Source organism: Chiloscyllium plagiosum, unplaced genomic scaffold (genome assembly GCF_037043375.1).
Source record: "Chiloscyllium plagiosum isolate Xiang-an unplaced genomic scaffold, Cpla_swu_hap1 HiC_scaffold_4, whole genome shotgun sequence".
In the NCBI taxonomy this organism is placed as follows: Eukaryota; Metazoa; Chordata; class Chondrichthyes; order Orectolobiformes; family Hemiscylliidae; genus Chiloscyllium; species Chiloscyllium plagiosum.
Genome location: NW_028270142.1, coordinates 77,880,822 through 78,025,000, shown reverse-complemented (window position 1 = coordinate 78,025,000; position 144,179 = coordinate 77,880,822). Strand labels below are relative to the sequence as shown.

The window sequence follows — 144,179 nt, the reverse complement described above, 5'->3', positions numbered from 1 at the left end:
CTGGATAGGCTGGGACTTCATTCCCTGGACGTTAGGAAGTTGAGGGGTGACCTTATAGAGGTTTATAAAATCATGTGGGGCATACATAAGGTGAATAGCAAAGGTCTTTCTCTAGGGTAGAGGAGTTCAAAATTAGTGGACAAAATTTTAAGATAAGAGGAGAAAATTTTGAAAGGGACCAGAAGGGCAACGTTTTCTCACAGAGGGTGGTTTGTTGAAAGGATTTGCCAAAGCAAGTGGTCGATGCAGGTACAGTTACATCATTTAAAAGACATTTAGACAGGTATACTAGATTACTTAGTGTGGAAACAGGCCCTTCGGCCCAACAAGTCCACACCGACCCACCGAAGCGCAATCCACCTGGACCCATTCCCCTACATTAACCCATCCACCTAACACGGACAATTAGCATGGCCAATTCACCTAACCTGCACATTTTTGGACTGTGGGAGGAAACCAGAGCACCCGGAGGAAACCCACGCAGACACGGGGAGAATGTGCAAACTCCACAAGCCTGAGACAGGAATTGAGAAAAGTATGGGCCAAGTGTGGGCAAATGGGTCTCATTTATTTTGGGAAACCTGGTCAGCATAGACGAGTTGGACCAAAGCGTCTGTGTCTGTGCCATATGTAATGGACAGGGACCATTGACATGCCTTCCCAATTTTTTGCCTCCACCTATAACACTAACTTTTTTTTTGTCTGCATGTAGCGGGCTTATAAGGGGGCCAGAAATATTATTATAAATTACATATGGTTACATTGTGACCGAAGAGAATTCTGGGAGAAGTCGGCTTAAACAACACGACTGAGAAGGGAATTGTGGACATAGGTTTGGTTGCTGAAGAATCAGGCTTCAAGACTGAGTCGTGCCTAGAGAGACAGAGATTAAGTGATTGAATAGTGTCAGACTCCAATGTGTGTTTGTTTTCCTAACATGCTACTGTACAGAACCAAGCCACATTTATGAATGTGTGTATGTATACACAGAGTTACAGTTTATTAGATTAGATTAGATCAGATTCCATACAGTATGGAAACAGGCCCTTCGGCCCAACAAGCAGGCGGCACGGTGGCACAGTGGTTAGCACTGCTGCCTCACAGTGCCAGAGACCCAGGTTCAATTCCCACCTCAGGCAACAGTCGGTGTGGAGTTTGCACATCCCCCCCGTGTCTGCGTGGGTTTCCTCCGGGTGCTCCAGTTTCCTCCCACAGTCCAAAAATGTGCAGGTTAGGTGAATTGGTCATGCTAAATTGCCCATAGTGTTAGGTGAAGGGGTAAATGTAATGGGTCTGGTTGCATTGCTCTTTGGAGGGTCGGTGTGGACTTTTTGGGCCGAAGGGCCTGTTTCTACACAGTAAGTAATCTAATCTAATCTAAAGTCCACACCAACCCTCCGAAGAGTAACTCACCCAGACCCATTCTCCTACCATATATTTACCCTGACTATTGCACCTGACCCTATGGCAATTCAGCATGGCTAATTCATCTGACCTGCACATCTTTGGACTGTGGGAAGAAACCGGAGTACCCAGAGGAAACTCACGCAGACTTTCACCCGATGCAGGAATCAAACTCAGGTCCCTAGCGCTGTGAGGCAGTAGTGCTAACCACTGAGCCACCATGCAGCCCCAAATTATTTTGCTCAAAAACTGCATAAATCCATCTGTGATTCTGTAACTCCCATTTTAGAAATAGAATCAGTCTGACCTAAGATTGGGACACAGACAGACTTTAACTTCACACCTTTAATGCATTATCTGAGCTGAGATGACACCTATTGTTAAAAGCTATCTTGAAAATGTAACTTTCAAAAAGTTCTGGGATTTACATATGAAGGAACCAAAACCAACATGGTCATTCTAAAAGATGAAAGACTTAAGCTATATTTGTTTAATATTATATTCCATGACACTGCAATCCTGTTGCTGTAAAGTCTGTGTCTTACGATTCTGCTCCACAACCACCTGATGAAGAAGCAGCACTTCGAAAGCTAGTGCTTCCAAATAAACCTTTTGGACTATAACCTGGTGTTGTGTGATTTTTAACTTTATAAAAAAAAGATATTTTTATGAATAAAGCATTTTTTGAAATAAGAAAAAGACTGCTTTGTCATGTTTGGTGGTTCCCTCATATGCTACTGTACAAAACTGAACTACTTTTGTGACTATGTATGTATATAAAGAAATTTTTATGAATAAAGTATATTTTTGAAATTTAAATAAGTGACTGTTTGAACTTTGCTGAGGGACACACTAAAGCTTGGGGCAGCTACCACTGATACTCCGTGGGGAAAGACCACCATCTAAGTTCTTTCTGTTGAATTTAAATGTGGATCCGTTCATGTACTGGACCTCCCTGGTGCCTCAAATGTATGTAAACATAGTCTTGTACAAATAAGAAAAACTTTGTGTTTGTTTGCTGGAAAGATCCAATTTTTGTTTTGTTTCTTCATATGCTACTGTACAGAATCAAATTGCTTAAGTGTATGTACATAAAGATATTTTTGAAATAAAAAATGTTGGTACTTTGTTGGATAGAGTCAACTCCAATGTTTGTTTCTTCATGTGCTACTGTACAGAACCAAACTGCTTTAGTGATTGTATACATATAAAGGGTTAACAAACGGGGGGAGAATATTCATTTTAATAAGCACTACCCGATCCAACCACGAGACTTGAAGTGCCTCCCATCTTTGAAGGTCTTGTTTGATTTTGTCGAATAATTGAACAAAACTGGCTTTGAGCAGCCAATCCAGAACTGGAGCAATACATATGCCCAAATACACAAAACTCCCCTCTGACCACTTAAATGGGAATTGATATTCGCCCTCAAGACCTAGCATCTTCGTAAGACCACACATAGGCATTGCCTCTGATTTTGCAAAATTAATCTTGTATGCCGAAAAGGTGCCAAATGCACTAATACATTGTGTCAGGCGAGGTACCAAAACTGCTGGATTTGACAAAAAAATTAGGACATCGTCTGTGTACAATAAAATCTTATGTAATTTTGACCCCACTTCTGGAGCTGATATATTGGGATCCCTACGAATGGCCTCCACCAATGGCTCAATCACCAATGTAAAAAGCAGTGGTGAAAGGGGCAGCTGGTTGTTAAAATTGCTGGATCACATCCCATTGGTGATGACCGCAGCAAGGTGGTCACCGTAGAGAACCTTTTACCCATCTTATAAAGGCTTTGTTCCAAGCCAAACTGCTCCAGAGTATAGGAAAGGTATGACCACTCAACTCGGTCAAATGCCTTCTCTGCATCTAGAGAAATCACCAAACCCTGTATTGACTGTTGTTGACAAGCTTGAATTACATTAAGCAATCTCCTAACATTATTGGAGGATCTGCAGCCCTTTATGAAGCCCAATGGTCCTCTTTAACAATAGAAGGTAACACAGTCTTCAGCCTTAAAGAGAAAGTCTTAGAGAGAATTTTAAAGTCCACATTTCAGAGTGAAATGGGTCTGTACGAAGCACAGTCCTCCGGGACTTTCCCTTTTTTAAGAAGAAGTGAAATATTGGCCTCTTTCAGAGATGTCGGGAGACAATCATGGCTATATGAATCATTAAACATATTCAGCATCGGGCCTGACAATATGTTTATAAGTTCCTTATAGAATTCGCTGGGAAGTCCATCAGGACCGGGCGCCTTTCCACTCTGAAGCTGCTTCACAGTCTCCTGCACCTCTTGCTCTGATCCGGGAGCATTAAGAAAAGACTATTGTTCAGGGGTCAAGCCCAGGAGCTCCAGTTCCTTAAAAAAAATTCAATTTTTGCTCACCCCTCCTCACAACCCTCAGATTGGTATGACTTAGAGTACAATACCTGGAATGCCACATTAATCTTTTTGGAGTCACATGTTAGGTTCCCAGACCCTTCCCTAATCGCCATAATAGTTTGAGGGGCATTCCTTTTCCTGGCGCGTTGTGCTAAGTATTTGCCTGACCTGTCACCATGCTCATATAACCTTCGCTTTGCAAAAATAGCTCCTTCTTTGCTGTCTGCATGAGCACGGAATTCAGTGCAGCACTGTAATCCTTTGTAGTTTGTCCAATGAAGGCCTGTCAAAGTAAGACTTCTCGGCTGCCTTCAACCGCGCTTCGAGGAGACATTGCTGCTCACCCTTCTGCCGCTTCCTACTGGCAGAGGAGGAAATAACTAACCCCCGGCATGGGTTTTGGCAGTTTCCCAAAGGACGGATGGGCTACTAACTGAGCCTGAGTTAATGTCTAGAAACGCCGAAAATTCCCTAGAGAAGTACTCCACAAACTTATTATCCTTGAGGATAAATGAAACCATTTGCCAATGCCTCAAACCCACTATAATGTCCTTAATCTTAACCAACAGGTACACTGGATCATGATCAGAGAGCGTAATATTACCAATCGAACAAGATGCCACCAAATCCAGGGCTACCACAGGGGTTAGAAAAAAATCAATCCTGGTGTGACATCTCTCCGGATCTGTCCACCAACCTTAACTCCACAAACAGATCCACTAATTGTTTAGTTTGTACAGAAGGTATCGGGGTGCCTTTGGGCAACCTTTCTACTGTGGGATCCATGAGACAGTTAAATTCTCCCCTTATAATGATATACCGGGACTCAAGACTGATCAGTTTAGAGAATGCATCTACCAAAAAATTGAGGGGATGGGCCAGAGGGCAATAAACATTTAAACACCATATTCTTTTCCACTTATCAGGACTTTGAGAATTACAAACCTCCCATGTGTGTCTTTAGCACATTCTAGTAAGTTAAATGGGAGATTCCTCCGAACCAATATAGCCACTCTCCTACATCTGGTATTAAAAGTTGAAATGTAAACCCGATCAAAGCCATTCTGCTGTAGTTTCAAATACTCCCTATCATCCAAGTGTATCTCCTGTAATAAAGCAATATCCACCCTCTCCTTCTTAAGACTCAAAAGTACCTTCTTTCTCTTAACTGGTGAGTAACTCCCCTTGATATTCCAGGTACACCATTTAATCAAGTCATTAGCCATACCCTTCTGCAGTAACATTTAAATTCCAGAGAGGAGGAACTCAAACCACAGATTGCCGAGCCTTAGTATCACAAGATCCACCAAACATAAAAATTACATAAACTAAAACCACTATAGTTAACAAAGCTATCAAAGACTATATACAACAAAAACCAAAAAGCAAACCAACATATAAAGCACCAACCGTGCTGAATAGGGGAACTCACCACCGTCCCCTCCCACCCCCCCCAACCCAAAGGGGGCATCTACCCATCCCAAAACCCAATTTCCCATCCTGCTGCCAAGACTGCAGCCCAAGCATATAAATACCTGAACTGGGTATAAACTGCCCGTAAGTAGGCATCTAGCCAGCTCAACCAATTTCCCTCCTCCGAGCTAGAGCTGCACCGCAAACGCAAGTAGAAAAGAAAGGAAATACACCATGGAATGGCAATATAAATACAGATTTTTTTTACTGAAAAAAGGGGTAAATACCCCACCCATCCTTTGATATAACTTAACATGGAAATTGAAAGTACACATCTCAACTGCCGCCGCACATTGTTTAAACCAGATTATTACCAATAAAAAAAGGAAACGGATGTGCGGAACTATCTAAGGTGAACCGAAACACCTCGGGATATCTCAGAGAGTACTGGATCCCAAGCTCCCTCAGTCTTCTCTTAATACCGTCATAGGATTTTCTTTTCTGAATCACTGCTGCTGAGGAGTCCTGGAAGAACATGATCTTAGAGCCCTCGTAAATTAGGGCCTTTGGATCCATCCCCGGATTCTGGAAGCTTCCACGATTCTCTCTTTATCTCTTAATGATGAAACCGCACCAAGAGAGGACAAGGACGTTGACCCAGACCTGATCTCCGTGTCGTGACCCGGTGAACCGTCTCAATCCTCAAGCCTCTCATTCCAGCCTCTGTTGTGGAGAAAATATAGAGAACCACCAGGAGACACAGAGAGTTCTTCAAGAAGTAGGTCTTTTATTTGACATCAAAAAACTGTGACACTGAGAAAGCAGATTCTCGAATGCCCACAAACCTCAGGGTCCGTGGATTCTTATATCTTTTTTTAATCATGTTTCTGTTAGCTTATCGGCATGTACAACTATATTAATCAAGGTACCTCACTCTAGCTACACAATAAACCAGTGACGTTAGTTCCCATGATCTCTTTAGTTGTACATTCTACTTATGTTATTCTAATGTCACGGTTAGATTTTATTGCTAACTCTGCTACAATGATCTTTCCATTCCAGACTAACCTATTAACATTACAATAATCTCCTGTCTCAAGTGGACTCTAATGTCCCAAATTTTAATGTCATGTCCCAAATATTTATTGTCCCAATCCTGTCATTGTAACACTTAACAGAGAAACGTACTTTATTACTTGTGTTATCTCATCACGCCATAGTGATCTTTCAGCGTTAACCTTACTCTGCTAATTGGTGTAAAAGCATTCCACTATGATTATCCCATCTTGCCTTCCACAGACCACAGATTGCCAGTGGTCTTCATGCTTTAAATCTTCCCATGCTTTCATGTTCTTTATTTTCCATACTTTCAAGTTAAGAAATTTAAGCAACCAGTCCTCAATAAATTCTGCCAGCCGCTCACCTTCCTTATCCTTCAGCAGACTGGTGATCTGAATATGTTTTTCTCCTGCCCCTGTTCTTAAGATCATCCACTTGGTCACGCAAATTATGGACCTGTATCTCTAGGATTTGGAGCCTATCCTTGGAGGAACTGGTATCAGCTTTCACTACTGTGACTCTGTGTTCAACCTCATCCGTCCTCTTTTCCAGATCTCCCAGCTGCTGTTCATGCTTCTGCAGCATGATAGAGATTGGGGCCAACCACTCCTCTATCTGCTTACCCAGCATCTCGCAAGATTTCACGAGCTCCTTCACCAGGGCCTGGTATGTAATTCAGCCTGAGGATTCTGCAGGCTGGACTGCGGGCTTGGCCTTGGACACTCCTACTCCCTTCTACAGCATCTATGGATAGTGAAAACACAGGTAAGTTGATTTTTCACAGTTTCCTGGGGCTCCACGACCTTTCCAGAGTCCCAGGATATCATCCGTTTGTGCTGCGGTGCGGAGCTCTGCAAGACAATCCTCCTAGATTGTTGCCATCTTGGATCCCCCTCCAAAATGCCTTTTTTTATCCCCCCAACATCAGATTGTCTCATTGGTTCAATGTTGGCAAAAACAATAAATTCAAATTTGATTGGGTTTTAGTATCCTGGGGCATTATTTAGACTAGTTAAATTTGAATTGTTGTCAATACAGTAATCAATTCAGGTATCTATTTCACAGCTAAAGGTTATGTTTTCTGAACTTCCCAGTACAATCTGAGACTGCTAGTTAGTCATGTGACAGGTGCTTGTCAGCTCTCAGTTCAGTACAGCATTCTCTCTCTCAAAGGTACAGTACATGCCTTCAATTTCATAACAATATAAAGATATATTTTTGAAATAAAAAACTTACTTCATCTGGAGGTCAAAGATGGACCATGTCTACAGAGAAACCATGTAGAAAGCTCTGGATAAGGGGAAAGGAAGTACCCAATGCTGCCCTCATCCTGACGGCCACTTTCATATGTGGCTACACCTGGATGCACTTAGACCATTGGTACACAAACATCAAGTATCACTACACACTGATGTTCTACCTATCCCCAATGTTGCAAGGGATGGGTTTGGCCTTGTTGCTACGAAATGTCCAAAGTAGTTGGACCATTCCATATCACCTGTCCTTTGTGGAAAAGTTTGCAATGAAAACACCTTTGACCATCAGGAAGTTGTCAGCATGTGTCATTCTCCATACCCTGCAGGAAAATGAAAGGGTGGATCCTATCATGTAGATCCCTGAGTATATGTTAAAGTCATTTGGCAGAATGGCTCATCACCAGAATTTTCCTACAAAAATCAGGACTTAGCTTTGCTGGTGGTGAGAATAGTACTGCCTGTCAGATCCTTCATGCATTCCCAGTGTCCATGCACCATCATGGGCGGCACGGTGGCACAATGGTTAGCACTGCTGCCTCACAGCACCGGAGACCCGGGTTCAATTCCCGCCTCAGGCGACTGACTGTGTGGAGTTTGCACATTCTCCCCGTGTCTGCGTGGGTTTCCTCCGGGTGCTCCGGTTTCCTCCCACAGTCCAAAGATGTGCAGGTCAGGTGAATTGGCCATGCTAAATTGCCCGTAGTGTTAGATAAGGGGTAAATGTATGGGTGGGTTGCGCTTCGGCGGGTCGGTGTGGACTTGTTGGGCCGAAGGGCCTGTTTCCACCCTGTAATGTAACGTAATTAGATTAGATTACATTAGATTAGATTACATTACAGTGTGGAAACAGGCCCTTCGGCCCAACAAGTCCACACCGACCCGCCGAAGCGAAACCCACCCATACCCCTACATTTACCCCTTACCTAACACTACGGGCAATTTAGCATGGCCAATTCACCTGACCCTGCACATCTTTGGACTGTGGGAGGAAACCGGAGCACCCGGAGGAAACCCACGCAGACACGGGGAGAACGTGCAAACTCCACACAGTCAGTCGCCTGAGGCGGGAATTGAACCCGGGTCTCAGGCGCTGTGAGGCAGCAGTGCTAACCACTGTGCCACCGTGCCGCCCACAATGTAATGTAATCTAATCACACACTGCCTTCAAAATGGTTGGACTGGTGAACAGACTGTCACATATCTCCTTCTGGATTTGGCAAAGAAGGTCTGGAGTTGTCAAGGTTCATCCTGAGCAGCTCCATGCGCAGGACCTGTGCCCTATGGTCTGTTCGTTGGGACACACTCCGAGACAAACATTAATTGTGCATGGATTGCAATGAAAGACATTGGGTCTGCCCGAAATCTGTTGGTCTTCCAAGGTGGACATGCTGAAGGATTCACTGAAGCCTGAGACAGCTGCCGCCAAGGTGCAGTGGGAAAAGACAATGGTCAAAGTCCTTATGCTAAATTATAAAGAGAGTCTCTTCAGTTATTAAACCCTTTTATTGCCTCACAACATGTGAATGCTATCCTGCATGTGTAAGAAGTGCCTTTCGGGTTTTGCAACTGTAGGGATTGTCAAATTCAAATGTTTGATTTTCTTGAAATACAAGGACTGTACAGAACTGCTTTAGTACTTGTAAATGTAGGTTAAGATCTTTTATGAATGAAAGTATATCTTTGCAATTTAAAAAAAAACTTTTTTTTTGTATTTGCAGCTGCTTGGAATAGAGACTGGGCATGAGAGACCTGAGCTTTGTGAATAGTGGATCAGGTTGTCGAATCAGTTCCTGGATTGTTATCTGCAGTTAATACAGATTAGATTAGATTAGATTAGATTCCCTACAGTGTGGAAATAGGCCCTTCGGCCCAACCAGTCCACACCGATCCTCTGAAGTGTAACCCACCCAGACCTATTTCCCTCTGACTAATGCACCTAACACTATGGGCAATTTAGCATGGCCAATTCACCTGACCTGAAGATCTTTGGACTGTGGGAGGAAACCCATGCAGACACAGGGAGAATGTGCAAACTCCACACAGACAGTCGCCCGAGGCTGGAATCGAACCTGGGACCCTGGTGCTGTGAGGCAGCAGTGCTAACCACTGAGCCACCGTGCCGCCCCCAGTGGCAAGAGAACTTGGCCCTGCAATATGTAGGAAATTGTGGACACGTTCATGGGCGGCACGGTGGCACAGTGGTTAGCACTGCTGTCTCACAGCGCCGGAGACCCCGGTTCAATTCCCGCCTCAGGCAACTGACTGTGTGGAGTTTGCACGTTCTCCCTTTGTCTGCGTGGGTTTCCTCCGGGTGCTCCGGTTTCCTCCCACAGTCCAAAGATGTGCAGGTCAGGTGAATTGGCCATGCTAATTTGCCCGTAGTGTTAGGTAAGGGGTAAATGTAGGGGTATGGGTGGGTTACGTTTCGGCGGGTCGGTGCGGACTTGTTGGGCCCAAGGGCCTGTTTCCACACTGTAATCTAATCTAATGTCTGTGGTGACAAAAAATGCAGGAAGTGTGTTCAGCTGCAAATCTTGATTTCCTTCATGGACCATCTTGCATTCCAGACAGACTCATTATGAAACATCGATAAGGCTAAGAATATCACACATAGCACGTTTAGTACCAGTAATTCTTCAACTGGAAGAATTGAGTAACGCGGATGACGAGTAAGTGTGGGCAAGGAGTGCAGAAGTCCTCTGTGGTTATTCCCCTCAAAAATGACATATACAGGATACTGTTGGGAAGGGGATGGCCTGTCAGGGGAATGCAGCATCAGCAGATAGATCAATGACACCATGACTAACACTGTAGGTAAGCAGTAGTGCCAGGGAACTGTATAGTCAGGGGCATATTTGTGGCTGCAAGCAATACTCCATGATGGTATGTTAAATCCCTAGTGAAGGGTTAAGGATATAAGTGGGCACAGGATGTTCTGAGGGTAAACGGCAGAGGTTGTGGTCCATATTGGTACCAATGGCATGGGAGAGATGAGGTCCTGAAAAGGGAGTTCAGACAGGTAGGAAGATGAAAAGCACAACCTCCAGGGTTGTAATTTTAGGATTACTTGCTATGCTGTGTGTGTCAGTGAGGCTAGGAATAAGAAGATATTACAGTAATATATGTGGCTAAAGAGCTGGTGTCAGAGAGAGGGTTCAGGTACGTAGATCATTCTGATGTCTTCTAGGGCAAATGGGACCTGTACAAAAACTGCAGTTTGCCCATAAACTGGAGGGGTACCAATATCCTAGCAGAGAAGTTTAAACTGGTATGGCAGAAGACAGGAACCAGAGCAGTAGGTTAGCAAGTCAAATGACTGAGGAGTCAGACACTAAGGCCAGTAAGTTTAAGAGAAGTACGGACATGCAGGGATTATTGAACACGACAGGATTGATACCAAGTTGGGTGAGAAGATGAACTGTGACAAGGATGCAGAGATCCTTCAGCAAGATCTGAGTAGGTTGGGTGAGAGGGCAAATCAATGGCAGGTGCAGTAAAATTTGGATAAATGTGAGGTTATTCACTTTCGAAGCAAAACCAAAAAGGCAGATTACTACATGAATGGCTGTAAACTGGGAGATGGGAGTTTGCAGTTGGGACCTGGCTGTCCTTGTGGACCAGTTGCTGAAGGTAAGCATGCAGGTACAGCAGGTGGTAAAGAAGGCAAATGGTACGTTGGCCTTTATTACGAGAGGTTTCAAGTATGGGCAGGGATGTGTTGTTGCAGTTATACAAGGCCTTGGTGAGGCCTCACCCAGAATATTGTGTGCAGTTTAGGTCTCCTTTACTGAGGAAGTATGCTCTTGCTCTCGAGGGAGTGCAGCGAAGGTTTACCAGGCTGATTCCAGGGATGGCAGGACTGACGTACAAGGAGAGATTGACTAGATTAGGATTTTTTTGCTGGATTTCAGATGAATGAGAGGGGTCTCTAACAGGAGGGTAGATGCAGGAAGGATGTTCCTTATGGTGGCTCTGTCCAGAGCCAGGGGTCGTAGTCTGAGGATCCAGGGTAGACAATTTAGGACAGAGATGAGGAGACATTTCTTCACCCAAAGAGTGATGAGCCTGTGAAATTCATTACCACAGGAAGTAGTTGATGCCAAAACATTGAATGTATTCAAGAGGTGGCTAGATATAGTAGTTGGGGTGAATGGGATCAAAGGTTATGGAGAGAAAGCAGAATTAGACTATTGAGTTGGACAATCGTCCACGATTTTGATGAATGGTGGAGCAGGTTCGAAGGGCTAAATGGCCTCCTCCTGTTCCTATCTTCTATGTTTCTACGTTTCTGTGACTTACAGTCTGAGGCGTATTTGTTTTAATGGAGGATGACAGCTAAGGCAGGTGAACTTAGAACTTGGATATAACTATGATATTGTAATTTTTAGAGAGATTTGGTTGAGAGAAAAACAAGACTGACAGGATAAAATTTCTGGATTTAGATGATTTAAGAGAGAGCGATGATTTAAGTTGAGAGAGTTGCGTTACTGACAATGATGAATATCACAGTTGTCGTGGAAAAAAGTGGTGCTGGTAAAGAACAACAGGTCAGGCAAAATCCAAGGAGTAGGAGAGTCAATGTTTCAGGCATAAGCCCTTCATCAGGAATGATAAAGAGCTTATGCCTGAAACGTCGACTCTCCTGCTCCTTGATGTTGCCTGACTTGCTGTACTTTTCCAGCGCTATCCTTTCCAACTCTGACTCTCTAGCATCTGCAATCCACACTTTCTCCCAATATCTGGTCTGCAACCTGCAATCATGTTCTTCTGATAATTGAACTGCACACAGTATTCCATCTCTGCCTGAACCAATGTTTGATAAAGCTATAACAAAATTTTCTTGCTCCTATATCCTATGCCTCAGCTAATGAAGGTAAACATCCATCTGTCTTCTTCACCATCCTGTTCACTTATGCTAACACCTTTAGGAGTCTATGGACTTATACACCAACATCTCGTCATTCGTCAGTACTCCCTAGGGACCTATGATTCATTGGTTTTACCATTCTCTTATTAGACCTCCCAGAATGCATCACCTTGCATTTACGTGAACTAAATTCCATCTGCCATTGCTCTGCTCAATTTATCAACCGGTGAAGAATTAGGTATGATTGACTTGCATTTGAATTAATGCAGAAGAAATTTACAAAGATGATGCCAGGACTCAAGGGAGTCCTGAGTTATAAGGAGAGGTTGGACAAGCTAGGACTTTTTTCTTAAGAGCATTGGAGACTGAGGGGGGATCTTTATAGAAATGTAAAAGATCATGAGAAGCTTGGATTGGGTAAATGAACTCATTCATCTTCCCAGATCTGGGAAACAGAGGACTAGAGGGAATCAATTTAAGGTCAGATGGGAAGGAGGACACCTTGGAAAGCTCATCCAGCAAGGCCTTGTGGATAGCGCTCAGGAATAGGAAAGGTGCAATCACTTTGATGGGATTATACTACAGGCCTCCCAAAAGCAAACGGGTGACATAGAAGCAGATATATGAACAGATTATGGGAAAATGTAAAAACGTCAGTGCTGTTGTGGTGGCGGATTGTAACTTAGACCATTCAGTCCAACCAGTCCATACCGACTATAATCCAAAACTAAACAAGTCCCACCTGCCTGCGCTTGGCTCTAATCCCTCCAAACATTTCTTTTATATGTACTTATCCAAATGTCTTTTAAATGTTGTAACTGTACCCACATCCACTACTTCCTCTGAAAGTCCATTCTACACACACTCACTCTCTGTGTAAAAAAAGTTGCCCGTTGTGTTTTCTTTAAAATACTTCTCCTCTCACCTTAAAAATATACTCTCTAGTCTTGAAATCCCCCTGAAATAACTGAACAGAGGCTAGTATTCCATCACCAAGTCAGCCTTTATTTATATGTGTACAGTGCATGCGCTCTGACCAGCCAGCTACAACCTAGACTGAAGAGATCTTCTGAACCTCCTGTTTATTCTTTTTTTTTCTTTTTCTTTTTTCTTTTCCTTTTTTCTTTTAATTTAACCCCCACACTACCACCTAAGTGCGGTAGTGCTTATTTTATCCCCAGCACCCATGGTGTGTGTGTAACCTCCTGTTTACATATATTTTATTAAACAAATTACAAACAAACAGTTTACAAAAAACATTTACAGCTGTACATAAGAGACAGCAATGTTACAAGGGAGAGGAGCAGCAAAGCTAGGCCCCAAACCCTACCATTCAACCATTTTACAGGGAGAGGAGGACAAACCTCAAATCCCAGTTCCACATATGACAAGACAGTGACAATGACATTTGTACATTAGACAATACCGTTACATACAAAAGTACAGACAATACAGACCCAGCAAGCCCCCGCCCCTCCCACCTTCCGACCACTCTAAGGCAGCCCGCCCCTACCCACCTTCCGGTAAGCTCCTGTTTACATTTGTCAGACAGGGCTCCCTGATTGGCTCAGGTTAACAATCCCAATTAAGGATCTCATAGTCAATGAGATCCACCTGGCCTTGGTTCCAATTGCTACACCCCACCTAGGGATAAGATATCTGCCATTCACCTTATCGTGATTTTATAAACCTCTATAAGGTTGCTTCGCAACCTCCAATGCTCTGGTGAAAAAACTCCCAGCCTATCCAGTTTCACCTTATTTCTCAAACCCTCCATTCCCAGAAACATTTTGGCAAGTCTCTTCTGAACTCTTTATAGCTTTATAATTTCCTTCCTGTAACATGATGACCAGAACTGGACGCAGTACTCCAGAAGAGGCCTTTCCAGCGTCCTATACAACCTCAACATTATCTCCCAACTCCTACACTCAAAAGTCTAAGCAATGCAGGCAAGTGTGCTAAACACCTTCTTAACCACCCTGTCTACATGAGACAAACTTCAAAGAATTATGTACCCGAACCTTTAAGTGTGTGTTGCTGGGAAAGCACAGCAAGTCAGGCAGCATCCGAGGAGCAATAGAATCGATGTTTTGGGCATAAGCCCTTCATCAGGTCCCTCTGTTGTACAATACTACTCAAGGTCTTACTTTTAATTTTAAAAACCACACAACACCAGGTTCTAGTCCAACAGGTTTATTTGGAAGTACTACCTTTCGGAGTGCTGCTCCTTCATCAGGTCCCACTAATTACGTGATGAAGGAGCAGCGCTCTGAAAGCTAGTACTTCCAAATAAACCTGTTGGACCATAATTTGGTGTTCTGTGATTTTTAACATTGTCCACCCCAGTCCAACACCAGCACCTCAACATCATGGTTACTTTTAATTGTATAAGTCCTACCTTTGTTTGTTTTACCAAAATGCAATACTTCACATTTATCCAGGTTAAACTCCATCTGCCACTCCCCAGCCAATTGACTGAATTGATCTAGATATCTTTGTAATCTTAGATAACCTTCTTCACTATCCACTATATCACCACTTTTGGTGCAATCTGCAAACTTACTAACCATATTTTCTATATTCTCACCTAAATCATTTATATAAATGACAATCAAAAGTGGACCCATCACCAATCCCTGTGGAACACTGCTGATAACAGGACTCCAGAACGAAAAACAACGCTCCACCACCAGATTCTGTCTCCTTTCAGTAAGCCAATTTTGTATCCAATTTGCAAGCTTACCCTAAATCCTACGACCTAACTTTATTAATTACTCTACCATACGGAACATTGTCAAAGGCTTTACCAAAATCCAAGTAAACAATGTCTACCATTCTGCCCCCAATCTTCTCGGTTATTTTCTCAAAACCTAAATCAAGTTTGTGAGTCATGATTCCTGAAGAAGGGCTTATGCCCGAAACGTCGATTTTCCTGTTCCTTGGATGCTGCTTGACCTGCTGCGCTTTTCCAGCAACACATTTTCAGCTGTGAGACATGTTTTCCCTTGCACAAAACCATACTGACTCTCCCTAATAATCTCTTGCCTCTCCACATGCATATGAATCCTATTTTTTCAGAATCCAACAGATTCCCCACCACCGAAGTCAGAACAGTCAGAACAATAGTTTGCAAGGACAATATGATGATCTTCAAAGAAAGAAGCAGAAGGATATGGAGCTATTTAAAATGTTCACTAATTTAATTGCCAAGAAGAGATGTGTCATCTAAAGTTTAGTGAAAATGGATTAAGGAAGCAAAATGGGTATGGAAGTGGGTGTTGGGGATGAGGGTTGGGGACGTGACATGGTGACAGTAGGGAGATATACATGTAAATGGATTGTCTGTACTTCGGTGACAAATGTTTGTGTGTTTTGCAAGCTTTTTAAGAGGTAGGAAAAGACAAGCAGAAGGACAATTCAAGCAAATTGATATTGGAGAAAAGAAGCCAGAGATTATCTTGCTATGCCAAACTCTTATAACATTCCATGCATAAGTCTGTGTGATAATATTCAGTTTATAAACTTTTTAAACAGAAACAATTCACCAACCATTAGAAACAATTTAGTACTATTTAATTGTACTATTACAAAGAAATTATGTATTAAGTTATAATTAACTGCTGTTCCAATGAAAAAAAATCCAATATTTTCAGAAGTGAAACCTTTCATTTCTGGCTTCTAATGACATGGAATATAATGTAATCATAAATCAGGGGATGTCACAATGGTTAAAGTGTTATGCCTGTTTCTTGCTTTTTAGTGGAATCAGGCTATTGCTGGCGTTCTTGTGGAGTCAGCGCATGATCGGCTTATACCTTGTTCCAACCACAATCATAGAATTAACAGTAAAAGCAACATGGTTGACTTTCAACTGTCTTTTGAAATGCCCTAGCCATTCAATTAGTGATAACAAATTACTAGGACAAAATCATGTAAGATTGGATAGATTGTACAACATGGTTCTAGATACTGAATGCAGTAAAAGTAAACTAACCCAGTCAATGCAGGTAAATCCTCCACATCAGTGTTTTAGAAAACAAGGGTATAGAGGACAAAATGGCTGTTGCCTAGCAACAGGTATCCAATGACACAGGGCCAGAAACAGGTTCTTTTAAAGAGACAGAATCATTTAGAAGATCAATGAGGGTGCAGGTTTCTTTCAGAAAGAGAAGCAAGTCATTCAGAGAGAACAAGGCTTGTAACATCAGCAATGTATTGTAACAGTGTCCAAAACTATAAGGCAGAAGAAAAGGAGTCCTAAGAGACTTAGAAGCTAGTAAGTGATAAGCTCCAGAAACAGAATACTTTAAGGTGTCAGAGAGGAAGACATTCTACATGGCTGCTGAATGTATATGTTTAAAGAGAGTATGTTAAGGATTATTAGTCGGTAAAGAGTTTCAGGAATGGAAACCCTATAATGGGGGAAGAGGTCATCAAGTTTACACTAACCTTCAAAAAGCATCCTACCCAGTCCTAGCCCTGACCCTTCCCTATAACCCCACATTTGCCATGGTCAACCTGCCTAGCCTACACATCCCTAGATACAATGGGGCAATGTAGCATAGCCAAGTCACCTAACCTGCACACCTTTAGACTGTGGGAGGAAATCTAAACACATTTCATGGAAACCTGTACTGAAACAGGGAGAACATGCAAACTCCACGCAGGCAGTCACCAAACACTATATTCGAACCCAGTCCCTGGAGCTCTGAGGCAGCAGTGCTAACCACTGAGGCACTGTGCTCCCCATTATTTGACATTGACTAACTTAGGTAGCATCACGTGAATGCAGAAACCAAATACAGTTAGGTGCATTTAATATGGAACTTTAAAATGAAAACAGGGTGATCTTCCCCTGAAGTTTGAGCATCTGTAAGGTTGTTGTTGAGAGTAAAGGAGTCAAATCTTTACTTCTGCTATTTGCAATAAGATCATTTCAACTAATTCTTATATAGTGTAAAGTCGTATTTCTTCTGCAAAAAGAATGACATTTGTTTGTTAAAAAATCTTGACTATACTCACAAGGGACTGACAGTAGCTGACCAGGAAGCGTCCATGGAGTAGGGGAATTGACGTTTCAGGCATAAGCCCTTTATCGGCACTTTCTCCAAGTAACTGACAATCACAGCAAACAAGTTGAGAAAATAAAACCTCTGGTCTCTCAAACCGGGGTTTTACTCTAGGATTAAATTTACTTTCCAATAGTTTTGCCATCAGCTAAGATCAAAACAATATGAATAGAACCTGAACTCTTCTATCAAATCCCTCTGTTGGCCCTGTCCTACAGAGCTCACAACCTATGGTGATGTCATTTCCTGTGGTGAAGTCACTTCCTGTTCTTTTTCTCAGGGGGTGGTAGATGGAGTCTAACTTGATGTGTTTGTTGCTAGATTTCCGGTTGGAATGCCATGCTTCTAGGAATTCTCGTGCGTGTCTTTGTTTAGCTTGTCCTAGGATGGATGTGTTGTCCCAGTCGAAGTGGTGTCCTTCCTCATCCGTATGTGAGGATACTAGTGAGAGAGGGTCATGTCTTTTTGTGGCTGGTTGGTGTTCATATATCCTGGTAGCTAGTTTTCTGCCTGTTTGTCCAATGTAGTGTTTGTTATGGCCCTTGCATGGTATTTTGTAAATGACATTAGTTTTGCTTGTTGTCTGTATAGGATAATTCAAGTTCATTAGCTTCTGTTTTAGTGTGTTGGTGGCTTTGTGGATTACCATGATGCCAAGGGATCTGAGTAGTCAGGCAGTCATTTCCGAGATGTCTTTGATGTCGGGGAGAGTGGCTAGTGTTCCTGGACATGTTTTGTCTGCTTGTTTGGGTTTGTTGCTGAGAAAGCAGCTGACTGTGTTCATTGAGTACCCCATCTACCACTCCCTGAGAAAAAGAACATGAAATGATTTCAACATGGGAAATGACATCACCACAGGAAATGACATCACCAACCCAAAGAAACCCAAACATATAAATAGAAAGCAGGAATTATCAGCAGTGCTTCATCTGAGGCCCAGTGAAGATGTTACCTAATAGGGTGACGAAACTTCTGGAAATGAACCTTCCAGCTCAGCCATCAAACCTACATCCAGAACCTCAACCTGAGCTACAAATCTTCTCAAAACTCACTAAGACCTATGGGCGCAATACACTAAAAATGGCCCAAAAATGGGAAACAAATGCCATCCAACAGAGTGCCACCCGTGAACAGCTGTACTTCCTGCACAAATGCCTAAGAAAACAGGTATACGTAAATGCCTTAAATACAAACCTCCCCTTAATACCCCACGAGGCAAATAAAAGAGCAAACTGGCCGCAGAATGCTCAGAGAAATGATTAATGATGCCCACAACAGACTCCATAAATACAACTGGGAAATTTTGCACTAAAAATCTTTACTCACTCATGCAACAGACCAGGAATGGACAGACACAGTACAACAAGCCATAGATATTAGACAGCGACAAACACAGAAAATGAAAAAACTGGACCTGCTGAAAAACCTAGACAAACTTATACAAAGTAACAACACTGACAGCATAGATGCATAAATAAAAAACATATCTGACCGACCCTTAACAGACAATGAAAAAGCCGTCTTAGGAAGAGGATTAAATTACAACTGCCAGGATGCAGACAAGAAAGATTTCTTAGCAGCATTAGAAATAACACTAAAAGACAACCAACTCACAGAAGAAACCCAGCAAACCATCAGACAGGTAGTTGCACCAACATTAAGCAGAAAAAAGGAAGGAAACACACTCAACACACAAGAAAGGAAAGCCTGAAAAAAAGATATAAACATTGTTATCCTACCTGCAGACAAAGGATGCTTGACAGTCATTCTAAATCGAAGAGACTACATTGAAAAAGCAAACACATTACTTACAGATACCAACACTTACCAACAAGTGGTGATAGACCCGGCCCCACAACTAGAGAACCGAATCACAGCCATACTCAAAAAACATCAGAAATCTGGAGAGAAGTAAATAAGACCGACTTCCAAAAAATGAAACCAGATGGATCCAACACAAAAATGAAACCAGATGGATTACTCAAAATTCACAAACCAGAAGCCCACACCCCCCCCCCACCACCGACCCATTGTCTCATAACCTGGAACACAAACTTACAGATTGACCAAGGAGCTACACCAAAGACTAAAACACTTAGTAGAAGACTCACGCCACTCCATCCATTCCACCCAAGAATTCCTTAAGATCATCAAAGATACTAAGATAGTAGAGGATGAAATAATGGTCTCCTTTGATATAACAGCCCTGTTTACATCAATCAACATTAACCTGGCCAAGGAAACACTGACTACACTATTAGAAGACCCAAAGACACAAACACCAAACACCACTAACTTCATCAACAAGGACAGTATCATCAAGCTAGTGGACCTATGCCTTCCCCCACACTTCACCTTCAACAACAAAACCTACAGACAAATCAATGGAATGCCCATGGGATCTCCAATATCAGGGTTCTTAGCAGAGACAGTAATGCAGAACAAACAGCTCTGCCAACCTTCCAACCGAAACTTTGGGTCTGCTATGTGGATGACACCTTTTTTATCACTAAACAAAACAAATTAGAGGAAACCTTTAAGATCATCAATAATACCCTTACTAGAATAAAATTCACTAAAGGGGAGGAAAACAACAATAAACTGCCATTCCTAGATGTCACAGTAGAAGTCAACAGCCAATGGGGAACTTCAAACCAGCATCTACAGGAAAACAACACATACGGACCAAATATTGAACTACAGAAGCAATCATCCCAACACCCACAAACGAAGCTGCATCAGAACATTATTTCAACGAGCCAACACACACTGCAACACAGAGGAACTACGCAGAGCAGTGGAAATTCACCTATACCGTGTATTCAAAAAGAATGGGTACCCAATGAACACAATCCGCCAATTTCTCAGCAATAAACTCAAACAGACAGACAAAACACGTCCAGAAATCCTAGCCACTCTTGCCTACATTAAAGACATCTTGAAAATGACTGCCAGACTACTCAGACCCCTTGGTATCATGGTAACCCACAAAGCCGCCAACACACTAAAATAGCAGCTAATGAGCTTGAAAGATCCTATACAGACAACAAGCAAAACTAATGTCATTTACAAAATACCATGCAAGGACTGTAACAAACACTACATTGGACAAACAGGCAGAAAACTAGCCACCAGGATACATGGACACCAACCAGCCACAAAAAGACATGACCCTCTCTCACTAGTATCCTCACATAGGGATGAGGAAGGACACCACATCGACTGGGACAACACATCCGTCCTAGGACAAGCCAAACAAAGACACACACGAGAATTCCTAGAAGCATGGCATTCCAACCGGAACTCTAACAACAAACAATCAAGTTAGACCCCATCTACCACTCCCTGAGAAAAAGAACAGGAAGTGACATCACCACCGGAAATGACATCACCTACCCAAAGAACCCAAACATATTAATAGAAAGCAGGAATTATCAGCAGTACTTCGCCTGAGGCCCACTGAAGATGTTACCTAGTAGGGTGATGAAATGTCTGGAAATGAATCTTCCAGCTCAGCGAGCAAACCTACATCCAGAACCTCAACCTGAGCTACAAATCTTCTCAAAACTTGCAAAGTACTCTTTATTTGGAAGAAACTCTGATGGCAGCAAGGGCACAAAATATAGTCTGGGTAGGGATTTTTAAAATATAATTCATTCACAGGATGATGGCATTGCTAGCTAGGCCATCATTTATTGCCCACCCCAAATTACCCAGAGTCAAGAGACAACGACATTGCTGTGGGTCTGGAGTCACAAGTCGGATAGACCAGGTGAGGATGGTGAGGTGAACCAGATGGGTTTTTCTCAACAATCAGCAAAGGATATATGATCATCATTATTGAATTCTAATTTCACCATCTGCAGTGAGGAGATTCAAACCGGTTCCCTAGAACATTGTCTGGGTCTCTTGATTAAGGGCTTATGCCCGAAACGTCGATTCTCCTGTTCCCTGGATGCTGCCTGACCTGCTGCGCTTTTCCAGCAACACATTTCCAGCTCTGATCTCCAGCATCTGCAGACCTCACTTTCTTCTCTTGATTAATAGTCCAGCAATAATACCATGATGCTATCACCATGACCACATTGAAGTAGGTTGGGAGCAGCACTATTAACTGACCTGTCCAGATTCTTAAATATATAGCTGTCAGACTGAGTCTGCAACAGATAGAGATAACCAACGCTTCTTGAATTTTTCCTCATCAGTCTATCTGTCGCAGTTTTATTGCTCAATGGCAGTAATGGTAGAAATAACTACCATTATTATGGGGATAAAGCGCTGTATTCAAACTGAGGATATTTTCCATTAGGTGCTAAATTGGTACAAGATAGATCTAGCTGCTCAAACCTGGACATCACGAGGTGCTTTAGGCCCTCACCAGCAGAGATTTATACTCCACAATCTGTAACCTCATGACCTGGTTTAATCCTCACTGTGGTATTATGACTCTGCCTTCACTCATGGTCATCAAGCTAGGTGACAAATCCTAGTTCAATGAGAAGCACAGAAGGGGAAGCCATGTGCAGCAAAAGACTTATTAAAACTGATGAATACCTGGTGAACCTACTATACTAGATTCCTTACAATAAACAGCAGAAAACAGCATACTATAAACAGAGCTAAGCGATCAAAAAATAATGGATCAGATCAAAACTCTACAATCCTGCCCTGTGGAATCATGAATGGTGCTGAACAACAAAACAATTAACATTCATGGCAGAGACTGTAATAACGTTCCCATGCTGAATGATATCTCATCCAAGTATACAAGTGCAAAAAACAAAGCTGAAACATTTATGACTATTTTCAGCCAAAATTACTGAATAGATGTTCCATCCTGGCCTCCTCTTGTGGTCCCCATTATTACAGATAACTGTTTTCAGTCAATTTGATTCAATCAACATGATTTCAATAAATATGCACTAGATACAGTGAACATCGTGGACACCAAAAACATCCCAGTTATAGTGTTGAACATTTTGTCCAAGAACTATGGGCAGCATGGTGGCTCAGTCATTAGCACTGCTGCCTCACAGCACCTGGGACCCGGGTTTGATTCCACCCTTGGGTGACTGCCTGTGTGTAGATTGCACACTCTCTCTGTATCTGTGTGGGTTTCCTTCCACAGTCCAAAGATATGCAGCTTAGATGAATTGTCCATGCCATGTTGCCTATAACACTCAAGGATCTGTAGGTTAGGTGCATAAATCAGGGGAGATGTAGAGTAATAGGATAGGGGAATGGGTTTGGCTGGGTTACTCTTCAGAGGCCTGTTTCCACACTGTAGGGATTCTATGAAGTCAATGAACTAGGTATGTGTAGATGTAATGCCAAAACACTGGCACCTATCGAAGAAAGTGAAAACTTTCCCAAGAACATTCTGTTTGTAAAAAGCTGACATCCCTGATGAACACCTCATTAATCTATACTTCATCATCAACAATATGATATAAGGCTTGTTCTTAACAAAGAAATCATCAGTACTTACACAGCAATATTTGGTTCACCAATGCTTAGTTTAGAGTCAAGGATGTTACAAGAGTGGCTGCAGGACATTCTTCTATGGGAGCCAGAAGTCATGGTCTATGTTGGTTCCAATGTCATAGGTAAGAAGCAGGTAATAGGTTCAGAAAGCATCTCATAGGGTTTTAGAAAGTATTTAAAAGTGGGATCCTGAAAAGGAGAGTTAGTTACAGCACAGAAAGGGGTTCTTTGGCACACATGTCCATGCTGGTCATCAAACACCTATTAATTCTGAGTGCTTGCCCATAAGCCTTGTTGGTATTGTAGGAGGTATCTTGTGGGTGTGGTTATTACACACTTAGAGAAGGTGAATTTAAACCAAGATCTCCTGCACAAAGCTTTAGATGCTATGGTGATTCAGGGTTTATCTAAATATTTCTTAAATATTGTGATGCTTACCACATTCAACACTTTTTCAGGCATTGAGTTCCAGATACCCACCAGGCTCTTGGTGAAAAACATTGTCCTAAAACTCCTGTAAATCCACCACTCCTGACCTTAAATCTATGCTTCCTGGTAACTGATCCCTCTACTAAGGGGAAAGCACATCCCTATTGACCATATCTATGACCCTCACTATCTTGTAGACATTAATTAGGTCTCACTCACTTTACTCAGCTCCAAAGAAAACAACCCTAAACTATGTAGAATAAATACAAAGAACTGCTAATGCTGGAAACCTGAAATGCAAACACAAAGTGCAGGAGAAAATCAGCAGGCCTGACAGCATCTGTGGAGAAAAGTGAAGATAGTGTTTTACATCCAGTGATCCTTCATCAGAACTGTACTGGTGAAGTGTCATTGGTTGAAACATTAACTCTGTTTTTCTCGCTAAGGATGTTGCCAGACTTGCTGTGTTTCTCCTGCACTCTGTTTTTGTGTCAAACTATGTAGTCACACTTGGTAGCACCTTATAAATCTCCTCTGCACTGTCTCTCGTACAATCACATCCTTCCTATAATGTGATGAACAGAATTGCACAAATATTGTAAATGTGGCCTAACCAATGTCCTATAATGCTCCATCATAACCTCCCAACTATTGTAATCTATGTCACAACTAATAAAGGCAATATTCCAGATGCCTTCCTGACAACCATGTTCACCACTTGTTGACTATAAGGATCCATGTAGATATGCACCTAAGGTCTGGCTGAATTTTAAAACCACCAAGGGTCCTACCATTCATTATGTACTCCCTAGCCTTATTAGTCTTCTCAAAAGGCAATACTTCACACTCTTCCAAATTAATCTCCATCTACCACTGCTCAGACCATCTGACTAGCCTGTTTATATATTCCTGTAGTCTATAGCTTTTTTCCTTGCTATTTATCACACCACCAACTTTTGAATCATCTGCAAACTTACTGATAAAACCTTCTTATATTTGTATCTAGACCTTAAGACACACTACAAACAACAAGGCACATAAACAACCTTCAACCAGCATTTCTGCTTCATGTGACTAAATGAATTTTGTATCCAATTTGCCAAATTGCTCTGGATGCCAAGGATTGTTACCTTCTTGACCTGTCTCTTATACAACACCATGTCAAAATGCCTTTCTGAAGTCCAGTAGGCAACATCAATTGCATTATTCTCATCCACATTCTCATCACCTCAACTAATTCAATCAAATTTGTTAAATATGATCTTTCCCTGTCAGAGATATGGTGACTCTCTTTGATTAATCCTTCTGTCACCAGTTGAAGATAAGCTCTGTCACTCAGATTTTTTTCTAAACGTTTCCCTTTTTATGTTAGACTCACTGGCTTATAGTTCCCTGGTTTATTCCAATCAGCTTTCTTGAATAATGATAGCATATCAGGCATCTTCCAATTCTCTGGCATGTCTCTTATGTCCAGACAAGTTTTGAAAATTAATATCAAGGACACAGCTTAAAAATACAGGGTGGACCATTTAGGACAGAGATGAGGAGAAACTTCTTCACCCAGAGTGGTGGCTGTGTGGAATGCTCTGCCCCAGAGGGCAGTGGAGGCCCAGTCTCTGGATTCGTTTAAGAAAGAGTTGGATAGAGCTTTCAAGGATAGTGGAATCAAGGGTTATGGAGATAAGGCAGGAACAGGATACTGATTAAAGATGATCAGCCATGATCATATTGAATGGTGGTGCAGGCTCGAAGGGCAGAATGGCCGACTCCTGCACCTATTGTCTATTGCATCTTCCTCCTTTGCTTCCCACAACAGGATGTACCTCATTTAGGCTTAAAGTTTATCCAACTTTAAGTTTGCTGTAACTGCAAATACCTCCTCCCTTTCAGTGGTGATTTGTTCAAATTTATCACAGTGACCTTCTCTAATTTCTGTACCTACCTTTACTTTTTCAATAGTGAATACAGAACCAAAGTAACTTTAGAATTTCACCTCCTGCACTTCTGGATCACCCACAGTTTGCCACTTTGATTCCCAAGTTATGAGGAAAAAAGGTTGACACTATGCAAGCTGGGGTAAGCACGAAAAATCATGTGGCTTCTTTCTGCATCATAACACATACAGACTACTCTTCCCCTGGATTATTCTCTTTCCTCTATTGTACATATAAAATATTTCAAGATCATGTCCAAATCCATGTGCTAGTGAGTATAAAAATAGGAGAATTCAGTCATTAATTACATGGCTGGGAAAATAGTGCATAAAGGAGACCATCAGATTGCTGAGGCATTGGGAATAGTTCTGTGGCAGGTGTGGTCTGTACAAATGGGATTGATTGCATTTCAGCTAGACCAGGACTAATAGGGAGATTTGCTACTGTTGTTGAAAAGGATTTAAGACTGAGGGGGAGATGGGAACTTGACAGGGAGCTTGGATTTGGTGGACAAAACTGGAAACAGGAAGTAGAAAAGTAATAAAACAAAATTAGAAGACAAAGCAAGAATGTTCATCAAATAAGACCAGAATGCAGAATAATGTTAAAAAGACAGAGTTAAAGGCACTCTATCTGAATGCATGTGACATTTGCAACAAGTTTAATTATTTTAAGGCACAAATTGGAGTAAATGGTTATGGTTTAATTACCCTTGATTGGCTGCAGGGTGAACAAAATGTTGAATTGAATATTCAAATTTAGGGAAGATGTAGTTTGACCCACATGCCCTTAGGGAGGGGATTCCAGGATCCTGTTTCAAGTACAGTGAAGGAACTATTTCTAAGTCAGGATGGTGAGTTGTTTGGAGGGCAACTTGCAGTTCGTGGTGTTCCCATGTATCTGCTGCCGTCATCATTCTAATGGAAATGGGTATGGGTTTGGAAAGTGCCGTCTAAAGATCTTTGGTGAATGTCTGCAGTGTCTCTTGTAGATAGTACACACTGCAGCTATTGAGTATTGGTGGTGGAAGAAGTAGATGCTTGTGGATGCAGTGCCAACCAAGCAGGATGTAACATCAGTTCAAAGAAGTTAGAAACAGCACAGGGCAACAAATATTTTGACAGCTGTTTATAGGCCAAAAACTAGTGGCATGGTATAAATAAAGACACGAGGGATGCACGTAATAATGGGCAACTTCAATTTATATATAGGCTGGGTGAACCTAATCAGCACTAATGTGAATGGTGAATTTCTAGAGAGTATACACAGTGGGTTTCTGGAGCAATACATTGAAGAACCAATAAGACAGTGGCTATTTTAGATTTTATTTTATTTATTGAACCATGTGTGAAAAACTTTGTTTTGTGCTCAGTACACGCCGACCATAGCAAACAAGGACATACAGATTATAGGGTGCTTAGACAGTGTGAAGCATACAGGTTACGGCTGCACAAGAGGTGCACAAAGCAAGATCAACATTATTTGAAGTTAGGTCCATTCAGCAGTCTAGTAACAACAGTCTAATAAACTGTCTTTGAACCTTATGGTCTGTCTGTTCAAGCTTTTGTATCTTCTACCTGATGAAAGAGGTCTAAAGAAAGTATTACCAGAGTGTCTTTGATGATGTTGGTAGCCTTTCTACTGCAACATAAAGTGGAAAAGGAGTCCATGGATGGTAGGTTGGCTTCTGTGATGGTTGGTGCTGTGTACCCAACTTTCTGTAGCTTAAGATCCTGGGCAGAGCAGATCCGTGCCAGGCTGTTATGTACCCAGATAGAATGCTTTCAATGGAGCATCTGTAAAAGTTGGTGATTATGATCTGTGGGTCAGGAGGCTGAGGATCCTGTTGCAGAAGGTGGACCTGAGACCTTGGTCTCAGAGTTCTGAGATTAGTCTGATAGGGATTATGGTGTTGAAGGCAGAGCTGTAGTTGATGAGTAGATATGGTATTGTGTAATGAGAAAGGACTAATTAATATTTTTGCTGTAAAGGAAATTTTAGGAAATAACAACTGTAATATGATAGAAATACCAGCCAACCAAGGGATTTGTGAAACTGAGGAAATGAAGAAAATCAGTATTACTGAAACTATATATATTGTGTTCCAAGTTTTTATTCTTGCACTCATTGGGGCAATTAATTAGAATACCGATTTAAGCAGAAAGCAACATTTATATTGTAAAATAAGAGACATTTGAAGAGACATTGCAATGGAGAATGGCCAACTAAATAATGACTGACAGTTGAAAACAGCAAAATGCTGGAGATCACAACAGGTCAGATAGCATCCCTGGAGAGCAACCAAACCCTTTTGAGTTCTGATGAAGAGTCATCTAGACTCAAAACGTTAGCTTATTCTCTCTCCATGGATGGTGTCTGACACATTGGGATTTCCAGCATTTATTGTTTTCAGTACAGATTCCAGCATCTGCAGTAACTTGATCCTAATTGCCTGACTTTGGTTCCATTTTAGAGTCACCCTGCCAGGTTTAAAATTTAAACAATGTAATTACTAATTGGTATACTCTCCATCGCACTATCGCGACTCATCCGAGTTAACTTGCCAACCAGCCTTCTCATATCCGTACATGTTAGCTTCCCCTAAATTGATATTCTTGCAATTTGACCTGATGAGTGCAAGGTGAAAGGTTTCGATAAAATGTATCTTTTTTCAGTAAGTACAAGTTTTGTACTACCAAACATCTATTTGATTTTAGTATTAATAAAGAAGTAGCACTTGAAATTTTAACTAGATTGAAGATTCATTAATCTGCTTGACCATATACTACACTTCAGAATGTTGAAGGTGGTGATAAAGAGTTAGTGGGTGTGGTTATCTTCGAAAATTCAATAGATTTTGTAAAGGTTCCCTGTGGATTGAAAGAAAGAAATGTTATCCAGTTTTTGAAGAAGTGAGGAAGAGGGAAAATGGAGTTATACGGACTGTTGGTTTAATGCCAGTCATACAGAAAATGTTAGAATCCATTATAAAAGGCAGTGGTGTGATAGTAAAACCTCTGGACTAGCAACCGGAGGGCCCAGGTTAACGTATTGGTGACATGGGTTCAAATGAACCATGGCAGCTGGTGGAATTTGAATTCAGTCAACAAACAATAACCTAGTAATTTTTACATATTGCCTTACACATTCATGCCCCAAATTTTTTTTCTGTTGCTTAGACATCATCAGTTTCCCATCGTTATGGTGTGGATATTACTGCCCTACTTACGAAATGAGTCCTACCATCCTCTAGGTGAAAAAGCTTTTCCTCACATCTCCTCTAAACTTTCCAAACCTTACCTTAAAGCCCCCCAGACATTGATCCCTCAACCAAAAGGAAACGTTTTTTCCTGTCTACCCTATCTATGCTCCTCAATTTTCATGAATCTCAGTCAGGTCCCTTATTAATCTCCTCTGTCTAAGCAAAACCCCAGTCTGATCAATATATCATCATAACTGAAATTGTCCAGCTAAGGCAACACCCTGACAAATCTCTTCATTCTCGTCAGTGCCATCACATGCCTCCTATAATATGGATTCCAGAACTGCACACAATACTGTGGCCTAACCAATGTTTTATACAGTTCCAGCATAGCCTCCATGTCCTTAACAATATGCCTCTTAATAAAGGCAAATTTGCCACCATAACCACTTTGTTCACCTGTCCGGATACCTTAAGATAGCAGTGTACATGCATACCAAACTTTCTCTGTACCATTCATCACATATTCAGTCACCTTGCTTGGCCTGCCCAAGCGCATCACTTCACACTTATCTAGATTGAATTTCATTTGCCATGGATCACCCCATCAGAGGACAGGCTATATCCTCTTGAAGTCGAAGGCCATCATCATTATTTATCACTAATTTTCATACCTTCTTTGAATTTACTGATCAACCCTCTTATATTCAAGTCGAAATCATTTATATGAATTAGAAGCAGCAAAGATCCTAACACTGATCTGTTGGGAGCCCACTGTACAGACTTCCGTTCAGGAAAATGTTCCTCAACTATTGTCCTCTGCTTCTGCCAATTAACGAATTGTAGATTTTTTTTTTGCCAAGTTTCCTTACATTCCTTGGGCCCTTAAACTTATCAGAGTCCCATGTAGAACTTTATTAAAAGTCTTGCTTAAGTCCAAATTGACCACATCAAAAGCATTGCCTTCATTTGCGTACCTAGTCACCTCTTTGAAAAATTCAATCAAATTGTTCAGACATGACTTCTCCCCTTAACAAAACTAAGATGACTGTTCTTGATTAATCTGTCCCTCAGAATTGCTTCTGACAGTTTTCCCACCAAGGTTTGGTCAGTTTTCCCACTGACTGGTCTGTGTGTTCCTGGTTTATCTTTTGTTCTCTTATTGAATAATAGTATCACATTGGTTATCCTCACAGGAATTAAAAGTGTTTGCAAATGACTATTTCCTACCTTGTCTTTCTCAATAATCTGGCTTTCATCTGTTCTTTGAGACTGATATATAGTTAAACCTGCCAGACTACCCAAACTCCTATGCTAATTTCTTTAATTGTATCACAGATCTTGATTTCTATCCCTATACCATCACTCTCACGAGTGATCACTGCCCCAAATTATTTATTTGAACCCTACCTAAATAATCTTGTTAAATGAACACTCTACTCCTTTATTGGACCTACCTTTTCCCTCATTATCTTTTACCTTTAATCTACTTGTAAAGCAACTTATGATCTTCCTTTATTTTACCTGCCAATATCTTTTCATAACCAATTTTAGCTCTCCTAACCTCACTTTTAAAATTCCCTCTTGTATATTCTATATTCTTTGAGGGCTTCTGTTTTGAGCCCTTTGAGTCATAAGCCTCCCCTTTTTTTCTCTCAATTCAATGATGTACACCCAGTGATATCCAGGGTTCACAGGATTTGATGGTCCCAACGTTTTCTTTATTGGAACACAATGGCCCTGTATTATCCATATTTCCTCTTGAATACATCCCACTGTTAGATTAGCTTACTTACAGTGTGGAAACAGGCCCTTCGGCCCAACAAGTTCACACCGACCCGCCAAAGTGTAACCCACCCAGACCCATTCCCCTACATTTACCCCTTCACCTAACACTATAGGCAATTTAACATGGCCAATTCACCCAACATGCACATTTTTGGATTGTGGGTGGAAACCCACACAGACACGGGAGAATGTGCAAACTCCACATGGACAGTTGCCTGAGGCGGGAACTGAACCCGGGTCTCTGGCGCTGTGAGGCAGCAGTGCTAACCACTGTGCTACCGATTTTCTGGGACAATTTCCCTAAAATCAGCTGTCAGTCCACACTGGCAAAATCTGATCTGATCAAAATCAGCCAATTGGGAACTTTGATTTTAGGCCCAGCCATACCCTAAACCATAGCAGTCTTGAATCTAGCAGAGTTAGGACCACTGTCTGCAAAATGCTCTCCCACTAATTCTTCAACCACTTGCCCAACTCTTACTGAAAATCTCCAGGATCACCCCCTCTTTGAAAGGCTATCTTGGATGCATTTCAAAAATTCTGCTCCCTTCACACCTTGCACAAACTGACATCACCTTTTAATGCTGGGGAAGTTGAAATCCCTTATCATTGCCCGATTACTTCCTTGAAATGTGTCTGCATACTTGCTCTTCTCTTTCTCATGGACGGTTCATGAGCCTAGAGCACACTCGCAATGTGATTGCTTATTTTCAGTTTTTAAAATTTACCAATATAGTTTCATTTGAGGACTTCAAATGTCATCCATCCTTACTGCTATAATAGATTGCCTAATCAAAATTGCAACACCACCTCCTCTTTTACCAAAGACCCTGTATCCTGGAATATTTAACTACCAGTTCTGTACCTCTTTTAATGATGTCTCAGTGATAGCAATGACATATCTTCATATTTTACCTTGATTCTCAGACTCCTAACATTAAATAAATATCATACAACTTTGCTAAGTTCACTTGTGCATTAACTGCCCTGTAATGTCTATGCCTTACTGATGCATTCGCTGTCACTTTAATCTTGGCTATTCAGCTTTCCTTTCTGAACATTGTCTGGATCCCACCTCCCTTGCCAAATTAGTTTAAACCATCCCCACCAGCACGTGCAAACCTCCCTGCAAGGATGCTGGTCCTATTCTTGCATGAAAATCTATGATCCAGATCGATGGTTAATGCATTTCTAGTACTTCCATGATCTCAAAGTGGCTTTTTATTCCAGATACATTGATTAAGTTTGAAGTTCTCAATTGCGGGCATGAGATTTGAACTGGTCTCGGGATCATTCACATTAGGATGGAGATCCAGGCTGCGAATTGCTGGTCCAGATATATAGCCATATATGTTACACAGAGTTCAATTAAGGCAAAAGAGCAAATAAGATAAACAAATCCGAATAACAGAAATGAGCAACCCACTAACCATGATTGGGATTCAGGACAAAGCCCTTAACAAGCTCATCCTCATTATATTTTAGTTTCCAAAAATTGAGTAATTTCAGACTAACAAAATTCTTCTGATGGAGAGTTACTTGATTAAGTGTAGAAAATCAAAACACACAATCCAGGAGTTAATTATAGTCTTATCAACAGGTGGTTTTATTTTTAAAATTTTTCATTCTCTGAAATTATTATATGCACCAAAAATGGTACACATTCATCGGAAATCTTGAGAAATGTACGTGAATCAAGTGCCTCACAGTTTATTGTACAACAGGATTCATCTATCCATGAATTTAGTTAACAAAAGATTTTCACTTCAGTTTTAACCTGGGTATTAGGTACAGTTCATAGAATTATGAATACATTACCAAATAACTTTTGAGACTGCACAATCAACATTTTTTCAATTCTGACACCATTTAAATATTCCAAAAAATTTTCTCACGTAGTCAAACAAAGTAAGAGGCTGAATATTCCCTCCCTGGGAGGTGGCAAAAAGGGGAAATAATTGGAGGAGTTGGTCCTGGACAGAAACTGACCCTTTTCTTTTGATCTCGCTAATTAAATTCTGGACAACTCTGGGAAAGTCCAAGGACAACCTTCTGATCCTGCCACCAATTAATACCCTTAAGTACACTTAAGGACCTCAACTTGCCACTTCCAGACTCAGGAAACCATGGACATGGGTGTGTGTTGTGTGGGAGTGTATGTGAGTGACAGACAGTGGCCTACCATTGCTCCAACTATCTGTCCACCCACTCTGCACACACTCACATACACCCCTTGCCTTCTCCACCATGGGTCAAGGATCAGCAGACTTTGGGATCCAAAGTTATTGGTCTCTGATTGGCCAGTAATTTCAGTTACCATAGATCACCAGGGTCAATGCCTGTGATTCACTGAAAAACTCACCATGCTCATTTGTTAATAAGCTGTGAACAATCTAATAAATTTTCACAGCAGTGGGAATAGTATTTTAAGTCACTTCAGATACTTGTCCCCATGCAGAGAAATGGGAAATTCCACCCATAATTTAGTTCTGAAATATTTCAACCTTGCATGTATATCACATTTATTTTGAAGAGGTGTTTTACCTGGTTTTCTATGGTCAATTAATACAATTTTTTTAAAAGCACACAATTCCTGTACAAAAGCTGTTTTTTCCAAAAATAAATTAAACATTGTACCAGTGATAATCACAAACTTAAATTTAGACACTTCTGTTAAATCATGTCACATTAGTTTGAGAATTGTGAAGCACGTTTGTATCTGAAAGTTGTTTGCAATCTTGGATTGTGGCACACAAACTGCATGTCACATCTAAATGAAATCAATACTAAGTTAGTTGGTTTAAAAATGTAATGCTTAAACATTAGGTAAATTTCACATCATACAAAAAGTAAATAAAAATACACTAGCGAATTCACCATTGCAACATTTGCTCATGTCTAACTGGAATATGAAAGTTATCCCTGCACAGTTTTGTCCTTTAGATTTACGGAAATGTACACACTTTCATTTGTTTCTTAAATTGATACATTGTATTAGACTAAGTAATGTTATGTTAAAGAAGATGCAATCATCAAATGATAAAATGCTGCACTTTGTTTCATGCTTAACTTTGACAGCACCACTTTTCAACAGATCACTTAATGTTTTTCATAATGTTTTGTTTAGAAACTACTGTTGAAAAGTGTATTTAAGTGTACTGTTCTAAGATATATATTAAGATTCAACTATCACAATTTTGAAGTAAGCACCCTTAATTATCAATTATGACTTTTATTTGATTTTCTATATCAGTGTTTGCTATGTTCAGATTTCAGCTAATGACAATCTTTTTTGGGAGCTTGTAGTTTCTTGTACTTTTTTTCATATATTGATACAGACACCATTATCACAGTCAAGGCAAAAATAATCACAACGTGAACAAATGCAAAAGCAAACTATACTTGGGCACAGTAAAGATTAGGGTGCTCAAACATCTGAACATGAGCAGCTTAAACATTTCCAGCATTTACTGCAGTGTTAAGCATTTAGAAACTGTAGCACGCAGCATCCATCTCATCGTAATATTCAAAAGTTTCCTTGTGAAAATTACAGAATGTAAATGTGAAAATTACAATGTAAATAGTGAAAAAATGTGCAAGTATTAAAATGTATGACTGATATAGTTAATGAAAAGGATTAGGGTCTATCATGATCAGATGCTGGTGCAGCTTCTTAGACCATCAGAAGCATTTTTCTATTAGTTGATTGGAGGTAGATGCTTTTCAATGAATTGTTTGACGTCCATCATTTCCTGGTTATAAAACAAAAGGTTATTAAAATTGGTGCATCATAAATAGGGGACAGACAGGGAGGACAGACAAGGCAGACAGACAGGTGAGAAAGAATGCTTAGAATACCTGCATTCAGAATGGTGACATTTGGGTTCCATTAGGAATACCAGCAATAGATTTTTTTTAGATTAGATTCCCTAGAGTGTGGAAACAGGCCCTTCAGCCCAACAACTCCACACCGACCCTCCGAAGAGTAACTCACCCAGACCCGTTTCCCTCTGACTAATGCACCTATGGGCAATTTAACATGGCCAATTCAACTGAACTGCACATCTTTGAATTGAGGAAACCGGAGCACCCAGAGGAAACCCAGGCAGACACAGGGAGAACGTGCAAACTCCACACAGGCAATCACCCGAGGCTGGAATCGAACCTGGGACCCTGATACTGTGAGGCAGCAGTGCTAACCACTGAGGCACCCACAGTGTGTTCTCGAAATCCATTCAACACAAACTATGAGCCATAAAAGGCAGCAAACAGTTGAATGGCTTCTTCACATCGTGATGAAGCTAAAACATCCCTGGAATTTTGGTGCGAACAAACTGCCCTAGCTCCCTGACTTGTACCATTCCTAGTTCAAGCAACCATGTGAAGATAAACCCCTTTACAGAAACCCTGCAGCCAATTTGACAGAGCCATAGAGATGCACAGCATGGACACAAACCCTTTGATCCAACTCATCCATGCCGACCAGATATCCTGTGTGTGCAAGTACTCATTGCCACAGACATGAGTAAATATGACTACTTAAATGAATCCTTAATTAGCTTCATAAATATGAATGAAGACTAATTTTCATTGGCAAGACACTAGTAGTATTGTCACCTGACTGTTAATCCAGAGACCCAGGTAACGACCTGGGGACTCAGGTTCGAATCCTACCATGGTAGATGGTGAAATTTGAATTCAATGAACTTCTAGAATAAAGAGTCTAAATAATGACCATGAATCCATTGCCAACTGTTGGAAAAACTTTTGGTTCACTAATGTCCTTTAGGGAATGAAACTGCCATCCTTACCTGGTCTAGCCTACATGTCACAGCAGACTCACAGCAATGTGATTAACTCTTAACTGCCATCTGATCTTGCCGAAGCACCCACATGTGAATGAATTTTTAAAAAATGTATTTTTTTTTTTTACAAAATGCCATTAAAAATTATAGTTGCAAAGTACATTGCCTACCTATCCACAGATAGTATTGTATTAGGATAGCCAACCAACGCCCAAGACTCTACCACTACTCTAGACCACAATTAATGTGGCACAGACCAAACAACAATTTGTAACCTTTCTAGCTCAACTTTTGTATCAGGCAGATAACATATTTAATCATTGAGCCATTGGGCGCTCACTTTTTTTGAGACATTAGGGTCAAATAAAGGGTAATAAAACAAAATAAAAGTTCTCATTTCAATAAATGCCTTTAACACAGTTTCAAGTAGAAATTAACAAAAGCTCAATCCTGTCTTTTTAATAGCTAGAAGATTTTAGCGCATTGGAATATTGTTCCTGTACATATATAAATTGTAACACTTGAGTCACTATTATAACCACCAACAAATTCATTATATCCTATTAAACATTAAATGTTGACGTTTTCAGGAATAGATTTTACTTCTAATATTTCAAGATATATAATTACTGACCTGGGGACAAGAACCATGCATCATGCCTTCGTAGGACTTGAAAATAACATTATCTGGATTGATGATGGTTTTCAATTTTTCAGCAGTGAAAGCACCGAATGCTAGAGGCACAATAGGATCAGCTTCTCCGTGACACTGAAGAGCACGGATATCTTTGTTTGGACTGTTAGCAGCTGCCTTAGGGGAAAAAAAATTGCAACAACTTGTATGATCTGTCTCCATCCACAGCTTAATAGAAATAGCAATAAAAGAACATTAGAAGTTGTGCATCGAGATTTACAGAAATTAGTTTCAGAAAAACTTAATGCTACTCTTGTCTTCTTCAAATTAGACTTCTGTTGAGTAAAAGAAGTGCTTAATCTGATTATTAGTTGAAAACATTTAAGTCTAATTTAACCTTTCTACAAGTGGAAGACAAAGAATCAAGGGCTCAAATTTGGAGTTATACAATAAAAAAAAACTATAACAGTATTTTCCTTGGGTTAATGCTGACTATCTGCTACAGTGTAAAATTATTAGTATTCTCATTTCAAGTACACAAAATTCTATTATGTTGTTCCAACACAGGTGAAGAAATCTCAGCAGAGGTTTGCCAAATTATTTTAAAAATGTTAGCAAGGAACATGGTTTACACTAAGATTTTGCCTGCCAAGTTATTTGAAAAATAAAGGCCACAATTATTTACAACTACATATCAATATTGAAAAGTTTTAGGTAAAAAATTTCATTGACATTAGCAACATAAATTCCTTCAACTTCAAATATTCGTTAGGAATATTACCTAGTCACTGGTTTATAAACCAAGCATGATGATTAATTGGATAGTATGGAAACAGACAGTAATATCACATGCAAATTTTAAAATCAGAAACAGAAACAACAGAAAAGAAAAAGGATGTTATCCTCAAGAATACTCCCAAATATACAACATTGTTGAAATCTAAACCTCAGATGCATCATAGTTATTAAGCGCTCTTCACCTTAATATGTTGAAAATATTCTGAAATATGTCGACAATGACACATTTCTAAATGATTAGGTTAAACAACAAGAATGAAATTAGAAAAAGAGGTTGTGAAATTTTCAAATATTAACCAGCATGGATACCCTTTTCTGAAGTAAACTTAATGTTCTGAGTGTAAAATATATATTGAAAATAGGTGCTTCCAATCTTAAAAGCATATATTGAATAAATTGCAAGTCTGAAGAAATGGTTATATTTTCCAAAACAAATTTTGCAATTTTCAAATTTGAAGGAACACAGTTATTCCTTCTCTTTTGCCAAACTTTCACTGCCAATAATATCTGCATCGAGATGTCTACCATGTTGAGCATTGGTCAGTCATCTAACCAGAAATCTCAACTTCCTATACAGGAGAAGAATTGTTATCATGTGCTCAATGGTTAAATAAAAAAAAGGTGATAAATTGTATACAGCATGCTTAGCTGATAGGATTTAAAAATATCAAACTTTCATTAGTTTTACTCAAAATAGCTATTTCACACTGCAGCAAATTACAAGATATTCATTATTCGAATAACTTTCCAATAATAGAAATTGGCACAAGGAAAAGTAGGATTCAATTAAAGTGAAACAAAAATGACTTCATAAACAAACTATTCCACACAGTTTCAAACAAGTTGAATAAAAGCAGTTAGTGTTCCCAGCACTCTTGTATAATGGATTAACTTCTCATTCTACATTCTGATGCACTAAAGCACATGCTGTGTTAGGTGCATTTCATTCTTCTTTAATAGCATTAAGATAATGAATAAAACTAGTTGCAATCTAATTTGTAGCATTTCATGAGATAGGAGACAAAGCAAAAGTATTACTTTTAATTTTATGTAATATTTAGCAATGTTTATTATTCAATTATCTTTATAATGGTGAAATAACATTACTTGCTACTATAATCTACAACAAAGTGGAAATTCTTGGAGTACAAACTTGTATAATTTCTGTTGTGACTATCTACAATACCCCGTCTCAAACACAAACAAGGGAGTCCGAGGTTATTTGGGATTGGCAGGAATGTAGAGTTGAGGTTACAATCAAATCAATTATGATCTATTGTTGATCTTATTAATTATTAAAATAAGACATTTCCTATTTTAAAATATGCCAACATTTATATTTGTATGTAGAGTTATAGAGTCATAGAGATGTACAGCATGGAAACGGACCCTTCAGTCCGACCCGTCCATGCCGACCAGATATCCCAACCCAATCTAGTCCCACCTGCCAGCGCCCGGCCCATATCCCTCCAAACCCTTCCTATTCATTTTATTTTTAATTTATTCACAGGATGCGGGTGTCAGTGGCCAGGCCAGCCATTTTGTACTCATCTCCAACTTCATTAAGTGTCAACCAAATGCTGTAGATCTGGAGTGACATGTAGGCCAGACCAGATAAGGATGGCAGTTTCTTTCTCTAAAGTGAACCAGATGGGTTTGTCCTTATGATTGGCAACGGTTTCATTGTCATCATTCGATGAATTCCAGATATTTATTGAATTCAAATTCCACCAGCTGCCATAGCAGGATTCAAATCACCCTCTCCAGAAATATTACCTGGGTCTCTGGATTAAGTGTATAGCAATAATACCACTAGGCCATCATCTCCCATTTAACATAATGAAATGTACCTTGGTGCTTAACAGTGGCACTACATCAAAGTCAAATGACCAAAAGTTTGGGTAAAGAAGTAGGTTTTCACAAGTGCCATAAAAGGAGGCAGGCAAGATAAAGAGGCAAAAGGAGCAGCAAAGGAACAAAAGATCCTAGAACCCAACTGAAGGCACAGCTGACTGGAATGCACAAAAAGCCAGAACGAAAGGAGGGTGATATCTCAGAGTTCACAGAATCATATAGTACAGAAGAGACCCTTCAGCCCATCAAATTTGTACTACCAAAGAAACTACCTAAACTCATTCCAATGTTTCTGTACGAGACTGATATGACATTTCAAGTGCCTATCATTCAAGGCTATCCAAGTGCTTTTTAAAGGTTGTGAGGTTTCCCACCTCAACCACACACTCAGGTAGTGCATTCCAGAACCCATTATACTCTAGGTGAAAAAGGTTTTCCTTAAACCTCTTCTAAATTTCCTGCTTTTCATTTTAGATTTATGCCCCCTTATTACTGACCCTTCAACTAAGGGGAACAACTGTTTTCTACTCAAATTGTCCATACCCCTAAATCAGGTTCCTCCCCCACATTTTCTAATCCAGCCTTCCTTCTTTGCTGAAATGCTCCATCCCAAGTAGCATCCTGATGAATCTCCTTTGCACCTCCCCCAGTGCAATAATTTCCTTCTTATAGTGTGGTGACCAGAGTATTCTAACTGTGGCCTTACTAAAGTTCTGTAACATGACCTCCTTGCTCTTATAATCTATATCACAAGTCATAAAGGCAAGTGTATGCTTTCTTAATGACTTAATAACCTGTCCTACAACCTCAGGGGCCTATGGGCAAGCACCCCAAGCTCTGTTCCTCCAAGATTGCTAGTGTCTTGCCATTCATTGAGTACTCGTTCCCTCTTCCAAAATGCATCACCTCACTTTGATCAAAGTTAAATTCCATCTGCCACTGATCTGCTTATCTGACCATTGTTTGTTTATATCTTCCTGTAACCTAAAACACCTTCTACAGAACCAAAAACAAAAATTGCTGGAAAAATTCAGCAGATCTGGCAGCATCTGCGGAGAGAAAGCAGGTTCAGGTTCAGTGATCCTTCTTCAGAACTGGTGGTAGCTAGGAAATGTTTGGTATTTAATGTATAAGATGGAGTGGAGGGAGGTAGTAGGTATAAACAATAGGTGGAGATAGAGCCCAAAGAGAGAGAAAAACAGTTGGACAGATGAGGACTTGGGTAAAGGTCAGTCTGGGATTATGAATAGCTGCTGATGGGAACTATTACTAACTGATAATTAGTTGTGAGCAGTTAACAGTCTATGTGATGACAAGGCCTGGGGTATGGGGGGTGGTGTAAGGACAGCAGGGGTGGTGCTCAAGCCCTAGAACTGTTGAACTCAATAGTCCAGAAGTCCAATGAATTCCCAAGTGGAAAATGAAGTGCTGTTCTTCTAGCTTGTGCCACGCACTGGAGCACAGCAGCAAGCCTGAGACAGAGATGCTGGCCAGGGAACACTGTTGACGTGGCAGGCAACTGGAAGCTTCGGGTCTTTTTTTGTGGACAGAACGTAGGTGATTTGCAAAGCAGTCACAGTCTGTGCTTTGTTTCCTCAATGTAGGAGGCCACATTGTGAGCAGCAGGTAGGTAAACTAGACTGAGCAAAGTGAAGGTAAAGTGCACTGCTCCACCTGGAAGGTGTGTTTGGGGTCTTGGATGGTGAGAAGGGAGAAAGTAAAATAGGCAGGTGCTACACCTTCTGGAAAAGCTGCTGTGGGGGTGCTGGGAGTAGAGGAAGAGTGGAATAGGATGTCCCAGAGGAAACTATTCCTGTGCAAGGCTGGCTAGGGAGGAGAGGGGCACGTGTCTGGTGATAGCATCCTGCTGGAGGTAGCAGAAATAGTGGCTAATGATCCTATGGATGTGGATGGTGGTGGGATGTCAGGTGAAGACAAGGGAGACTCTTATCACTATTGTGGGAGGGAAGAGAGGGGGTGAGGGCTGAAGTGCAGGTGATGGGTCAGACTGAGGACCCTGTCAATCATGCTGCTGGGGACTCCTTGGTTGAGGAAGGGGGTAGACATTTCAGAGGCCCCCTTGTTGAAGTTGGCATCATCAGAACTAATGTGACAGAGACAGAGACAGAGTACCTGGGAGAGTGGAAGATTCTTTACAGGAAGCAAGACCTGAGGATGTATAGTCAAGATAACCATGCAAGTCGATAGGTTTGTACTGGATATTGGTGGTCTGTCCATTCTCAGAAATTAAACCAGATGTTGAGGAAGGGATGGGACACTCAGACATGGATGAGATGAAGGCGAGAGCAGGTGGAAATTGGAAACGAAATAGATAAACTTTTCTAATTCCAAATGAGAGGGGGAAGCAGAACTAATGATGTAATCATTATACTGGAGAGTTAGCGTTGTGGGTTGGGGCCAGAATAGGACTGCAGCAAGGAATGTTCCATGCACCCTACAAAAAGACAAGCATAACTGAGACCTAGGCTGGTCCTAGACTTTTGACCTGAAGAAACTGAGAGGAGTTAAAAGAGTACTTGTTCAGAGTAAGGATGAGCTTGGCGAGGAAGAGTATTCTGGTAGATGATGATGGTTCAGGTTTTTTTGTAAAATCAGGAAAAAGCAGACAGCCCTAAGACCATCTCCTGATGTGTGACTGATGTATAAAGGAATTGCTCAATCATGGTAAAGAGGAGGCAGCTGAAGCCTGCAAACCGGAAATTCTGAAAGTGATGCGTCTGAGGAATCACAGTTGTAACTCGGAAAGGGATTAGACAGGGGAAGAAAAATCAAGTCGAGGCAGGAAGAGATACATTCTGAGGCAGGAGCAGGCAGAAACAATAGGTCTGCCCAGGCAGTCCTGATTGCGGATTTTGGGAAGGTGATCAAAGTGGTCTGTGTGGAGGTGGGAGGCAGTGAGCTTGGATGCAGATATGAGCTTACTCACTGTTGGAGGGCACAGGAGGCTAGTGTTCCATGATGGAGTCATGGTTCAGGGAAGATAAGAGAAGCTATCTAAGAGCTGGCACTTAGTGTCTGCAATGCAGAGGTTAGTACACCAGACACCTGCAGCACCACCCTTCATCCTCACTGTCAACCACAAGGCCAATCTGTCATCAGCAAACTTATTATCCCTTCCATATGCTCAACATAATTTAATAACAGGGCTCCAGTCCCACAAACAACTTTCTGCCACCTATCACTAAGCCAATTTTGCCGAGTTACCCTTGACGCCACAAACCTTTACTTGATCAGTTTCTCATGTGGGGCTTTGTCAAAAGGCCTTGCTGAAATCCATATAAACTACATTAACTACCCTAAGCTCATCCGAAAACTTAAGTCATCTTGTCAAAACATTCCAATAGATTTGTTGGACATGACCGCCTATGACAAAGCCATACAGACTATCCCTGATGTCACCTTGCCCAGATGGAGATTAATTTTCTCCTTCACTACTTTTTCCAATAGCTTCCCTCCTAATGAGGTTAGATTCATTGGTCTATCTCTGCCATCCTTCTTGTAAAAGTGGAGCCACATTAGTTGCACTCCAGCACCTTCTATAGCCAGAGATTATTTAAAATTTTGGGTCTGGCCCCAAATGAGTTACTCCCTTATCTCCCAATGCAGCCTGGGGTACAACTCATTCAGACCTGGGGATTTGTCTACTTTTAAATCCAACATGACCTCCAAGACCACCTTATGTCAAACTGCTGATGAACTTCACAGTCCATCTTCAAATTCTGTATTTGCATCCTCTTTCTGGTAAATAAACCGATATGAAGTACTCATTTAACACTCGACCAATGTCCTCTGCCTTCACACACAGATTGCCCCCTTGGTCCCTAACTGACCCTACTCTTTCCCTGGTTACTCTCTCGGATTTATTTGTAGAATAAATTTGAATTCCCTCTAACCTTGCTTGCCAGCATTTTCTCATGACTCCTGTCCTAATTGCTCCAGGTGTCCTTGCACTTCCTATACTTCTCTAGGACCTCTTATTTTGCTACCTTTGTATGCATTGTGTGTGTTTTTTTAAAAAAATCCCTTTTTTATACAGTCTTGAGTATTCATAGACATTTATGATTCTCTGGACTTATTACTCCTAAATTTAACCCTAAAGACAACATGGGGTGGAAGAGTAGCTCAGTAGTTAGCACTGTTGCCTCATTGCACCAGGGACCTGGGTTCAATTCCACCCTTGGGTGACTGCGTGCACCCCATGCAAAACCCTTTTCTGCACCTTCTTTTCCACACTCCTAACAGTGTGACTGCTACTTTTGCATTCCTAAGTTCTACCCACAAAGTCTCATTTGGTGGCCCTTCCAAGAGATCATCCCTCCTTATTGCAGTAATGGATTCCATTTTGGACGGCACGGTGGCACAGTGGTTAGCACTGCTGCCTCACAGCGCCAGAGACCCGGGTTCAATTCCCGCCTCAGGCGACTGACTGTGTGGAGTTTGCACGTTCTCCCCATGTCTGCATGGGTTTCCTCCGGGTGTTCCGGTTTCCTCCCACAGTCCAAAGCTGTGCAGGTCAGGTGAATTGGCCGTGCTAAATTGCCCGTAGTGTTAGGTAAGGGGTACATGTAGGGGTACGCTTCGGTGGGGCGGTGTGGACTTGTTGGGCCGAAGGGCCTGTTTCCACACTAAGTAATCTAATCTAATCTAAATCTAATTAGATGTGATACTACCCTCCACTTTACAACTGAGGAAGGGTAATTTGACCCAAAGCATTAACACTGATTTCTCTCCACAGATGCTGCCACACTTGCTGAACTTTTCTAGCAATTTCTATTTTTGTCTCCCCTAACCCACCTGAAGACTGTATAACGAGAATGTTAAAATTGCCATCATCACAGCTCTGTGTCAATCCATGTGCTTAACTCATCTGTCCTACTTCTAATACCCTTAATATTAAATAGAGGCCATCCAGCCTCACCTTACTCCTATCAATAATAACGTGGAAATTAAGACATGGGTGGAGAATTCTAGATGACCCCAAGTTTACAGGAGTTGAATATGGGAGGTCACTTTGGTGTGCTTTGAAATTGTCAAGTTTGGAGGAACTGAAGGCATGGATGACTGTTTTGGTAGATGAGCTGGGATGGGTGAAGTGAACCAATGTTATGCATGTGGAAGATTTTAGTTCTTTACAGTCAACATACTGGACTTAAAACATAGTTTCCCTCTCGACAGATGCTATCAGACCTGATGGAGTTGCTCCAGCTGGGTTTCTAAGAGAAAGTGTGATCACGAAGTCGGAAGGTCATCCCAGAATCAAATGTGACACCAACCTGGCAAACAGGTTGATTTAATCTCAAATTGGTGCCTGGATGAGGGTGGAGTCAGTACCATGGAAACAAAATTTGTAGCAGGGACTGAAAACAATGCTTTTAATCTTCACAATATTTACATGGAAAACATATCTGGTCATCCACTACAATATCAGATAAGTAACTTGATCATTTAGCAACAATAATTTAACTACATTCCCCCTAATTTTCCTTACTCCTGTGTGGACTTCAGGTTCATGTGCAGTGGTGGCTTCCAGAATCTGAAGTCAATGCATCAGCATGACAGACTCTCTGAGCAGCAGGTCAGCTGAAGAAACATTATCATCAAGGGAGATAGTGGTGAGGTGGAGTTGGAGTCAAAGCACATGTAAAAACTAACAGATTCAGATGAGGTTGCCAAAAATGTAGCATATAGAAGAGAAATAGGACAGGATCAATGTTAAACTCTGGTGACACCAGAGGTAAATTGAGGGAGTAGGAAAACAGGAGTGTCTGCTAACACCAACCATATGATAAATTCTGACTACACATGCTCACCTTGAACTTTAAAAACTGAACTTATTGTTTTAGCATTAAAATAAATTCTACTTCAAAATTTTTTCCTTCACTTACATTTTCTTTTCCATTTTATGGGTTTATTAGGTTTCTTTATTTCAATTGTGTTCAGAAATTTCTCTGTTACTTCATATGCTCCTGGACGTCAGCAAAAGCAGCCAGAAAAAACATTGTAAGCGATTATCTGGCTATAATTATATAAATAAGAAGGGAGCATCCAAGGAGCAGGAGAGTCGACATTTTGGACTTAAGCCCTTCATCATGTCTCCCGCTCTTCGAATGCTGCCTAACCTGCTGTGCGTTTCCAGCAGCACACCTTTTGACACTGATCGCCAGCATGTGCAGTCCTCACTTTCTCCTAGGTAAGAAGGGAACCAGGTGAGAGTAGTCCTACTCAGCAGGGTGACAGTGAAAAGATGTTGGAAGAGGATGGTTGTAGACATACAGAGAAGGACAGAAAGATAAGTTCTTGCTTTTTTTCAACAAAGGAGACGTGCTGCTTCTGCAGTGCTAAATATTTCAAGAGTTCAAACTTCTACTTTAGGAGTATGTAGGGTTGAAGATTGCTTTCATTGCAACAACCTTTTGCTGTTTGTTGAATAATCTCATTGAACATCAGTAAGGATTATTAGTACCTCTGGAAAAGAGTTCCGAAGTGGAAGCCAACAGCTAAGGCCAATTACTCCACCAAGTTTCTGATGTGTTGTCAGAGCAGTGTACAATGACAGAGCTCCTCCCTATGGAATAAATTACACCAAGAATTAAGTCACCATTAAACCTCAAATATTTTCCAGCAGAAGCTGTTTTGCTATAGCATTTTCTACTTTCATTAAACAATGCTGGCAAACTATTACTTAGTTGATCTATGCTGTAACAAGGAATAATTCTAATTTTCATGTCAAATTCACATTAGATTTTTAAAAGGTGTTGAATATTAAAACAAATAATTTGTAACAAGATTTCCTTTACATAAACTGGTTACAAACAATATTTCCAAAGGTAGATTATACACGCCTAGTGTAACATGCAACTATATTTTGCTTATTTTACAATGTCAGACTGATGCTCTGGAGAATTCAGAAATTATTTGGTACTATGTGTATAATATTCTCAATTTTAAAACAGTCTTAGGGCATCCCCTGTGTTTTACAACCCCTACCAGAGATGGATTTTCTTGTATATTGAACACTTCCTGTCACACTTTCAACCCAGAAGACATTTCTGTGCAACTAGAAGCTTCTGTAAGAAGGAAAACCTCTAGTCTACAAGGATATCATTCAGAAACAGAGATTCAACCTTGCAATGAACAGATGATACTTACACAGTGCCTCTTACATTAGGGGAAAAAAATTCAACACGATTCAGAGGTGTAATCAACACCGTACTGCATTAAAAGCAAATTAGGGGAAATGCAACATGCCAGAAGCTTTGCAAATTTGCACTGCATGATTGAAAATGTTAATTCAGAGGTCATTTTAAAGTGGGCTCTGGACATGGATGAGTTAAGAGAGAAAATTTCAGTACATGGGAATCTTGGTGCACAATCTAGAGTTGAAGGAACAGCCAAGTTTTGGAAAACATTGCAAAATCCTGTGAACATATTATCATCTTCAAAACTAGTGCCTATTATTTTCAGAACTTTATATTTGAAATCCTGTAAAATAGTTGAAATCCGTTCACAGTATTAAACAGGTCTCAAAGTCACAAATGACACCCAGTAAATTCCTTTTCAACTTGTCTGTAGTGTTATGTACCAAGCCAGATCCCTCAGAACATTTCAATAATGTAGCCCGGACCCTAACCTTGCTGCTTGTTTTAAAGTGGATATTCTAGGAGTGATGCAGCTGGCCCAACCACTTAATTTTAAACAAAACAGAATTTATTTGCAAGATTACCAAATGAAACAGAAATGAAAGAGAACTGAATATAGAATAACACCCTATCTGAAAACCTAACAATTACCCCAACTTAATGAAGCTGTTCCAAATTCCTGCAACAGTCACCATAAACATCCTTCAGCACAAAAGATAAAATCAAGCTCTTACAGGAGAGATATCAGAGAAAGGGAGGATCAGCATGGACCCGCTTCTTTCGGTCTTGCTTGCTAAAATCAAACCAGACCAAACCAGAGTAAAAACTAAGCTGGAAGAACTGGCCACTCCCCTTTCAATGCACAAGTGCTTTTCTTTTAAAACTTGAAAGCCTTTTTTCCTGCGGCATATATAAACAAATTGGCCCTAAAAACCTGTTGGAAACTCTGCATTTGTGACCAGTCTGAAAAGAAATACAAGGATGATGTAACCCTGTTAAAGGAGCACCATCATCGCATCTCCCCCTTTAAAAAAAGCATCTACATACAAAGATGGCTTCCTTTTAAAACCTCAATCTTAAATTGTTAGTGCACTACAACACACAAATACATTACATTGACAATAATCAAGCAAACATGCACTACTACATTTTGTTTCAGCCTGTTTCACTCCTGCCACCAAACACCTCCATTTCTCATTCAAGTCTCAACAATGTGTCAGCAACACATTTCCTCACCCTGCCACATGCACAATTTTCAATTTTAAATAGCTATAACAACAAGCTCCATCTAAACAGTCTGGAATTTTTGTCATTAAATATCTCCACAAATTTCAATGGGTCACGATCAGTGTATATAGAGTCATAGAGATGTACAGCATGGAAACAGACCCTTCGGTCCAACCTGTCCACACCGACCATATATCCCAACACAACCTAGTCCCACCTGCCAGCACCCGGCCCATATCCCTCCAAACCCTTCCTATTCATATACCCATCCAAATGCCTCTTAAATGTTGTAATTGTACCAGCCTCCACCACTTCCTCTGGCAGCTCATTCCATACACGTATCACTCTCTGCGTGAAAAAGGTGCCCCTTGGGTCTCTTTTATATCTTTCCCCTATCGCCCTAAACCTATGCACTCTAGGTCTGGACTCCCCCACCCCAGGGAAAAGACTTTGTCTATTTACCCTATCCATGCCTCTCACTTTTGTAAACCTCTAAGGTCACCCCTCAGCCTCCGACGCTCCAGGGAAAAACAGCCCCAGCCTGTTCAGTCTGTCCTTCTAGCTCAAATCCTCCAACCCTGGCAACATCCTTGTAAATCTTTTCTGAACGCTTTTAAGTTTCACAAAATCTTTCCGATAGGAAGGAGACCAGAATTGCATGCAATATTCCAACAGTGGCCTAACCAATGTCCTGTACAGCTGCAACATGACCTCCCAACTCCTGTACTCAATACTCTGACCAATAAAGGAAAGCATACCAAACACCTTCTTCACTATCCTATCTACCTGCGACTCCACTTTCAAGGAGCTATGAACCTGCACTCCAAGGTCTCTTGGTTCAGCAACACTCCCTAGGACCTTACCATTAAGTGTATAAGTCCTGCAAAGATTTGCTTTCCCAAAATGCAGCAACTCGCATTTATCTGAATTAAACTCCATCTGCCACTTCCTAGCCCATTGGCCCATCTGGTCAAGATCCTGTTGTAATCTGAGGTAACACTCTTTGCTATCCACTACACCTCCAATTTTGGTGTCATCTGCAAATTTACTAATTGTACCTCTTACGCTCGTATCCTGATCATTAATATAAATGACAAAAGATAGAGGACCCAGCACCGATCCTTGTGGCACTCCACTGGTCACAGGCCTCCAGTCTGAAAAACAACCCTCCACCACCACCCTGGAGCCAGTTCTGTATCCAAATGGCTAGTTCTCCCTGTATTCCTGGAGATCTAACCTTGCTAATCCGTCTCCCACAGGGAACCTTGTCAAATGCCTTACTGAAGTTCATATAGATCACATCTACTGCTCTGCCCTCATCAATCCTCTTTGTTACTTCCTCAAATAACTCAATCAAGTTTGTGAGACATTATTTCCCATGCACAAAGCCATGTTGACTATCCCTAATCAGTCCTTGCCTTTCCAAATAAATGTACATCCTGTCCCTCAGGATTCCCTGGCTTGTCCTTACCGCCCTTCTGAAACAGTGGCACCACATTTGCCACCTCCAGTCTTCCAGCACCTCACCTGTGACAATCGATGATACAAATATCTCAGCAAGAGGCCCAATCACCTCTCTAGTTTCCCACAGAGTTCTCGAGTACACTTGATCAGGTCCTGGGGATTTATCCACCTTTACCCATTTCAAGACATCCAGTACTTCCTCCTCTGTAATATGGACATTTTGCCAAGATGTCACCATCTATTTCCCCATATGATTGTCTCAGATACATTACTTGTAAATAGACATCGAAATGTTGTAACACCTTTTCAACTGTTGAATATTCTACTGAAGAACATTCAATTTCCTGGAGAAATACACGATAGGCCTTTATATCTTCTCATCTTCTTATTAGAGCACAGCACTGACGCCCACATCATTCGCATCAATAGGCACTTTGAATGGCTTCATGTAATTAGGTGTAGATAACACTAGGGCAGTGGTTAATACAGCTTTCAGGCTGTCAAATGCCTTCTGACAGTTCACTGTCCACTGAAACCTCTTGCCTTTCTTTAGCAATTCAGTGAATGGAGCAGCCAAACTGCTAAAACTTGGTACGAATTTTCAATAAGATCCGCTCTATCCCAGGAATCGTACGTCTGCTCTTTTTGTCGATGGTATAGGAAACTCCCCAATTACCCTTGTTTTTACTTTCTGTGGGGCCATTTGTCCATGTCCAGTAATATGGCCCAGGAAGGTGACTTGGACTTTGGCAAATTCACTTTTATCCAGGTTTATCATCAAGCCTGCCCCCTGAAGTCAACTGGAAAATTCTGATTAATGTTGCAAATGTTTCTTCCATGTATGACTAAAAATCACCAGGTTGTCAATATAAATTACATGATTGGATAATCTGAAAATGATCTTATTGGTAAGTCTCTGAAATATGGCTGTTGCATTTTTCATATCAAACAGCATGACTCTAAACTGATATAATCTATTCAGCTTTATGAAGGTACCTGCCAGTATCCTCTGAGCAAGTCCAACTTAGAAATCTAAATTGCTTGTCCCACCTTTTCAATTTAGTGTTCCAAGTGTGGAATCAGATATGCAGCAGCCTTTGTAAGTGCATTGACTTTGCAATCCTCTACATGCTGTGTATAATCTAGTTTTAGCACCGTTACGGTGGGTGAGCTCCAGTCACTGTAACTCACTTCGATTATGTTATCTTGGAGCATGCGTTCAATTTCCTTTTGAACCTGTGCAAACTTTTGCAGGTTATGCCTATAGGTATGTTACTTAATTGGAACAGCATCTCCTAAATCTACATCGTGCATAATTAGGTTAGCACTTCCCAGCATATTTCAATTTATCTCCCCATGTGATAGTAACAACTCTTTCAGGATATTTCGATTTTCCTCTGGAAGGTAACTCAATAATTTATACCAATTTTTGACAACCTCCTCATTGTCCAAGTTGAGGAATGTCCAATTCAGAATCCTCTGAACCTGGCTTGTCAATTTGTTACCTGAGAGCAAAATTGCAAGTTTTTGATTTCTCGTCTGCTTTCTGTTTCATTGTATGCTGTGATACTGACGTGCATGACATGTCTGGCAATATTCAACTGCATCCTTGTGCAGTCCAGGCCAGTAAAAATGTTTTTGTATTTTAGCTTGAGTTTTTCTCACCCCTAAATGACTCCCTACTGGTAGTTCATGCACCACTCAACACCACCTTTCTATAATCCACTAGCAATACAACTTGAATTTCTGCCCATTTCTTATCTGCCTGAATGTGTGATGGTCTCCATTTCCTCATTAAGACACCATTTTAAGATATTAGCACGCAGGGATACATTCGGATTCTTTTCCTGTGTATACCTTTTGATACAGCAGAAAGATGAAAATTTAAAGCGATTGTAACTCAGTTAATGTCTGCTTTCTCATCTATCTGCTCCTGGTTTGTGTCAACCATTTGATCAAACAGAGTCTCTTAATTCCACTTCAACTTTCTTATTTGTACTCTTTGATCTCTCCTGATGACTTTGCGAACTCTTTACTACATAGTTGGGAAAAATCCCAGGATGTGTGTCCTATAGTAGTTCAGATGCCCGAGTTTCCACTGGCTTTTCAATCACAGTAGGTAGCACTCCTACCTGTGAGCCAGCTATATCATTAGCAAGATCAAATTGCATTCCTGAAGCTGAGAATTTGTCCTGTACGCCTACCACAACTTCTCCACTCTTCACAGGACACTAACTTTACTCTACTTAATTAAGCGCTTCTTGTCTCACTGGGAATTCCCATTATTAGCACTTTTCTGGCAAAGACCTTCAGAAGTACATATCTCCTCAACTTTCAACATCAAAGATTGAGAGGATCCTGTATCTCTTAATATTGTAAGCTCTTTACATGCTGCTGCTGGCCTCTGAATAAGCTGTACCTTCACAGGTATATGGTTTAAGATGATCTGGCACTTCCTCCTTAACCAACCTTCAACCAGGTTGTACAGTCTGGTGCAGATTTCTAGGCTTCACTGTGCTTTCTGTTACTATTCGAACAAATTTCACTGGCTTATCCGGTTTTCCAACATCTGGTTTTCCAGTGCGTTTCCTAACCCACCACTGATTTCATGTGACCTACTTTACTGCAATGAAAACACCGGAGTTTTTTAAACTTCTCTTTCCCCTTCAAGGGTTTCCCTTTTACCCTGTGGTAAGTTATCCTTATGATTTTCACCAAGATCTATCTTTCCCTTTCCATGCAAGGATTTCTCTTTTCTCCAATTTATATCCCTCACTGACTAAAACTGATATTGGAAGCCAAACTTTGATTCATGAACCAACTCAATCAGCCATTTCAACTGCTAATCTTGCCATTTTAATTGTGCTGTTCCACAAGTTCACATTACTTTACGAAGTGAATTTTTGAACTCCGCCAAAATAATTCTCTAAGAGTCATAGGTTTGGTCTATTTTTAATGCCCTTATCGACCTATCAAAATTACTTTGTTTCATCTTTTCAAATTGAAAGTAGCTTTGACCAGGGTCCCTCTTTAGATTCCTGAAACACTGTCTGTAGGCTTCTGCCACAAGCTCATAATGCACTTAAGATAGCTTTCTTCACCTCCTCATACACCCCAGATCCCTACTCTGATAGTGATGCGAATACTTCACAAGCTCTACCTACAAAGTTTGTTTGGATCAACAAAATCCACATGATCACTGCATTTGTTTAGCCACCTTTTCAAATGAGATAAAACAGGCTTCCTCATCCTTCTCATCAAAATTTAAGCAATGCGTGAATATATTCAAGCAGATCCTCACCAGGTCTTTGGCTAACATGAGTTTGCTCACCCTCCCTAAGCTTACCTTCAGTCTTCATCTCCATGCTTTTAAGGTGACTTTCCTGTCTAACTGCCGATTTTTGAAGTTCAAACTCCCTCTCTTCTTTTCTTTCCTGCTTCCTTTTTTCTTTCTTTTGCTTTTAATCATAATTCAAACAGTTTAATTTCTTTTGCCCTCTACTTGTCTTTTGCCTCTAACTCAGCTAAAATTCAATTGAATGTGAAGTAGCTTATCTCCAAAGATTCTGATGGCGTTCCCAGCAGATTTAAATGCTGAGCTATTGTTGTAATGATCTCTCCTTCCCTCGCGAAAGGAGGCAGCTCCAACTCCAGGTTGTCTGCTAATTCTGGCAGCTTGACCTTAATCGCCTTTCGTAAAACGCCCAAAGTCACTTCTTCCACTTCCACAAAACTCTTGCTACCCCAAGCACTGTTTAAACCAACTGAAATCAACACCCAGAACAAAAGACACTAACACCTGTCACTCTCAGCCTCCTGAAGAAGGGTTACACCCGAAACGTCAAATTCTCTACGTCCTGATGCTGCCTGGCTTGCTTTGTTCTTTCAGCCTCCTGCTCGCCTACTCGCAGCCTTTGAGTCCAGCAACTCTAATCCCAATTTGGAACTACAGAACAAATCCTGCAAAGAGCCCCAATCTGTTATGGACCAGGCCAGGCCCCCTCTAAACATTTCAAGAAAGTAGCCCGGACCCTGTCTTCGCTGGTTGTTTTAAGGAGGTGTCAACGTGGATATTCTAGGAGTGATGCAGCTGACCCAACCACATAAATACTGTTTTGTTTAAAACTATTTGCAAAATTACCGAATGAAACAAAAGAAAATCCAAAAAAAAAAAACACCTAACCTAAAACCTAACAGATTATCCCAACTTAATGATGCTGTTCCAAATTCCTGCAACAATCCCCATAAACACCCCTTGCCACAAAAGATAAAATAAAACACAGGGTCTTACAGGAAAAATGTCAGAGAAAGAGGGGATCAGCATGGACCACTTCTTTGAGTCCTGCTTGCTAAAACCAAACCAGAGAAAAGAAAACTTAGCTGGAAGAACTGGCCGCTCCCCTTTCATTGTACAAGTGATTTTCTTTTAAAACTTGAAAGCCTTTTTCCTGAAGCAGTATCTGTTAGCTATAATCACATAGGTCTGGCTTAGATGGGTTTTAGAGCCAATCAGCAACTCTGCATTTATGACCCCTCTGAAATAAAAAAAACAAGGATGACATAACCTTGTTAAAGAAGCAGTGACATCACAGTAGTTACTGACAGACGCGCATGCAGTCTTCCTCTGATGTCTTTCCACAATCATATAGCCAGGTGGGACTGCTACCACTTGCTTCCATGCTCATTTTTTTATTCAAAGTCAGGTAGTAATAAACTTTTCTTCCTGCTGTTACATTGACTTGTGTCATCCCCAAGGACCTTTCCTTGCTGCATTCTATTACTCATTAATATACTGCCCATTACCAACATTATCAAACCAAAAATGTCAATTTCCTCATCCATATTAATGACAGCTAGCTCAATTTTCCTTTTTTGATTAATCAGTTCATTGTTTGCAAACAGAAGGCTGCTGGTTTGAGACTTAGTCGTATTTTCTTCCAGTTAAATGTTGGAAATACTGAGCCTAACATTTTCAGTTCCACTTTTGAACTCTTTTCCCTAGCTAGTGACTCCAAGCCACCTCTGCTTGTAGCCTCCGTCATATTTGGCCACAGATAAATTTCTGACCCCAAATCTAGCCATCAATACCACCTCCTTCCCAGCCTATCGTCAACTCCCTACCTACTTTGGGTGAACTCCTCAATGCCCGCACTCTCTCTCGATTTGATTATCCTAATGCACATTTCTGGCCAGCCTCCCATATTCTGCAAACTTGAAACAATCCAAAACCTTGCTGCCAGCACCCTTAGTCTCAAAAGGGACCCCATGGTAGGCTCATTCAGACGCTCATTGAGGCAGTATGGGATACAGGGAAATTTGGCTATCTAGATACAGAATTGGCTGGCCCACAAGATCGAGTGGTAGTAGATGGAAAATATTTGGCCTGGAGCTCAGTGACTAGCAGTAAATATTACTGGGATCTGTTCTGGGACCTCTGTTCTTTGATTTTTATAAATGATTTGGATGAGGAAGTGGAAGGGTGAATTAGTAAGTTTACTGATGACATGAAGGTTGGAGGAGTTGTGGATAGTGTGGAGGGCTGTTGTAGTTTGCAATAGGACATTGACAGTATGCAGAGCTGGGCTGAGAACTGGCAAATGGAGTTCAACCTGGAAAACGGTGAAGTTTTTTATTTTGGAAGGTTGAATTTGAATGCAGATTGCAGGGTTAAAGGCAGGATTCTTGGCTGTGTGGAGGAACAGCAGGATCTTGGGGTCCACGTACATAGGTTCCTCAAAGTTGCCACTTCACCCTTATCTTTTGCACTCATCTGACAGGCTCTTCCATCATGGAGGATGGAGAGATTTGTGGAGCCTCCTCCTCTTCCAGTGAGTTGTTTAAATGTCTACCACCCATTTGAGACTGGACAGGACAGGACTGCAGAGTTCAGATCTGATCCATTAGTTGCAGGATTGATTAGTTTGCTCTATCACTTGCTTTTTTTGGCATGAAAGTAGTCCTGGTTAGTAGCGGTTGACACCTGAGTTTTAGGTATGCCTGGTGCTGCTCCTGGGAATCTCTCCTGCATTGTCCATTGAACTATGGTTGATGGTAATTGTTGAATGGGGGATATGCCAGGCCACGCTGTTGCAGATTGCATTAGCGTCTGCTCCTGTTGATGGCAGACAGTGGCTCCTGGATGCCCTGCCTGAAGTTACCAGATCTGTTCGAAACCTGTCCCATTCAACAGTGATAGTACCACACAGTACGACAGGAGTATTCCCAACATGAAGCTGGGACTGCATTGCCAAAGCATCACTGTGCAGTAGTCACTCCTAGTGATAGTGTCATGGACCAAAGTATCTGCAACCAGCAGAGTGGTAAGGATGAGGTCAAGTACATTCTTCCCCACTTATTGATTCCCTCACTGCCTGCTGCAGAACCACTCTTCGTGGTGGATACCAAAATCCCTCATCTGAAATACATTTTACACCCTTGCTACCTTCAATGTTTCTAAGTGTTGGCAAAGTACTGATTCATGAGCTGAAGGAGGACAATCAACAGATGGCTTCCTTGGAGGAATTACATTTAGTACCCTCATCTAAGTCATTAATATATATTGTTAATAGCTGGGTTGAAAGCATGGATCCCTGCAGAACCCCACTTGTCACTGGACGCTATTTGGGAAATGTCCCATTCATTCCTACTCTTTGTTTACTACCTGCCTGTCAGTTCTCTACTCAAGGCCGTACATTACCACCCAATCCCATGTGTTTTAATTTTATGCACTGATCTGTCATATAGGACCTTATCGAAAGCCTTCCAAAATTCCAAGTGAACCACATCCACTGGCTACCCCTCATCAACTTTGTTTGTTGCAGCTCAAAGATTTTCAATAGATGTGTCAAGTAATGATTCCCTTTCATAAATCCACACTAACTCAGCACAACCATGCCACTATTTTCCAAGTATCAAAAGTATTGATAAATATTACAAAGTTTTTATAATGGTCTCTGGCATTTTCCTTATCGACAGCAGGCTAGTTTTCTTTTGAATGTTTTAAAAAAACTAGTGGGGTGGTTACCTCCGAAGTAACGGACTTGGATGAATGCTGTAAAAAAAAAAAAAAAACAACAAAAAATGCTCGTACTGAAGAACGGGCCTTAGACATGTACACCTACTTGACAAATGGTTAGTGTGGCTTGACAGGGCATAAGAAAATAGTCTAAACAATAATCCACACAGAAACTGACTTTTTCAAAGTGATAGTGAGCAGTAGTGATAGGGAGAAATCAAAAATGATACTCGTGTCTCTTTGCAGAACCATCTGGCCATTGACTATTTGCTAGAGACACAGGGTGACTGTGTCTTTAATTCATGCTGTAAAGTTTTGACTGCAAACGTTATGCGGACCACCAGCGTTCATATTGATAAGACTGTTGAGCGTCCTTGATGGGGTCGGCGAGACATTTGGAAAATGGCTGTAAGCGGTCTAGAATCCATGGTTGACCATAGCCTCATGGTGGGGGGAGAAGAGGAGTATGCTGGGGCTGTTGGCTAAACTGTTCAATTTGTCCTAATGGCTGACGGGAACTTGTTGCAAAGTACTAAAGTGCTGATGGCTGCACAGGTAAGATGAGAGGCCATGGAACAGGTGGGTTCCTGAAGAACTGTGTGTACGTGACAAAGAACATGTAATTGGGGGTGGGCTTCTGAAGAACTGTATACATGGCAAGGAAACATGTCACTGAGGGTTTAAAAAACTGCTGCACTTTTTGTTCAGGGAGAGATGGCATGGTCAAAACCCACGATTAGAGTTAAAGCCACGCTGTTCCTCCCAAAAGGTTTTGTTCAATAAACTGTATCCGATTCACTGCTAAATTCGTATTTTAGCATTATTTTTACCTACAACAGGGGTTATGTTAGTGACCTTTCAATCCATAGGAACTAATCTGAAGTGTACTGAATAATGAAAGATTACCACCCATCCATCCATTATTTCTTAGACCACATTAGTAGATTATTGGCCTGGGTATTTTTCAGCACTTCAATCAAATCAACTTAAGCTAATTTTAATACGAAACATGGTTGACCGGGAGTAAACACATATTAGCTACTACGAGTATGACAGGTGAGCACTTTTAGAAGTTTGGATGAGTTCAAGTTTACGGAGGATGCAGAAAAGATCTAGACTCCTGATATAATCTTGGCTGAAATGAAAAGGAATACATAAAAAATTCAATAGTAGGCTTGAAGCAGGAACAGAGACAGGTCAAGTTGAGAAGATCGGAATCAGAATCTTATTGTAGCAAAGTTATGAATTGGCTGGCTCAACCCAGGGAGGTGATTCGAATAAACATCAAGGGCCAAGAAGAATAGTTTGGAATAATGGCCCACAACACTTACTCCTTCCCCAGAAAAGAATGATTCAACATTACAAAATGTCACACAACTGGTCTAAAGAAAGCAGCAATGGAGAGGAAGAAAGATGCAGTGCAAAGAAAGAATTGGATATCACCACTGTGCAAGATAAACTCAAGGGTTGAATTTTATGAGGCACTGTGGTCCCCAGTCCCCTTACTCATACACATGACTAAGAGGTTGAGATGGAGTCCAATTAAGCAAAGAATGGTTGCCTTGCAGGAGAAGAGAAAGAAAACGGATAGACTGCAGGGATTAATAGGCCCACAAGCGGGAGAGAATGTCAACCATCTGATCTTCCCTGCACTGCACTGCACCCCCCCCCCCAACTCAATACTTAGATTCTTAAAGATAAAAAATTGAAACTACATATTCATGAAATGTTCAAAAATATAACAAGTCTGAAACTATGCAGACATTCAAAGATAAGGACACAGTAAAAATGAGAAGCGCTGGATCCAGCCTGTTGCACAGCAGCAGCCAGTCCAGTGGCAAAGACACTCATTGAGACACTTCTGAATAAATCTTATTCACTAGCACATCTGCAACCATTCCCCTATAGCATGCTGCATGTGCTCTTCAGTGTTTGCAAATGTAACACTTTCATACACCAGTAACACCAGAACAGTGGCCATGGCCAATGCTGCTTGCATAGGGCATCTTTCCTCACAACAAACCAAGTAACACACCAAGTAAAGACTATCATCAGGGTTGGAGGGGCAATGGAGGCCCATTAAGGAGGGACAACCCCACTCTCCCAGTAATGAGTCCTTGGTGGAAAATAGGTCAGGCTGACTATGAGGAAAGCTATTCCCACTGCTAATTAAATTTTGGTAGTAGTGGGAGAAAGGCCACTTAAGAGCTCAGCTGGCCCATGACAGCTATCCCAAGATGTCACTTACTGTTAATAAAATTGTAACAGCAGCAAGGTCAAGTAGACAGGCAGCAGGCAAAATGCTCTTTGCTTCCCAATCCACCAGGAATTTGGTAACAGAATGAAGATGGATTTCAAAGAGTTTCATTTGGAAAAAGAACAAGGGGGGGGGGTCAAGGATAGAATCTCCGAATTTGAGCCGCACAATTAAATAGTCAGTATTACTGTCAAAAATGCTGTCAGGGCCTTATCAACCTTTGCTTAAAGCATGAACTTAGGCAACTTAAAAGTGGCCCCAAAGGAAGAGAATGCATTCTCAATGTTAAGAAATAGGTAGCTTTATATATGGGAATACCTAGTTTGACCCACTGAATTAGGTTCCTACACTTTCATTTCAATTTTTCTCATTTGATCAGGTACTCTTCATCAAATTATTCTCCCACGGTACAATACAGTATTGCAGAACTCAATCCTATCCTTACCCAAGATCCATAGGAACACTTTTACAGGAATTGCAGAACAACAGATTGGAATTCCAGCAGCAGACAGAAAGAAAACAATTTGCGTTTCAGGTCAATTCTCTCATCAATTCAGATAAAGGTCATTGACCTGAAATATTAAGTGTCTCTCTTATCCCATGCCAATTAATTATTCCTGGAATTTCCTGTTTTAATTTCAGATTTTCAGCAATAGTGGTATTATGTTCTTGGATGAATTGAAATCTTACCCATCCATGTTATATTAAAGTTTACATTAAGATCAAACTCCTGTTTTTGATTTTAATATTGTTGCAAAAATCTAGTTGATTAATTGCGTTTTAGAATATAAATTAATTTTAGGAATTAAAGTTTTAACTGTAGAATAATGAAGGCATTTGTTTGAAAAGCTAACGAGTAATTGGAACAAGTTTGAAGTTAATTACAATTAAAAGTTGACCTATATTTAAGTAGAAGATATTTGAAACTTGAATGGAATCAAGTTTACACTTATTTCAATAGAATATTTAAATGATATTTGTGTTTCCCAGATCCAAAGGAGATATAACCAGGTTGTAAACAAGAGCTCCTTAACGAGGTCAAAAACTTGGAGTGTGTGTAAAACACGATGGAGCTGTATGGTTTGAAACCAAGAACTGACTGATGGCAAAATAAATTTCTTTGCACTTTCATTTGAATCATCTCAGGTCGGCAGAGAGGAAGTGATTCAGGGTGCAGTCTTAGTTAAAACTTTCCTAGTTTTATTCTAAGTGTTTTTTGCTGAAAAACAAGCAGCTTAGATTGGGAACAAACGTTTTGTGTGGGTTGTGTGAAAGAACTTACATGGATTTTCTTAGAGCATAATGGAATATTGTAACATTTAAAAAAGGTAGATAATGTATTGCAGCTCCTAGATTTGACCACAAAACAGAGACTGAACCTTATTGGGAGATTTCACAACACAGAGGTCAGTATGAGCAAGAGGTTGAAGGGGATTCATAAGTGCAATGCAGATAGGGATAGGGGTTCATAATTGCCCTGAAGCAGTCATTTTAGTGCTACAGAGGAACTGAAAATCAGAAGCAGAAACAGCTGTAGAGTTCACAAAGCTGAAAAAGAGCTGTCTGCTGTTAAACTGGCAGTTGGAGCTAAGAAAGACCCATGAACAGTGATATCAACTGGAGATTGGAAACATGCGGTGATTAGATGCTTAGAATGTAACCTAGTAAATCTAGTGTGATGCAGTTACAGGAAAACAACTGATCAAGTGGGAACTGAGTAATCATTAGGGCAGTCAGAATCAAAACTGCTGAAGGAAAATCAGAGGCTACATCCTCAAAAGAGAGATGAGATGAAATCCCTTGAGAGCAAAACAACTGCAAACAAACAGTTTACAACTTGGTAACATCCAAGGAGGTTGGTGAAAAATTCATGGAATCTGTCTTGGACGTGTATGCTATTAAATGATCAGTTAGTAGAGTGTTCAACCGCAGTGTACCCATTAATTATGCTTACCTCATGTTAATTCTGGATGCTAACAGTATAAAGGCAGATAGTATTTGTTACTTTGTCAATTATGATACAATAAAATTTGTTTATTTCGAACAGTGGAATCTTATAGCTTATTTGCTTAGTGAATGTCTGGAATTTCAAATTTTGTCTACATAAACAAAAGTTACAGACGCCTACTTGGATCTGAGCAAAGTTTTGGTCATTGTCCAGATACCTAACAAAATTGGGCCAGTCACTGAATGAAGGGGGCCTAAGGAAATTAGTTGGTCCGGTCAGCCTTGGAGCTGGAATGCAAACTTTACAAGGAATGCAGGTGCGGCCTTGAACTCAGTTTGGAAATATTGAGGGGGAAGGCAGCTGTAAGATTTACCTGTGAAGTTCAAAGAAATTTACAGTGATCCACAATGAGCCTCATGGCAGAATGCCGTCAGCTTGATTAGTTAGTTTAAACAAATATATGTAGCTATGGGAGCAGACTTGGGAATGGAGAGTGGGTTGCAAATGCAGGACAAGAAGCTTAAAAAAAAGTGCACAGTTGAGAGATTAAGGAAAATTGGAGCACTGACTAACCAAAAGCTAATGGAATGGGCTCCTTAAATCTTGAGCACCTTGTAGAAAACTGAAATACTGAGAATTCAAGTAAATTTTGAAGCACTGTGCCATACCTTTGAGTCAGACCCAGGAAAAATGAATGAATATTCAGGATTTCGTAAGACAAGGGAACATTTGGGGGAAAGTAAATATTAGAATTGAGTTTGTAGCACAAGTAGTTATAAAACTATTGTGTTACATTAATGATGCTTGTTTTACTTAACTTATATAGTCATACAGCACAGAAACCTGTCCTACCAATCAATTTTGAACAGTACCAAACCAAACCAAAAGTCGTCCCACCTGCCTGCTCCTGGCCCATATACCACCCAACTATTCCCATTCATAAACTTATCCAAATGTTTTTTTATAAAATGTTATAAATGTGCCCACATCCATCACTTAAAAGTATAAATGCTAAAGTATAAAGCACTTCCACACGTGAACCAGCCTTTGTTTTTGTGTACTGGTTTAGTCTCCTTAACTGAAGACTACATTCTGGCTACTGTATTGAGGAATTCGGTACATCAAGTATAAATCTGGTGGAACAGTTCTGTAAAGTTCTGGGCATTGGAATTTTCTTTAAATATTAACTATGCTTAACAGGATGATATACATAATGCATGTGTGCATATTAAAACAAAAAATTCAATAATAACACATAAATGCTTCTATCAGAAGAGGACCTGAAGGTATCAATTGCCATTTGTCACCTGATTCTATGCATTCCAAGGTTTTCTTATCCATTATTTTCAGCTGATAATTTTATTTCTGCACAATAAATATTAAAATCCTGGATGAAGTTTGTTTTACTGCACTTTTCCCATGAATGACTGTGAAATAAACAAAGTTACTTTGAACATGTCGAATAGATTGATGTCGACTACCCATTGGTAACTTCCATATCCATTCACACAAAGCTGCAAACCAAACATTTACAAGCATTGAAAAATTCAAATAATCATGATTCAGCAAGTTGTGGTGTGCTCAGGTATGGACCTTTGCCTCTTGGGATGAGCACAAGACACTTCTCTACCTATTTTAGTTTCTATGTTATTCATACAAATTAGCATCTTCAGGATGGTGGGTGTAAATAAAATCGAGATTTTAACAAGCATTCCCCCAGGTTTGTGAAAGTAACTTGGATTCAATAAAAAAAATTGAGAAATTATAATTAATTAGTAAAGTCTTTGGAACTCATCTCCTACAGCTGGTAAAAGCAGAGTCTGAATATTTTTAAACGCAGAGGTAGGTAGATTCTTGATAAGGAATGGAAGGTCATCAGGAAGTGTAATTCATATCTTCACATCAGAATATATTTACAGAACAGTAACTTTAGAGAAAAGCACAAGGTAATTTATCATCAGCATTGCTTAATTCCCCCCAAAATCCTCAACCTATATTGTGATAAGAATTGCTACCTCCATTCATCAGCAAATGTTGCCAACAAAATTTTAAGATCTTTCAAGTTTTGCTGAATTCACTCGGTTACCAGGACTTAATATTCTGAACGGACTGATAGGCACTTGAATTGTGCAAACAATTATGCTTACTGACAACATTGGAATGTTGTTAAATTGACAATCATGTCACAGACTAGAGAGTTCTAAGAATATTCCTGATTGATATTTTTGAAATATAAATGCTAAAGTATAAACCACTTAAATGCACAGAGAAAAAAACTATTTAAATTGGCAATGCTGAAAATAATGTGAAAAACTGCTTCATGTTAATATAAAGTTTGCAAAAATTAGGATTCATTCTGCTTCAGATTTTGTCATGATCTTCACTAGACACACTATAATAGAAATAAAGCTAATTTATTTTAATAATCAATCAGTCATCTTATGGTAGAATGCAACGCCTTGTTCATAAGCATGAAATACATCACCTGAGAAAATCCTCCCAAAATAATTCGATGGGACGGTATTCCATTCTTAACTTCTAGGTCTATCATTGCTTTAACTGCAAAATAAATGTTAACAAAATTAAACATATCATTTACGCAATGCACAGAAAATGATGCAATCTATGGAAGACTATGCATATCACTTTCATTTTTAAAATTTTAAAAGCTCATCAACCTCTCCCACTTCTAGCTCTTAACCTCAAAAAGAAGCCTTGAAAAATCCTCCCTCAGCATTACCTATTACTACAGTGAAAACTGTGGTAAAATACTAATTTACTGTTTTTGCCATATGTGTTCTCTACTATTAATTCAGTCTTTTGAGGGACCAACATTAACTTTAGCTACTCCGATTACAATCAACAGTCTCATTTCTACATGCATCTTATTCCCAGTTTATACTTCTAGTTGTTGGTTCCCGATCCCTTGTATCTTAAAACCTTCCAAACCACACTATTGAATGTAAACCATGGAGGACACAGACCTCATCCCTGTTGAGGTGTCACTCATCCTTTTTGAGTAGGTGACTCTAGTCTGAGGACTGATTGAATGACTCAAGAATCTCAAGTCACACGTTGATTCCATATTCTTCTTAATTTGACAATCATAGCATCTTACTGGGAATAATCCTGTGTTAAAACCTTTAGAGTTCCTCACGAGAAAACTTTCTTCCAAGCTCCTGGAAGTTTAATAGTAGTATTTCAATATTTTTCCCCATTGCTGTTGGTATCAGTACTTATTAAAACTGCCAGCTCAGGCTTTTCTCTCTACAGAATGCTGTGCACTCTCTCTATGGTGTCCTTCATCCAAGCACCAGTGAGGCAACACACTATGAGGCACTCACAATGAGTCGTCTGTCTGTCCACTATGCAATCTCCTATACTAATTGTATTTTATTCTTTACTATTATCCACTCTTCCTCATAATGAAACCCCTTGCTCATTGGTGACAGGTATAAGCGACACTCCAAGGAGGAAATCAATCCCCACAGCCTTCAATGCTAAATACCAGTATGTGAATAACACTCACTGAAGACTCTTGCACTTCCTGCCTCGTCTTACTCTTCCAAATAGTGATCCATCTGCTTTCCTAAAGTGCATGCTCATGCATGTGTACATGTGTCTCATCCCCTGGAATTTATCCATGTCTCTAGGCTTGCTGAGAGCTAATATCTTAGTAACTATACCTAAATCAATTAATATGATTATTTTAAGCTGCAAGTTTAAAACTTGCAAAGTAACACAGACAAAAAAAACTGAAGTGCCAACCAATACTTACTTTCTTTTGGATAACATCCTACTTTGACTTTTTGTTCCCGAAGCTAGTCAGTCCATTCCCAAGCACAATTGCATTTAAGACCACCAGCACGGTGGGGGTTTTGAAGTGGGGCAAGTAAAGACATCAACCTTGTTAACTGAGCATGCTGAGGTCACTAGGCAACTAAGGAAGTTAGCTTCTGACTTCCCAGGAACTTTCATGGCTTTGGGTGGCCGTTATTAGGAACTTCCTGAAGATGATTAGCACAGGGTTTGCATTGCGGAAGCAGCTTTATTTGATTAAACATTGAAAGCTTTGATAAACTAATTGAACGATTAATTTTAATAATCAACATTAACTTTTTCAAGAGGGTGGTGAGTGTATGGATTGAGCCGCCAGAAGTGGAGGAGACAAGTGCAATTACAACATTTATAAGGAATCTGGATGGGTATATGAATAGAAGGATTTAGAAGAATATGGGCCAAATTCTGGCAAATGGGACTTGATCAGATTATTAGATTAGATTAGATTAGATTACTTACAGTGTGGAAACAGGCCCTTCGGCCCAACAAGTCCACACCAACCCGCCGAAGCGTATACCACCCAGACCCATACTCCTACATTTACCCCTTCACCTAACACTACGGGCAATTTAGCATGGCCAATTCACCTAACCTGCAGATTTTTTTGGATTGTGGGAGGAAACCGGAGCACCCGGAGGAAACCCACGCAGACACGGGGAGAATGTGCAAACTCCACACAGAGTCGCCTGAGGCGGGAGTTGAACCCAGGTCTCTGGCGCTGTGAGGCAGCAGTGCTAACCACTGTGCCACCGTGCCGCCCTCACGGCACGGTGATGCATGTTCAGTGCAGACTGGCTCAGGGATGCATGTTCAGTGCAGACTGGCTCAGGGATGCATGTTCAGTGCAGACTGGCTCAGGGATGCATGTTCAGTGCAGACTGGCTCAGGGATGCATGTTCAGTGCAGACTGGCTCAGGGATGCATGTTCAGTGCAGACTGGCTCAGGGATGCATGTTCAGTGCAGACTGGCTCAGGGATGCATGTTCAGTGCAGACTGGCTCAGGGATGCATGTTCAGTGCAGACTGGCTCAGGGATGCATGTTCAGTGCAGACTGGCTCAGGGATGCATGTTCAGTGCAGACTGGCTCAGGGATGCATGTTCAGTGCAGACTGGCTCAGGGATGCATGTTCAGTGCAGACTGGCTCAGGGATGCATGTTCAGTGCAGACTGGCTCAGGGATGCATGTTCAGTGCAGACTGGCTCAGGGATGCATGTTCAGTGCAGACTGGCTCAGGGATGCATGTTCAGTGCAGACTGGCTCAGGGATGCATGTTCAGTGCAGACTGGCTCAGGGATGCATGTTCAGTGCAGACTGGCTCAGGGATGCATGTTCAGTGCAGACTGGCTCAGGGATGCATGTTCAGTGCAGACTGGCTCAGGGATGCATGTTCAGTGCAGACTGGCTCAGGGATGCATGTTCAGTGCAGACTGGCTCAGGGATGCATGTTCAGTGCAGACTGGCTCAGGGATGCATGTTCAGTGCAGACTGGCTCAGGGATGCATGTTCAGTGCAGACTGGCTCAGGGATGCATGTTCAGTGCAGACTGGCTCAGGGATGCATGTTCAGTGCAGACTGGCTCAGGGATGCATGTTCAGTGCAGACTGGCTCAGTGATGCATGTTCAGTGCAGACTGGCTCAGTGATGCATGTTCAGTGCAGACTGGCTCAGTGATGCATGTTCAGTGCAGACTGGTTCAGTGATGCATGTTCAGTGCAGACTGGTTCAGTGATGCATGTTCAGTGCAGACTGGTTCAGTGATGCATGTTCAGTGCAGACTGGTTCAGTGATGCATGTTCAGTGCAGACTGGTTCAGTGATGCATGTTCAGTGCAGACTGGTTCAGTGATGCATGTTCAGTGCAGACTGGTTTGACAAGCTGTACCACTCTAAGACTATGACTCTTGTTCCAGACCTTAACTCTCCATTTGCCCTGGTCAGTTAGAAGATTTGATAATTTAGGGTCTTCACAATCAGCAAACATTTGCCCAGAATGTGATCAGTTTCCCTGGTATCCCATCTCTATACCTGTCTCTCAGGTCAATAAGCCACACGAAAAAAATGCTTCATGGTAGGTTAGAGGCAGGAACTCGACACAGGTTCACGCTTCCGACTTCTGCCTTTGATGACAATATTCAGCCCCCAATGCATCCACCCTTCAATTTCTTTGCTTGGTCTTGATCACCACTCACTCCTAGTCAGTCATGGGCCTCCTCTCCAACACTATTTATTCTCCACAGTTTTCTGAAAGTGTTTCATGGAATGCTCCATGTAATGCACATCTAAGAGGACAGATGGAACCTCAATTTAATATCCCATTTGAAATAATGGCACCTCAGAAGTGCAGAATTTCAACGCCATGCACTGGAGTGTCAGACTGGATTTTATGCTCAAGTCGTAAGCTAAATTTGAAACTTCTGACTCAAGAGGCAAGAGTACCAACACTGAGCCAAAATTAAATAGCACCTTCACCCAGATTAGCAAAACAAACTGAAGACATCCACAGCAAGTAGTTTTTTTGAAGAGCAATTAACTTAAGTGGTCTAAAATGGCTTTTAACAAATACCTTTTTGTTTAGTACACAGAATAAAGATGGGCATTTCAAAATGACATTATCTACGCATTATGGATGTATTATTTAGAAAGATGTTAATAATGCATTTTTAAAAAAAAGTTGCAGTGTATTCCAGGAACCCATTGACACAGAACCTCAAAATGACAAGTGACTGCATGGTTTTATTTTCCCCATAATGCCAACCAAGTAATCAAACATTAGAAGCAATGTGTATTCTACAGGGCTCAATTTATTTTTTAAAAATTTCCCAGAGTACATTACAAGTGGAGATGGTGGTATATGCAGAGGAAGGAATAAAGTAGTTTTAAAAAGTCTGGAAGCATATAAGACAGCAGTGGTCTTGAATCAGAGCTGCAGAGAGCAAAGCAGAATATCTTCAAACTGAATAGAAATGCAAGAGAAAGCATTGGACAGGAGTCCAGGCTAAAAAAAAACAATAAGGAAACAATAGCAGAACAAGCAGGTTCAAATCACGAAGGTAAGTCCTTGAGGTAGAGGGGCTAGGTACGAACAGAGATAGATGATGAACTTTGCAAAAAGGCAAAGTTAACACACTGTCCTGGAGTAATTGAAGCTGCAAGAGGTTAACAGGTACAAGGGGAAAATTTAGGTTCACACAAGATGCTGAATGTTATACAACACTAAACTTATCCAAAAAAGCAGATATGGATTCTGGTGGGTGTGGTACTAAAATAATCTTAATAGTAATAACAGTCAACCAAAACAGTTTGACTTTTAAGCTCAACAGGCAATGACAAAAAAAAGCAATCATTGAAAAGATGACTATGCTAATGGAGCTTAGGAATTTTCAGGCAATATGCTCATAGATCCTGACCCCCATGCTCATATATGATATTAAAATGAAAGGTAACAGGGGATTAATTCTATCCTGATTTTAATGCTGAAGAAGCCCTGCCTGAAGAAGGGCTTATGCCCGAAACATCGATTCTCCTGCTCCTTGGATGCTGCCTGACCTGCTGCGCTTTTCCAGCAACACATTTTCAGCTTTAATGCTGAAGTGTCAAGTTGATACCATGCAGAGTACTAAATGTACAGAAAACTGCAGAGACACCTTGGCAGATTAGAGAAAAAGATTTCTTACACACTAGATGTTGACAATCATCATCTTTAAAATATCTTAAAAGAAAACCTTCATTAAATAACTGTCTCCATAAAAGACTGACAATTACAATGTCGACATGTAAATTGCCCTTTAAGCCTTGAAAGTTTCTCCAAAAACAAGGTACACCTGTCTACAGAGTATAAATAAGGTCATCAACCAGCATGTGCGTTGGTGTTCGTCATTTTATTCTTCATTAAGTAGTGTCTATTCTGCAGAGAATTTTAAAGATTCCCATGTAATTTTGCAACATAGCTCACATCGTCTGCTTGATCCCTTGCACCAGTTTTACAAGTATAACTCAATGTGTTAGGTGCGTTAGTTAGGGGTAAATATAGGGTGGGTTACCAAAAGAAAAAAATTGGGTGGCACAGTGGCTAGCACTGCTGCCTCACAGCACCAAGGTCCCAGGTTAGATTCTAGCCTCGGGCGACTGTCTGTGTGGAGTTTGCACATTCTCCCCTTGCCTGTGTGGGTTTCCTCCAGGTGCTCCGGTTTCCTCCTACAGTCCTAAGATGTGCAGGTCAGGTGAATTGGCCATAGTGTTAGGCGCAGTAGTCAGAGGGAAATGGGTCTGGGTCTTCGGAGGGTCGGTGTGGATTGTTGGGCCGAAGGGCTTGTTTCCACACTGTAGGGATTCTAAACTAATAAGTAATTACCAACCTATGAAGTGAAGAATTGAAGTTGACAACTAATGCAAGTATACACTATATCTTGGCCATTTATTTGGGGGCATTAAAATTACACACTGAAAATAAGTAAAAATGTGATTTTTCAAGAGATAAAGGGGCTTTCTACATCCCACAATCTACAATACTCCTTATGCTGGTAAACAGTGAGGTAAGCTAAGGTACAATGCCTTGCCAACGTAACACTGTTTATTAAACAAATAACTTGGGTAGCAATATCTTACTACAACCCTGTTAATCTAAAGAGTTGCAAGTTAATTATTTCATGATAACACATTTGGACCTTAAAAATTTATTTCATTTCATGGCCATTTTCTTTTTTTAAAGACAACATGAAATATTAAAGATTGGCAAAGAGGAAAAAATCTGTGGGTGCGCCAGAAAATGTGCAATAACAGTAATATAAGTAAGAACACTGATGACTTAACAGATGGCAGATGAGCAATATAATTTTTTAATGTTAGCCAGTTCTAAATTTTCAGAAACAGTTAATGGATGAAACAGAAGTTCCAATTTAGTCTAGCTCTAGAAATTCTCAACATGGGTATAAATTATTTTATCAACATCAATTTTTCACTTAATTAAAGTTAGACATAAGAGGCTGTACACACTTACCACTTTCTGCTGCATTTTTTATTCCACCTTCATCTTCCACAGAATCCACAGAAAGCCCAATGATATCAAACCTACAAAAAAGGAATGTTTTATTGACAAATTTGAAAATAACTCGTTTTTGATTCAATTTCAGTTCTCTCAATTTGGGGAGACAATTATGTTTCTCTCTTCTTTTGAGAAGTTGCACATTCTGATTATTACTTTGTATTCTCAAGTGGACTTGGTGGGGTTGTGTGTGAGTGCGCGCGTATTTTTGGAGGGGGGGGGGGGGAGGGGAAGTTGTGTGGAAGGAAGTTAGTTCAAGGTTTGCATTAAGTTTTGTAGTTCGGGTGCCAGTTGACGTAGTTGTGGGTATGTTCGCGAGCTGGCAAGTTGATTTTCACATGTTACATTCCTTGCTAGTGCTTTGGAGCCTTCTGTGAAACATTGCTGTACTGTCTTCTGGAATTTATTTGGTTCCGTTCCTGCTACTTCCGGTCGCAAGTTCCAGTTGTTTGTTGTAGTCGCCAGTGTATTGGGTTTAGATTAGATTACATTACAGTGTGGAAACAGGCCCTTCGGCCCAACAAGTCCACACCGACCCGCCGAAGCGCAACCCACCCATACCCCTACATTTACCCCTTACCTAACACTACGGGCAATTTAGTATGGCCAATTCACCTGACCTGCACATCTTTAGGACTGTGGGAGGAAACTGGAGCACCCGGAGGAAACCCACGCAGACATGGGGAGAGCGTGCAAACTCCACACAGTCAGTCGCCTGAGTCGGGAATTGAACCCGGGTCTCTGGCGCTGCGAGGCTGCAGTGCTAACCACTGGGCCACCGTGCCGCCCACGGTGGCAATTTCCTCTCTTGCTTCCCACATGATCCTACGATATATCTGTGTGCGTTCTCGATTTCTGTTCTCTTAATAATAAGTAGTGTCGTCCATGTATCCGATCAGAATTTAGGTTGGATTTGTGGGAAGGCTGTTTGTCCCAAGCTTTGCATCATTGCTTCTGCTATGAGCCCAGAGATGGGTTAGCTCATAGATGTTCCATCGATCTGTTCATATCCTTTTAGTGTCGTCAAGCACATGTCTAGTAGTTTGGGTATGTAGTCCTTGTTGATAGGTTCCCTGTCGTGTTGTCTGCTCTGCTTGTCCAGGAGGTTGGCTATTGTCTCTCTGGCTAGAGTTTTGTCAATTGAAGTGAAAGGAAGTCAGTTGAAAGAGTTAAGTGTGTTAAACTTTAGCCATATAAAATCAATAATAAGCAAAGCTAAAAAAAGTCATGTGAAAACTAGTAAACCAGGCATTCAGAATGTTTACTAAGTAGAAGCTACACTATCAGAGGCCTTGGAAGAGAATTGACAATGCCTACGAAGTGTGTGAGAAACAAAGATAATGTGGTGACATATGGATATTGAAATATGGAATTGTTGTGGTCATACTGGAATCTGTATAAACTTGAAGTTGTTCTGTATCTCAGCAGACAGTGAGCTTTAACTTTGGTACATTAAAATTTCCACTCCGTATAGAGTGTGAAATACAATATTATCGTTCTGTTTACCTAAAGACCATGTTAATTTCTCATGTTGACCTCCATAATATCTGCCACCCTTACCTGACAGGCCTTAGTGAACTAGATATAATGATAAATTCATGGTCAGTGATACTAGAATGAGGTTGACATTCCAGATTTTACTAAATCAATTTACATTCTACCAGCTGCTGTGGTGGGATGCCCCCCCCCCCCAACATTCATTCTTTAGTAAGAATTCTAGATTACTGGTCCAATTACATTGCCACTATGCTATTGTCTTCCACTTTGTTCCATTAGGCCAAACAGGGTAAAAGCAGCAGATTTCTTTTCCTAAAAGGGACAGTGAACCAAGATGAGAATTTAGCTTTATACTCACCATACAAAGTATTTTTATATTCCAGCTTTATGGATTTAAATTTCATTAATTAGTGTTTTGGGATATAAACTCATGTCTTCCAACATTTGTCTGGGCTTCTACATTATTAACCCAGTATTACCACTACCCTACCATTCCTGTATCTTCACAGTCCTGACTTTATCCCTGGGATTGTGGAAAAGCATCACCAGTCATAAGTTACTTATTAATGGGTTTCCAGCTTCTGTTTTAGATTATATCGGATAAAAAAGAATTTGCATTTCTTGAGCAATTTCATTATCACAGAACATCTCAAAGTGCTTTGCAATCAAAATATTTCTCAAGTGTAGTCACTGTTGTATACCAACCAATTTGCCCACAAAATGCTGCCATAAACAGCTACATGATTGAAACTAAAAACTGTCTGGTCATTAACAAAATGGATGTTGACTGAAGGATAAATATTGGCTATGACAGCAAGGATAGACCCCTGCTCTTATCTGAAGTACAGTCAAGATCTTTTATGCTCACCACATAATGAGGATGCTGTCAGCTTAAAACCTTACCCATAGGGAAAAAAATGGGCCCTCCAACAGTGCAGTACTCCCTCCATACTGACTGTAATGCCAGCCTACAGTTTTATGCTCAAATCTCTGAAGAATTGAACTCAAACTTCTGACTTAAGAGGAGACAACATGATAAACTGATCCATGGCTGGAAACAAAGCAATAGATTCAATTAAGTTAGGAATACTATGTCAGATGGAGTTCAATTGAACAGGTTTGATGCCATTCAGATTTGAAAGTTATTTTCTGAACCAGCAAAGAAACATGGAAATCCAAGTAAAGGATCATTAAAATCAAGCAGATAGGCAAAACAAAACCTTGAATGAATCATGGAATGCTGGCCTATATCTCACATGGGCCAAATACAAAGGTTACACTTCAATTGAATGAAGTCCTTGTCAGAAACCACATGCAGTGCACATTATTTATCTCAGGAATGGCAGAATGGAGGCGGTGATCATCACAGAACAAACCATATGATAGCAGAGCAGACAGGATTAAATTAAAAGAACACAGTGGGTAAACTTGGCTTGTACTCCTTCCTTTCAGTATAGGAGACAGAGAAGTGGTCTGATTAAGGTAATTAAAATGTTTAAACAAATACTGACTAGATAGACATTGAAATAACCACACGAAGGCTGATATCCCATTACCAAGTCACCCTTTATTTAAATGTGCGTAGCACGTGACACTGACCTAGTTATTTCAGAGCCAGTTCTCAGAGTGAATAGAACCTCTGACACTTCTTTTTATATCGGTCAGCCAGGACTGTCTGAACGGGCCAGGTAAAACAGCCCCAATCAGGTCCACCTGGCTGACATCATTTCATTCACTGCAGACATGAACTGTTGTGTGTGGTCGTAGAGTAAAATATAAAATCTTAAATCAGAATAGAGCAATTTAAGAATAAAATAGGAAATACTTCTGCACACAAAGGCTTGTAGAAATCTGGAATTTCTGTCACAAAAGGTGGTGCATTTCAAAACAATTTTGAAGACAAATTACCAGATTTTTGTTAGATGTGGGTATCAAATCGATACAGATTCTTGGATAAACTGATTTATGATATGGATCAGCAACGGCCTTACTGAATGGCAGAGCAGGTTTGAGGTGTTAAATGGCCTACTTGTGCTTCCAATATACCTCTGCCTAGTTCACGTTGCCATAGCATTGAAGTGGCTGATCCAGTGGAGGTTTGGTCAAAGATAATTTCCTAAATATTAGCCCGATACTCAGGGACGGTTGGTGTTAACAGAATCGGGAGAAGCACTTATTCAACTTCTTTGTTCAACAGTCTTTGTATCACACTGATATGCAGCAAATTTTACTTGCAATTTAACAGCAAAAACTTATTCAAGTGCTGCTATAGGTTGCCTTCAGCTGCTTTATAGATCCGTAGAAAATAGGAGCACTAGCAGCCCATCTGGCCCCGTCAAAACTGCTCCAGTATTCAATATGACCATGGCTGATCATCCTACTTAATACTCTGTTCCTGCTTTCTCCCTGCAGCCTTTGATCCATTTAGCCCTAAGAACTACATCAGACTCTTCCCTGAAAATATTCAATGTTTTAGCTCCAACAAATTTGTGGCAGAGAAGTCCACAGGCTCACAACTCTAGGTAAAGAAATTTCTTCTCACCTCATTACTAAATGGCCAACCCCAGATTGTGTTCCCTTGTTCTAGACCTCTGGGTAAATGGGATCATCCTTTCTGCCTTTATTTTGTCTAAGCCTTTTAGAACTTACAGGTTTCTACAAGATCTCTCCCCACTCCTGTAAATGCCAGTGAATATCATCCGAAATGACGTGGTGTCCCTTTACGCTTCAGTTCTGCCAGACTAGGAATCAAACCGGTAAACCTTAGTTATATTCTCACCATAGCCAGAACATACTCTCTCAAATAAGGAGACCAAAATGACAACATTCTAGGTGTGGTCTCATCAAGGCCATGTACAATTGCAGCAGGACATCCGCTGCTGTATTTGAATCCTCTCATTATTGCATGGTAGGGATTGCAGCTGCGTAAAGTCAAACAAGACACTAAACACTAAAAATATAACTGACAGACAAACAGGAATGGGCAGATAAGGGCAGAACTTATTTGCAACATTACAGGAACTGCCAAAAATTATTAAAATTAATCTAAAGAAACATTACAAAATATTTTACTAAAGATTCTTACTTTCACACACCATACAAGCCAAACTCCAGTGGTAATTACAAATGACACCCATTGTAATCCAACACTTACCAAGATGACATATTCATTCTGAAGTTCATTGTGACAGGAGCAATAGGTCTAAAACACAAACATGAGCCACATGTTAATTTTAAAAAAAATCTGTTCAAAGGATATGAATGCATTGCTGGCAAGGACAACATTTACTGTACAGTCCTAATTATTTAGAAGGTTGCGTTAAGTAGCTTTCTTGACCCACTAAAGCCCTTATTTGATAGGTAGACCTGCATTCCTTAGAGGAACAGCAAGGAGTAGAATCAGGAAATGAGATAAGAGCTAACACACAGGAAAGACTGCTCGGAATGATCTACGAATGGTTCCAAAGTAACCATAAGGAGGGACAGAGTCCGAATAAAAAAAAACTAGAGCAGTTTGTGACAAACGTAATGCAGTAAATGTGATAAACTTTCACCTTCACTAAGTCAGACAAAATAATCAGACAACTGGAGGATGAGTTCATGCAATCGAGAGTTTCTTGCAATATTATGTGGTGGAACGAATGAGGGAAGAGATTAATTTAGAGTAGGGTTAATTGGCAATCCCATTCCTGATGAAGGGCTTTTGCCCGAAACGTCGATTTTACTGCTCCTTGGATGCTGCCTGAACTGCTGTGCTTTTCCAGCACCACTAATCCAGAATCTGGTTTCCAGCATCTGCAGTCATTGTTTTTACCTACTTGGGAAGAGTTGTTTATTCTAAACAAATTTTGGAATGCAAATATCTGAAGAGATTGGTTAGGAAAATAGGTCAACTATCATACAGGAGCAAGCAGAAGAGGGCTGGACTATTGAAGATGCACAATATACACTATATCTTGGTACTTCCTCACAAATCAAAAATCTAAACAAATGAAAAAAAGTCTTAAAAGCATTGAATGACCCAGTTTTTACTGTGCATTGGGGAAGATGGTTCTAAACAGCAAATACTGTCACAAGACATTCCTCTTTGTCTCCCTCTTAAATGAGGAGCACCTTATTTTATAAAGTACAGCTTTGGACTTCCCTATGAGAATCCAAAGTGCCTTTCAGAATATTTTCTCCTTCTTCTAAATTCTAGTGAATTTGGCACAAGCCAATTAACCCCTCATCCCAGCAATCAGGATAGTGAACCTTTACTGGAACTGAGAAACAGTTCAGGAAAGTCCCTTTAAGAAAGGCAATCAAAATCTTCGTAAGATGATTTATCTACTTTTATAATTCATCCCTTCTGCTAATTATTTCTTGTATCTGCATGATGATCTTGAGATTCATAAATAAGGACATCTAGATCCCTTTGTACTGCAGTATTTTGTAAACTCCCTCTATTTAGAATTAATATTTTAAGCAGAAGGGATTGCATCAGGGCACGTCTGGACCCAATGTCCTCAGGAGGAGCATTTGATGCTATTGGGCAGGGTTACAAACTAGAAGACCAAGGGTGTGGGAAACTGAGCAGTGAGACAGAGGAGAGAGAAACAAGAGACAGAAACACAAGCAGCAAAAGTGGAAGGCAGAAGAACAAGGTCAAGAAACAAATGGAGCCATAGTGCAAAATAAAGTTAAGATGACTAACAAGGTTAAACAGACAAGTCTAAAGGGGTCATATCTTAATGTTTAGAACATTCACAATAAAGTAATTGAATTAGTAATGCAAATAGATAGTCAGTTATGATATAGTTGCAATTACAGCTGCAGGGTTACCGAAGAGGGGAACTGAACATCCAGGAGCATTCATTAGTTAGGAAGGGCAGACAAAAATGGAAAGGGTGTGGGATAGCATTGTTAGTAAAGAAATAAACTATGTACTTAACAGGAAGGATATAGGCTTGGAAAATCATAAACGTGGAATTTGTATGTGTGGTAGCTAAGAAATATGAAGGGGCAGAAAATGTTGCTGGGTGTTGTCCACAGGCCCCCAAACAGCAACAGAGATGCAAAGGAAGGGTGACTTAAACTTGCGTTTCGATCCATAGTTTTTTTTAAAGACAACTAATACATTTAAGAAACAAGTAGAAATCAGGCTATTGGAGACTGAGTACTCTGCAATGAGAAAAGGATTAATTACCAATCTTGTTTTGCAGGGTCCCTTGGGGTCAAGTGACTGAGGGAAACTAGGAGGGTGAGACATGAATTGACAAATCTGATTAAGGAACTGACTGACTGTGGATAGTCACCGGTTAATACTTAAAGAACATGTGCATGAATTAAATAATTATTTATCCCTGTGATATAAAAATATAAATTTTAAAAATCTGTCTAAAATTTTGGAAGCTGTCTAGCAATCAAGGTTTGCTCAATACATCTCATCACTTGAATGACACTTTGATCTTTTACTATAAATTCTGTATTCTATGATCCTGCCCCACTAGCTACCTGACGAAGGAGCAGTGTTTGAAAAGCTTGTACTTCCAAATAGACGTGTAGGACTATAATCTGGTGTTGTGATTTTTAAATTTTGTCCACCTCAGTTCAAATGGAATGAGGCTGGTGTGCCAAGCGGGCTGAGATAAAAGGTAGGGGGGAGGGAATTTGGGGGAAGAGGCGCTGGGAATACGATAGGTGGAAGGAGGTGAGGGGGAGGGTGATAGGCCGGAGAGGGGGTGGGGGGGCGGAGAGGTCGGGAAGAAGATTGCAGGTCAAGAGGGTGGTGCTGAATCCGGGGGTTGGGACTGAGGTAAGGTGGGGGGAGGAGAAATGAGGAAGCAAGAGAAATCTACATTCATCCCGTGTGGTTGGAGGGTTCCTAGGCGGAAGATGAGGCGCTCTTCCTCCAGGTGTCATGTGGTCAGGGTCTGGTGATGGAGGCGGCCAAGGACCTGCATATCCTTGGCCTCCTATTCAGAGTGTGGTGGGTGCATGGAATGGTAGTAGAGTCAGAGACATTAGGGACATTTAAGCGGCTAGTGGACAAGCACATGGGCAGCAGTAAATCGAGTGGTGTGTAGGTTAGATTGATCTTAGATCAAGATAAATGCTTGGTTCAACATCGTGGGCCGAAGGGCCTGTACTGTTCTGTGTAACACAACACAAAACTGGGCAGGATTGAACGTCAAGGCGGATGCAAGGAAGCCTCAAGGGGAGTTAAACAAGTTGAATAAGTGGCTAAACATTTAGCAGAGGCAGTGACTAAATGTGAAGTTATACACTTTGGTGTGAAAAACAGAAGAGCGTTATTTAAACAGTTAATATATTATGTGACGATACAATAGGTTTGTCCTTTTAAGGAATCAAGGGAATGTGGGAGAGGAGCAGAGTAGTCTACTCAGAGGTACTAAAGTAAACAGTTTGAAGGGCCTGGAAGCACGTTTATTAAAATAAAAAAATAGTCGGAACAATAGAAGCGGCTTGAATGGGTGGAGTCAAGCTTCTACAGAACCACAATTTTTAGTTTCAGTTTTCCAACAGAAGCGGTTGCTGGTGTCTTGAAGCTGGGTGAAGCTACAGTACATCTTTCCCTGCTTCTCTGTCAGTTTTCTCTTCGTGTTTTTCTTTCTCCTGGAATAGAGAATCACCTATATGACAATTTATTTTACTGAATCTGCCTTTTGCCAAGAGTGTGTTTGAGAGATGTTACTATATTGGAACAGTTAATTAACAGTAATTAGTATATATATATTTTCTTAAGAATTTGGATAGAGTTACACTCGAGCCAATTCTTTTCTTTTTATTTCATGTGTATTTTAAATGTAGTGCAAAAATAAAGTGTTTTGCTCAACGTTAACTAATTTGACCAAATTAATTGCATCTGCAAGGCCACCCCTGACACTTATGTCAGGAAGGAAAGGTTAGACTCGGACTAATCTTCTGAATACATTTTGAGGGGTTTGAACTGGTCCGGTCCAGTCTATAATAAATTGGAGTAAAGCTTTCAGAACTGGTGAACAAGCTAGAGTTGGGAGCTGTCAGTGTTCAGTTGAAGTGGCTGGTGACCATATGAGTATTGTTGATTCAAAGGAAGTTGGTAGGTAGAGCCAGTGAGGTATTTGCATCACTACAAGGAGATATCTGGAGTATAAGGAAGTGAAAAGCACCATCTTTAGTGCAGATGAGGTAGTATCAGAAATCTACTGGCAATGTTTTAGGAATCGGAGGAGGGAGCCCGGTCTAATTTCAGTTATACCCCCTTCCATTGGGCAGAAGATATAAAAGTTTGTACGTATGCATAGATAGACTCAAGAACAGCTTATTTCCTGATGTTACTAGACCTCTGAATGAATCTCATATTTTAAATTCAATGTTGATCTCACTGTGTGCTTTCTCTGCAGTTGTAATGTTGTCTGCTTAGCTCTGTTCTACTACCCTAATGAACTTTTATATGGTATGATCTGTTTGTACTGCTCGCAAAACAAACCTTTTCACTGTATCTAGGTATGTGCAACAATATATCAAATCAAACATATGAAATTGCAAAGGATCAAAAGTAATTTTGCTAGGTGAATTCGGACATTCAAATTATATCAAACATAGGACACTTAAAGTGATTATTTTGGAGTAGTTCAAGAACTTACTTCCGGAAGCAGTGAGAACTCATGTAGAAGAGCAAAGCCTTAATACTTCTAGACTAGCAGTGGAAATGGCCGATTGATTTGGCTCATAAATCAAAGTTTGGCCTCTGACATCAATTTCAAACTAAGGGGCATAAAAACTGGGGCAAAGACAAATCCTTAGGTGATAAGGGAAAAAGGAGATCTCAGTGAAGATAGTAAAGATTGTTTACGACAGGGTGAAAAGGAAACTAGAAGGGAAACAAGTAAAAACACTAGGGACTTTTCACAATAATAAAGTAGGCCACATGAAGTTGCAGCGTTGGTGGTTTAGACAAAGTACTGGGAAAACTGATATAGGAAAATAAGATAAGCCAGTGAGTACTGAAGTGGTAAAGGAAGTAGTAGGGGAAGCTAAAAAGCTGCAAAAGTTTGTCAACCTGGTCAGGTATTGGTTGACAAGAAACTGCCAGATCTCTTTAAAGAGTTTACTTAAAAGGGCAAGATTTACTTGTTTATTTATTCCAGGAGGAGCAGATAAAGAAATTGCAATTTTAAGAGATACAGAAGAAAGTGAATTTTTGATGGAGAGAGATAAGGAGATATTTAATTCAGAAGGAGTACTGCCAGTAAAGGAGGTAATGTGGAAATCATGGTGAAGTGAGCAATGTTCCATTATGTAAAGTGAAGTTGGAGACTGATGAAAACTAAAGTAGTGGTGGTAGAAATAATACAGAAATTCTCAGTTCTGGAAATACAGTTTATCCTTTGCAATAATATAGCTGGATCAGAGGTGGGAGTGATGCCTATTGTGGTTGAAAAATTAGTGAAAAGTCAGGCAATTGAGGTGTTACAGAAAGTATATCCTTGGATTCTGCCTGATTGTGTGGTAACAAGGTGACAAAGGCACAGGTTAAAGCAAGAGAAGAAATCAAAGAATAAAGATAACAAAGTTGAAGTACAATTATCACAGTCCATGTCTAATCAAATAATTGAGAAGAAAACAAGAACAGATGGAGGAAAAAGTGTATTTCTTTTACTTCAGAGAAACTATTTGAGTTACAACAAAAAAAAAAATGAAAGCCTAAAGCTGTTGGATCAAAAAGCATACAAAGAAGAAGATCGGAGTGTATCCCAGAATGTTATCTTGAAAATGATATCTTGATGAGGAAAGAAATACCATCACATATTCAGATAGATGAAAAATGGGCAGTTCGAGTTGTATTATCGATGGATCAGAGGTGCAGTTGGTAACACATGAATTACTAATAAGTCAGCATTTGGGAGGAAGGAAAATAAGCTAGACTACAAAAACATATTTGACCTTTTTATTTGACTGCATAAGAATGTGGTTGAATTTTAACAGACATGTCATACGTGTCAATTATTTAGAAAACATCAGGCAGTGATAAAACCACCACCTTTAATACCCATTCCTGCACTTAAGGACATCTTTTACTAGAGTCATAATTGATTGCACAGGACTGACCTAAAACATGAATTGGGAATTATTATTTGTTGACTATAATGGATGTGTCTACTAGATTTCCTGAGGCTAAAATGATTGCAGAAGAGCTACTCAATTTTTTAAAAAAATAATCGTATACTACCTACAGAGATACAAATCAGATAGTGTCAAATTTTACATCAAATTTATTCAATCAAGTTATGAATAGCTTAGGAATAAGACAATGCAAATCCATTGTACACCATTCAAAATTGCAGGGAGCATTAATTCAATTTAGCACAGCACGGGAATAGGCCCTTTGGATCACCAAGCCTCCGTCAATTCCTGGTCCTTATTTAGGCCAATGTGTGATTTCTACCCCCTCTGTTTGCCTCCCGTTCATGTGCCTTAAATGTTGCTCACATGCCTGCTACAACACTTCCACTGGCAGAGGGGTCCAGGCACCCACCTGCCTTTGGGTAAAAACCTTTTCCTCTGCACTTCTTCCCAAAACTTTTCCGCTTTCACCTTGAACCTGTGCCCTTTTAGTTGACTCTTCCACCAGAGGAAAAAGCTTCTGACTATCCATCCTATCAATGACTCTCAATTTTGACCTGCAGTCATTTGTATTTTAGCTTATTTTCCTTACTCCCAAATGGCATTGATCAGGTCACCCCTCAGCCTCCGTCTTTCCAATGAAACCAAGTATATCCAACTTCTCCTCATAGCTAAAACCCTCCAGACCACATAACATTCTATTAAGCTTTCTCTGCACCCACTCTAAAGCATCTATACCCTTCTGGTAGTGTGACCAGAACCCCACACAATATTCCAAATATGGCCTAACTAAAAGTTCTGTACAACTGTAACACAACTTGCCAACTTTTACATTCAATCATCTAGCCGACGAAGGAAAGCATGCTGTGTGCCTTCTTGACCACCTTATCACACTGTATTTTCACTTTCAGGAAAGTGTGGAACTGTATGCCCAGATTGTTCTGTATGTCAATGCCCCCAAGGGCTCTACCATTTACTGTATAATAATTTGCACCTGAATTTTATCTTCTAAAATGCATCACCTCGCATTTGTTTGGCTTGAACTCCACCTGTTATTTCTCTGCCAAGTCTGCATTAGAATGCTGGTAAACTTTAAAGACATATTGACAGATTATAGTCCAGACTATCCAAGACTATAAATGGGATGAAGGAATTTCAGTTATACTTTTTGCAATTAGGGACACCCCTAATGAAATCAACAAATTCAGTCCACCACTGAAATTAAGGAGAAATCATAGAATCCCTACAGTGTGAAAACTTGCCCTTCGCCCCAAAAGGTCCACACCAACCATCTGAAGAGTAACCCACCCAGACCCATTCTCATAAAATCCTATATTTACCCCAGACTTCTGCACCTAATCAACACACCGCTGAACACTATGGGCAATTTAGCATAGCCAATTGACCTAACCTGCACAGCTTTGGACTGTGGGAGGAAATCGGAGCACCTGGAGGAAATCCATGCAGACACAGACAGAATGTGCAAACTCCACACAGTCGCTCAAGGTTGGAATCTTGCAGCAGTGCCAACCACTGAACCACCGTGCTGCCCTAAAAATTGTTGAGCCAGAGTTCAGAAACCATACATTTGGATAAAATTTGGTGTCAAAGTTTAGGGAAAGATTAAATAGAGAGGGTGAGTTGGCTAGACAGCATTTAAAAGGTTGCAGAGCAGTGATGAAACAGGAAGCAGACGAAAAAAAAAATCAAATTTGCAACTTTGCTAGTGGAGATAAAGTGTTAGTGTTACTTCCAATGGTAGGCAAATTTTTAAAGGGCAAGGTTTAGTGGGTCTTATCAAATTGAAAAGAAACTGAGTGAGTGAGGTGAACTATTTACGTCAGGGAAGGAAGAAATCTCAGTACGTCACGTGAATATGCTCAAAATGTATCTTGATAAGGAAGAAAAGCAAAAGATGGTGTTACCGGTTACAGCACAAAATGAAGAAACAAGCTCAGATGATTCTGAACTGGACATTCCTCAACTTAAATGAGAAAGTTCTTAAAAATTTGAATAAATTGAGTTATCTTCCAGAGGAAAATCAAAAATGAATTGAATGTTATAACAATCACATGGGGAGATATGTGGGAATAAGCTGGGAAGTACTAATCTGATTACATGATGTAGGCAAAAGAAATGCTATACAAGCAACATCCTTATAGTCCTGATGAAAGGTTCTGCCCAAAACATCGACTCTCCTGCTCTTGGTGCTGCTTGACCTGCTGTGTTTTTTCCAGCTCCACATTTATCAACTCCTTATAGACTTAATCCTCTAAAATTGCCACAGATTAAAGAGATTGAATGCATGTACAAGACATTATAATTGAATTGAACTGCAGCAAATGGAGCTCCCCCACAGTAACTATGCTAAAATCAGATAGTAGCCAATGATTGTGTGTGGAGTTTCAAAGTCAATGCAATTACAAAAACTTATTTATACCTTTGCCATATCTGGAAGATGGTGTTGAGAAGGTTGGACAAGCAACTTCTCAAAGTTGGACTTACTCAGAGGATACTGTCAAGTACTTTCATCAGAAAAAGTAAAAGGAAGTTTGGGGCTTTCATGGTGTCAAATTGACTATACCAGTTTAAAATCAAGCTATTTGGTATGAAAAATGCACCAGTCATATTTCAAACTCTAATCAATGAAGTCATTTCAGGACTACCCAATTGTGTGGTGTACATTGACTATCTGGTGGTGATCTTTAATCATACATGGAAGGAACATTTGGAGCATCCAATGAAATTGTGCAATCAACTTTGAGAAGCAGGCTTGGTGATGAACTTGGCTAAGAGTGAGTTCGCAAAAGATCAAGTCACGTTCCTGGACCATGTTATTGAACAGGGAAAGATGGCCCCATAGGATGTGAAAACATATGTTATTAGGGAGCTTCTCACACGATTGACAAAGAGGGAAGTACTATGATTCCTGGGATTGAGAGGTTTTTATTGGAAGTTTGTACAGAATTTTAGCAGTGTGGTTGCTCCACTGACTGATTTGAAGTAGCGCAGAAAATTTCAGTGGACAAAAGGAATGCCAGAAGGCATTTGATAGCCTGAAAGCTGTGTTAACCACTGGCCAAGCAAGCAGTCTAATCAGAGCCTGAAGAAGGGCTTATGCCCGAAACGCCGATTCTCCTGCTCCTTGGATGCTGCCTGACCTGCTGCGCTTTTCCAGCAACATATTTTTCAGCTCTGATCTCCAGCATCTGCAGTCCTCACTTTCTCCCAGTCTAATCAGAGCCACTAGTAAGCAGCTTGAGGGGCCTGGGTTTTTTCTTAAATTAGAATTTGTGGGAAGCACGGTGGCATAGTGGTTAGCACTGTTGCCTCACAGCGCCAGAGACCCGGGTTCAGTTCCTGCCTCAGGCGACTGACTGTGTGGAGTTTGCACATTCTCCCCGTGTCTGCGTGGGTTTCCTCCGGGTGCTCCGGTTTCCTCCCACAGTCCAAAAATGTGCAGGTCAGGTGAATTGGCCATGCTAAATTGCCCATAGTGTTAGGTGCAGAGGCAAATGTAGGGGAATGGGTCTGGGTGGGTTGCACTTCGGCGGGTCGGTGTGGACTTGTTGGGCCGAAGGGCCTGTTTCCACATTGTAAGTAATCTAATCTAATCTAAGAACATAAGCAGCCTGAATGGGTGGGATCAAGCTCCCACAGTACCACGATTTTTAGTTTTGCAGTAATAGCAGTTACTGGGGTCTTGAAGCTGCCGTTGCAAGCGACAATATATATCTTTCCATGCTGGTCTCAAAACAGACCCTTCGGTGCAACCTGTGCATGCTGACCAGATATCCCAACCCAATTTAGTCCCACCTGCCAGCACTCGACCCATATCTCTCCAAACCCTTCCTATTCATATACCCATCCAAATGCCTCTTAAATGTTGCAATTGTACCAGCCTCCACCACATCCTCTGGCAGTTCATTCCATACACGTACCACCCTCTCCGTGAAAAAGTTGCCCCTTACGTCTCTTATATCTTTCCCCTCTCATCCTAAACCTATGCCCTCTAGTTCTGGACGCCCCGACCCCAGGGAAAAGACTTTGTCTATTTATTTTATCCATGCCCCTCATAATTTTGTAAACCTCTATAAGGTCACCCCTCAGCCTCCGACGCTCCACCCCAACCTGTTCAGCCTCTCCCTATAGCTCAAGTCCTTCAACCCTGGCAACATCCTTTTAAATCTTTTCTGAACCCTTTCACGTTTCACAACATCTTTCCAAGAGGAAGACCAGAATTGCACGCAATATTCGAACAGTGGCCTAACCAATGTCATGTACAGCCGCAACATGACCTCCCAACTACTGTACTCAATACTCTGACCAATAAAGGAAAGCATAACAAATGCCTTCTTCACTATCCTATCTACCTGTGACTCCACTTTCAAGGAGCTATGAACCTGCACTCCAAGGTCTCTTGGTTCAGCAACACTCCCTAGGACCTTACCATTAAGTGTATAAGTCCTGCTAAGGTTTGCTTTCCCAAAACGCACCACCTCGCATTTATCTGAATTAAACTCCACCTGCCACTTCTCAGCCCATTGGCCCATCTGGTCCAGATCCTGTTGTAATGAGGTAACCCTCTTCGCCGTCCACTACATCTCCAATTTTGGTGTCATCTGCAAACTTACTAACTGTACCTCTTATGCTCGCATTCCAAATCATTTGTGTAAATGACAGAAGCAGAGGACCCAGCACCGATCCTTGTGGCACTCCACTGGTTACAGGCCTACAATCTGAAAAACCCTCCACCATCATCCTCTGTCTTCTACCTTTGAGCCAGTTCTGTATCCAAATGGCTAGTTCTCCATTGCCTGTAAGACAATCCGATTTACTGAAACTGTCTTTTGCCAAGGGTATGTTTGAGATTTTACTATATTGGAACAGTTATTTTAGTAGTTAATACATCTATTATTTTGTTAAGCATTTCAATAGTTTCAGATTCTTTTCTTATGCTTATTTTGTCTATTTTTACACTACAGTTAAAACACAAGTGCGTTTTACTTAACGTCAAGTAGTTTGACCAACAATTGCATCTGGAATGCAACACCTTACAATAATAAAAAAAAAGACTTAGGGTCCAGACTACCTTCTGAATGTTTTGAGGTGATTTGGTCTGCTCCATAACAATGGGGCAACATGGAGGGACAAAGAGATCTGGTGTTCCTATACACCAGTCAATAAAAACAGATAGGCAGTTTCAGCAAGCAATTCAAAATGCAAATGGTATATCAGCCTTTATTGGAACAGGATTTGAGTTCAGAAGTAGGGATATCTTACTGTAGTTAAAGGGCCTTGGTAAGATCACACATAGGAGTACTGCATGTAGTTTTGGTCTCCCCACCCAAGAAAGGACATAATTGCCATAGATTGAGTGCAGTGAAGGATCACTAGGCTGACGCCAGGGTTGGCAAGACTGTCTTAATAGGAGACATTAGTGTATATAGACCCAGATGAACCAGAGTTTAGAATGGTGAGAGAGGATCTGATTGAAACAAAACTAACAGGACTAAACAGACTTGGCTCAGGGAGGATGCTTTCCATGGTTGGAGAGTCTTGAACTAGGGGCTGCCATCTCTGGGTAGGGGGTGAACCATTAAGGATTGGAGGGGAAGAAAAATTTCAAAAAAGTGTACTGAACCTGTGAAATTCTTTACCACAGCAGGCTGTGAAGGCCATGTCACTGAACACATTCAAGAAATAATTTACATTTTACATTTTAAAAGGCATGAAGGGCTTTGAGAAAAAAGCAGGAATATGACATTGTGATAGAGGATCAACCATTATCAGCTTGAAATAGCAGAGCAGACCAAAGGGCCAAATGGCCTACTCCTGGAATCTATTCTTCCTGACAAAATGGACAATGCTGCCTGACCTGCTGCGCTTTTCCAGCAACACATTTCCAATCTCACATATACTCTACCTCCAAATTTTTGCTCACTCTTTTATCAAGGCATTATCCATTTACAGATTATCTGTAAACTCCATTTGCCTTCCAACCTACTATCTTTTGCTGACAAAACAACCAACAAGCCTCTAAGAAAGCATTTAATATTGATCATAAATAGCTGAGGACCTAACACCGATTCTTGTTTTCCACTAACTACAGTTTGCACCCTGAAGATGACCCATCGATCTGACGAATTAACAGTACAAATGTAGGTGGAGGATGATCTTATGGCCACGAGAGAGAAAGCATTACAAGGTGAATATTCACAGGGATGTAACTTTGCTGAAAAATGTGTTGCTGGAAAAGCGCAGTAGGTCAGGCAGCATCCAAGGAGCAGGAGAATCGACGTTTCGGGCATAAGCTCTTCTTTAAGATTCCTGAACACATTTTTCAGCTCTGATCTCCAGCATCTGCAGTCCTCACTTTCTCCCAAGGATGTAACTTTTTAAAGAAAGGGTGGTGGACCAGCATTGTTGGGAAATATTAAGCACAAGAAATGATCTTGAAGCAGAAGCATAATCCTTATGGGTGGAGAAGAGAAATAAAACAGCAAGACCAGGCCGGTTGAAGCAGTCCATAGGTACACTAACAGTAGCAATATCGCGGAATGGAGAATAATTTCAGGAGGTAATGAGGGCAGGTAATAAAGAACAGCAAACAAACAAACAAACCAGAGTAGAAGATCCCCTCAGAAGCAGTGGACTTCACATGGCAGAATTTAGCACTCCGTTTGAACAGGAACTTGGGATAGGAAAATTGTACTAAGCTTATACAAGGGTTATTGGAAGAGGAATGAGGACAGCACTGACTACACGGGACTGGTAAAGCAGCTTTGCAGCAAAAACAGTTGAGGATCAATGATCGTCATTTAAGAAAATAGTTCATTAGAATATGTCGTTGCTGTGACCAATGAGGAACAAGGATGCAAGGAAAAGAATAAGCAAACCATGGTTAACTTGGATAGTATCAGATTGAAAGAAAAACAACATACAATAAGGCAAAGGTTTGTGATAAGCCAGAGGATTGGGAAAGTCTTAAAGAAAAAGACACACCTGGAGGGTAAAATTGTAAATATCAAGACTGACATCAAGAGTTTATTCCAGTATATAAAGGGAGGGAAGCCAAAGTGAAATACAACACAGGCACTTTAGAGAATGAGGAAGTGAGGACTGCAGATGCTGGAGATCAGACCTGAAAATGTGTTGCTGGAAAAGCGCAGCAGGTCAGGTAGCATCCAAGGCCAGTCCTGAAGAAGGGCTTATGCCCGAAACGTCGATTCTCCTGCTCCTTGGATGCTGCCTGACCTGCTGCGCTTTTTCAGCAACACATTTTCAGCACTTTAGAGAATGAGACTGGGAAAATAATGTAGGACCAGGGAATGGCAGAGGAGTTAAGTAAGTACTTTGCACCAGTCTTCACTGTGGAAGACACTGATAACATCCCAAAACTACAAAATATACAAGGGGAGAAAAATGACTGGAAATAAATACAATAACTATCATGACAGAAGTAGTGCTTGGGAAACTAATGGGGCTAAAGCCGGAAAATCCCCTGGAGCTATTGGAATACATCCAAGAATATTAAAAGGACTACAGCAATACTGGATGCACTGACAATAACCGCCCATGAATCCTTAAGATTTGAGAAATACTCCAGAGGATTAGAAAATTGCTTTATTTCTAAAAGTGAAGGAGACAAAATAGCTAACTACAGGCCAGTTAATGTCCAATATTAGGAATACATTAAAGTCTATTATAAAACACAATATGATGAAGCAAATTCAGCATACCTTCATGAAGGAGAAATTATGCCTGACAAATTTACAAAATTCTTTGGAGGAGATAACAAGCAGGATAGTTAAAGGGGAAATAAAGAAAGTAATATATTGTAAAAAGTAGATGTAAAAGGGGTTTTTAAAAAAAAAAAAGGTACTCAGCCTGAATCTACTTAAATGTAAGAATTGGAGGTAGTATTAGTGTGGATGGAGCAAAAGCTAGCAAATAAAAGAAAAGGCGGGGCCTTTTTAGGCTGGCAACCTGTAACAGGGATCAGGGCTGGGGCCACAATTTGACATTTCATGGTGCCAGGATCAAGGATGTCTCAGAGGGGGTGCAGGATGTTCTTAAGAGGGAAAAAAGGGCCCAGCAGGAGGTCATTGTGCACATTGGGACCAACGACAAAGGAAGGGGAAAAAAAAAGATTCTGAATACAAAGTTAGGTGGGAATTTTAAAAAGTTGGTCCTCGAGAGAGTAATATCTGGATTACTCCTGGTACTACAAGCTCGTGAGGATAGGAATAGGAGGATAGAGATGAGTGCATGGCTGAGGAACTGGAGGGTGTATGGAGAAGATTTCACATTTTTGTATCATTGGAATCTCTTCTGGGGTAGAAGTGACCAGTACAAGGAGGATGGATGGAACCTAAAATTGAAGGGGTCTGGTAGGGAGATTTGCTCGAGCTGCTCTGGAGGATTTAAACTAGTACAGTAGGGGTGTGGGATCCAGGGAGATAGTGAGAACAGATAGCAATCTAAGACTAGTACAGTTGAGAGAAGAATCGAACAGTCAGGGCAGACAGGGACAAAGCAGAGAACAAAGTAGGATTGATCAATTAAACTGCATTTATTTCAATGCAAGAGGCCTAACAGGGAAGGCGGATGAACTCAGGACATGGTTAGGAATATGGGACTGGGATATCATAACAATTACAGAAATGTGGCTCAGGGATGGACAAGACTGGCAGCTTAATGTTCCAGAATACAAATTCTACAGGAAGGACAGAAAGGGAGGCAAGAGAGGAGGTGGAGTGGTGTTTTTGATAAGGGATAGTTGTACTGAGGGAGGACATTCCTGGAAATACATCCAGGGAAGTTATTTGGGCGGAACTGAGAAATAAGAAAAGGGGTGATCACCTTATTGGGACTGTATTATAGACCCCCCTAGTGGTCAGCAGAAAATTGAGAAACAAATTTGTAAAAGTAAATTTCAGTTATCTGCAAGAATAACAGGGTGGTTATGGTAGGGGATTTTAACTTTCCAAACATAGACTGAGTGCGCCATAGTGCTAAAGGTTTAGATGGAGAGCAATTTCTTAAGTGTGTACAAGAAAACTTTCTGATTCAATATGTGGATGTACCTGCAAGAGAAGGTGCAAAACTTGAACTACTCTTGGGAAATAAGGCAGGGCAGGTGACTGAGGTCTTAGTAGGGGAGCACTTTGGTCGCTGGCCCCATAATGTAATCTAATCTAATCTAATAATTCTATTAGTTTTAAAATAGTGATGGAAAAGGATAGACCGGATCTAAAAGTTGAAGTTCTAAATTGGAGGCAGGCTAATTTTGACAGTATCAGGCAAGGACTTTCAAAAGCCAATTGAGGGCAGAAGTTCATATGTAAAGGGACAGCTGGAAAATGGGAAGCCTTCCGAAATGAGACAAGAGTCCAGAAATAGTATACTTCTGTTCGGGTGAAAGGAAAGGCTGGTAGGTGTAGGGAATGCTGGATGACTAAAGAAATTGAGAGTTTGGTTAAGTAAAAGAAGAAAATTTGTGTCAGCTATGGGCAGGATAGAGCAAGTGAATCCTTAGAAAATTATAAAGGCAATAGGAGTATACTTAAGAGGGAAATCAGGAGGGCAAAAAAGGGGACATGAGATAGCTTTGGCAAATAGAGTTGAGGAGGATCCAAAGGGTTTTTACAAATACATTAAGGACAAAAGGGTAACTAGGGAGAGAATAGGACCCCCTAAAAGATCAAGAAGGCAGATTTTGTATGGAGCTGCAGGAGATGAAGATACTAAACAATTATTTTGCATCAGTGTTTACTCTGCAAAAGGACATGGAAGATATAGAATGTGGAAATAAATGGTGACATCTTGAAAAATGTCCATATTATAGAGCAGAAGTACTGGATGTCTTTAAACGCATAAAAGCAGAAAGATCCCCAGGACCTGATCAGGTGTACCCTAGACCTCTGTGGGAAGCTGGGAAAGTGTTTGCTGGGCCTCTTGCTGAGATATTTGTATCATCAATAGTCACAGGTGAGGTATTAGAAGACTGGAGGTTGTCTAATATGGTGTCACTATTTAAGAAAGTTGGTAAGGACAAGCCAAGGAACTACAGACTGGCGACCCTGACGTTGGTAGTGGACAAGCTGTTGGAAGGAATCCTGAGGGACAGGATGTACATGTATTTGCAAAGGCAAGGACTGATTAGAGATAGCCAACATGGCTTTGTACGAGGGAAATCATGTCTGACAAACTTAATTGAGTTTTCTGAAGAAGTAACAGAGGATTGATGAGCGCAGAGCGGTAGGTATGATCTATACGGATTTCAGCAAGGCGTTTGACAAGGTTCCCCCATGGGAGACTGGTTAACAAGGTTAGATCTCATGGAATATAGGGAGAGCTCACCATTTGGATGCAGAACTGGCTCAAAGGTAGAAGACAGAGGGAGGTGGTGGTGGAGGCCTGTGATCAGTGGAGTGCCCTGGGATCAGTGCTGGGTCCACTACTTTTCATCATTTATACAAATGATTTGGATGTGAGCTTAAGAAGTATACTTAGTACATTTGCAGATGACACCAAAATTGGAGGTATGGTGGACAGCAAAGACAGTTACCTCAGATTACAACAGGATCTTGTTCAGATGGGCAAATGGGCTGAGGAGTGGCAGATGGCATTTAATTCAGATAAGTGAAAGGTGCTACATTTTGGAAAGGCAAATCAGGCCAGGACATATACACTTAATGGTAAAGTCCTAGGAGAGTGTTACTGAACAAAGAGACCTTGGAGTGCAGGTTCATAGCTCCTTGAAAGTGGAGTTGCAGGTGGATATGATAGCGAAGGTGGTGTTTGGTATGCTTTCCTTTATTGGTCAGAGTACAGGAGTTGGGAGGTCATGTTGAGGCTGTACAGGACATTGGTTAGACCACTTTTGGAATATTGCATGCAATTTTAGTCTCCTTCCTATTGGAAGGATGTTGCGAAACTTGAAAGGGTTCAGAAAAGATTTACAAGGATGCTGCCAGGGTTGGACTTGAGCTAGAGGGAAGAGGCTGGGGCTATTTTCCCTGGAGTGTCTGAGGCTGAGCGGTGACATTGCAGAAGTTTATAAAATCATGACGGATATAGATAGGGTAATAGGTTAGGTCTTTTCCCCTGGGTAGGGGAGTCCAGAACTATAGAGCATAGATTTTGAGGTGAGAGGAAAAAAGATATAAAAGAGACCTAAGGGGCAACTTTTTCATGCAGAGGGTAGTGAATGTGTGGAATGGGCTGCCACAGGAAGTGGTGGAGGCTAGTACAATTGCAAAATTTAAAAGGCATCTGGATGGACACATTAATAAGAAGGGTTTGGAGGAATATGGGCCGGGTGCTGGCAAGAGAGACTAGATTGGGTTGGGATATCTGGTTGGCATGGCCGAGTGGGATCGAAGGATCTATTTCCATGCTGCACATCTCTATGACTCTAAGTATGTCTTTCAAAAACAGTATCCGCCTCTATCAGTGAGCATTTAGAAATTTTATTTCTCTTCATCAACATTCCCTTCGTCAGGAAGGGCTTATGCCCAAAACGTAGACTCTCCTGCTCCTTCGATGCTGTCTGACCTGCTGAGCTTTTCCAGTGCTACACTTTAGGATAGTGAAGGCGGCATTGGGTAAGCTTTCCTTTATTGGTCAGAGTATTGAGTACAGGAGTTGGGAGGTCATGTTGCAGCTGTACAGGATATTGGTTAGGCCACTGTTAGAATATTGCATGCAATTCTGATCTCCTTCCTATCGGAAAGATGTTGTGAAACGTGAAAAGGTTCAGAAAAGATTTACGAGGATGTTGCCAGGGTTGGAGGATTTCAGCTACAGGGAGAGGCTGAACAGACTGGGGCTGTTTTCCCTTGGAGGCTAAGGGGTGACCTTATAGAGGTTTACAAAATTATGAGGGGCATGGATAGGGTAAATAGGCAAAGTCCTTTCCCTGGGGTCGGGGAGCCCAGAACTAGAGGGCATAAGTTTAGGGTCAGAGAGGAAAAATATAAAAAGAGAGACTTAAGGGGCAATTTTTTCACACAGAGGGTATGGAATGAGCTGCCAGAGGAATTGCTACATTGAAGAGGCATTTGGATGGGTATATGAATAGGAAGGGTTTGGAGGGATATGGGCTGGTGCTGGCAGGTGGGACTAGATTGGGTTGGGATATCTGGTCGGCATGGACGAGTTAGACTCAAGGGTCTGTTTCCATGCTGTACATCTCTATGACGCTCTGGCATTTGCAGTCCTCACCTTGTCTCAATAAAACTCAGTTGTGTTGTATCACAAGACTTGCATGGAAGAAAGATTCAATTATATAGGAAACACAAGAATGACAAGACCTGTAATAAGGTGCTTCAATTCAGTAAAACAATTAACTATAAAACTTTATTTTGGTACAGGCACAGAAGTCAAAATTGAACAAATGAAATTAAAGTACTTACGCATGTGGGCATATGTATTTTACATGTGGTGCCCTGATAGCTGTCAAGCCCTCTGCCCAGCCATACCTAGAAAATAAAGAAGATAGTGAATATGAATTTTACATAAACTGGGAAATAATCTCAGCTACAATGGATGTTAGCCACATTCGTGCACACCCAAAAGGGTGTATATGTGCAAATATTAACTAAACAGCAAATAACCTGAATATAAATCACATGTTTAAAATCTTTTATCAGACTGCTTACATCAGCCCTTTCAACGTTATGCTCAGGGTCATAACGAGACACGGAAAACCACCTTTCTTTCCTCATTGAGAAGTGCCAAGGCCCAAAGCTGGAGATGTCAGACCAATAGAAGATGCATATCTTTGAAAATGACAATTTTTTAAATGATTATTTTAGGAATTTTGCAAATTTTCAACAATAGACTAGGTTTCTGTTGGGCCATCATACTTTTTAGTGCACAACATAAGACACGATTGAGTGGCTGAGTGCTGGAAGATAGCTGTCACAAGATAAATTTGATCTTCAATAATTAAACAACATCTGTAAATCTATTTAATATGCTCATTTGTATTTCTTAAAATAGATGTTTCCACATATAAAGTGGAAACTGTTGAAGTTTTTCCCTGCTGCCCATTGCAGGACCAAAATCCTGACATACTTTTTTTGATCTGTTAGCTGAGGAAATCCTTCAAGAGAAATTGTATGCATTATACCTTCCAGAGATACCTGTAACATATTTCTTTGTTTGACAATAAAGGCTATGAAAAAACCCAATAAAAATTCACTGGGAGCTCTGCAGTAATGAATACAAAACAGGAAGTAATTCCAGAGATGGAATTACTGCAGATATGCAGGTCTATGTGGAGAGAGAAAGAGAATTAACAGAGTTCAGTAGGACAATTCTTCACACTCTTTCTTGCATTCATCCAAAGTATTTGACTCAGTAAATGTTGCAGCTCTGGATTGTACTCAAATATTTGAACAGCCAAGGAACTTCACAATTCTGCAGACATTTCATAATATGTCCTCAGTGGAAGACCTGAAACAGAAGACTTTAAAATCTGGATCGAAAGACGTGGGATTGTCCGCATGCTATTTTTAACGAGTCAACCAGCCTGATTTAGATGATCTTCGCCTATTATTCAGCATTTCTCACAAATCTTTCACTGCTGAGAACATCCAAAGTTAAAAACCACACAACACCAGGTTATAGTCCAACAGGTTTAATTGGAAGCACACTAGCTTTCGGAGCGACGCTCCTTCATCAGGTGATAGTGGAGGGCTCAGTGAATTGATCTTTACATTGCTCAGGCCAGATACCAACTCTGACACCTCTTTGTACTGTTCCCTCGATTATGACCCCACCTCTGATCAACAAGCCATCATCTCTCAGACCATCAAAAACCTTATCACTTCAGGAGCTCTCCCATACATAGCCTCCAACTTGATAGTTAACTAACCCCACACTGCCCATTTCTATCTCATGAAGGATAGGTCACACCTGACAAATCAAGAGTTTTTTTGAAGATGTGTCAAAAGTGGTGGACAGAAGGAAGACTATGGATGTCATTTATATGGAGGCTTTTGATAAAGTGCCATATAAGAGACTGTTCGCTAAAGTGAAACCCATGGAATTTAAGGCAAATTACTGACGTGGATAGGAAATTGGCTGAGTGACAGGAAATAGTTAGAATAATGGGTAAGTATTCAAACTGGCAAGACACTACTAGTGGTGTTTGGGCCTCAGCTATTTACAATATTCAATAACAACTTGGATAAATTCCTCAGTTCAAAGATGTACAGATTAGGTGGATTCCCATGCTAAATTGTCCTATATTGTTCAGAAATGTGTAGACTAGGTCGATTAGCCATGGCTTATGCAGGTTTTCAGGGGATAAGGCAGGGGGTGGTCTGGGTGGGATGTTCTTTGCAAAGTGTAGATTCGGTGGGCCGAATGGCTGATATCTGCTTTGTCGGGATTCTGCCATTATATGAAAGACAGTAGATAAACTACTTCCACTGGTTGAAAATTCGAGAAGCAAGAGGCATAGTCTAAGAATTTGGGTCAGGCCATTTGAGAGAGATGTTAAAACACAATGTATAGTGGTAATTTGGAATTCTCTCTCAAAATGGCGGTCAATGTTAATTCAACTTTAATCTCAGGTAGACAAGTTTGTATTATTATCATCAAGAGGTAATCTCAGGCAGGCATAATGGATTTAGGTCACAGATCAGCCATGATCTTACTGAATGGCAGAGGAGGCTCAAGGGGTTGAATGGCCTACTCCTGTTTCTCACTTCTTGATTTATTTTTAAAAGGGTAGTTTGCAGAAAAACATTTCAAGCTCACATGCACGTTAAAAAAAAAAGACAGTATGCCCTGAACAGAAAAAGAACAAGCTCATTTTCATGCTGTGCTTTCTAATACACTAAAAAACATTATTGCCAAATTGGCATTATCAAAATTACAGTTTGATGAAGGACTTCAGTAACTCTCCATTATCAGTGGTATCATGCTTTTTCTACATTTTCTAATTATTACACAGCTTATTTTTATTATGGGAAGCACTCAAATGGTCAAAGGCTTTTCTAGTGAATTTTCAGATTATTCAAGAAATAATAATTACGGCAACGGTTGAGCATTAAGTGTGCCTGTACTCTCTCCTCATAGCTTTGCCAAATGCATGCTCATCACATACAAGGGATGTCAAGTCATCATTGAGGCAGGAAAATCAGTTTTTTATTATTCATTCACAGGAGGTGGTTGTTGACTAGGCCAGCATTTAGTGTCAACCACTAAGCGCCCATAGGGTTGTTAAGAGTCAATCACAATGCTGTAGGTCTAGAGTCACATGCAGGCCAGTCAAGGCAAGGATAGTTGTGTCCTTCCCTAATGGACACAAATGAACAAGATAAATTTCTCCCCGACAATTGACAACCATTTCATGGTCGCCATTATACTCAAGTTCATTTTTTAAAATACTTGAAGTCAAATTTTAATCATCTTCCATGGCAGGATTCTGGAACATTACCCATACCTCTGAATTAATAGCAATAAAACCATTTGGCCATCACCTCCTCATAAGTGATCAACCCTGTGCTTAACACAAACTTGGGTCTGATCGCATATCTATACTGGTTTGTTGGGAAAAATAAAGCATAGAATCCATACACATTTTTTGATCCCCCCATGGATGAGGGGTGCCAAGGGCTCTTGCAGTGCCAATCAATCATTCTGAAGGTGGCTAGCCAGCCACATTTCAGGAATGAGACATGCGATTCCCACAACACACTAGAACACATTTATTCAAAAATCAGTGACAAATACATATTGAATATAACCAATTTTCATTATACACCTGAAGTAATATATTATACACAACAAAAAAAAGTCTCTTACCCAGTGTCTCCTAATCCATGGAGAAAGATAACCTACAAGTAAAAGGGGAATAACAAAATAAATAGATTAAGAAAAACTATAGCAATAAAATCAACATGAAGCTTAAAGAAAAACAAAAAACTTTCTGCACAGAAAATACAAATGAGACGGACGTATTCTTTTATCACACCATTCTATCATTTCCTCAAAAATAGTTCAAATATCTCAGACATCTAAAACATTTACCACCTTATAAATAGCTTGCAATGCAAGTTGACCACAGCTTGACAAGGGCAAGAGAGATTTGAAATCCTGATAATTGACGCAATCATAAAAAGGTCATTTTGCCCATCAATGCCAGATCAACTCCCTTACAGACTTTTCCCTTTCAAGTATTTATGCAATTATTTTTTGAAAGGTTATGGCCAAACCTGACCTCCCCACTCAGGCAACGCATCAGGATCAAAACTCCCAATTTCTAGCAATTACTTTAAAATGTACATCTACCAATTACCAGATCTCTTGCCACTGTCAAGTTTGCCTCACTTACTCTTTCAAAATCATGAAGGATTTTGAAACATGAAATTTTCTTCCAATTTTATCTATTTTAAAGGAGAACAATGCCAACTTCACTCATTTCATTCCACATCCTTACTACTATGCTTGGGAATTTCTTCTGTTCTGCAAACTGTTCAAGACTTTGGCTTCTTTGCAGAGATGTGGTACGTAAATTAAGACATATCATTCCAAATGGGGAAATCTAGGCGTTTTATGATTGAATGATAAAATATATCAAAACCATTCACAGGATGTAAGCATCATTGGTTGGACCAGCATTTATCACCCACTCCAAAAGCTGCCCAGACAGTGAAGAGTCAACTGATTGCTGTGTCTTTAGAGTCACATGTAGGCCAAAGCAGATAAGAACAGGAGTTTCCTTCTATAAAAGGAGTCAAAATTACAAAAAAAAACAAAGTTATGGAATGCACATCTTTATAAAGAACATTTTTGTTTGGAAACAGCATTCTCAACTGGTCACCTTCAAAAGATTTCTATATGTAAACTTAATGTCTGTTTCTGCACCTCATTTGAAATCTTATCATTTAGTTTATAAAACCTCTTCAGGTCAGTCAAAACGAATCGCTTCACACTTCTGAAAATCTTAATCATATTCCTGATTTTGCTGGTCACACTAAAGAGTAGCAAATCCAATTTGGCCAGTAACATCACCAACTAACCACTAACATTAGCAAAGCAACAGAAAACACAATTTGATATTCACTTTGCGTTTTGCCAGAAACATTCACCCCCAGACCTCACTGCAGCCCTGATTCAACACGGACAAGACCTGAATTCCAGAGATGATAGTAAATGTCCTTGATATCAAAGCATCTCCAAGACATGAGCAAGAAATCTGAACTTCAGGTACCAGCTCCAACACTTGGGAAACTCAAAATCAACAATGACTTCATAGCTTGCTCGTATTTGCACCAAATACCCTATCTGAACTATTCATACTAATGTACCATAGCAGGAATATGAACCATCTACATTGCCTACTACTCACCAGGTTTCAAGAACACTACTTGCAATCCTCCTGGTCGAGTTCTTGAAACTTTTCTGTTATTTTCAAACCACCTTCATCGATCCACACTTCACTGTGAACTTGCTATTTATCAGACTACTCCTTTTAGGAACTGTAGTTTTAGGAGGTTTTTTCCCTTAAATAAAATTAACGCTGGCTTAAGCTTCACCTTTGAGTAATGTGACAATACCAATGAGAATTACTTTTTTTTTCCCCCCCACAGTTATAGAATCATTGACCCTTGTAAGTTTTTTCTGCAATTTCTTCAATGCATTTGCATCCTTCCTACTGTGTGGAACCAAACTTTCACACAGCTGAGGACCGAACAAGTATCTTAAACAAATTAAGCATCATCCTCTCGCTCTTTGTATACTCTATGCTGCAAATAATAAAGACCAGGATACTGTTGTTCTATTCACTGTGACACTCAGGTCCTGCACCTTCTTTAGAACTGTACTCTTATTTTACCTTGCTTGTTCATTTGTTTCTTACCAAAGTGTATTAGTTTCTGCATTGAGCTGTCACTTATCTTCTGTTCAGTACACGTCAACTGGTCTGTCTACATGCCTTTGAAGTCTCACACTGTCCTTCGCACAAATTTATAGTGCTTACAACTTTTGTATCATCCTCACGTTATATAATTGTTCCCTGCATATCAAGATCTACAGCATTCATATTTATCAGGAAAAATAAAGGGTCCCAACATCAATCCTTGGGGAACTATACTATAAACATTCCTTCAGGCCAAAATATAGCCTTTACTCTGGCTGAATATTAGGAAATAATCCCATGACCACAAATGTACTCACTTTTGAGGAGCTACAAGTTCTCACAAAATTGTTGCATGGCACTGTATCAAAATGCCTGTTGAAAGTTCATGTTCATAACAGCATTACCCACATCAACCCTGCTACCACTTCAAAATCTCCAGCAACTTAGTTAAATGCGATTTTCCCTTTACAAATCTATGCTGGTTCTTCCCGATCAAGCCATCTTCTTCTGTGTGAAGCATAATTCAATCCCACATAGCACACATTGTTCCTCCTGAGTTTCAAGGTGAAACCACAATTATCTTAATAGATCAGTGGGTTTTTCATGTAACATTTGAGGGGTTGCATGAAAAGGAATGCAACATCTGAAACAAAAAAACAGAGGAGCGGAGGTTGTTGTATCTAACCTCTCCTAAACTGTAGTTCAGTCTAATGCATATCAGTCACTTCTTTACCACCTAGACATTGTCCTGGAAAAAAAAATGAGAAAAAAAAAAAAAATCAGAAATCTATATCCAATCAAGAAAACAAGTTGAAAATTCTCCTCTAAGCTCGCAAGGCAATCAAAACTGCTCCAAGAAACTATACTAAGTGACACTGATTAATTGATACCTACTTCCAAAATTTGATCTTCCCCTAGCTAGGAACAAATGTAGGTCTACCCTCTAGGAAAAGGACACTCACTGCTTCAGGCCTACTAATGGATTAAAAAAAACCTAATATCTAACAGGTTTCTTCCCTTGTGTAATTAAATGCATAACCTTAGTAAAATTATTTGCTGGAGTGAGTTTTCATGTTCATGTAACCATTGTCAATGTCCTCAGTGAAATTGGTCAAGTCTACACCTCCCTTAGGTGAAAGGAATCAGGACTTCAACCTAAGGTATTTTCAACGAAAAAAAATTGTGGCCTTCCTCAGAACCGTTCTGTAATGAGTGGAACCATCTGGATCTTGTTGACTATAAGATCCTTGACTAGGGTTGTTAGCAATAGAACCGGGGGCCACGGCCCAGGTTGTTTCCAGGGTGTCCCTCTTCTGTTGCTGTTGCTGCCAGCATCGCATGGGCCCATTAGGAATCAGGACTGTTACTGTTACCTAGGTACGTTAAGAACCAGAACAGCTGCAATTGTTTGAGGACCACATGTCAGAAAACCCCTGAAGCATCTGGCAGAACAGCATGGCTAGTCCCAAAATAAAAAGCTTCAACTGCACTTGTTGCACTAGCCACGACCTTGGGTTCAGCTGTTTCAGTTCTGGCCACAACCCATCCCCTTTAGGCCCTTTATCAAAGGCCAAGGGATTAAGGCCTACCTTCACTCAGATACACAGCAAGGCCATAGCTAGTATAGTCAGCCCACTAGCTATCACTGTTGCGACCAACACACATGGAAAGGCCATATTTTTCCTGCAGTCACTGTTGGCAGGACATATTTACCCTTCGACCCTCTGGAGGTCACTGCCCTGATATCGCACCTTTTTTCTGCCAGTGAGGTCTTCCTTCTCCTCTCTCTTCCCCCCAAAATAGAATATTGGGAAGAAATCCAGTCAGGTGTAACACCGCTCCTGTTTGGGCTAAAGGACTTTCAGGCATTTTAACAACCTGCTGGAGGACAAGCGGTTCTAGACCAATTGGAGAAGGGAGTAGGGTGGGGGGGGAATTCCCCTTCCTGGAGGGGATAATGGGACGTGAGCAAGGCTGTCAGAAGTACAAATCAGACAAAGAGGTAGGAAATCGAAGATTTAACTGTTGGAGAAGGAGATGCTTGACCTGGAGTCACATCTCAGTCAGCTCAATGCAGACTCCTCTCTGTGGGGCAGGAGTGTGGAGAGAAGGCGGCTGTGCTTCGAGACTGCAGTTTGTTGGGTCCTGGGGTGCGTATGACAGGTCACAGAATTCTGTGGGAGGACCTGCCACAGCTCAGACCAGAGGACACCAGAAGGCTTGACACTCTGGTCGTTTTTGAAGAACTGAACGATACCCTCACCTGGCTTCCATGAGCCAATCAACAGTGCCAGACAGGCTTCTGTGGAGTTCTTCAGTGCGCTCTGGAATGTCATTGGTGGAGACAGAGGAAGGGGGGGGGGGGGGGGGGGGAATGCTATGACTACACGCAGGTGCTGGGGAAGTGACTGATTGCTGGAGAGCTTGGCACAGGGTGATCATAGCCCTGCTGCCAAAGAGGAGGGACCTGTGTTCTCTCAAGAACTGGCATCTGATCTCCCTCCTCCGCAGAGATTACAAACTTTTTGCCAGGGTGCTGGCTTCTCACCTGGTGTCTGTGCTAACACACACGACCCACCCTAGCCGGTTAAAATTGACCTGGGCGGAAGGATTCACAACAACATCCATCTGGTCGGGGCCCTTCTCGTTTATATTTTTGTTGTGTGCTTTCCTGATCAGGTGTTTGACAGGATCAAGAGTATCTGCTCGGGACTCTGCGGGCAACGCAGTTCAGGACACAATCACCCAGATCTGACATTTGTACACTGCTGCTGACTGGGTGGTTAAAAGGTTAACAGGTCCCTAATGGCGACCCTTCGCTTCAGGAGTATGTCAGGGCTGACCTTTGTCCTGCCAGCTGTATTCCCTCTGCATGGAGCCTTCACAGTACCTCTTGCAGAGGTGGTTCTCGGGGCTAGTTCTGTGTGGACCGGACACAGACGTGGTCTTTTTGGCTTATGGTTGATAATATGCTCATGCTCACTGAGCTGGCTGACCTGGCAAGGGTGAGCAAGTGCTAGGTGGTGTTCTGTCTTCTGCCAGGATCAACTGGGCTAACTGTTTTGGACTCCTGGTTGGTCCGTGATGGGTGGACTCTCTGCCAGAGAAATTAGAGTTGCAGCTGGAATACCACCCATCTCCTCTATCTGGGGTCTGGAGGGCAAAGTCTCAGCTCACCTAGGCAGATGAACAGGACTACTGAGTGCTCTCTTACAGGGGTGGAGTGCTGGTCATAAACCAGCTGGTGGCCTCCACATTGTGGTACCAGTTGGTCCCGGAGTCTCTCCTCCTGGCTTTGTCACTGACATCTAGAGAACATTGGTTCACTTCTTCTGGGACAAAAGGATGCAGCACAGGTTCAGAGTGTCCTTATTAAGGAGGGCAGTAATTCGCGAGTGTGTTCACACCCACGTGGCAACTTTCTGCTTTCAAATCTTGCAATGAGCGTCCTAAGTGGTGCACCCTGGCAATGTATTTTTTCTGCCAAGTGCATAACCTCAGTTACAACATGCAGCTGCTTTTATCAACCACATGGGTTTGCAGGTTGCCCTCAAGATGCTGCCTGTCTTTTACCAGGATCTGGATTACTGTCTGGGACATGGTTGACTCACGCCAGATCTACTCTCCATCAGGAGTAGTAGCTATCATCAGGATGTCGCTCAGGAATCTGCATCCTCACAATTGCAGGTTCGAGTGGCTGGCAGAGGGGAGGGCTGTGGCTGCAGGGCGACCAGGGTCAAGATGCTGCCACAGGATTTGGCATGCAGAGCAATGGTAGATATCCGGGTCACGGCCACTGCCATCCAACACCTTAAGATAGTGATGCTCACACCTGACAACGTGCACCAGTAGGAGGAAGCTCAGATGTGTTATTCGGCTCTCAATGGTTTCACAGGTCGGTGCAACAATCTGAAGCCCAACGAACCTACACTATTCCATTTTCATCCATTTGTTTATCCAATGACCATTTAAATATCCTTAAAGTTGGCGAGTCTACATGTCATCCCATTCCCCTTCAGTCAAAGCAAAATGCTCAGCAACACAGTATAAGTTTTACCACCATCTTTATTCTGTGCCCTGAAGAGACAGAGAACAATCACCCATGTGCACAGGGACTTGAGTTCTCGGTTTTCTCTTGAACAGTTTCTTAATTAATTATGTAGTCATTTTACAGGGAGGAGCATCCAGCTAAGGCAACATACATGCAGGTTGTAATGGTCACCCAATGAATAAGTGTCAATAGCAAAAATTAAGCCATTTGCTGTTATAGAATGAATGTTCTTAACCTTAACTAGTTTCACATAATGAATACTTTCCACCTTGTTAAACTGACCTTACATACTAAATGCTTCTAATATTGTTAAATGGTTCTACGTAATGAATGCTTTTCCACCTTGTCAACCCATTACCCTTGCACCCAGCACCCTATTAACTGCAAGTTTTTATCTGATCTGAATCATGCTCAGCTGATCCTCTTGTTTCACAAAACTCAGAACTCTTTCCTTACCTGCTCATACCTTATACACATTCTCATACGACTGTTGCATGCAGGGCATTCCACGCCCTTACTATACTGACCTATATCACCCCTCAATTTAAAGTTATATCCCCTTGTGCGAGCCATCACCATCCGAGAAAAGAGGCCTCGAGTCCCTCAGCCTTTCCTCAAAGGCCTTCCTCCATACCAGGCAACATCCTGCTAAGTCTCCTCTGGACCCACATTCTTCCTATAATGAAGCTAGCAGAACTGTACACAATACTCCAAGTGCAACCGCACCAGGAGTTTTGTCCATCTTCAACATGACTTTGCGGTTCCTAAACTCAATCCCTCTACCAATATCTTCATATCTTCTGCCTTCTTAAGAACCTTATCAACCTGGATATCAACTTTCAGATATGCACAGGGACATCGAGATCTCTGCTCATCCACACTGCTAAGAATCTTACCATTAGCCCAGTACTCTGCATTCCTGTTGCTCCTTCCAGAGTGAATCACCTCTCACTTTTCTGCATTAAACTCCGTTTGCCACCTCTCAACCCAGCTGTGCAGCTTATCGATGTCCATCTGTAACGTGCAACATCCTTCAGCACTATCCACAACTCCACCGTCCTTAGGTGTCATCCACAAATTTACTAACTCATTCTTCTATGCCCTCATCCAGGTCATTTATTAAAATGACAAACAGCAGTGGCCCCAAAACAGTTCCTTGAGTTACACCCACTAGTAATTGAACTCCAGGATGAATATTTCCCATCAACTACTACCCTCTGTCTTCTTTCAGCTACCAATTTCTGATCCAAACTGTTAATTCACCCTCAATCCCATGCCCCTGTATTTTGTGCAATAGCCTATCATGGGGAACCTTATCAAACCTTACTGAAATCCATATACACATCAACCACTTTACCCTCATCCGTGTGTTTGGTCACCTTCTCAAAAGAACTCAAAAGTTTGTGAGGCACAACCTACCCTTCAGAAACAGTGCTGACTACCCCTAATCAAATTATTCCTTTTGTGATGGTTATAAATAGTCAATTATAACCCTTTGCAACACTTTACGCACATCAGAGGTAAGGCTCACTGGTCTATAACAACCAGGGTTGTTCATACTTCCTTTCTTGAACAAAAGGGGCAACATTTGCTATCCTCCAGTCTTCTTGCACTAGTCCTGTAGGCAATAACAACAACAAAGATCAAAGCCAAAATTCTGCACTCTCCTCCCTGGCTTCCCAGAGAATCCTAGAATAAATCCCATTCAGCCCAGGGGATTTATCCATTTTCACACTTTCCAGAATTGCTAACACCTCATGAACGTCAATCCCATCTGGTCTAATAGGCTGTATCTCAGTATTCTCCTCAACAACATAGGAGAGAAGCTGAATGAATTTTTTTTGTCTGTCTTTTTCTAGTGCGAATACTATCTCTTTGGACTCCACACACAACATTCCAATACTGTCCTTGATTGGCCCTAAATCTTATTCTAGTCATTCTTTTATTCCTGACACACTCAGGATCAAGAAAAAAAAACCCTATCTGCCAAAGACTTCTTGTCTCTTTCTTTAGGTCTTTCCTGGCTAACTTTTAACTCTCAAGCACCCTAACTGACCCATCATGTCTCATCCTTACATAAGCCCTCTTTTTTGTCTTGACAGGAGACTCAACTTCTTTAGTAAAGCAAGGCTCCCTCGCCCGACCATTTCCTCCCTGCCTAACAAGTACATACTTGTCAAGAACACAGTAGCTATTCCTTGAACAAGTTTCACATTTCAAATTGTGCCCATCCCTTGCAGTTTCCTTCTCCATCCTACACATCCTAAATCTTGCCTAATCATAATTGCCTTTGCCCAGCTATAACTCCTACCCTGCGGTACATACCTATCCCTTTCCATTGTGAGAATAGATGTAACCGAATTGTGATCACTATCACCAAAGTGCTCACCTACCTCCAAATCTAACAGCTGGCCTGATTCATTACCCAGTACCAAATCCAATGTGGCCTCACCTCTTGTTGGCCTATCTACGTACATGTCAGGAAACCATTCTGCATGCATTGGACAAAAACTGACCCATCTAAAAGTACTCGAATGATAGTATTCCCAGTCAATATTTGGAAAGTAAAGGCCCCCATAACAACTACCTTGTTACTCTCGCTCTTATCCAGAATTATCTTTGCTATCCTTTCCTGTACATCTCTGGAACTATTTGGAGGCCTATAGAAAACTCCCAACAGGGTGCCTTCTCCTTTCCTGCTTCTAATCTCAGCCCGTACTACCTCAATAGACAAGTCCTCAAAAGTCCTTTCTACCACCATAATACTGTCCTTGACTAACATCCCCCACATCTCCCCCTCTTTTATCACCTTCCCTGTTATTATAGAGCCATCTAAACCCCAGAACCTACAACAAATCATTCCCATCCCTGCTCTGAAATGGCCACAACATCGAAGTCCCAGGTACCAACCCATGCTGAGAGTTCATCCACCTTACTCTGGAGACTCTGGGCGCTGAAGTAGACACCCTCCTGCCTAGCGGTACACTCTTGTGATCTTTAAACCTTATTTATGACCTCGCTACTCTCATCCTCCTGTACACTACAGCTACAATTCAGGATCCCATCCCCCTGCTGAATTTGTTTAAACCCTCCTGAAGAGCCTTAGCAAATTTCTCCTCCAGGATGCTGGTACCCCTCTGGTTCAGGTGTAGACAATCCTATTTGTAGAAGTCCCACCTACCCCAGAATGAGCCACAACTATCCAAGAATCCAGATCCCTCCCTCCTGCACCATGCCTGTAGCCACATGTTCAACTCCTCTCTCTCCTTATTCTTCACTTCACTAGTACGCGGCACGGATAACAAACCAAAGATAACTCTTTGTTCTAGCTCCAAGCTTCCACTCTACCTCGCTGAATAACTGTCTTAAATCCCCATCTCTTCTCCTACCTATGTGGATCACAACTTGGTTCACAGACTCCAGTCCAACTGTTTGCTTTGCAGTGCTGAGAGGTCTGTGGACTATGTATGTACTGGGTGTGGGCATTTGTGCTCCCTTTTTAAACTATATGAACAACCTTCTGTTTTTGGTTGCACTTCAGCCCCATACTCCTGATCTTTGGGCAGCTAGTGTAGAGAACGGGCAGGTTGGAGGATCTCCTCAGGTGTCTGCCCCCGGGCCTGGTCAGAGCTTAAAAATGTGTTGCTGGAAAAGCACAGCAGGTCAGGCAGCATCAAAGGAGAAGGAGAATCGATGTCTCGGGCATAAGCTCTTCTTTAGGAATGCCCAAAACATCGATTCTCCTTCTCCTTTGATGCTGCCTGACCTGCAGCGCCTTTCCAGCAACACATTTTTAAGCTCTGATCCCCAGCATCTGCAGTCCTCACGTTTTCCTGGGCCTGGTCAGACTGGGTATTAACAAGTCCAGGCAGCAGGCCATGGAGGGGGTCATTTATGCTGACTGCCTGCCCCTCTTTGAGTTTAATTTCCAGCCTCTTGTCCTTGGAGAAGGAGCACATGGTGTTCACTAACACACTTGATGCTTTTAGGGAGAGATTGGCATTGCAGAGGGAGGAGGGGGTGGGGTTGTTGGAGTGCCTTATTGCTCCCCCCCATTCTATGTTGATTTGATCCCTACCCTCCTCTTCACTCCTCCTCTCATGTAAGCATTGCTCCCATCTGGCTTTGCTCGTTACTAGCCCCTTGGCCACAGGGGTGTGTTTCCCGTGTGGTGGAGCACGTGACCTGTACCACACACACACACAAAAAATACTATTGTACAGCAGTAGTGTAGGAGCCAAAAACAAAAACAAACCAAGGCAAAAAAAAAAACACAGGAGATTTAGCTTCCTCAGTTCAGGATTCCTAATGAAGGGCTTTTGCTCGAAATGTCAATTTTGCTGCTCCTTGGATGCTGCCTGAAATGGAGACTACTAGCTGAACAGCTCTCTGAAAGGTACCTGTCTGTTGTGGGTTTACACAGCAGAACAGAGGCTGACCTGGAGAGAATCTACAAAGGAGATTCAGCAAAGGTGACTGGTTTTGAAACATGATTTTTAAAAAATAAATCAGATTAGCATTGCAGAATAGGAGGTAAAAGATAGGTTTTAAGAGAAAGGAGTTGTAAATAGTTGTTGGTTTTAATATTCTCTGTTGGGCTGACAGAATAAAGTTGTTAATTTTTACATTAAATAGCGACCTCTGGGATAGTGCTTTGCCTATCGAATTTTAACAGATTACAGCACAGGGTGAATCTTTTCTACGTGGCTGGTTTAAATTAGGAGAGGAGTTTATCGTGTCGGAACAGCATATCCTGAGCAGACTATTGGGTGGAATTGGGTGAGGAAGATTTACTCAACATTTTTCAATTAGAAAATGGCTGCCTCAGTGAAGTCTTAGTCAAATACCCAGCAGTTTTTCCAAGGAGAGCTTAGGACTATTAAAGGGGCCAAAACCACTTTACACGTTGATCAGAATGCAATTCTGGGATTTTGTAAGGCCCGCCTGGTGCTACTTGCCATGCAGGCAAAAGTAGACGCAGAAAATCAGGAGGCGGGAGAGTGAAGGAATCATCAAACCAGTACAGTTTGCAGAATGGGACGCACCAGATTTTGAAGTCTGTAGGCTCAGTTTGCCTTTGTAGGCATTTTAAGAAAACAGTAAACTGCTTCTCACAAGTAGATAAGGGGTCCTGTTCTTTATGAAGTTGGACATGAGCCACATCTACATGCAACTGTAACTGGAGGAGGTGTCCCAGAATTACACTACAATTCCCATAAGGATTTATTTCAGAGTATGTGATTGCCGTTTGGGGGTACCAACCTGAGCAGTTTTCCAGCGGACCCTGAAGAACATTGCACAAGGACTACCCCAGGCTGCCATTTAGCTGGATAACATACTAATAACAAGACAGACCAATAAAAAGAGCACTTGTCAAACTTGGATATAATGCTTAAAATGTTTCTCCCAGAGGAGTGTATGCCTTAAAAAGGAAAAAAGGTGTTCTCCATGCACCTCAAGTGACCTACCTGGGTTAGAGACGACAAAACTGGGTTAAACGAGTGAGAAAATAAAGTGAGGGGATCAAAGGAGCCCTGGCTCCCAGATTTGTACCAGAAGTTAGGGCTTTCCTTGGGTTAGTGAATTATTACAGAAAATTTGTATGTTACCTTGCCTCCATCTTGGCATTCTTACACCTGCTATTGAAAAAGGATGAGCCTTGGAAGTGGTCAAGAAGCCAAGTAGCCTTAAGGGAAGTGAAAAAGCAGCTATGGTCATCTTAGGTGTTGGCCCACTATGATCCAAAGCGAGAGAGTGTTGACATGCAGTGCCTCTCTGTACGGCATCGAGGTAGTGTTGGATCAGTGGCCTAATGGAGAAGAACACCTGATGCCGAACACAAACATGCCCATATAGAGGTATGTTTGGCAGGCATCTTTGGTCTGAGGAAGTTCCACCAGTACTTTTACAGACAAGAATTTGTCATTGTAACAGATTACAATCCTATCTAGAGCTACTGAAAGGAGACAAGGTGTTGCTGCCCATGACTTCCAATTGAATTCTGCATTGGCACTTTACTCTCAACAAAAGTTGAAGCTAGAATACCACCCAGGAAACCAAGTGACTAATGCAGATGCCTTGAACTACCTCCCACTGGCAGATACTCCACTGGTGGAGCATCCCCTGGAAGAGTCCATTGTAATTTTAAACATCCTGGCCATCCTTCCAGTCACCGCTGACAATATCTGATTGTGGACACAAAGATCTTGTCCTAGTGAAACTAAAACTGCTGGTGGTAATAGAGGAAACAGAAGGCCACCTCAACTAAGACAGAAACCTTTCTGGACCCAGCAAGATCAGATCACCATACAGGTTGGCATATTACTAATGGGGAGCAAGGGTGATTGTCCCGAGGTTGCAGCCAAATTCATCAGGGATCCCCATGAAGATGCTAGCAGGAAGTTACGTCTGGTGGCTGGGGTTGGATGCTAACATAGCTGCATTGATGGATCAGTGCACTGTGCCAACAAGGACAAAAACATTGCCACTAGTGGTGCTTCCAAATTCATGGGAATGACCAGGTAAATCCTGAAATCAGTTGCATGTCCACCTTGCCAGTCCTTTCATGGGCTCAATGTTCCTGGTCATTATGCACTTTAATGGGTGCCGACAAAGTTCATTCAGCAAACTCAGAGATGATGACTGAGAAGCTGAGAGCATCATTTGCAATACACTGTCTTCTGGAAGTATTGGCCACGGACAATGGGACGTGATTTATCAGCAGGGAATTTGAATATTTCCTAATGTGTCAAATGCCATTTGACTTAAGGACAGCTCCATACCATCCATTATCCAATGGTCCAGTGGAAAGAGCAGTCCAACTGTTGAAGGCAGGCTTAAAGTTCAGGTAGGTGATACACTCTTGAAGAAACATGTGGATGACCCGAAAACTGTTAGCTAGTAAACAGGACAGATGCAAAATATACCTGGCCCCTCAGAACAGCCAGAAGACCTGACAGAGGTTCACCCTCCCTTTCTAGTGTTGAGGAAACTTTCAAGTTTGAGATACCTAGTTACCATGCCAGGAAGTGGGGGAGAACGCTCCGCAAGATGATCCAGACGCAAGAGGCGGGCTACAGTCTGGTACACACCATTCACGTCAGAGGATTAGACCAGGACAAAAACATCACAAGAAAAGCTACAAACAAGACCAAGCCTACATCCCTGGACGGGAGGTGGGAGGGAACCTGGGCCAATCAGGAAAGTCTTGGATTGCTCATATAACCTGGATATTTAGATCTCTTCCGTTTAGGTGGCTGTGTGCTGTGCACAAGTAAGTAAATAAAAGGGTGACTAGGTGACAGGATATTAGCCTCTGTGCAGTTATTTCAAGTTCCAAAAGCATCAGTATCACGGAATGAACCAGAATTAGGCACAGTACTGTAAATAAGGCCCAACTCAAGGTCAAGAATAAACAATGTTTCATTTTGTATGAATGGCTTTATGAATAATCCTTATAAAAAGGAGAATGAAGTAGTAACATTTCCCACGATTAAATTATTGGGGAAACAAGAACTCATGTTGCACATGCACATCAATGGCAAAGACTGGTTGCCATTTGAGGGAGAAACTTCAGTCTGGTAAGGATTGCTATGCGGTTGGAGATTCCATTTTGTAGATGAGGCATTGAAGCAGAATTCTAACAACCTGACCACATTCAACTTCACAAAACAGATCATCTGGTCATTATCACAATGCTGTTTTTGGGGGTTTGCTGTGAGGATTGGCAGCTGCATTTCCTATAACAGTGACTATCTTTCAAAAATGTTTGTTACAAAATTGCTTTGCAACCAGGGTTAATGAAAAAAGTATTTAATTGCAAATCATTCTATTTTTTTAAGCTGTAATTTCACAATATTATTAGTACATCGCAGTGTTTAAGTATTCATCAATTGCATTACTTGAACTGCAAATAGTGGGTAGGTGGCAGCATAGTGGTATCGTGATTAAAAAAAGTTAATTTGCTCTGCTGACCGGCAAGAATCTGAATGGCCAGGGGTAGGGTGGTGTGCAGGTGGAATGTGGGAGGTTTAATTCCCATCCCTTGCCATTCAGGGATAATTTACATTTCTGAATAGGAGATGAAAACAATAAGAACATGATATTTGGAATTCTGACTATTCCCTATAGTTAAAAAATACATTCCACACCAGATCTGGCCATTAAGGGATGATTTGCATTACATTGTTTCTGGAGGTGAGGTGGTCACTGCATTGTATCTTGAGTGGAATGACTTGAGAGCACTGCTAACTGTGATATAAAGATTTTGTATAAATGAAGGACTATTTCCTTTGTTCAGAGGCATCCCTGGACACAACTTGCAAGCATGGCGAAGAGTGTTCAGAGTTTCTCCAAAGCTTGTTCTGTACTGTGCTTAATAAAATTTGGTTGCTTGTTCACAGAGGTTGGTGTTTGCAGTTGCATCAAGTGTGTAAGAACCTCAAGAAAAGGAACTTAACAGCACTGTCACTAGACAAGTAATCCAGAGGCCCAAGCAATGTTTTGGGATCCTGGGTTTGAATCTTATTAAAAGGTCTAAAGTTTACCATAAAACCACTGCCGAAAAAGCCCATCTTTTTTAATAATGCCTTTAGGGAGCTTACTTAAGAACATAACAACCAGGAGAAAAAGTAGCCTATCTGGCCCTTCAAGCCCATTCCACCATCCAATAAGATCATGGCTGACTTTTTTCTGGCCTCACCCTCTCACTATAACCCTTTTTTGAAGGGTACTTCTGTTCAAAAAATTCTTAGCTTTAGAAACAATAAGAAAGCTCAACTACTTCACTGGGCAGGGAATTCCACAGATTCACAATCCTTTAGGCAAAGAAGTTTCTCTTCAATTCAGTCCTAAAAATGCTTCCCCCTAATTTTGAGGGTATGGTCTCTTGTTCTAGTTTCACTAGTCAGTGGAAACCACCTCCTTGCTGCTCTTATAGAAACAAGAAATTATGAAGTGAATAGATAAGATCCCCTCTCACCCTTCTAAATTCCAATCAATACAATCCCAGTCTACACAGTCTCTCTTCATAAGCCAACCCCCTCAACTCTTTGAATCAACCTAGTGAATCTCCTCTGCATCCCCTCCAGTGCCAGTGCATCCTTTCCTCAAGCAAAGGAGATCAAAACTGCATGCAGCAGTCTAGGCATAGCCTCACCAACACCCTATACTACTGTAACATAACCTCCTTGCTTTTAAACCCAATCCCTCCAGCAATGAAAGACAGGATAACATGCAGACTCGCCAACTTGAAGGTATTTAAATGGTCATTGGATAAATATACGAGGTGGGTTTTACTATTCCAATAATACCATTCCAATAATAGTCCTTTTTTTACTGTTATTCCTACCAAAATGGATTACTTCACATTTAGCAACATAGTTTGATTGTTCTCTGCCAGAACTTTGCCCAATCTATAGCCCTGTACAAACTTTCAGATATGCAAACACTCAGCACACTTTGTTCGATCACTTATTTTAGTGTCACCTGCAAACTTTGACACACTACACATGGTCTCCAACTCCAAATCAGCTATGTAAATTGTAGATGCACAGTAATGTGATGACTCTCAACTGTCCTCTGATATGGTCAAGCAACCATTCAGCTGTAACCAGTAAATGTTCTCAATGAAAATTGGACAAACCACCTGCCACTGAGTAAGGTACCAAGGAGTGACAGCAGCCTACTCAATCTTGTCAACCCTGTAAAATATTCCTTACCTACAGCCTCTCAGACTAGTCAGTCAATCAACAAATTGTATGTAAGATATGATTCTATGCATATGACAATCTCCCAGGCGCACCAGGGCATTCACTTTCCACTGTATACCACCATGCCATCACCTCTACTGGGTCTGTACTCGCAGGATAGTGTGAAGGGAATTCCCTGGGAGTGTTCAACATTAACTCTGGACATCATGAAGTCTTACCTATCAAGCACGGTTAAAGGAAACCTCCCGATTACCTACACACCCTGCTGAATTCCAGAGTTGAGGTAAGAGACACTGGCTTGACAGCAAGACCACATTTGATCGAGTGTGGCTTCAAGGAGCCATAGTAAAACTTGAGTCATGGGAATCAGTGAGAAACTCTCCAATGGTTGGAGTCATTTCTGTCAAAAGAAGGTGGTTGTGCTTGAAGATCAGTCATCAACTCTAGGACATCTCTTAAGTGCTCCCAAGGAAGGCCCAACAGTCTTCGGCCCAACAATCCTTATCGTAGATGAAAAGACAAAGTAGTAAGAAATTTTGCTGATCATTGTACAACATTCAGCACCATTCGCAATGATGCGGACTGAAAGCGGCCCATGTTCACCTGCAACAAAACTTGGGCAAATGTCTAGATTTTTGACTGACAACAGGCAAATCAGAAATGGTCATTGTCTAACCATTCCCATATGACATCCAATGACACTACCATTGCAGAATCCCACACAATATACATCCTGATAGTAACAACTGACCAGAAGCTGGATTAGACAAGGTATATAATTATGGAGGCTACAAGAACAGGGCACAGATTAGGAATCCTGTAGTGAACAAATCACCTGACTCCTCAAAGCATGTCCACCATCTACACAGCAGAGGTCAGGCGTCTGATAGTATACTCTTTACCTGCATGGTTGACTGCAGTTCCAACAACAAAAAAAAAATTGGACACCATCTAATACAAAGTGTACTGATTGTTTCTGGAGGCAGTGCCAAACACTCTCAACACCACAGACATTCTATAGTAGCAGACTAGATTAGATAACTTACAGTGCGGAAACAGGCCCTTCAGCCCAACAAGTCCACACCGACCCTCTGAAGAGCAACCCACCAAGACCATTCCCCTACATTTACACCTTTACCTAACACTACGGGCAATTTAGCATGGCCAATTCACCTAATCTGCACATCTTAGGATTGTGGGAGGAAACCAGAGCACCCTGAGGAAGCCTCACGCAGACACGGGGAGAATGTGCAAACTCCACACAGACAGTTGCCCGAGGCGGGAATTGAACCCAGGTCTCTGGCGCTGAGAGGCAGCAGTGCTAACCAGTGTGCCACCTTGCCATCCCATCGTGTACCATCTACAAGATGCACAACTGAAATTCACCAAGTTCCTCTGACAGTAACTTCATAGAGTTATAGAGTCAGATGTACAGCATGGAAACAGACCCTTCGGTCCAACCCGTCCATATATCCCAACCCAATCTAATCCCACCTGCCAGCACCCAGCCCATATCCCTCCAAACCTTTCCTATTCATAGACCCGTCTAAATGCCTCTTAAATGTTGCAATTGTTCCAGCTTCCACCACATCCTCTGGCAGTTCATTTTATACATGTTCCACCCTCTGCGTGAAAATGTTACCCCTGAGGTCTCTTTTATATCTTTCCCCTCTCACCCTAAACCTATTCCCTCTAGTTCTGGACTCCCCCACCTCGGGGAAAAGACTTTGTCTATTTGTCCTATACATGCCCCTCAATTTTGTAAACCTCTAAGGTCACCCCTCAGCCTCAGACACTTTTTGCAGCAGAGAGCGGCGGGAGATGGGCAGAAGTGAAGTCGGAGCGCAAAGCCAGTCGGGAAGGTAAGTGATTGTTATTTGAGTGAGTGTGTTCTAGACCCCAGATCCTACAAAGTAGGGCCTCCCTCCCACCTTCCTCCTCTAACCTAACTTTAAAGTCCACAGACTTGCCCCAAAAAGAAGTTCCTGTTGAGAGAAGAGAGAGTCTTTAGCTCAGGAGTCTTCAACAAGGAGGTTGAGTGAAGTGATTACACCACAGTTGAAGAGGGTGAAGACATGACTGCCCAGCTGGTTCAGTGTGCTACGTGCATGATGTGGGAGGTCAACGACTCTGGTGCATCTGGCTCGCATATCTGTGGAAAGTGTGTTCATGTTCAGCTACTGACAGAGCATATCGCAGCACTGAAGAAAGAACTCGAGGACCTTAGGCTCATCCGAGAGAACGAGATCTTTCTGGACAGGACCTTCAGCGAGGTTATTACACCGACCATACCAGAAGAGAGCAGAAGAGAGAAGATGATGAGGAAGGCAGAGAGGAGACAGGTGCAAGAGACCACGGGGGAAGTACCTGCCAGGAACAAGTTGCATCTTTTAGAAACAGTAGAGATAGATGACACTGCCAGTCCGCGAGGCGGTCAGGTCTGTCAATCAAAAGTTGGCGTGGAGGCAGAGCCAAGGAGTCAGGGACTCCATAGTGAGGGGAACTGAACAGGGTTTCTGTGGCAATAGGCAGGATTCAAGGATGGTGTGTTGTCTTCCTGGTGCCAGGATTAAGGACATCGCATTGAAGGAAATCCTCAAGGGCGAAGGTGAAGAGCCAGAGGTGGTGATACATGTCAGCACAAATGATGTCGGGAAGAAGAGGTGGAACATAATACAGCGGGACTTCGGAGAACTAGGAAGAAGGCTGAAAAGCAGGACGTCCAGAGTGGTTATCTCCGGTTTGCTTCCAATTCCTCGGGCTGGAGAGGCCAGGAACAGGGAGATAATAGACTTGAATGTGCAGCGAGGGAACTGGTGTAGGAAGTAAGGATTTAAATTCTTGGATCACTGGGGTATGTTTTGTGGTAAGCATAAATTATACAAGAGAGACGGTTTGCACCTTAATAGGTTGGGGACCAGCATGCTGGCAGGCAGGTTTGCTACTGCAACACAGCTGTGTTTAAACTAAAGAGCGGTGGGGGGAGGGGACAAACTGGATGTTTAAGAAGGAAATTGAAGGAAAAGTTAAAACAAGGGAAGTCAAGAAAGACAACGGTATCAATGAAGCAGAAAACTCAAAAAGGGATCATGCCGTAAGGTGGAGTGAAATAGGGGTTGATAGGAAGGGTGAGGGCAGTGACAAATTAAAAAATACTATATATGAATGCACGAAGTACTAGAAATAAGATGGATGAGCTTGAGGCTCTTTTGGAAATTGGCAGCTACGATATTGTGGCGATAACGGAGACGTGGCTTCAAGTGGACAGGGCCTGGGAAATGAATATTCAAGGCTATACATGCTATCGTAAGGACAGACTGACAGGCAGAGGGGGTGGGGTGGCCCTGTTGGAAAGGGATGATATTCAGTCTCTTGGGCGGGGGGGGGACCTAGAATCAGGGGATGTATAGTCAGTATAGATAGAGCTGAGAAATTCTAAGGGTAGAAAGACCCTCTTGGGAGTTATCTACAGGCCCCCAAACAGTAGTATGGATGTAGGGCGTAAGTTGAATAAGGAGCTGAAATTGGCCTGTCGCAAAGATGTTACTACAGTTGTTATGGGGGATTTCAACATGCAGGTAGACTGGGAGAATCAGGATGGTATTGGACCTCAAGAAAGAGACTTTGTGGAGTGCCTCCGAGATGCAATCTTAGAACAGCTGGTGCTGGAGCCTACCAGGGAGCAGGCAATTCTGGATCTGGTATTGTGCAACGAACCAGAACTGATCAGGGACTTCAAAGTGAAGGAGCCATTAGGAGGTAGTGCTGAAAAATGTGTGCTGGAAAAGCGCAGCAGGTCAGGCAGCATCGACGTTTCGGGCATAAGCCCTTCTTCAGGAATGAGGAGGGTGTGCCAAGCAGACTAGGATAAAAGGGAGGAGGAGCGTTGGGAATGCGATAGGTGGAAGGAGGTTAAGGTGAGGGTGATAGGCTGGAGAGGGGGTGGGGGCGGAGAGGTTGGGAAGAAGATTGCAGGTCAAGAAGGCGGTGCTGAGTCCGAAGGTTGGGACTGAGATAAGGTGGGGAAGAGGGGAAATGAGGAAGCTGGAGAAATCTGCATTCATCCCTTGTGGTTGGAGGGTTCCTAGGTGGAAGATGAGGCGCTCTTCCTCCAGGCGTCGCGTTGCCATGGTCTGGCGATGGAGGAGGCTAAGGACCTGCATGTCCTTGGCGGAGTGGGAGGGGGAGTTAAAGTGTTCAGCCACAGGGCGGTTGGGTTGGTTAGTGCGGGTGTCCCAGAGGTGTTCCCTGAAACATTCCGCAAGTAGGTGGCCTATCTCCCCAATGTAGAGGAGGCCACATCGGGTGCAGCGGATGCAGTAAATGGTGTGTGTGGAGGTGCAGGTGAATTTGTGACGGATATGGAAGGATCCCTTGGGGCCTTGGAGGGAAGTGAGGGGGGAGGTGTAGATGCAAGTTTTGCATTTCTTGCGTTTGCAGGGGAAGGTGCCGGGAGTGGAGGTTGGGTTGGTGGGGGGTGTGGACCTGACGAGGGAGTGGTCTTTCCGGAATGCTGATAGGGGAGGGGAGGGGAGGGAAATATATCCTTGGTGGTGGGGTCTGTTTGGAGGTAGTGGAAATGTCGAAGGATGATACGATGTATCTGAAGGTTGGTGGGGTGGTAGGTGAGGACCAGTGGGGTTCTGTCCTGGTGGCGATTGGAGAGGCGGGGTTCAAGGGCAGAGGAGCGGGAAGTGGAGATGCGATGGAGAGCATCGTCAACCACGTCTGAGGGGAAATTGCGGTCTTTGAAGAAGGCGGCCATCTGGGTTGTTCGGTATTGGAATTGGTCCTCCTGGGAGCAGATGCGGCCGAGGTGAAGGAATTGGGAATATGGGATGGCGTTTTTACAGGGGGCAGGGTAGGAGGAGGTGTAATCAAGGTAGCTGTGGGAGTCGGTCGGTTTATAGTGAATGTCTGTGTTGAGTCGGTCGCCCGAGATAGAAATGGTGGTGTCTCAGAAGGGGAGGGAGGAGTCTGAGATGGTCCAGGTGAATTTGAGGTCGGGGTGGAAGGTGTTGGTAAAGTGGATGAACTGCTCAATCTCCTCGTGGGAGCACGAGGCAGCGCCGATACAGTCGTTGATGGAGTGGAGGAAAAAGTGGGGGGTGGTGGGGTGGTGCCAGTGTAGCTGCGGAAGATAGACTGTTCCACATATCCGACCAAGAGGCCGGCATAGCTGGGGCCCATGCGGGTGCCCATGGCTATTCCTTTGGTTTGGAGGAAGTGGGAGGATTGGAAAGAGAAGCTGTTCAGAGTGAGGACCAGTTCAGTCAGTCGATGGAGGGTGTCAGTGGAAGGGTACTGGTTGGGTCGGCGGGAAAGGAAGCAGAGGACTTTGAGGCCTTCGTGATGGGGGATGGAGGTGTACAGGGACTGTATGTCCATGATGAAGATAAGGCATTGGGGACCGGGGAAGCAAAAATCATGGAGGTGGTGGAGGGCGTGGGTGGTGTCCCGAATGTAGGTGGAGAGTTCTTGGACTAAGGTGGACAGTACCGTGTCGAGGTATGCAGAGAGGAGTTTGGTGGGGCAGGAGCAGGCTAAGACAATGGGTCGGCTGTGGCAGTCAGGTTTGTGGATTTTGGGCAGGATGTAGAAACGGGCGGTGCAGGGTTGTGGGACGATGAGCTTGGAGGCGGTGGATGGGAGATCCCCTGAGGTGATGAGGTTATGGATGGTCTGGGAGATGATGGTTTGGTGGTGGGAGGTGGGGTCATGGTCAAGGGGGTAGTAGGAGGAGGTGTCCACAAGCTGGCGTTTAGCCTCAGCAATATAAAGATCGGTGCGCCAAACTACCACTGCGCCTCCCTTGTCTGCCGGTTTGATAGTGAGGTTGGGGCGGAGGGAGTAGAGGGCTGTACGTTGCGAGGGTGAGAGGTTGGAGTAGGTAAGAGGGGTGGACAGGTTGAGGTAGTTAATGTCGCGGCGGCAGTTGGCTATGAAGAGATCGAGGGCGGGTAAGAGGCCAGCATGGGGTGTCCAGGTGTTTTTTTGACGGGGTGTATTGGAGGCGGGAGAAGGGGTCGTCAGAGGTGGGCGAGAATCCTGGTTGAAGAAGTAGGTTTTTTTAAAAAAGAAGGTAGTGACAATATTTCAGTTGAATAAAGGGAACTATGGAGCTATGAGGGAGTAGCTGGCCAAAGTTCAATGGTGCAATACCTTAGCAGGGACGACAGTGGAGGAACAATGGCAGATATTTCTGGGTATAATGCAGAAGATGCAGGATCAGTTCATTCCAAAAAGGAAGAAAGATCCTATGAGGATGCAGGCGTGGCCGTGGCTGACGAGGGAAGTTAAGAAACATATAAAGTCAAAAGAGAAAAAGTATAACATAGCAAAGATGAGTGGGAAAACGGAGGACTGGGAAGCTTTTAAAGAACAGAGGATTACTATGAAGGAAATACACAGAGAAAAAGTGAGGTACGAAGGTAAACTGGCCTGAAATATAAAGGAGAATAGTAAAAGCTTTTTTTAGGTATGTGAAAGGGAAAAAAAATGGTTAAGACTAAAATTGGGCCCTTGAAGACAGAAACAGGGGAATATATTACAGGGAACAAAGAAATGGCAGAAGAGTTGAATTGATACTTCAGATCTGTGTTCAGTGGGGAAGACACAAGCAATCTCCCAGAGGTAACAGTGGCTGAAGGACTTGAACTGAAGGGAATTTATATTTGCCAGGAATTGGTGTTGGAGAGACTGTTAGGTCTGAAGGCTGATAAGTCCCCGGGGCCTGATGGTCTACATTCCAGGGTACTGAAGGAGATGGCTCTAGAAATCGTGGATGCGTTGGTGATTATTTTCCAGAGTACGATAGATTCAGGATCAGTTCCTGCAGATTGGAGGATGGCTAATGTTGTACCACTTTTTAAGAAAGGAGCGAGAGAGAAAGCAGGAAATTATAGACCAGTTAGTCTGACCTCAGTGGTGGGAAAGGTGCTGGAGTCAATTATAAAAGATGAAATTACGACACATCTGGATAGCAGTAACAGGATAGGTCAGAGTCAGCATGGATTTATGAAGGGGAAAATCATGCTTGACTAATCTTGTGGAATTTTTTGAGGATGTAGTTTTGATGCAGTTCTGGTCTCCAAATTTGAGGAAAGACATTCTGGCTATTGAGGGAGTGCAGCGTAGGTTCACGAGGTCAATTCCTGGAATGGCGGGACTTTCTTATGTTGAAAGATTGGAGCGACTGGGCTTGTATACCCTTGAGTTTAGAAGACTGAGAGGGGATCTGATTGAGATGTATAAGATTATTAAAGGATTGGACACTGGAGGCAGGAAACATGTTTCCGCTGATGGGTGAGTCCCGAACCAGAGGACACAGCTTAAAAATAAGGGGAAGGCCATTTAGGACAGAGATGAAGAGAAACTTCTTCACCCAGAGAGTGGTTGGTGTGTGGAATGCTCTGCCCCAAAAGGCAGTGGAGGCCCAGTCTCTGGATTCGTTTAAGAAAGAGTTGGATAGAGCTCTCAAGGATAGTGGAATCAAGGGTTATGGAAATAAGGCAGGAACAGGTTACTGATTAAGGATGATCAGCCATGATCATAATGAATGGTGGTGCAGGCTCGAAGGGCAGAATGGCCTACTCCTGCACCTATTGTCTATTGTCTATTATCATAACAGCCCCAGCCTGTTCAGTCTCTCCCTGTAACTCAGATCCTCCAACCCTGGCAACATCCTTGTAAATCTTTTCTGAACCCTTTCAAGTTTCACAATATCTTTCCGATAGGAAGGAGACCAGAACTGCACGCAATATTCAAACAGCGGCCTAACCAATGTCATGTACAGCCGCAACATGACCTCCCAACTACTGTACTCAATACTCTGACCAATAAAGGAAAACATACCAAACGCCTTCATCACTATCCTATCTACCTGCGACTCCACTTTCAAGGAGCTATGAACATGCACTGCAAGGTCTCTTTGTTCAGCAACACTCCCTAGGACCTTACTATTAAGCGTATAAGTCCTGCAAAGATTTGCTTTCCCAAAATGCAGGACCTCGCATTTAATCTGAATTAAACTCCATCTGCCACTTCTCAGCCCATTGGCCCATCTGGTCCAGATCCTGTTGTAATCTGAGGTAACCCTCTTCGCTGTCCACTATACCTCCAATTTTGGTGTCATCTGCAAACTTACTAACTGTACCTCTTATGCTTGCATCCAAATCATTTATGTAAATGACAAAAAGTAGAGGGCCCAGCACCGGTCCTTGTGGCACTCCACTGGTCACAGGCCTCCAATCTGAAAAACAACTCTCCACCACAACCATATCTTCTACCTTTGAGCCAGTTCTGTATCCAAGTGGCTAGTTCTCCCTGTATTCCATGAGATCTAACCTTGCTAATCAGTCGCCCATGGGGAACCTTGTCGAACGCCTTACTGAAGTCCATATAGATCACATCTACTGCTCTGCCCTCAATCTTCTTTGTTACTTCTTCAAAACTAATAATCATCATCATTTAGAAGGAGGGAGGCAGATACCTAGGAACAGCACAATTCGCAAGATCACCCTCAAGCCACTCACCATCGTCACTTGAATATGACGATAAGGTTAAAATCATAAGGTTAAAATCCTGGAAAGAGTTCCTTACAGCAATACTGATCTTCACCAAATGGACTGCAGCAGTTCAAGAAGGTTGCTCATCACCACCTTCAAGGGCATATATGGATAGGCCACAAATGCTGCCCCAGCTAGCAATATCTACATCCCATGAATTTTTAAAAAATGCTTACTGATAACTTTCCACTGTACATAACATTTTGTTTCAAGTTAAAGACTTTGTCAGAAACGGCCTCATTCCCATGAATTTGGTTTTGATCTCAGTTTTTAAGGCTCCTCCATAGTAATAACATTAGTTCAAAACTCCACATCAATCTCAACATTTTCATCAAGGTCACTGAACAAAGGGATCAACACTATCATGCACAACAGCACTGGTAAATCGATCTTCAAGCAAATCCACACCCTTTGATAAAACTTTTCTGCTGAAGGGCATGCAGCCAATACTTTATCAATGGTGAACATTTCCCAATTGTTTCACATTCATTATTTGGCAGAACAAATTGTGAAAATTACGTTTTCTGACATTCCAGATAGACATTCTCTCTGGGAACATAACAGGATCAAGTTGGGTATATTTGAAAAAGAGACAGAGGACTATCACAAGCTAAGTTTTAATTTTAAGGTACAAGGAAAGAATGGAAGAAGAAAATGTAAAATGCGAAAAATCAATAGTTGGGGGTCTATGAAAAGGAAAGACAGAACAAAAGACAAAAGCTTAAAGGAATATCAAAGCCCAAGTAACAGCTTTCCCAAGTATTGTTAGAAAAAAATGGTTACAGAGGATTTCAGGCTCACTAGAGAGATACAGAGGAGAAAAGAACTGACAAGTGGTAAACTTTATAAATAAGTATGTTGTGTATGTAACAGAGAATGGTGACAAAGAGAGGTACAAGGAAAAACAAAAACAGCTAAGGGAATTCCAGGTGCAGTCATTATTCAGTAATTATTCCTGAAGATTTGAAACTTGCAAAAGCGACTCCATTGTTTGAAAATGGCAACAGAAACAGAGGGGTAAAAAAAAAGATATCGGAACAACAGCCCCATGAGCTCAACATCTATTTTGGGAAAGTTATCAGGATCGGTCATTATGGGCAAAAGGGTTGAACAATTGGAGGAATATGTCCTTAATCAGCAAGCCATCGGTTTGTTTATCTTCACCTAACTTTGGACCAAAGCACTTCAACGGAGTTTAATTTGCAATGATAGACCAATGTCTATTTTCTGCAGGCACATAAAGTCAAAGAAATTTACAGCACAAAAACAGACTCTTTGGTTCAACTCATCCATGGTGAGCAGATATCCAAAATCAATCTAGCCCCACTTGCCAGCATTTCGCCCATGTTCCTCTAAATCCTTCATATTCATATAACCATCTTTTAAATGTTTACTTGTACTAGCCTTCACCACTCCCCGGCAGCTCATTTCATATGCGTACCACCTTTTCCATGAAATAGTTGTCAAAGGTCCTTTTTAAATCTTTCCTCTCTCACCTTAAACCTATTCTCTCCAGTGTTAGACTCCCCCACCCTGGAAAAAAAAACCTCGTTTATTTATCCTACTCATGCCCCTCATGATTTCATAAATTTCTATAAAAGGTCACCACTCAACCTCTGATGCTCCAGAGAAAATAGCCCCAGCCCATTCAGTCTTTCCCATTGCTCAAACCTTCCAAACCTGGCAACATCCTGGTCAATCTTTTCTGAACCCTTTCAAGTTTCACACCATCCTTCCTACAGCAGGGAGATCAGAATTGAACAGCCACAACATGACCTCCCAACTCCTATACTCAATGCACTTACAAATAAAGGCAAGTGTACCCTACCTTGTGTACCTGTGACTCCACTTTCAAGGAATTATGAACCTGCAACTTAAAGTCTCTGTTTGGCAACACTCCCCAGGACCTTTCCATTAGATGTGTATGCCCTGCCCGGATTTGCCTAACCAAAATGCAGCACTTCACATTTATCTACATTAAACTTCATACGCCACTCCTCAACCCATCTGATATGGGTTTGGAAAAGTTTGGCCTTGTTTGCTTGCAGGTTGGTCACTTTTGTTTAAATAAAATGAAGTTCATCAGAAATTGAGAAAACAAATCAATGTAATTGGCAGAAGATCAAAAACTGCACCAGTATATTTGGGTGCTGAAAACATTTCTAATACAGACATTTAGAATACAATCAATTACTCCATTAACAAATTATTGAAATTACGCTGTCAAGTTTCTGTTCCATATGGACTTGGATTGGGAAGTTTACAACATTGTTAGGTTAACCTGACAAATCAATTTTTGCATCTGATGCAAAGCATAATTATAAATTTAAAATTCCATCTGGCCTTGATGTGATAAAAATAATGAATGGCAATGCCAGATGTATGTAATGTATAAAATAAATTACAAGGGGATGATGTATTTCCTGGTTGAAATGTCTACACAATTGACAAATAAGGGGGATGCCACTTGGAAGGAAGTTCAGTCTTTGAATTTATTTAAGGTATAGACTGACAGATTTCTGATTTCCAGTGGCAGAGAGTTATAGGGATGATTCCTGAAGAAAGGTTCACGTCCAAAACATCGATTCTCCTGCTCCTCGGATGCTGCCTGGCCTGCTGTGTTTTTCTGGCACCACATTTTTCAACTCAGTTATAGGGATGAGGCAAGGAAAAGGCATTGAAATGTTAATCAGCAATGATCACTTTGAATGACAGGGCAAACTTGATGGGCTAAATAGCTCACTCTTGTTCCAGTGTATTCTGAAGCAAAGCAGAAAATGCTGGAAAAACGTGTCAGATAGCATTTGTGAACAATGAAATAGTTAACATTTCAGGTCAGGTGACCTTTGAACAGAACTAGAGATTTAGAAGGTTTGCAAGCAAATACAAGGAAAAGGAAAATGGTGGATGGAGAAAGTAGAGAACAAAGAAAATGGTTATGATAAATTGGAGGATGGAGAAAGGACTTCTTACACAAACTTCAGATTTAAGACAATTGAAGAACAATTTCTTCTGAGGAAAATCAATCTGTAGAATTTTTAAACCACAGAATGCTATAGAGGCTGGATCATTAAGTCTATTCAATGCCAAAAGAGACAGATTTCTAACTCAGTAAGGGAACTAATATTTTTTCAGGCTGGGGAAGCAAAAGTGAGGAAAGAAGCAGGAAGTGTCATCAGATTAGCCATGATCTCGTTGAATGGCATAGTGGACTCAATGGGCGTAATGGTCTACTTCTGCTCCAATATCTTATAGTGTTAAGTATGAACTGCTCAATTTATAAAGCATAGGTCACATTTGATAAATCAGGTTCCAAGTTAGATTACTAACATGATGGAGAAGGGACTGTCTTTGAATATTATTAAATATCTTCTAAAAGTCCATATAGGTGCTTAGCAACAAAAATAAAAACGTAAATGGTGGGGGCATGTTTGCTGCAAGAGTTGGAAATTGGTTGGGAATTGGAAACAGAAAGAATGGAAGGATCGAACAGGTTCTGCTCCCATGGTCCTGTACTAAGGAGCCAGTTTTTCAGCATCAACATCAATTTCTTGGATCACTGCTCAGTAAGTTGTACATTCAAGTCAGTAGATAACAGTAAATTAGAAGCACAGTAATTTGTACAGGCTGGAGCAAACGTAAGGAAGGATACAGATGAGGATGCATGGGCAAAACTGCATTAGGTGCAAAAAATTTGGAATATTTTCAAATGCTAACTAAGAGGAGGTAAAACAAGAGAAATTTGGTCGTCCAAATTACATAAGTCATTAAAAGTTGGTTGTTAGACAAATTATTAACGGAATGTTGGCCTTAATGTTTGGGAGCTGGAATACAAAACTAAAAGAGCAAGTTACACTTAAATCATGTAGACCTTTGGTGAGACTCCATTTGGACTACTGTGTTCAAATACAGACAAACCACAGGCAAGTGGGAGGCAAGTTTACCAGAATGATGCAGAAAGTTAATTATGAGGACAGGATACATAAATTTGGCTTGAAATCCCCGTGGTAAAGACAATTTAGTGTGAGCTGATTGAGGTGTGCAGGATTCAATAGGATGAAACATGGCAATAACTATTTCTAGTGAGGAAAAATAAGGGAGCACAATCTCAAAATTAGGTCAGACAATTCAGGAGGGAAATCAGGAAGCATTCTTTCCCACATAGCACGTCAGGAAAATGTGCAAAATAAAAACACTCTTCAAAAGTCTGTCATTAATGGAACAATTGGAGCATTCAACACTGAAGTTAATGGATTTTTGATAAAGGTGTGTTTAACTAAGTCAGGAACAATGGCTGGTAAATGAATTTGAGATACAGAATCACAATTTAATGAATAGTAGAACAGACTTAAAGAGCTACTTGTGTTCATAGGAGGCCATCTTTCTTCACAAAATTTCACTCAGTTTGGTAAAACATTTATCTCTTCCAGAAGACTAGTTAGGTATTCTACTATTAGGTTAGAACTGACTGCAATTCATTTGAGCATCATGCTGAAAGCTGGTCAAACTAATTAGCTTACAGGTTTGCCATGTCAGTCATGGCCCAGTTGGTAGCAATCATGCAACTTGAATCAGAAGGCCTAATTCAGACCTTAAATTCAAAGATTTTTTTTGAGTACTGCACTGAGAGGTAGTGTATTTTGGATAACATTTTCAAGTAGAATTTAAAAATCTCAGTAAAATTTCAAAAACAAAAAGCAGTGGTGTTAACTAGCGTCATGGCTAGATTTAATCCTAAAATCAGCATCACAAACATTTGATCCTTATGTGGAAAATTGAAGTGGGCAAATTGTTGGTCACATTTCCTAAAGTCAAAACTGAAAAGTATTTAAAAAGCTATTAATGCTTTGGGATATCAAGAAAGATGCCAGATGATTTCAAGCTTTTCTTACTTCTAGATCCTGGTCTTTGTTATCCAGTTTTCTCTTTCCGATCAAAGTTTGGGAGAAGATTTGTAGCTCGGGTGCTCGTTGTTGTGGTTCTGTTCGCCGAGCTGGGAATTTGTGTTGCAGACACTTCGTCCCCTGTCTAGGTGACATCCTCAGTGCTTGGGAGCCTCCTGTGAAGCGCTTCTGTGATGTTCGCTCCGGCATTTATAAGGATTTATATCTGCCACTTCCGGTTGTCAGTTCTAGCTGTCCACTGCAGTGGCCGGTATATTGGGTCCAGGTCGATGTGCTTGTTGATTGAATCAGTGGATAAGTGCCATGCCTCTAGGAATTCTCTTTCTGAGCTTTGAGAGATGCAAGCATGGAGCTCTTAAAAACATACACCCGCCCTTTTACAAGACTCAGGTGAATGTCATCTGATCAGACAGGTATGGCAAAGTTGAAAGAAATTAGGCTAAGGTGGTAGAACACAGCTATCTAGACTATATTTGATAGCAGAGGAGTGTGAAAGACTAAAGAAATTGAAATGCTCCCAGGTGGAGGTTAAAATGGATTATTGGGATAGCAAAGGAACTTAAATGAATATTTTGCATCAGTCATCAGTTTTTCAAAGTGGTTAACGTTTCTGCCCCAAATGTCTAATATTCTTTTCTTCAGTACCCTTGTAAATTGTTCTGAGTTTTGTTTCCTCCAATTATACATAATATACATACCTGAGCTTTTCCAGCAAATTGGCTTTCTGCTTTACACAATTCGCAATTCTTTAGGTTGTCATTGCACATAATGTATATTCACCCTTTTCCCCACAAATTATATTATCTTAACGAGTTTAGAAAGTAGAGGACAATTTAGCACGAATGGCAATTATCGAATCCTCCAATAGCGTCTCCCTTCCCCTGCAATCAATCACTGGACACGCTATCTCAGTACTGTACTGGGCCAACGCACAATTCTTGTTGTTGTGTTGCAAATCAAACACTGGAAAGCTGGACCCACCCTCTGCCCATCGCCTTCCCAGGTGAGACTCACCGCGGCCGTGGCTTTTTTTGCAGCGGGGACAATAGCAGGAACTGGCGCTGACATGTTGTTACCACACATACACAATCAAAACGAAAGCGTCCAGCTAACCCGCAGGTCACCTCCAACAGACACGGCCCAAGCCGCCGTTTTCCACACTCCTCCTACCCACGCTTGGGACCGTTACGTCCACCTTCACCCGTCAGATATCCCGCCTCCCCCTCGGCCGAATTTGTTGCTTTTACAAACGGAAACACGTATTGCGCCATATGATTGGCTGAGCCCGATGTCAATCATAGTAAACAATCGGTAATGGGTTGACTGCGCAGTTGCAGTGGTGCGCTTGCCAAGTTGTGGTTATCGACCATGAATGATTCGTCTTTTTCACTCTCCAAATCTAGCTCTGGTAAACATATACAAATATTAACGTTAATCAGCAATATAATAAAACTAAATATGGCTGTAGGTCAAGCTTCGGTTATTTGGTACTTTCACAATTTGCATTTTTAAGCAGTGAACGATACACAAATAAATTTAACAGTCACGCGTGTCATTTTAAAAATAAAATTCACTAACTAAAAACTAGAGGACAAATGGGTCATTTGGAGATTTTAGGGACCCGCCGCTTCGAATCTGTCGTAAAGTCGAGTCGCTCTGACCTTTACGACATAGCTGTCGGTGTTGACGGTTGTGAAAAATGGCGGCGCGAGGAGGTGGATCGGCTGGGCTCGAGCTGCTTCGGCGGCTGCCGCGAGTCTCTCTTGCCAACCTGAGACCGAACCCTGGCGCGAAGAAGAAGGTGAGTCCACTGTGAGGATTGGGAAGGAGGTAGATCCAGGCAATCGTATCGGAGACAGCTAGCAGCTGGAAGAGTTCATAAGACTGCTGCTGCACAGCAGGAGAGTCCCAGGAGAGAGTAATTTATTTATATAATTGGGGAAAGCGATGCTAAAGTGGAGGTGGTGGGTGAACTTTCGATTCCACCCCCACGAGTAGGAGGGCGTGAGTCGCTTGCCTCTAAAACCCCATTCAGAAGTTGATGACCGTGATGGAGTACTGCTTAACCACATTAATCTGATCACAGAATAATTGCAGAACGGAGAGACCACTCGGCCCCTAGTCTCAGTAATTACTCTGCAAGAGCGGTTCGGTTGGATTTCAGCCCTTTCCCCATAACTTTGCACATGTTCTCTTAAGCTTGTCCAACTCACTTCAACACAAACAAAAAAAACTACGGACGGTGGAAATCAGAAATTGTTGGAAAAAACCCAGTTCTAGCAGCATCTGTGAAGAGAAAGCAGAATTAACGTTTCAGAATTGATAGGAAAAAGTTAGTATATATACTGAAGAAATGAATGGTGGAGGGGTAAAGAGTACACTATAGGTGGAGATGGAGCCCAGTGAGAGGAAGATAAAAAGAGTTGGGCAGACAAATGAACGGATAAAGGTCAGCCTGAGAGAATGATCACTGTTTCTCAATGTCAGTAAACAGCTAGAAGGAGGAATCCAGGTGAGAGAGAATTGGAGGTGGGTGAAGGGGTCTGAGATGGAGTCTTGTCCAAAGAAATGGCCACATGAAGATGGAAAAATATCCCGTTCAGTAACTTTATAGCCAGAACACTATCTCCCGTCTCTTTACCAGGCTGGTAATTTACATGACTGCTACTAGAAACAACCCATTGTCAGTCGTAACGGTCCTCATTCATTCTCTCAAGCTCACCTTTCCCCATTTCTTTGCCCAACTGTTTTTCTCTCTCTTCAGATTCCATTTCCACCTATAGTTTAATATTTGTCCCCTCTCCCCACCTCTTCTCTAGCACATATACTCTACCAACTTTGTCTTAGCTACAGTCGGTTCTGAAGGGCCACTGCACCCAGAACTTTAACTCTGCTTTAGCTCCATAACTGCTGTCAGACCTGGTGAGTTTTTTCAACATTTTATGATTTTTGTCACTTTGCACTGTCAGATTTTGCATTTATAAAGCTTCTTTGGCATGGAAAGAAATATGCTAAGATGTTTGAACTGTTCCATTCAATGGGCTTCACTTGAACCACTGTCTTGTAGAATTGAATAGAAATGTAGAAAAGGCTTTAATTAGAGGGATAGGACTTTGAAGAGGTCATACAATGACCTACAAAACAGAAGGAGTTTTTTCAGAGCAACTAATTTGATAACAATAACCAGAGTGAGACAGGAAGAAACTGTGTGTACAAGGATAACAAACCACCAGCAGATTAGGCATGGTAAAAGTACAAAATGAATGGCTTTGTGTGTGATAAATACCAAGGGGCATAAATTTTATTTGTGGGGTTTCTTTTTAAGGATGGCCTGAGATGGATAAATCACGTGGAGCACCATTCCTGGCGACCAACTCAACATGTACATCCACTACAAACCCATCAACTCCCCCAGCTACCTGGACTATGCCTCCCACCCTGCCTCTTGTAAAAATGCTATCCCTTATTCCCAATTCTTTCGCCTCCGCTGCACCTGCTCCCAGGAGGACCAATTCCACCATAGAACATTCCACTCTTTCAAAGACAGCAATTTCCCCTCCCGTGTGGTCAATGATGCCCACCACTGCACCTCTGCCCTTGAACCCCACCCCTCCATCTGCAACAAGGACAGAATCCCCTGGTCCTCACCTTCCATCCAACCAACCTCCGAATACGCTGCATCATCCTCTGCCATTTCTGCCACCTATAAACAGACCCCACCAGAGATATATTTCGTCCCCACCCCTAACTCAGTTTCGGAGAGACTGTTCTCTCCGCGACTCCCTTGACAGGTCCATGCTCCAGAATTATGAGGGAGATAGCTTAAGAGACATGGAGGCATTAGTGATGATCTTTCAAAAGTTGCTAGGGTCAGAGAGGGGTCCAGAGGACTTAAATCTCTAAAATATAATCCCTGTTTAAAAAGGGAGATAGGCAAAAGATGCAAAATTATAGGTAGATCAGCCTAACCATGATCGTGGGTAAGATCCTGAAATCCATTGTGAGGGATGAGATTTCTGAATACTTGAAAATGTATGGTAAAATAGGGCAAAGTCAGCATGATTTCATCAAGGGGAGGTCATGCCTACCAAATCTTCTAGAATTCTTTGAGGAAATAATGGGCAGATTAGACCAAGGAGGGCCAATGAATGTTATGACTCTATGACTTCAAGAAGGCCTTTGACAAGGTGCCGCACAGGAGGCTGCTGAGTACGATAACAGCCATGATTTTGTAGGCAAGGTGCTAGCATGGATCGAACTTGACTGTCTGGCAGAAAGCAGAGAGTGAGGATAGAATGGTCCTCAGGATGGCAGTTGGTGAAAAATGGTGTTCCGCAAGGCTCCATGTTGGACCACAACTTTTCACTTTATACATTAACAACTTAGATGAAGGAACTGAGGGCATTCTGGCTAAGTTTGCAAACGATACCTGTTCCCCTACCTATCTTTGTATCAATGATGAAGTGGGAAGCTGCAGAAGGATTTGAACAGGTTAACGGAGTGGGCAAGGAAGTGGCAGATTGATTACAATGTCAGAAAGTGTGAAGTAATACTTTGGTAAGAAGCATAGAGGCATAGATTGTTTTCTAAATGTAGAGAAAATTCAGAAGTCTGGAGTCTTAGATATTCTTGTCCAGTATTCTTTCAGGTTGAGTCAGTAGTTAGGAAGGCACATGCAATGATGACATTTATTTGGAGAGGACTTGAATATAAAAGCAGGGATGTGTTTCTAAGTTTCTAAGACTCTGATCAGACCACATTTGGAGTATTGTGCACAATTTTGGGTCCCACATCTCAGGAAGGATGGACTGGCTTGAAGCGTGTTCGGAGGAGGTTCAGAGGAATGGTCCCAGGAATGAAAAGCTTAACATATGAGGAATGTTTGAGGACTCTAGGTCTATACTCTGAGTTTAGAAGGATGAGGGGGGATCTAATTGAAACATGCAGAATACTGAATGGCCTGGACAAAGTAGACATTGGGAAGATGTTTCCATTGGTAAGAGAGGCTCGGACCCAAGGACACAGTCTTCGAGTAAAGACCTTTTTAGAATGGAAATAAAAGAAACTTCTTCAGCCAGTCAGTGATGAACTTGTGGAATTCATTGCCACAGAAGGCTGTGCAGGCCAGGTCATTGAGTATATTTAAGACAGAGTTATAGGTTCTTTAAGGATCAAGGGTTACAATGAGAAAGCGGGACAATGGGGTTAAGAAACTTATCGACCAGGATTGAATGGCGGAGCAGACTTGAGCAGTTGAACAGCCTAATTTCTGCTGCTGTGTCTTATGTGAAGTTGGGAATGGCATAAAATGGGAAATTAGAGATAGATGCGATAAAGGAACATCTGTAATTTTGGGTAACTTTATTCTACATATAAGATTGGCAAATCAAATTAGTTAAAATTCCATAGAAGAGGAATTCCTGGAGTCTATACAGGATGGTTTTCTGAATTGATCCATCGAGGATCCAAGTGAAATGGGCCATCCCAGACTAGTTATTTTGTAACCACAAAGAAACCATTGGCAATCCAGTTCCACGTGGCTCCTTGGGGATGAGTGACATTGTATAGTAGAATTACTCATCACAATGGAGAGTGATGTAGTTGATTTTGAACTAGAGTCCTGAATCTAAAGAGAAGAAATTACAATGCTGTAAGATTTTTCAGATATATAAAGAACAAAAAAAATGTCTTTAGATATATTAAGGGCAAAAGAGAGGTAGAAGTGGACATTAGACTGCTGGAAAATGGCACCAGATTATTAGTATCAGCCATTATTGAATGACGGATGGACTGAATGGCCTAATTTCTGCTCCAATGTCTTATGGTCTTCTGGAGATGCAAGTTGACTTTGATTGGTGGTGCAGGTGGAGGAGTGAGTTTACTTGAAGGATAGTGGAAAGTCAATGGTAAGTGTTCAGAGTGCATGGTGAACTGCAACAATTGTTCATGCCTGTTTGGCCCAAATGCAAAATGGGAACAGTGGCCGCACTATGGCTTACAAGGAAATTTAAACACAGTATTGTATCAAGAAACAGGCATAAAGATTGGCCAGGATAGAGTTTGTTGATAAAGGTCAGGTTGGAATGCTATGCTTATAGAGTCATAGAGATGTACAGCATGGAAACCGATCCTTCGGTCTCGTGCATGCCTCTGTTTGGCTTGTCCTTGGGTCCCATTTACCACCCCCTGAGAAAAAGAACAGGAAATGACATCACCATAGGAAATGATGTAACCACAGGAAATGGCATCACCGACCCTAGGAAACTCAAACATATAAATAGAAAGCGGGCTACACCAGCAGTGCTTCAATCGGAGGCTCACTGAAGACCTAGTATGGTGACAAAACGTCTGAAAACAAACCTTCCAGCTCAGTGAGCAAACCTACATCCAGAACCTCAACCTGAGCTACAAATCTTCTCAAAACTCGCTAGTCAGCCTGATGTTGGTAGTGGGAAAGAATCTTGCTAGAATACCTTTTGTAAAAGTAATATAAGCTAAGCATTTGGAAACAGTGGCAGGATCAAACAGAGTCAACATGAATTTATAAAAGAGAAAGAACTCTGAACAAATTTACTAGGGATGTAATTCGTCGAGTTAATGAGGGGGAGCCAGTGTCATAGATTTATATAGCACAGAGACGGAACTTTTGGTCTAACTCATCTGCGTCAAACAGATTTCCTGAACTGATCTAGTTCCATTTGCCAGTATTAGGCCCATATCTCTCTCTAACCTCTTCCTATTCATGTACCCATCCAGGTGCTTTTTAAATTTTGTAATTGTACCTGTCTCCACCATTTCCTCTGGCAGCTCATTCATTCATACATGACCCTCTGTGTGAAAAAGTTGCCCCTCAGATCCCTTTTTAAATCTTTCCCTTCTCATCTTAAACCTATACCCTCTAGTTTTGGACTCTGCTACCCTGGGTAAAAAACGTTGGCTATTACTCTATCATGTCTCTTATGATTTTATAACCTCTATGAGATCACCCTTCAGTCTCTGCTGTAGGGGGGAAAACAGTCCCAGCGTATTCGGTCTCTCCTTATCGCTGAAACCCTCCAACTCTGGTAACATCCTTCGAAATCTTTTCTGAAACCTTCCAAGTTTCACGACATTCTTTCTCGCATTTATCTAAATTAAACTCCAATTGCCACTCTTCAGCCCATCTGATCAAGGTCCTGTTGTACTCTGAGTAACCTCCTTCTCTGTCCGCTACACCACTAATTTTGCTGTCATCTGCAAACTTACTAACCATACTTCCTATATTCACATTCAAATCATTTATGTAAATGATGAAAACCAGTAGACCCAGCACTGATCCCTGCGACACACTGCTGGTCACAGGCCTCCAGACCAAAAACAGCCCTTTACCACCACCTCTGTCTCCTACCTTCAAGCTTATTTTGTACCCAGTTGACTAGCTCCAATGAATTCCTTGTGATCAAACCAGTCAACCATGTAGAACTGTATCAAATATCTTGCTGAAATCCATACAGATAACATCTACTGCTCTGCCTTCATCAACCAGATGTGATGCACTTGGAATTTTACAAGGCTTTTGACAATTTGCCACAAAAGAGATTAGTGTGGAAAGTTAAAGTGTGTGTGGGGGTAGTGTATTGAAATGGGTAGAATGCTTGTTGGCAGTTGAGAAATAAGGTTTCTTGCAATCCTTGCTCAATGCATGGATCCCGGCTATTAACAATATATATATTAGTGATTTAGATGAGGGAATTAAATGTAATATGCCCAAATTTGCAGATGATGCAAAGCTGGAAGGGAGGGTGAGCTGTGAGGAGGATGCAGCAATGCTTCAGTGTGATTTGAACAAGCTGAGTGAGTTGGCAAATGATTGGCAGATACAAGATAACATGGATAAATGTAAGGCTGTACACTTTGGGAGCTGAAAGAGGAAGGTGGATTATTATCTGTTTGGCTATAAATTGAGAGAGGAAAATGTGCAACAAGGCCTGGGTATCCTTGTACGCTAGTCACTGAAGATAAATCAGCAAGTACTGGGGATGGCAGCGAAATCTCATAAAAACCTACAAAATTTCTAATAGGACTAAACAGAGTACATCAAGATCAGATATTCTAAATCGCAGGGGGAATCCAGAAATAGAGGTCACAGTTTAGTGATATGGAATAAACCATTTAAGACTGAGATGAAAAACCTCTTTACCCTGAGAGTGGTCAGCCTGTGGAATTCACTACCACAGAAGGCAGTCAAGGCCGAAACATTGTATAATTTCAAGAAGAACTTGGGTACAGGCAGTTCTCAGATTGCAAATTGGTTTTGTTGCTGAATCCATTGGTAAGTGATTTGTATGCAGTTTGGAATAGTGCAGATGAATATGAAACAGCCAATCATAAGTCCAGTGTTACGACACGGAGGTCAAACCCTTCTGCTAATTAAAACCACAATGCCCAGATAAACTTGCCTCGCCTCGTAATTTGTTAAAAAGGTGAGTTAATGAAAGAAAACCTCTGATTGTTACTGTTTAACTAAAGGATTAACAAATCTATTTTCCTAGCTCTAACAGTGAATACTAAACAAAAATTATTACCAAATCCAAGCCCCTTCTTTCTTAACTAATCATTGTGACTGTAACTATTAAAATGCTGCTCCAATAACTCAATTATTAAACATTAAATTAACTTAATCTCTCAAAGTCCATATAGTCTTTTATGCTGTCTTCTTTCCAGTCTTCCCAATCTACTGTTTCAATTCATCTTTCCGATTCTGCTATCTTCTCCCTGGGTCATCTTCTATGACTTTTTTTTAACTTTGAGTGTCTTTGTATAAAATCCCTTAGTACCTTTAATAGATGGCGCCTTCTGAGAGATTTGTTTGAGTGCTGAGGGCCCTTTCAGATGGCATGTGCTCTGTATGAAATTTTTTTTTAATATCCCCAAAATTTGTACCCACTCATTGATCTGATGTTGTCAATTCAATCAATTTCAAATTTAATTGGTTTTTGATATCCTGGGTATAATTTAAAATAATTGGTTAAATTCAAATCCGGTTGACTTAACATCAAAACACAACCCAAAGCCGATGATTGCACATTATCAATTCTCAGCACCTGTCAGCTAGTCACAGACACATGCTGTCAAAATCACTCAGCTCAAAAATGCACCCTCTCTCTTAAAGTGACCATACACTTTCGAGTTCGTAACACCAGGAAATATTTGTATGTTGGATATTTAAAATTACAACCTGTAATTATTAGTTATATAAATCAGGGACTCCCTGTATAGCTTTTGGTGGATAAACAGGAACAGGCTATTGCTCCGAAAGCTAGTGTGCTTCTAATTAAACCTTTTGGACTATAACCTGGTGTTGTGTGATTTTTAACTTTGTATACCCCAGTCCAACACCGGCATCTCCAAATCATGACAATCTCAATGAATTGTTTCAAGCTTGAAGAGCTAGTTGGCCGACTATTCGTATTTTCCGTTTCTTTCTTTTAAACCATTACAGAGACATGGCTACAAGCAAATTAAAGTTGAGAACTAAATACTCGGGGATATATGATTTTTCAAAAGGACAGGCAGGAAAGGTAGAATTGTGGAGTAGCTTTGTTAGTGTGGAGTAGAATAAGTACGATGGCAAGAAACGGTCTTAGATTGAAACACATAGAATCCATGTTGGTAGAAGTATAAATAAGAAGGGGAAGATGATGTGATTGTCTGTTGCCTGCTTGACAGCTGCTTTGTTCTGAGAGAGGACAAAGAACAACTCATGAAATAATGAAGGCATGTAGAAAAGGCAGTATCTTAATCATCCATAACTTTGTTGATTGGGAAAATTAAATTGGCAGGGGTATTCATGAAGAGGAATTCAAAGTGTATTTAGGACAGTTGTGTAGAGCAATATGTTGTGGATCCAGTCAGAGATCAGATAATGTATAATGAGATGGAATAAGCGACCTCTGCAGAACAGTGAAAATGACATGGTAGCACTTAGCATTCCGTTTGCGTAGGAAACCTGGGTTGGAAACAACTGTGCTAAAAGTAAATACGGATCATTACGTAGGGATGAGGACTGAGTTAGCTGGAGTGGACTGAAAAAGGGGCTTAATAGAAATTGAGAAGCAACTTGAGAAAATTGTTCATGGCTCTCAGCAAAGATATATCCCAGTGCAGAGGAAGGTTCATAAGAAGGGGATAAAGTGACCATGATAAACCAAGGTAGTTAAGTATAGTACCAAATTGAAAGAAAAAATGCAGTATAACAAAGGTTACTCGTAAACCAGATGATTGGGAAAGTTACAAGCTAACAAAACATGACCAAACATAATTGAGGAAGAAAATAAGCTGAGGGCAAACTCAAACTAATATAGGACCAGACAGTGTTAGTTTCTTTGCATATACAAAAAGAAAGTGCAATGCCCAAGTGAACATAGCCTTTTAGAGAATGAAGCTAGGGCAGTAATAATGGGGGCCAAAAATAGGAGAAAAGTTGAAAAACTACTTCACATCAGCCTTTACGTTGGTAGAATGTAGAATATAGAACATTACTGCACAGTACAGGTCCTTCGGCCCTCGATGTTGCGCCGACCTGTGAAAATAATCTGATGTCCATCTAACCTACACCATTCCATTATTATCCATATGTCTGTCCAATGCCCATTTAAATGCCCTTAATGTCAGCGAGTCTACTATTGCTGCTGGCAGGCCATTCCATGCCCCTACTACTCTCTGAGCATTCCAAAAATCCTAAGTAATAAAAGCCTTGCTGTGGAGAGAGGTGGGCAATAAACACAGTAACTGTCATTAGAAAAAAAAAGTTCTAGAGAGGCTAATGAGTCTAAAGGCTGACACTTCCCTTGGACCTAATGGGTTACATCCTAGGATTTTAAAATAAGTATCAACAGAAATAGCAGATTCACGAATAGTAATCTTTCAAGAATCTTTAGACTCTGGAAAATTCCCAGAGGGTTATAAGCTCCAATGTAAGAACTTTATTCAATGGGAAAAGAAGACAAAAGGCAACTATAGGCTAGTTGGCCGAACATCTGTCATTGGGAAAATGCTACAGTTTGTCATAAAAGATGTAATAACAAAGCATTTTAAAATCCGTAACAGAATCAAGCCGGGTAAACATCGCTTTGTAAAGAGGAAAACAGGCCAAGTCAACATGGCTTCATAAAGAGGAAAACATACCTGACAAATTCATTCCAATCCACTAAGGGGACAGTAAACAGGATAAAGGAAGGAAAACAAGTAGCAGGAATATATTTGAATTTCCAAAAGGTGTTTGATAAGGTATTGCACAATTAAGTATATTAATATGGATAGTGGGGTTGGCTAATTATTATAAGGCAGAGTTGGGATAAAGGGAATATTTTTCAGGATGATAACCTGTGACTAGCAGATTGGTATAGGAATCAGTGCTGAGGCCATAGTTATTTACAACATATACTAATGATTTGGATGACAGAAGTTTTGCCAAGTTTGCAGACATACAAAAATAGATGGGAAGGTACATAGTCACGGTGACAAAATTAGTCTAAAGAGGGATATAGGCATGTTAAGCGAGTGAGCAAAAAGTTTGCACATGAAATATAACGTGGAAAGATTAGATTATGCACTTTAGTAGGAAAAATATAAGACCTGAATATTTAAATGGAGAATGACTATGGAAGGCAGCCGCAATTTCCCTTCCCACGTGGTTAAAGATGCCCTCCAACGCATCTCGTCTACATCCCGCACCTCTGCCTTCAGACCTCACCCCTCCAACCGGAACAAGGAGAGAACGCCCCGGTGCTAACCTTCGCATAAACCAAATCATCCGCCGACATTTCCGCCACCTCCAAACAGACCCCACCACCAGGGATATATTTCCCTCCCCACCCCTTTCCGCCTTCCGCAAAGACCGTTCCCTCCGTGACTACCTGGTCAGGTCCACGCCCCCATACAACCCACCCTCCCATCCTGGCACTTTCCCCTGCCACCGCAGGAACTGTAAAACCTGCGCCCTCACCTCTATCCAAAGCCCTAAAGGAGCCTTCCACATCCATCAAAGTTTTACTTGCACATCCACTAATATCATTTATTGTATCCGTTGCTCCCGATGCGGTCTCCTCTACATTGAGGAGACTGGATGCCTCCTAGCAGAGCGCTTTAGGGAACGTCTCCGGGACACCCGCACCAATCAACCACACCGTCCCGTGGCCCAACATTTCAACTCCCCCTCCCACTCTGCCGAGGACATGGAGGTCCTGGGCCTCCTTCACCGCCGCTCCCTCACCACCAGACGCCTGGAGGAAGAACGCCTCATCTTCCGCCTCGGAGCACTTCAACCCCAGGGCATCAATGTGGACTTCCAATAGGTTCCTCATTTCCCCTTCCCCCACCTCACCCTAGTTCTGAACTTCCAACTCAGCACTGTCCCCATGACTTGTCCGGACTTGTCCTACCTGCCTATCTCCTTTTCCACCTATCCACTCCACCCTCTCCTCCCTGACCTATCACCTTCATCCCCTCCCCCACTCACCCATTGTACTCTATGCAACTTTCTCCCCACCCCCACCCTCCTCTAGCTTATCTCTCCACGCTTCAGGCTCACTGCCTTTATTCCTGATGAAGGGCTTTTGCCCGAAACGCGATTTCAAAGCTCCTTGGATGCTGCCTGAACTGCTGTGCTCTTCCAGCACCACTAATCCAGAATCTGGTTTCCAGCATCTGCAGTCATTGTTTTTACCTCAGTGATTAAACTAGCATATCACAGTGTACTACCATTATCTGTTACTGGAGTCCTGTAATATAATCCCAGGCATGCATTACAACACTAAGTTAACTACATAACAGCCAGAGTAACTTCCGTAAAGGTAGAAATATAAAACATCGGATGTTGAAAATAGGAACAAAAGTAGGTCATGAAGTCGATCAACTCTACTCTGTCATTCAATGATTATGGTTGATCCTCTATCTTCCCATACCCATTAATGCTGTTAAAGTCTAGAAATCTTCTTTTTTTTCTTAAATGTATTCAGTAGCTTGGTCTCCCACCTTAATGTAGTAGAGAATTTCAAAGCTTCACCAGCCTTTGAAGAAATTTCTCTTCATTCCTAAGTGGTCCATGCCATATCCTCTGATTGTATTATGTCCCCTTGTTCTTGATTACCTAGTCATCCCAACACCTGCGTTCTGTAGTGCTGACAGTAGTTAACTCAAATTGATTAGTCCTGAATCCTCATGGAGTCTTTTTAGAAATAACTTTAATGTTATTTAAGGTGGTAATAAAATTGTTGTGGCCAAATTAGCAATACTACTTGGCCATTCATGCAAGCCCAAGTGCAACTTTTCTGTGACTTCTGAAATGAATATCCTTCTTAGGTGTTTGTTGCTAGAAATGGGAACCAAAAAAGTTTCATAGCCAACTAACTACGATGAATAAAAGATAATTAACTAATAAATAATGCTCAACTTTCAGGAAAAAAGACGTGGCAGGGGAATCCATGGAGGGAAAAAGAGTGGCCGAGGTCACAAAGGGCAGACTCAGCGTGGAAATCGGCCCCGATTAGGATTTGAAGGTGGACAGACTCCATTTTACATTGTTATTCCAAAATATGGATACAATGAGGGGCACAGGTTGGTTTTAAAAAAAATGTATTGACTTTGCAGTGGTTATCCACATTACAACCTATTAGTATGCTACATTTTGAAAACATGATTTTCATGGAAGATGTACATGGATTTCATTGTACGTGTGTATGTGCAATGAGATCATGCATGTTTAAGCATTCATATGAACATATAAATAGCTACCCATGTTCATGTGTATAGATAACTTGCTGTGTACATGCTTATACATATCAATGCCAGCATTTGCCTGATTACATGTTTATCAGTTTATTCATAAGTGATTTCATGCCTGTATGTATGCACATGCATATGTGCCCACCTGCTGTATACATATGCTTGTTGCATATCTGTACTTATTTGCAAGTGGCTGGGGGTAAGTGCATTCAGTCATTCATCTGTATCTGTGAGGGTTCTGTTCCTGACAACCCCTGCAAATGATGACATTCGCAAGCATGGAGCTTGTTAAAACATGCAATATTTGCCTCAAGGTGTTGAATTTCATTGTTACTTACTACTTGGCATGGACAGGCAAATTAGACATTCATGATTTAGTATACAGGTGTGTGTGTATGAACAAATACTCATCTAATGGTATGTACATATGTACTCATACCTCTTTTCTGGTCTCTGTGCTGATCTTTGCCATGGAGTCTGGAATAAAAAGAGAGAGAGATGCTGGAAGAGATAACAGTGAAGTCAATGAAAGGTAAAAAAGAGGAAAAGGGAAAGCAAAAGGATGAAGAAGAGACACGGCATGTGGGGGGTGGGGGAGTATCCACATTCCATTAAAGCAGTCATTCATCAGATGGTCTTTGGTTGGCCTGTGGTTGATGAGGGGTTGCATGGCTTTTTGCACTTTATCCTTGCTCTCATGTCCTCCACCTTACTGCTCTTTGTTATTTGTTTTTGGAGGGTGTATATTATATGGTTAGTGGTGATGCATCTCAATGCTTTCTTGAGTGTTGTTAATCTACCCACGCTTCACAGTTTTTAGATGAATTTCAGGAATATGATAGCCTTGTAGACTGCAACCTTTGCATCGACTGCAGATGATGTTTAATGAAGACTTGACTGAGCAGCTTCCCAAAGAAAGAGCACATGCACTGGATTTAGTGATGGTGGGGTTCTGGTGCAAGTTTCAGTTTTGGCTGGAGGAGGCCTTTTGCCTTGTTACTAAGATGAACCACCTGAGCTTGATACATTTGGGCAAAACGCCAAGGGTGGTTTTCTGTATCCTATGCAGGTGTATTTTGACCATGACTTTTGATAGAACTCTCATTTCTGAATCACAAGGTTCATAATGCTGGGGATCTAAGCCCATTCCATAAATATACAAAAAGTCAATTTTATGTTGCTGTTAATCCTACTGTATGACAATTGCCTGTTTTGTTTTTTTTGCATTGACTTACTGTAAAACACTTACGGACTTTCTAAACTTGTGAAATGCACTATTTGAATGTGTAATTTCATGAAATGGCAGAGAGGGGAATGGAGATTAAACAGCCATGAGATAAGCCATGATCTTATCTAATGGTAAAGCAGCTTCAAGGGTCTGAATGGTGTACTCCTGTTTTGAATTCTGTGTACTTGTTTATATGTTTGCGTACTTATGTATATTTGTATTGAAGAACAAAATGCCATGGGTAGTTTTTTTGGGGGGGCAGCACGGTGGCTCAGTGGTTAGCATTGCTGCCTCACAGCGTCAGGGACACTGGTTCACTTCCCGCCTCGGGCAACTGTTTGTGTGGAGTTTGCATATTCTCCCCGTGTCTGCGTGGGTTTCCTCCGGGTGCTCCGGTTTCCTCCCACAGTCCAGTGATGTGCAGGTCAGGTGAATTGGCCATGCTAAATTGCCCATAGTGTTAGGTGCATTAGTCGGGGGTGAATGTAGGGGAATGGGTCTGGGTGGGTTGCTCTGGGGAGGGTCGATATGGACTTATTGGGCCGAAGGGCCTGTTTCCACACTGCAGGGAATCTAATCTTTAAAAAAAACAAATGATCTGTAAAGGAATTATCATTTCTTGTACTATATTTTAAAACTAAAATATTCTTAACTGAAAATTCTTTTCTAGTTATCGACGACAATACCAACCACTAAGTCTGAATCGTCTTCAGTATTTAATAGATCTGGGTAGAGTGGATCCCAGTCAACCTATTGATCTGACCCAATTAGTGAATGCGAGAGGAGTAACTGTCCAACCACTCAAACGAGACTATGGAATCCAGCTAGTGGAGGAGGTAATATAAACCAGCATTGTTCTGTGTTAATGACACAAAGTCATAGCTCTATTACTATATCTTAACTAGGCTCAGCAATTTTCCAGTTGCTTTGTTATTTCAGGAAATCTATCTTTATATGCAACAATAGGAAATAAATCCACCACATTATAATTCTGGGCGGATATACAGCATGGCAGTAAAGTGATTAGCACTGCTGCCTCACTGGGCCATGGACCCAGGTTCGATTCAAGTCTGTCTATATAGACTTTGCAGGTCCACCCCATGTCTGCATGGATTTCCTCCCACAGTCCAAAGACATGCAAGTAAGGTAGATTGGCCATGCTATAAAAAACCCCATAGCATAGGGATGTTTGGATTAGGTATATTAGCTATGGTAAAAATGAGAGCAGCTTGGCACCAGATAGATTAGGAACAGGTGAGCTGAAGTTTAATGGGATACAACCTAGGTCATTAAAATAATTAACCTTATAGATTAGGGGGAGTTTCTGCAATTATTTTAATCACGTGACTTCTTTATCAAATGTTTTGATTTGTTCTCCTTGCTAACATATGAACAGCATAAGGCAAAACAAAGCAATTTTTTTTGGATAGTTATTTCTCTTGCTGCCATTAGATGGAAGCAAGTGTACAGTATTTGTGAACTTGTAGACTATTCCTCGAGGAGGTCTCTTATAGTTTATCGAGAATTTTAGAAACTGTGAAATCTGTTTGTATTCGCAGACCGTTGTTAGCATAACATTTTTGTATAAATTACTGTAAAATATGACAGGTGAGAACCAGTAGTTTATTGCATTAATTAATGGAAGTTACACGATCTACTATTCCCACAGCTTGTGCTTAATTTGTCATAGGGTGCTGACAACTTTGTAGCAAAAGTAAGCATTGAAGTCCAGTGGGCATCAGAGCTTGCTATCGCTGCAATTGAAAAGAATGGTGGAATTATAACTACAGGATTCTATGATCCACGAAGTTTGGGTAAGTGTGATTCTTTTTTTTTTTAGCCATTTATGCATATATTTGTTTAAAACGTGGAATTTTTCACTGGGTCTGGCAGTGCCTGTGGAGAAAAAGCAGAGATAATACTTTGAGTCCAGTGACCCTTCTACTCATGCTGACTTGCTCTAGCAATAATTGTTTTTGTTTCAGATTTCCAGCATCCACAGTTTTATTTAAGAGTCTTCCACTGTTGAAATTATCTACAATTAATATTTCACTCTAAGGCTTTATGCTGTTGATTCTTTGGCCTAGAAGTTTGCAACCTTCATGATTAATTCTCAGGATATAAATAAATGCTTGAGCTTCAGATACAGCAAATTGAAAGTATACTTATCAAAATCTAAATGCCTTGTGAAATTTCACAGTGGGTATAGGTGTAATGCACTGAACTGCTCACAATTGGCACTAAAGTGATGGATTTAGCATGACTCGGAGTTGCACAAAATGAGTAAGTATGCAGTAGTACTCTTTGTTCTTCCTGATCAACAGAAAACAAGAGGTCAAACGTAAGCATGTGAAATGTTATTAGAAGGAAGTATTTGTAACAGGCATGGTTTACATTCATGGATTTTAGCAATAAACTTATGGATTTTAAAATCTTAATTGGTTTAAAAAAAAATTATGTTTCAGCATGCTTAACCATTTAACAATGTTTCTGCATTTCAACAGATGTTTTATGTAAGCCGGTGCCCTTTTTTCTAAGAGGACAACCTATTCCAAAACGCATGCTTCCACCTGAAGAACTGGTTCCTTACTATACAGATGCACAAAATCGTGGTTATTTAGCAGACCCAGCAAAAGTTCAAGAAGCACGGATGGATCTTGCTAAGAAATATGGCTATATTCTACCAGACATTACTAAAGATGAGATGTACAACATGTTAACAATGCGTAAAGATCCTCGACAAATTTTCTTTGGGCTTGCTCCTGGTTGGGTGGTAAACTTATCAGAAAAGAAAATTTTAAAACCAACTGACGAAGAGCTGTGTAGTTACTATAGTTCTTGAAACTGATAATGATGTAGTTGTAACTTAAAAGTCAATGTTGATTATTTGTCAATGTGAACTAAGTAATGAATTAAATGTTTGTTTTCTACTTGGTTATGTATTTCTGAGTTGAAGTTTTCTATTGACTTTAAGTAGATACTGGCATTAAAACTTAGCTAGTAACTGGTGGTATTGCTCATGGTGATTTGGAAGATGTACTGTTGTTCTTTGATTTAATGCACAATATATTTTAACATTGTATTCTCCTGTGCTGGTGCTCTTGGAGAAAAATTAAAATAAATTAACTTTCAATCTTTACAATGTATTGTTTTCTACTTGTATTTCTTTTCTATCCTTTCTTGCAATACTTTTATGAGTCTTTCTGTTTTTACTATTGCTTGTGTAAATTTTTCCTCTACTGTGTCTCTTCTGTATTTCTCTCAATTTGCACATATGATTTTGACACTTGTACACAAGTTCCAACTATTGTATTTTTACAGCTTAAGATGTACACGACTTAAAACCAAGCAGACGCTAAGAAATCCCAACTAGAATTTAAGATCAGAAAGAATTTGTATAGGATGTAAATACCATAGTCTAGAGGACTGTTGGGGTAGTGCTTGGGTTGACTTTACCACCTGATGCTGTTTGACTTGCTGTGTTCTTCTAGCCTCCAGCTTGTCTACCTTGGATTCCAGCATCTGCAGTTTTTTGTCTCTGGGCAATAAACTAGCCCCAAAATTATGATCAAGCAAATTCCTGAATCCCTACAGTGTGGGAACAGGCCATTTGGCCCAACAAATCCGAAGGGTTTTCGTAAATTACGTTACAACTAAATAGTGTTTAATAAACATGCATTATAGGACAACTACCTGTACTGTTAGATGGTAGAATTAAAGATGGCATGGTGAGCTAGAACCAGAAATTAAGGTGAACGGTCGTGATTCAGTCCTTTGACTCCATCTACGCTTCTCACTGCCTTTGGAAGGTAGCCAACATAATCCGAGATCCCTCCCACCCAGCTTATAGTCTCTTGCAACTTCTTCCATCAGGCAGAAAATACAAAGGCTTAAACATGTACCAACAAATTCAAGAACAGATTCTTCTCACTTATTAATTTCTGAATGGACCTCAAATTTTAAATTTAATGTTGATCTTGCTCATTGTGCACCTTCTCTGCAAGGAGCCTGAGTGTCCTTGGAGAAGGAGTACACGGTGTTCACGAACACCCTTGAGCTGTTCAAGGAAAGGTGGGTACCGTAGGGAGTGAAGGGTTTTATTTCCCCCTCTGGCTCTATTTTGATTTAATCCTTGCCCTCCCCTTCACTTTTGACCATGCAGCATTGTCCTTTGTTGAGAAGGGCACTGCTTGTTACTGGCCACTCTGGTGTCTCCTCTCTTCCTGGTGGTGGACTATAAATAAAGATTTATGCACTTGTTATTCACTGTCTTAAACCTGCACACACATGACATGGGTGCTGGGGAAAAATAAGCACTACTGCCATTAGATGGTAGTGAGGGGAATGAAGAAAAAAAAATTAAAGCTCCCCAACACAAGCTATTGGGCTTGCTGCAGGCTCATAGGTGGTGGCACAGGGATCACAGATGATTGATTGGAAATGGGTGCACAGCCTGGACAAAGGATTCGAGTTTGTCCAAAGCTGTTTTGGAGGTTTTGCCAGGTAGAATTTCTAGAATATGAAATTAAAAACAGACCACGGTGGCAGTAAAAGCTCCTGCTTCAGCATGTCCCACAAGCATTTTAGGTCCTCTCAACAGACTGGTGATTAAGTCCACAGGCAAAATTTTGTTCAACAATATCCACCATGAATTCATGTCATTAATGATAAATATAGCAGGGGCATAGCTATTTGGGATGGTACCCTTCCCCAATTAAACAGTGCTCACACTTGACTCATAGGATAATGGGAGGGGGAACAGGAAATATGAGGGTAAACTATGACCTGTAACTAAGCGTGAGAGAAGGGAACTCCATCATGATACAGCAGATGGGGCAGGATGGTCAACAGTTAATATACTTGACTCATTTGGAGAATAAACTCAGGATCTTGGCCCAACAAGTCAAACAAAACCTTGGAGGAATTAAAGGACAACTGAAAGGAGATAACAGGACAATTGACAGGGAACCACTACCTAGTGACCATACTCCAAGGGAATGTCCCATTCTGGATCAGCGATGAAATTTGGAACACCTGGTACAGGAAAGAATACATATCGACATGTACAGCTGCCAACTGAGGCAATTGTTCAAGCTATAATTTAACGACAGCTGGAAGCTTTCAGTGAT

The 144,179-nt window shown here is 41.3% G+C and overlaps 2 protein-coding genes across 4 annotated transcripts; one reads left to right on the top strand and one right to left on the bottom strand.

Moving 5' to 3' along the window:
* Positions 1 to 31,875: 31,875 nt before the first annotated feature.
* Positions 31,876 to 125,239, bottom strand: lypla1 (lysophospholipase 1). 2 transcript variants are annotated; one of them, XM_087986392.1, is made up of 10 exons: positions 125,073 to 125,090; positions 97,512 to 97,574; positions 94,771 to 94,802; positions 91,365 to 91,430; positions 72,989 to 73,036; positions 68,293 to 68,363; positions 61,941 to 62,014; positions 44,869 to 44,970; positions 35,733 to 35,909; positions 31,876 to 34,045 (listed from the first exon to the last, which is right to left on the bottom strand). In XM_087986392.1, exons 5-10 carry the CDS (start codon positions 73,015 to 73,017, stop codon positions 33,992 to 33,994), a joined length of 507 nt encoding a protein of 168 aa, XP_087842518.1. In that variant the 5' UTR covers positions 73,018 to 73,036; positions 91,365 to 91,430; positions 94,771 to 94,802; positions 97,512 to 97,574; positions 125,073 to 125,090; the 3' UTR covers positions 31,876 to 33,991. The 2 variants fall into 2 exon arrangements, with proteins under 2 accessions (XP_087842518.1, XP_043544274.1); XM_043688339.2 differs by lacking the exon at positions 97,512 to 97,574 and having other exon boundaries at positions 125,073 to 125,239.
* A 151-nt stretch (positions 125,240 to 125,390) lies between these two features.
* Positions 125,391 to 142,194, top strand: mrpl15 (mitochondrial ribosomal protein L15). Of its 2 annotated transcripts, none has more exons than XM_043688336.2 (5): positions 125,391 to 125,466; positions 137,497 to 137,654; positions 139,721 to 139,886; positions 140,741 to 140,864; positions 141,555 to 142,194. In XM_043688336.2, exons 1-5 carry the CDS (start codon positions 125,431 to 125,433, stop codon positions 141,890 to 141,892), a joined length of 822 nt encoding a protein of 273 aa, XP_043544271.1. In that variant the 5' UTR covers positions 125,391 to 125,430; the 3' UTR covers positions 141,893 to 142,194. The 2 variants fall into 2 exon arrangements, with proteins under 2 accessions (XP_043544271.1, XP_043544270.1); XM_043688335.2 differs by lacking the exon at positions 125,391 to 125,466 and adding an exon at positions 125,707 to 125,859.
* Positions 142,195 to 144,179: the final 1,985 nt, after the last annotated feature.

What these genes read in the sequence shown, in the direction of transcription:
- lypla1 (XM_043688339.2), bottom strand. Translation starts at nt 125,141, where the DNA reads ATGTGTGGTAACAACATGTCAGCGCCAGTTCCTGCTATTGTCCCCGCT. An exon ending in CAAAAAAAGCCACGGCCGCG is followed by an intron (nt 94,803 to 125,072) that starts GTGAGTCTCACC and finishes TTTTACTTGTAG; the next exon opens with GTTATCTTTCTCCATGGATT. An exon ending in TTTTGGGAGGATTTTCTCAG is followed by an intron (nt 44,971 to 61,940) that starts GTGATGTATTTC and finishes TTTATTCCATAG; the next exon opens with GGAGGAGCTCTGTCATTGTA.
- mrpl15 (XM_043688335.2), top strand. Translation starts at nt 125,758, where the DNA reads ATGGCGGCGCGAGGAGGTGGATCGGCTGGGCTCGAGCTGCTTCGGCGG. An exon ending in ACCCTGGCGCGAAGAAGAAG is followed by an intron (nt 125,860 to 137,496) that starts GTGAGTCCACTG and finishes CTCAACTTTCAG; the next exon opens with GAAAAAAGACGTGGCAGGGG. An exon ending in CTATGATCCACGAAGTTTGG is followed by an intron (nt 140,865 to 141,554) that starts GTAAGTGTGATT and finishes GCATTTCAACAG; the next exon opens with ATGTTTTATGTAAGCCGGTG.